The sequence below is a fragment of the Peromyscus leucopus genome, chromosome 13 (genome assembly GCF_004664715.2).
Source record: "Peromyscus leucopus breed LL Stock chromosome 13, UCI_PerLeu_2.1, whole genome shotgun sequence".
Lineage (NCBI taxonomy): Eukaryota > Metazoa > Chordata > Mammalia > Rodentia > Cricetidae > Peromyscus > Peromyscus leucopus.
Window position 1 is genome coordinate 9914362 of NC_051074.1, and position 107455 is coordinate 10021816.

Sequence of the window (107455 nt, forward strand, 5' to 3'; positions counted from 1 at the left end):
CTGGTAGGGATCTAGTCTCGTAACACTGGGACGTGCACAGGCTAGCCAGGCCAAATGAGCTCAGGGCTAGAATATAACACGGTGACCCAGCTCAGGAAGTGGAAGCAAGTCTAGCCCATGCCCCCTGATGCCTTCTTGGTCCCCACCGACTTCAAGCCTAGAGCCTACCAGGCCTGAGACCCAACACTCCCACCCCAGCGTTCCAGACTGACGCAGTCGCACCTCACTCAGGCTGGTGCAATGCCATCTGCAGCCAGAGAGTGGCACCACAGGAGACTCCAGAGAACATCTCTGCTCCCCAGGGTCCCAGCCAACCTGGTGTCCTTTGGAGGTAACCAGCTAACACTTGTAGCCACACAGATCCCACCCTCCCATGACAAACAGAAGCAAAATGGACCATCTTTTCTCTCAAAGGGTTAAATAAGACAAAATTCCACTTAAAGAGAAATGTAAAGACGCCACTTGGCAGAAATTCAAATTCCTACAGGATCAGCATTTCTTCAAATCAAAATATATGCTAAAGTTTCATTTCTGCCCAGAAACTGTGCGGCTCTGTATTAGCCAATCACCAGAGAATGTGAGGAAAAGCGATGAGCGCCAGAGTGAGGCGCTGGGCTCTTGACTTGCCAATATGCATTTGGACTGTCTATTCATTTTCTCGAAGCCCAAGCCTCACCATGAATCAATCACCAGTGAGATGGGGACCCCAAACTCTCAGCCCATCCAAAGAGCAGGACCCTGTGAGTGAGAGCCTCCCATCAGGTCCTGGCCCTGGGGGTCAGAGGTTCTGAGGGACCACATCCCAAAAGGCTGCTGAGGGAGGCGTGAGCAGCAGCTGCCTAGAGCCTGGCCCACAGGTTTAGTCTGGAACAGGTTTAGTCAGCACTGAGGGGAGCAGGTGGGCTCAGAGCTGGCACCCCCATGCACCTCTAACCCCTCAGAGCTCTCTCCTACCTGCCTCTCTGACCCCCCAAGAAGCCACCTCCTCCCTTCCTCACCACCAGGGGCCGGCACCACCTCTGGTTGGATAAATGTGCCCATGAGCATTTTCAGCTGCAGCCGGTAGACAGAGACGTAAGTCAACGGTTGTGTGCTGCATGAGAGCCACGTTTATTTCTTAATTGGACAGAGCCCTAAGTGCGCACGAACAGTACAGGAGGCTACAGCTAACACTCAGGTGTAAACAGCAGGATACTAGTCATTACGTCAGGTGGTCACGACACGGGGGGCCAGGGGGTGCCCACAGCAATCACATATGTACAAGTCAGGGACACAGCCTCTGAGCCGCAGGGGAGCCCTCAGGAGAGACAAACTACAGGAGGTCCGGGCTCATGGGGGGAGACTCAGGTCAGCCACAGCATCTGTCCATCCTGGGGGACTGCATGGCTCCAGACCCAGGGGTAAAGGAATGTGTCTTGTGAGGTCCCCAGGCTGGGTGGAGCAGAGGATCAACATCTTAGCCTTGTTCACATCTGTAACATCAGCCATATTCAGTAATCCCAAGATACCCAGGGGTCTCCAGGGGCCGAAATAGATGAGGAGAGCAATTTAGTACGTGTGTGTGTGTGTGTGTGTGTGTGTGTGTGTGTGTGTGTGTGTGTGTGTGTGTTGAATAATATGTTGGCATGATTGCTTGGAGCAAGACAGGAGGTCTCAGATGTGTTATCCAGGCATTAGCAGAGTCTCACAAGAACCCAGCCCTGGGTTCTCCTAGGATGCCGAAGCAGCCCACCTTCTCCAGGAAAGATGATTATCTCAAACAAAATTGAGGTTACAGGCGGGAAGCATCAAGTATCAGAACCAAACTGTGGTAGTGTTTTTCTGGACCCATCTCATTCCCTGCACTTAGCAGGAAAGAGGCTTCAGCTAGGAAGACTTCTTGACGACATGAGCCCACCCCCAGTCTCCAAGTCAGCCCTCCATGTCTAGCTCTCAGATGAATGACCTTCGGCGGACATGATAGTTTTGGGTAGGAAGGGCATAAAGAAATCAGGTTTCCTGCGCTGTGGATGGAGTTCTTGCTCAATCAGTTCTGGTTACGAGGCTCTGACTCAGGGCCTCCTACAAAAGCAGGGAGCCCCTCTTTGGTTCCCAAACAATACCAGGATAGCACTGGGCCGAAATGGAATGGCCCCTGAATGGTGTGTGTGTGTGTGGGGGGGGGTGGATTAGAGTTCCTAACCTTTCTACAACCCGGCCCAGGCACAGGTGTTCTGTAGGTTGGCTGGCCTCAGACACCCACATGCTGGGTGGCGCCGGACTCTTCCAAGGCCTCAGCTTCAGGCTGGCTGACCTGAGCGAGCATGGCAGGCCTGTCTGCCTCTCTGCCTGCTGGGAGCTGTGTGGCTGTGTGGCTCTCTCTTGGGAACCAAGACATTTCAGTAACTCGCTCTTTCCCTTCTTTGAGCAGTTCATGAGTGCCGGAGTGAGCTTGTTAAGGACCCAGATGTCTCCTCTCCACTCTGTATCTCAGCCTCCTGCCTCTGAGGTCCACACTGGACAGCGCAGGTCACCTGGTTTCTGGTTATGGTTTAATTTTGGTCTGGGGTGGACATCTGGATCTGGATTCTTTTTTTTTTTTTTTTTTTTTTTTTTTTTTTTTGGTTTTTCGAGACAGGGTTTCTCTGCGTAGCTTTGCGCCTTTCCTGGAGCTCACTTGGTAGCCCAGGCTGGCCTCGAACTCACAGAGATCTGCCTGGCTCTGCCTCCCAAGTGCTGGGATTAAAGGCATGCGCCACCACTGCCCGGCTTTGATCTGGATTCTTAGAAGTAAGTCTTATCCTACATTTCAAAGATAGGGTTTCCTGAGACCTGATGCTAAGGACTGTTACCTCGGGTCCTGGGGATGAGGCTGGGCCAAGCATGATGGTGGCCACCCACATGGCACCTGGCCCCAGTGATGGCAAATTCTCAGCTTCAGCAGGGCTCACACTGGCTGGCAGGTGCACATACTGCTGCCGGTGGGAACCTTGGCACCGCCCTGAATCTTGACGCCTGGATGAAGGGCAGGGCCCTCGATAACTACACTGAGAGACCTCGAAACCAGAGCCTTCCCTTATGACTCTTCAGTCAGTAGAGATGCTGTGAACGGTCTTAAGAATATCCATGCCATGTCATGTGGGGACATGTGGGGACAGCCTGGGCTGACAGGGGGCTCAGACCCAGCAGTTTATCTAGAGGGGGAGGGGCTGGTCAAGGTGGCGAGAGAGACCTGAAATAGCTGAGTGTAACTGCTCCTGGTGGGCGCCGGGGGCTTGAGGTTTGGTTTCAGGTTTTCCAAATGGGCCCGTGGTATGGAAATCCCCCCAGATGCAAAAGGGGAGAGTCCCTTTGCCAACACCACCACGAGGTCACCCTCATCTGCCTGACAAGGACACACACCACTCGTTGAGTTCTCTTGCTGAGACTGACAGAGAAGCTCTACCCGCTGGGCAGACACTGTAAGGGATCGCTGATCACAGAACCTTCCCGCAGATACATATCCACCCCTCTTCTCACCGACGACACCCAAGGCTAAAGTCAGAGACCCCATCCTGAACACCAGCGGACTCTGCCCGCCCTGACCCCCAAGCCCTGTGTAAACCCGACCACCTTACCCAGCAGCCTGGACACAGCCCAGCTGGAGCCAGTCTGCACTGCCTAGCAGGGGCTGACCTTCCGTACGCCTCATCTGACCCTCCCCACTCCGGGATGAAGGAAGCTGCCTGCACCACCCTTAGCGCGCCATCTTGGGAACTGTTCCCTCAGAAGCGGCAGACAGCACCTTCTGAGTTGCCTAAGTCTCGGGACTTGCAGACCCCTCACGTACATACCCTGGTGGGTGCATCTCAGACAAAACTGGCCAGGGCGGAGCATCCCTGTGCCAGCTGTTAGGAGCCGTGGCTGTTCACACTCCTCCTCTCTGCTCCTAGCAGGCTGGAGACATACGTGGGAACCAACAGGGTCTAGGCTGGGGTGCGGGGGGGGGGGGGGGGAGGCAGGGTGTTGGGAAGAGCTCCACATGAACCTTACAGCCCTACCTGGAGGCATTAGAAATAAATACTTATAAACAGAACACAGTCTTATAGTTAATGTCTCAGAGGACTGCTTCAACGCCACTAACTAATGTATATTAATTATAAGTCTGTCTATGCTTAAAAAAATATTAGAACAGCGGCAATACCCTGGGTCTTGTGCCCTCTGACCTTCCTGGCATTCCGAACTTCCCACCAGAGCAATTTTGGAAGAAACAACAACACACACAACCTCTGGGGGCACAATTCGTCATGTGGCATAGGCCTCCCGCCAGAGGTGGGGTTGCTGGGCCCAGCACACAGGTGTCCCCTGGTGGGGGAAGGGCTGAGTGGCAGATGACAGGGACAGATGAGAAGGACAGGGGAGTGGTCTGGGCCACTGGATGTCCGGAAGGCTTCGGCTCAGACCCGCATCTGCGCAGATCTCCTCCGGGAGAGCTTGGACCTGCAAGGGCGAGGGTAAAGATGCTGCAGTCAGAGCCAGGCGTTGACCCCCGGGGCCCTCCAGCAGCCAGGGGCAGCTCAGCAGACCCCACACCGCACCATAGCCACGCGGCTTCTTCAGCCCCTTAGACTCGTGGAGACTTGATATCCACATCAGCGCTTTGGGAGGGCTCCTCAGCCCTCCCCACGGTCCTTCATCAAGTCTGCGATATGGGAGAGGTGGGATCCCCCCAGAGGGGCCTGGATCTGTCCATTAGATCCGTCCATTCAGAAAGTCTTCCAGCCGACTTTTTGCATTAGCAATAAGGACACAGAAACAGGTACAGGTAGGGGTGGTTGTCTGTGCTTTACCCTGAAGCACCACCCCTAGTAAGCAGCAGGTAACTGCTAGGTACCTGCCCCCCCTCCGGGGGGCGTGGCCAAGGGGGGGACCCCTTTAGATCTGGAATGTGTAACACACTCATTCTCTTGGCTACCTCGTGGTCTTGGATGCTGGATGCTGCTGGTACTGCAGACCAAGGCAGAGTTCTCCAGAGAACCGCGATGGACCACGCCCCACCCCTCCTGGATCCTGTGACCAACTCCCTTACACAGATTGTGCGTTAACCCAGAATAAATCCCTTTTGACTATCAGACGGACTCCGTGGACTTGCCACTTTAGATATCAGCATGATCAAGATTGCCCCAGCCCCAAGAGCATGGAGGGTCGGACATAGGCTAGCTCTCCACGCGATGTCTCCTCTTCCTCCCGTCTCTCCGCCTAGCCCATACCGAATGGTCCCAGCCAGGAGCGGGTTGAAGGCATACAGCCAGTCGTGCATGTCCTTGTCACTGTTGGCCTGCAGCAGGATGCCTCGGTGCTCCGTGCACACAGCGAAGGTGTTGGGTGTCTGTGGAGGGAAGCTGCCGGTGAGCAGGCTCCGTGGTGGCAGGGTCACTCCCATCCCACACCAAGAGCCTGCTGGGAAAGAAGGCCAACCTTCCACAGCACAGCAGCCCCTGGGCGTGGGGGCGGCTGGTTTCTCCGTAAAACACACGCTTTGTCCTGACCACACAGGCATGCAGCTCCATTCTGGAAGCTTCTGAGGTCTGGAAACTTGTTCCAGTTCTATGCTCATGCTGCTCTGTCTCCCCCGGGGAATGACTCTGACCTTCATGAGCCCGGGACCCTGGCTGAAGTACCCCATTCATCTGTGCCCTCTGGGCTGGTTGTGTGCAGTAATTAGGTTCATATAATTCTCACCACAGGGAATAAAATATCCAGTGGGCACTGGAGTCTCCTTCCACAGTCTTGGAGCACCTTCCCTCTAACCAGTGGCAAGGAGCTGGTTCCCACACTTTTAGGGCACTGTTTGCTTGTGGAGGGCCTTGGGTCAATGCCTCGGCCAAGAGAGCTTGTGGGGGCTGTGAGGTTCTGCCTCACCTGCCAGGGTTCTCGGGGACCCCAGGACAGGACCTAGCTATTGACCATTTGCGTGGGTGAATGGCAATACTTGCTATCAATCACCAGTAGCGGTTACCAGGAGCCTTGCTGAGGCTCAGACAGGACAGGTCAGGGGCTTTAACTGCCGAAGAGGGAACAGTGGGCACCCCCCGCCCCCCCTCCCCCGGGCGGACCCAGTACATCTGAGCTGGGCCCTGGCCGCACCTTGAGCATGGCCTGCTGGTCCTCGCTGTACTCCACCTGGGCAGTGGAGAGGTTGAGCACAAATCTCTCTACGGTGTCCTTGTCGCTGTTGTACATGTAGGCGTAGGGGCGCCGCACCACCACGAAGCGCTTGGCCCAGCCAGCCGTGTGCGGTTCCAGGAAGTGCAAGTACCCCTTCTTGGAGACGATTGGGCTGCGAGGAAGAGACACATCGGTTGGCTCAGGAACCTTGGGCAGTCGGGACAGGGGAGCCCACAGGGGGGCCCGCACTCTGTTACCCTGCACTAGGTCCTCGGGAAGGAAGGAGACAGGTGTGAAGGGGTAGCTGACAGATTGCCTTGGGATATCCAAGAACGGAACCACCAACTCATACCTGGGATAATTCCCCGATTTTCAGTGGGGAGATTTGGGAGAAAAAAAAGCTAAAGTCCCAGAGCAGTTGCCCGTGCCCAGTGTCTACTAGGTTCCCATCTCTGCCCCATTCACCTGCCCTCGACTCTCTGATGGTTACCTGCTCTGTTCCCAAGGGCCAGAGGGGCCTGTCTGCCTTGTACACAGGTGAGGGGTCCCCCAAGCTCTGCCCTGCTCACAGGGCTGGGTGCCTGTTGCTAGAAAGCTTCTGATAGCCGGGCAGTGGTGGTGCACGCCTTTAATCCCAGCACTTGGGAGGCAGAGGCAGGTGGATCTCTGTGAGTTTGAGGCCAGCCTGGGCTACCAAATGAGTTCCGGGAAAGGCACAAAGCTACACAGAGAAACACTGAAAAAAGAAAAAAAAAAAAAAAAAAAAAAGCTTCTGATGGAGGCAAAGACCTTACATACCTGACTCGGATCTCTTGGATGTCGGGGACCAGCAGGCGCTGGGGCTCCTTGTCTGCCTCTGTCGCTCCAGTAGGGGAGGGAGTCTTCTTGGAGTCAAGTTCCGGCAGGAGCTCAGGCTCTGGGCTGGCGGGCCGGGAGCAGGGCTGGGGGGTCCTAGAAATGGAAGGTAACATTGCCTTCTGCCAGGGTCCTTCAAGGGCCTGGTGTTCCCTGGGAATGCCCTCCTCAGAGCTGCTAGGGAAAAGCGCAGGGACAGTCTGGCTGAGTCCTCCAGAGGAGTTCCTGGGGTTCAGAGTCCATCTGGCTCCAGGGCCGCCGGACTGGGTGAGAAGGCTCCACCAGCCGCTCAGCCAGGGTAGGCGCCACCCCTCCTTCAGGACATTCTCCGGCCTCTGCCCTGTTTAAAGTCCACACAGCTTCCCCTTCCTCTCTAAAATGGCCACTGTTGCTCAGTGGTGGCTCCGCATTCTTGGTGCAGTAGACGACCAGGACGGTCCAAGGTGGCTGAGGACCAGCGGAGGCCCCATACCTTCTGGTTTTGTTTTTTAATTGGAAAGTCCAAAGCATTCTTTAAAGAACGAAAATAGCCAGAAATCTTAGCAACCAGACAGTGAGGTTACAGCATCCCGGGAGGCGGGGTTTCCTTCCCACCCTGCCCTGGAGCCTCTGCCTTCCCCCACCAGCGCAGAGCTCACTCACCTCATGTCGGTGGCACCATAGCGTCCTTCAATCAGAGAGGGGCAAGTGGAGGAGGGGGTGAGCGTAGCTGCACCCAGAGGGGACATGGATGGGTCCCGCATCAGGGTGACAGACATCTCAGAGAGCTGCAGGACACAGAAAGTCTTCCTCAGGTGGACCTCTGGGCCTCGAGGAGGATGGGGCCGGCCTGCGTTTTTTCTTGTTTAGTGTGCCCTCACTCCCGCTTTTTCCAGTTCCAGGTGCTCCTTATCTTTGTACTCCTGGCCTTCTTCTAACTCCTACACAGTCCCGGCTATTTCTCCCAGGGCTTCAGACTGCCCTGACCCAGGTGGGTTCCCCCTTCAGAGGCTATGGGGGTTGGGGTGGGGCATGAGCTTCTGGAGTTGGTAGGAGCCTGCAGGATGAGGGTCCCATGGGACGCGGGGGGGGGGATGTCAAGGGGTTAGGAAGAGAGCAGAAGACAGAGCCTGGGTAGACACCATGTGCTCTGGGCCGGGCCGGGTCAGGTCCTCACTCACACACCAGCCTCCTCAGATCTCAGGCCCAGGGAACCAGCTGTTCAGCTGTGAGGCACCTCACTGGGCCCTGAGAGGGAAGTTCCCAAGAAAACCTTTCCTGCTTTTGCCTGGCAAGACCAGGGCTGGCCCTGACGATGGGCCCCGGGGCCTGTGCCTACCTTGCTCTCGCTGGCACTGATACAGACGTGGCTGTGGGTGTACTCTCTGTTGAACGTGTGCATGAGGAGTCGTAAGCACTGTCGACAGAGAACACACGGTTAGACCCGCGCCCGCGGCAGCATGGGGCCTCCATCCGCCCTGTCCCAGACATTGTCAGATGGGGGTTGTTGAAGAACAGCGGGCTGAGGGGGCAGCACTCCCACACTCTGCTTCCGGGAAGGCTAGGACTTAGCATTACCTAGAGACACAAGGCCTCCCTAAGTGTCCTGGCTCTGCATGGAGGCAGGGAGCTAGCTCCCCAGCAGTTCAGGGATTCACGAGATGGCAAGTCACTGCTGGGGAGGAACCTATAAAAGGCCTCAAAAGCTGAGGGTTCTGAAGGAGAGGAAAGTGGGGCGAGGTAGCGGGCAAGGGACTAGCTGGCCCCCTACCCCCTACCCGCCACCCCCTGGCTCCTGGCGACTCAGACTGAAGCTGGCCACAAACCATGCTAGGCCACTGCCATGGCCACAGCACCCACCAGCCCAACTTACCTTGACGGCCAGCTCCCTCTGCCTCTCATTGGGGGCCTCCAGAGGCGATGGCTGACCCTCAGCAGACAGTGGGGAAGAGGCACCTGAGGAGCTGCGGGACTCAGAGTCCTCGCTGGAGGCTGGGGACAGCGCCTCGGGGCCAGGCCGCTGGGTGGTCTCCAGCTTCTCCCGTAGGAGCAAGTAGTGCCGCGTCTTCTCCACCTGTAAGGGGGACCACGGTGAGAGATGGCAGCAGCCAGAGTAGGTGGCCAGCCACCCTGCACAGCAGCAAGGTCCTCCGGTAAAGCGTGGGGAAGTCTTCCCTGCCCCGGTTATGGCTCGTAACCTGAGGGACACACCGCTGGCAGGATTCAGAAGTTCCAGACAAGCCTCGCGGTCTCCTTCATAGCTAGCCATCCCCACGATGCTCACCGGCCTTGCCATGAGCAGTAGGGGACTATGCCTCTGGCTCCCGCTCCCCATGTGCACCCTGTGGCTAGACTAGCAGTGGCAGCTGCCGAGGGCGGGCTCCCTGGCTTCACTTGGGCTTCATTCTGGGTCACAGCTGGCTAGCCGCACTTGCTTTTCGGTCCCCAGTGGCTCCCACGCTCACCTCCTGTAGGAGGCTCAGTTTCTCCAGCTCCCACTGATGGTCCAGGATCAGGCTGTCACTCCGAGGCCTCCAGCCAGCCAGGTTCTCCTCACCCCGGACGTAGGCCACGGACGTGTCCAGCACGCGCCGGCGCCGGCGCTGCATCCCTGCATGGGGATCGACACTCTAGCATTCTGACAGACGTCAGGCTTCTCCCATGCTGGTCAAAGTTCTTTCCTTTCTGGGTTCAAGCCTGGCTCCCCTGGGCCTCACCCACAGGAGGCTAACAGTCCCCCTCCCATGTGACTATGCCGTAGGTGGCCAGAGCAGCTAGCAAACTTGACTCCTCCTCGAGGCTGGAGAGAAAACACTTGCACTTTGTAGGCGAGGCTCCCAACTTAGCAGAGGTCAAGCCAAGGAGAGTGGTGGAGGCTAAGCAAGCCAGGCATCCCGGGACCCTTGCCCCTTGCCCCTTGCCCTTTGCCCCAGCAGAGAGTAGTCAAGACGGTCTCCTACCTGGGCTACCTGCGTCGGCCACATGGCAAAGGCTGAGCTCATACACACCGGTCACACGGTTGCTGAGGGAGCAGAGGGAGAGGCCACATCATTAGTAAGCACATGGGGACAGATCACCACCACTGAGGCATTCTGGGCACAGATCTCATCACAGGCCTAAGGCAGGTAGCTTGTCTCAGGGTGTGGTGGGCCACATCCTGAGCTGCAGTCCCTACGCTGGTCTTCAGCTCTAGATCGAGACCCCCATGGGACCTCAGCTTTGTGAACTAAATGGCCCTTCTGGAAGCTGGAGCTGATTGGGGAGCTGAGGTACACAGAGACATGAACACATTTGCACCCCCCTCCCCCAGATCCTTTGGTGTTGAGGAATATTCCTTTACACTGTATGAAGATCTGTTACTGTGATTGGTTTAATAAGAAGGTAAATGGCCAATAGCTAGGCAGAGAGAATGCTGGGAAGAAGGAGTTGTGGGGGAATGTGGAGGTAGCATGACAGGTAGGAGATGAGGTAACAAGCTATGAACCACCACATGGCAGCACGGAGATTAATAGAAATGGGTTAACTTGAGTTATAGGAGCTAGTTAGAAACAAGCCTATGCTACCAGCCAAGCGTTCATAATTAATGATAAGTCTCCATGTGGTTATTTGGGAGCTGGCTGGTGAGACAGAGAAAGACTTGCTATACTCAGCACCAAGCATCTTTAGTTCCCTGAAATCCTCACACCCTACAGAGAAGCCTTCCTGTTCTTATGATGCCAAAGTCACCAGCACAGCTCTTTCAGGGAGATGGGCTTTGATGGCCACTGAGTCCTGATCCCCAAGGGCCTTCCTTTTGTCTGTGTCCAGAGTTGGCCCATGTGGTAGATGAGTGGCCTGCACTGAGCCGCAGAGGCCTCTCTGCCCCTATGGTTCTAGTTCAGGCCCTCCCGCTGAAGCTATATAGTAAGCAGCAAGAATGGGGGAGGATGGTCCAGAGTCTAAGACTCAACTTCCCTGGGCCTTTCAGTGTCCCTTAACTCACTCCCACACACACACACACTCAATTCAGCTTCTCCTGGGAGCTGCAAGCAGATGTAAGGGCAGAAATTCCTGGGGTAGAGTTGCAGGGTACCCATGGGGAGGCTGGTGTCTGTAGGCCTCTCTACTTCCCATGGAGAATAGAGAGCTCACTCCCTCATGCCTGCTTGACATGATGCATGTTTCCTACATGTGCTTCCACTGAGGGCAGGGAGCTGGAGGGTGGGCGGTTGGTCCTCACTCCAGCAGCCTGTGCTGGGGAGTTCAGGGCCTTCTTGACACAGGAGTGTCAGTCTGCTGGGCTGAGGCTGTTTTCCAGTCCCACAGAGTTTTTGCTATGCCCAGGGTGGGAAGAGGCAGTCCTCTCCCATCCCTCTGGTGGGCTCTCATCTTTAAAGCATAAGTTCCCCCACCCCCCGCCCACCCTAGTGAGCTCACCCTTCTGTGGCCCTCAGGCTCCCACTGCCAAACAGGTTGCGAATGGAGCGTGAGGCGGGTAGCTTGGCGTCACGAGAGTAGAAAACCATGCAGAAGTCCTTGGTGATGACGGCAGGCTGGGTACAGTTCTCCATCTGTGACGGATGACAGAGGTCACGGGCATGGAGACGGCCCAGAGTGCCCGGGCCCCAGCTCAACCAGCAACAGTGTCCACCTCTCCCTCCCTTCCTTTAGGACATAAGAGCTACTCACTGAAGACTGCTAATGCCTGCTCCTGACCCTTGCCAGACTCCTAGGATAGGGAACCAGGGCTCTGCGTGCTCCCCCCGACCCCCATTGCAGAAGACAGGGGCTAGCAAGGACCTCCAGGGCTCTACCCTGCTCCCTGGCTGTGTAACCATAAACCAGGGGCATAGCCTGAAATCTTCTTGCAGATCAAGGCTGGACGTGGCCCCTCTCACTCTTGACTCTAACAGGGTCACAGCCAATCCCTTTCTGCTGGTGCTTGCTACCCCAGCTGTGCATGATGGGTATATCACAGCAAATGTGCCCCGAGCATGGGGCCTGGCCCGTGTTTCCCAGGCTCACTGCGTCACTGCCCCTGAGGCAGCCCACACCTGATATCCGGTGTGATTTGTCCCCATGGAGAAGTGATGGCCTTTAGGAGGCCTGGCTCCCACTGTCTCCAAACTTCTCCTTTGATGCTGTGCCCAAGCGGAAGCACTCACATTCTGGTCTCTACCTGTGCCTCAGAGAAGGGCCACAGCACACCTGGCCATAGCCTGGTGGCTGCAGGCCTGGGGGTAGGAGTGGCAGCGAAGGACTTCTATTTTTGTACTTTCTGGAATATTGATGCAATGTCTGGTGATGATACAGCCATTTTGTAGTCTCAAAGCTGAAACCCACACACTAAAGATACAGGTGTGTACTACTTTTGAGCATTGCCAAAGGCATGTGGGTTTACTCAAGGACTTGAGGCATTCTGAGAAGAGAGTGGGGTCACCGGACCTCAATGTCACTTTGCAAGTCCCTCAAGCTATAGGGGGTGCTGTGGATGTGGGTGTCTTGCCTCAATGTAGGCAGAGAGGGTCATGTAGATTTTCTCCCGGTAAGGGGTGACACGATTCAGCAGGAGAGAGTTATGCATGGAGCTGTCCCAGGCTGCTTCAAACTGGTAGAAGGTCCTAGAAGAAAGCAGAGGTAGAAGAGGACGTGTGGGGTCGCTCTCAGCAGGGATGGGAACATGCAGACAGACACAGATAGAGGAGAACTGCAGGGAGATCACCAGAGTCACAGGTTGGAAAGCTTGGGTGGCACCAAGGAGGGCTGACCCCTCCTCACTCAGACCTAGGACCAAGCAGGGGCCGCCTTGGGGCCATTGCCTGCCAGCCCCAGCTTCCTCAGCTCCACAGTGTGGACTGGGAGGAAGGGAAGAACCCTCAGAGGACACACCACGGCTAAGGAAGAGGGCAGAGGAAGGGGCGGGAGCTGCCCTGGCCTCAGTCTGAGCAAGGAGACATCACCAGGGATCTCCCCAAACGAGCCCAACCCTCCTCAGCCCGCCCCTTCCATTGAGACTCCCGCTGCCAAGGGAAGGCCCTGGAGGAGGATGCTTGGAGTGGAAACAGTGGCCCGGAAGCAGCTTCCCATGGGCTCCTGAGAGCAATTCCATGAGAATAGCAGCCTTGGGCTCTTTCCTCTGTCCCTGTATCCAGCTGGGGTGTCAGCAGGACTCAGATATTTCCAGGATGATGGCTCAGGGTGGCTACCGGGAGCCCAGGACTTTACATCTATTCTAAGGACCCCTGCAGCACAATCCCCATAAACTTCTACTCTGGAAGATGACGGTCATGTGACAGCATCTGTTTCGTTTATCCTAACGGAAACCTCCAGGGTTCCCCGGGGCTGGGCTGGGGGGGGGGGGAATTTGCCTCAGCTCACAGCATGGCCACCCCACAGCCCCACTCCCTCCAAGCATCCTCACCGACACACAGTTCACAGGCCAGGCGGCAGCACACTCTCCCACCGCCTCACGGCCAGGCCGTTCAAGGCCGCCAGCAGGCTCCCTGAGGTGCCTGGCCATGTGAGAGCCTGGCTGGGTGCTGCCTTTCTTCCTGTATGACACTGTCCAGGGAATAGGATGTGGGGGGTCAGCGGGCCGGGGACACGGAACAAAGCAGGCTGGACAGGACCACCGTCAGACATGGATCACTAAGGAGAGGTCTAAGGCGGGTGGAGGCAGCCGGGCAACCAGAACAGGGCGAAGAGCAGGCAGCCCTGGAGGAGAAGGGGTGGGGTGGGGCGGGGGACAGAGTAGAGGGGGCGGAGCAAGCAGGGCAGGGGAGAATGGTGCCTGTACCTAGTGTCATTTCCGAAGGAAACGCTAAGGGCGCAGCCAGGACACACGCACACACACAGAAGAGAGCGAGACGTCAGAACAGGCCTTCCATGGCGGCACAGCTGCTGAGGGGTCCCCTGGAGCCCCAGCCCAGCCCCACAGACGCCCCACATCCTCACAGAACTGCCTCCAGCAAGGACCACAGGGGGCAGCTGCCTCTCGGCTCTGTTTCCCGGCGGTAACTGTCCCCTACTTTATCCTCCAGCACCGAGGAGCTAACGTGTGAGTGAGGAGAGCGTAGGGTTGGCGTGGGCCGTCTCCAGCCAGTGCCACCGTTAGAGGGACGCCAGGGCAGGACCGTCACTGTCACATCTTGCTTGGACCTTGCATCCACCCGTATCTACCATCCTTTGCCTTCGAAGTCTCTGAAGTGGCCTGCAGTTTCCGAATGTAGGGTGTGTGTGTGTGCGCGTGTGTGTGCGTGTGTGTGTGCGTGCGTGTGTGCGTGCGTGTAGTCAGAGTCCCTCTACGCCCTTGGAAAGAGTGTGGCTTCTCCAGCCTGGGGTCCCCCTCAGGGACGGAGCCCCAAGCCTGTCCCTGCCTCTTGGCCCTGAGTAAAACACCCAGAGGGACGGGTCTGGCCAGGCTAGTATGGTCTCGGAGTTATCTGGGGTGCTTCTGGAAATAGAGTGGGCTCTTCCAGCTGGTCTAAAGTGGCCTTAGCCTGGGCCCAGGTGAGAGAAAAGAAAACTGCTGCCCTTGAGTGTATTGGCGGATGATATTGCAAACCCCAGCAAACTGGAATATCTCTGAAGGCCTGACCAGGGGATGCCAATTTAAGGCAGGTATGACTCCATTTGGACCATTTCCGGTAGCAGGACTGGCCTTTTCAAACACTGTTCCATCCTCCAGTGGCCAGGTAGCCAACCAGAACAGGCTCCCACATCAACACAGCCATGAATCTTCACATAAGTCACTTCCAAATGATGGTTGGTCCCTCGCCTTGGAGGTCATCTGCTGTCCCCTGGGGGCTGTACACATGGGGCCTTGTGACCAGACTTTATCCTCCACCAGCCATGGCTTAGATCATGGAACATAGACTGTGGTGGCCCAAGGATTGGAGGATCTGGAGCTTCTCAGTGTTCCTGAAGCCTCTGCTGAGGGAAATCACCCTGCCCAAGAATGGGCAAGCTGGGGGTGGAGCAGGGGAAGCAGAGGGACTGTCACCTTTGTGGGACCCACCAAATATGCAGGCCACTATGTGGGACCCACGATCTATTACCATCCATAATAAGGCAGAAAAATAGAATCCAGAGACGCCGAGGTGGCCTACACAGGAAAGCCCAGGACAAAGACAATGGGGAAGCCCTTGGAGGTGCAGTGGACCCCCACTCTACAGGGAGTTCAGGATCCCCTTGGATTACTGGGCATCAGGTACCTCAGGGGAAGCCTGGACCTCCTCCACACATCCTCTCACTCCTTACGGGCTGACATTTAGCCAATGGCTCAGAGATGGGCACCCCAGCATTCCCGGGCCTAAATGTACTCCCTATTGGGAGGCATCGGCAGGTGGAAGACAGTGTCTAGAGATGCGGCCTCCAGGAGCGGGTGGAAGTACGTAAGGCTGCCTGGGGCTCTCCATGACAAGACTCTGATGGCTAAGAGGAGACATACACGTGCGTCTCCTGCCTTTTGTCACACGATGCCTTAATGTCACTTTATAAGTGCAGCAAGAAGCCTTCTCCAGACGCCAGTCTCCTCTGATCCCAGCCCGTAATGGACCGGGACTCCGAGCCCAAACACTCTTCTCCAAGTCACCCAACCTCAGATAGCTTCCTAGAGTGCCGGGAAATGGACCAGTAGCTCTCAGATACACTACGAGAGCAGTCCAAACAGCCAAGACCCTATACCAGAACCACTCAGGAACTTGCTAGGGTGTGCATTCTCGAGCCTCACCCCAGACCACTGAGTCAGAAACTCTGGCGAGCAGAGAACCTCGGCTGACCCCGAACGGCCTCTGTTATCTGCTCTGCTCCCCATCGCCTTGCAGACCCTCCAAGTACAGCTGAAGAAACAGGTCTAGGGCAGGCAAAGTCCCTCCAAGGCCCATCACCAACTGCTTTGGCTGTGACCCCTCTGGAGCCTCCTGAGCCCATGTCTACTGTGCATACTCCCTTGGCCTCCCCATAGACATGGCATTCCTGGGGCCCCATTCCAATAGACGGGACATGAAACATCTAATCTGCACCATGCAGTGTGTGGGGCCGGTAACATAGGGTCTTCAAAGGAAAGGTTGGCCAGCAAGGCTCCTTCTAAAGCCAGAGCCAGAGCCTAAGGATGTAGTAGCTTGGGCTCCGGGCAATGTCCTGACTCCAACTGGCTTATTTGACCCGAAGGGACACCAGGAGGCCTACTGTGTGGTTCTCTTCTCTCCTAAGAGGACACAGCTGTCCTTGCAAAGCCTACAAACAGGACAGCCAAATTCAGACCTGTAATACAGCAGGCGTAGTGTTCAAGCAGGGAACGAACCACCTGTGAGTACTGCAGATTCACTATGCAAGGATTGGCCACAAACAGGACAGTGGGTACGGTGGAACAACTGCCTTGTCTACCTCCATTATCATCACAGACCTGGGCAAGTGACTCCACGCCACCGCGTGTTTGTAAATTAGGAACATGCATTTCCCCAGTCTGACCAGAATGATACTTGTGAATGTCCTTGTGAAGGTAGCTGCACTTCCTGGCCTGGCCTCCAGAGGGCAGGCATGAGCACATCAGGTGCTAGAGAGCAGCAGATCCTACTGTCTGCCATACCGTGAATGGAAGGAGGACATCGACGGATTGAAATGGATTCCCTGTGTCAACTATGACCATAAAAGATAAAACCAGGAGGCCATGGAGGGAGACTTCTCATCACAACTGCCTGCAAGTGACTGTCACAAGACGGTCACAACCAGGAGCTTGCATGGGTGCTGCTGCAAGCTTGTCTCGTCAACCTACTGCTGACGTCTCTTGGTATTGATCACTGTGACTAAAGATCACTGTTTCAAAATAACTGATGCAATCCAAAAATGAAAAACTTAAAAAAAAAAAAAAAAACTTCCTCTTGCTCATGCTCTCTGAATCAGCTTGTGGGTTACGATGACACTTTTGTAAATAAATGTTGTCACTCCTTGGCGACGCTCTCTGCCTGCTGCTGCTGCTGCTGGCTATGGAAGTGTATTTAAACTGCACCATGACTCTGACTCTTAGATCTTGAGGGGATCCCAGCCACAGCCTGGGCAGCTCCTTCCGCCGTGGGGGAAGGGCTTGATGGCATGATTGACAACAAACTGAGAACAGGGAAGCGTTCCAGGGATCACCTTGGAGACCCCGTGTAAAAGGTCTACATAGGACACAACGCACGGCCAAGCACAAATCCCACCCGTGGCTCCAGATCTGATGGCCCATGACAGTGGCCACACGCAGCTGGACCCTCTCCGAGGACTGCCATGGCAGGAGAACCACCAGGCTGCATTGCTGCCCCCCGAAAACGCCCTCTGGAGGCTGGACCAGCCACCTTAGCAAGCTGTGCTCTGAACCCTCCCTGCCGGTTAATGGTGGCTCTCTGCCTCCCTGGCTGGGTCCTGATCAGATCATCCTGGCCTGCTTTCTCACTCTTCAAGGTCACCTGTGGTTCCTTCAAGGGTCCCACCCTTTGGGGGAACTAGGAGGCTAGAACCTGAACCCTAACCTGAAGACATATTCAGCAGATCCAGACAGGCAAAGGGGAGATGGAGACAAGCAGGTGAGGAGGACACCTAGATGAGGAGGTGCTGCTCACCATGACAGGATGGTAAGCAAGCCAGAGAGAGGGCATGTAGTTGCGGAGAGCCTCTTCCTGATACACAGACCATAGGGATGTACAGGAACCCAGGAAAACAGAGTGTGGCTCTATCTAAGATCTGCCTGGCAAGTGCTGGGGCCACAGCCCAGCAGAGGCATTCAGAGCTGGTAATGACTTCTGTACCTGGAAGACGGCCTTCATTCCATGACCCACCCCCACACACTCCACATTGGCACGCCCAGTCTTGATAGTCACTATCCTTGGGGGAGGACTCACTTTGGCCAGACCCACCTTTAGGGAAATCCTGGTTAGTTGCCCCTGACTCTCCTCTTGTATTCATGGGACCCCTTTCCACTCCCAGCCTGGTTGAATTCCTCCTTACTGGTGCATTTCTCCATAGGGCCAAGCCCTCAACAAGGAAGTTCAGGAGCTGGATCCTGATGCAAAGCTCTTTGCTATCGCCCACCCACACCCCAGGGCCTCAAGGCAAGGACAGAGCTTGCTCAGTCTGCCTCTGCAGTGGGGGTGGGGTGAAGGAGTGTCCAATCGGCTTTAGTGTCTGTGGACCCCACAGTTCCAGATGCAGCTCAGAGGACTGGAGGGATGCCTCAAAGGACGAATGCTATGATCTCACAAATACATCAGGAGAGATAGACAGGGAAATAGTTTTCCATGAGACCCCACATCTGGCCCTCCCAGGAGGCTAGAGAACTCTCAGAGCTTTAGAAAAATGAGTTCTGAAGCTTGGTAGATGAAAAGTGCCAAGATCCAGCTGCTTCTCTGCTTCCTGTGGATGCTTCAGAAGGACCCGGCTTTAAAGGACCTGCTGCCCCTTATACCCATCCAGGAGAATGCCATAACTCAGCGTAGGCAGGATATGAAGCCATTGAAAGAGCACAGGATGGGCAGACTGAGTGTCTTTTAAAATGTGGATAAGAAGTCATAAACTCCCATGCTAACACTCCACAACTCTCATGGAGTCCCTGTGTGTGACCCACAGTGTCTTGGTGTGGTCCCTCATGGATCAGGATAAAAACCACGAATTTGCTCAGGAGCTCTGCATTTTGACACCAAAGGCCACTGTCAGTGACAATAACGGTTCGGAACTGAGAGCTTTGCATGAATCAGCCAATTCATCACGGCCTGCAGCTGTCACAACCTCCCATGCCCAGGGCAGGACTAACCTCCAGAAAGTTCTGGCACTTTCATGTCCCTCTTTAGTTAGCAAGTGACTCAATGAGGCTGCCTCTAGCTCAGCTGGGTGGTCCCAGGATCACATGGGATAAGGCTTCTCCCTTTTCATAGCCATGATGGCATTACTGGCCACCACAATGGATCCCTGTCCTGTAGAACTGGTTTTGGGAGGAAGCTTGAGTTCCAGTCTAATGACAGAAAGACTTCCTTCCTTCCTTCCTTCCTTCCTTCCTTCCTTCCTTCCTTCCTTCCTTCCTTCCTTCCTTCCCTCCCTCCCTTTTTCCTTCCTCTCTCTTTCTTTCTTCCTTCCTTTCTTCCTTCCTTCCTTCCTTCCTTCCTTCCTTTCTTTCTTTCTTTCTTTCCTTCCTTCCTTCCTTCCTTCCTTTCTTCCTTCCCCTCCCTTCTTCCTTCCTTCCCTCTCTCCCTTCTTCCTTCCTTTCCTTCCTCCCTTCCTTCCTTCCCTCTCATGAGGTCAAGCACTAGGCCGGTTACTAACACTCCTGGAGGCACTAGATATCTGTTGCTGGAACTACCTGGTCCAGTTAAGAAGACCTCTCTAACACACAGAGGCCGCCAGCAGATGGATGCCCAGTTCTGTTTTGGTCTGAGCATAGATCACTTGCCTCCAAAGCCAGGCCACATGCCACCTCCTCCAGTGAGCCCACCCAGCTGATCTTGGTAGGGAGAAATGCTCAGGCTTGGCAGGGCTGTGTCCTCTGCTTGCATGTGACCACCACTCCAGGTGTCTCTTGAGGAGGTTTCTGCCTCCTTTAGCCCCAGGTCCCCAGGGAGTGTCCACTCGGCTCTTGGCCCACAGTATCACGTGAAAAAGATCTGGCCAATAACTCAAATGTGTTCCACACCTATTATGGCCCAAGGAATATGCTCCAAAGAACCTCTGTTCTATAACCCCATTGAGTCTCCTTCTGGGGCTCCCACTCCCAGGTACCCAGGCAAGGCAGCAAATGAATACTTTCTGCTCAGACCGTGACAGCCATGACCACAAGGACACACCTGAAGTCCCGGCTTTGCCCACTCCACCCTAGAGCTCTGTGTAGGTGGAGCAGCTTACAGGTTGAAGCGTTTATGACTTTAAGAAAGCTGACCCGTGAGACAGATAGCCACCACGAAGCTCTGGCCACCGTCCTGCCAGTGCCCAGAAGGTGGCATCTTGCTTGGCCTTCCATTCAGAACAGCCCCAAGTTTTCCCTGGACTCAGTATGGACTCGGGACTTGGAGGCTGTCCTTTCCCAGTGATCACCGAGTCCCGGCACAGGCCAGTGCGAAAGGAAGCCGCAGCAATCTCCCCTACCAGGACCCAGCACTGGTAAGTGAGTCTGAAATGGGCACAAGCCACATTCAAAAGCCTGCTAGTCTCCTCGTGGAGTTAGTGCCTGCCACTTCCAAGAAGCGAGGCCGAGGCCACGGCTGGGGTAAAGTGAGGCTCGCGTGATGTCCCTCTTCCTGACTTGGCCTGGAAAGGGCTCCCTGGCAGCTGTGGAGCACATGGGAGCTCGAGTCTCCTGGCAGTGGGTCCTGTCTGCCCCTTCCCCATGCTCCCGGCTCTGCCTGCTACGACCCCTTGCAGGAAGTGGCTGGCCCTTGGGAGCTGGTGCAGCCCAGCAGCCGGGTTGTCCAGCCTGCATGCGGGAGATACCTGCACCCACTGTGGCCAGGCTAGAGGTTGGCATAGAAGGCAAGGCTGGGATGGGAGGAGCAGGAGCCGGCCAGTGTCTACAGAGGCAGAGAACTACAAAAGCAGCCGAGATCAGGAGTGAAGGCTAGAGGAGGCGGGAGAGACGCAGCCAGGAAGGTGGGGCTGGGGGAGGAGACTAAAAATAAAACCAGAACGCTATTATACCAAGGAAACGAAATTAAAAGGAGGGAGAAACAGGAAGGAAAGGTGAGCAAGTTATGAGTTGAAAAAGCTAGAAATTAAAAATTCCAGGGTTGTGTAGGTGACCGGGGAAGGGGAAGGGAAGGGAAGAGGCTGAAATCAAACCGAGGGACAGAAATGGTACCTAGGTATGTCCGAATCAAGAAACTGCCTGCAAAACACAAACAACCACACGTTAGTGAAGGGCTGCGGGTGGGCAGCGGGACAGCGGGGTAGCGGCAGCAAGCGGCAGCGGCGGGCAGCCGCCTGTGGCTGGCAGACCCACTCAGGGCCAGGGGGGCTGCAAAGCAGGGACCACGGAGCAGGAAGAGGCCCAGGTGTGGCAAAGCGCATGGTAGCCTGAGGCCCTGGGCAGAGCTGGGCCGGGCCCAAGCCTCAGCCTCTACACAGTGGCTGGTCTCTGAGCAGCCTGGCCCTCAAAGGCTCCTAAGATGTCAGCCATGTCCAGGGAACAGGAAGCTGGCCCCAGTGGGCCCTGGGGAGGAGGCCATGGACTAAGGAGCGTGCCTGAGACTTTTCCGGGGTAGGGAAGGCTGGGGTTGCACCAGCAGGAACAGCAAGGGCAGGAGCCAAGCCAGCGGCCACGTCTGTCTTCCCTCTTCCTGGCACCCAGGGGCTCCAGCCTAGGTGTGGGGTTGGACACGGAATAGGACAGAAGCTAGGCAGGCCAGGGCCAGGGCCGAGCCTGGTTAACCAAAGTTCTGTCAGCTGAGGGACAATGAGTCTTGGCCTAGTTGCTCTCAACAGCTGAGCTGGTGGAGAGCGGATGACAAGAAGACACCGGCCACAAGGTCTTCAATACAAGGAGACAACAGGAAGGATGGCCCGGAAGGCTCCCACCTACCCACTGGCCTCCTGGTCCCACCCTTCCTCCTCTGCTCCCAGAATGTCTTGCAGTGGGTGGGTCAGAGGTCAGGGGAGTTAAGTCACTCCCAGACCCCAAAGCACCTCTTAGCATTCAGTGTCAGACGGGGCCTCCCAGTGCCCACCCTCGCCTCCATGGCCCTGAACTCCCATGCCCAGGTACCGTGGCCTACACTCAGGGGCAGCACCCGTATTAGGAGTGGCCATAGGTCCCCTGCCTCAGCAGGGTCCATTTGCAGAGCAAGAGGCGATGGAAGACCAGAGGACGCTCTAGGTCCCGGCTCACGTCGTGGTCTGGCGCTCCTCCTATTCCTCGATGTGAACTCCAGCCTACCCCTCCTAGTGCCGTCTTCCCAAGAGAACACCTCCAGGAGCACAGGGTGAGGAGCAGAGCCACATGTGTACACCCTAGTCTCTGTCCTGTTCACTGTCCCCACTGCCGCCCAGCCCGGGCTCCTGGTTGAGGCTGCCTATGGTGCTTTGGGGAGGACCTGTTCTCCCCAGGTGTCTGTGAAGAAATAGAGCTCTGGACCCAGAAGCTGGAAGAACAAGCCACACCCAGGACTCTGGGTCCATACAATCCCTCACAGGGGTGTGATCCTCCTGCGCCTCTCCAAGGGGTGTCTGTCACACCCTCAAAAAAATGTTTTGCCACAAACAGCCTCAGCTATAGGTCCTGGGTCAGCTCTTGGCTCCTTGGCCTTGGGCCAGGCTGAGGAAGAACCAGGCTGGGGCTCAGCCCCTGCCAAACGCTCCACAAACCCTTGGAAGACTGTGTCCCAGACAATTTTGTCCAGCTGGGCATCCGCCTTGGCAGGGTGACTCCTGCAGTGCCTGGCCGTTGGCAGCCTTTGTGAGGACTGTCATACCCACGCACCTTGGCAAACCCTTCAGGGCTGCCATGAACATCCCAGAGGTCCGCTGCCCCTCTACTGTTCAAATAAAGATGGGAGCTAGGACCCTCTGGAGCTTGGAAAGCCATGAAAAGCATGTGTCCAGTGGTGACCCACAGTCACCCCTCTGTTCAAGCTGCTCAACTGCCAGTTCTGGGGGCTCTGGACTGCCTTCGTGATCCCCACACCCCTGGGACCCCTGCTAGAGACTTCAGACCTGTTCACACCAGCGTGGTCCTCAGAAGCATGGCCTGCATGTTAAGTCTCCCACCCCATGCCACCAACCATCTACCTACAAACTCCCAGGGACAGGACTCTGAGCCTATGCTGGCACTCACCAGGCGACAGACAGGATGACATGAAGAGTATAAACCAGGGATGGGGGACATGCAATCAAGGGAGCAGAAAGACTTGGAGGCCACAGGCCATCGCTCACTGCACTGTCCCTTTAGGTGTTAGAAAGAGGGTATGTAGGCCTGGAGCAGGCCGGGGCATGAGTGGCTGGGTCAGTAGAGACCATGGCAGGCTGGCGGTTGACCTGGGTGGGAGCTGGTCAGCAGGAGTTGTGGTTCTCCCCACCCTTCTCGTGACTCACCGGTCATCCTGGGCTGGGTGGACATATCCCGAGGAGAGGATGTTGAGGGACAAGATGTTGGGGTCAATCAGAGATTCGTCAGTTTCTGGAGTGTTTCGGATGCGACCTGTGGGAAGAGCAGTGGCTGGGTGTCATTGCCCAGGAAGGCTAGTGATCAAGGGATGCTGAGGCCTCTGGACAGAAGCCAGGGTGGCAAGCGGATTCCCTACATGACTGCTGGCCATGAGTAAAAGGCACTAGGGTGGACCAGGAGGCTGATGGAGACCTGGTGGCTCCTGTGACAGAGCCAATGCCTCCCTTCTCTGTCTCCTTCCATAGAGGGCTGCATTCTATTTTTCAACTCTAGTTACACTTTCTGGTGGGTCTCAGCTACCTAGCTTAGCAAGCTACCTGTGGGACGAGGAGGGGATGAACCTACCCCATTTTATGCTTAACATAACAATATGAAGGGAGAAGGCAGCATTGTCCATGTATACGCCCTTTGCTCACTAGCCACTCTTCCAGGGCCTAGGAGATGCCTGCTTTTGGAGTCCATCTGTCTGTCTGTGAGAGAGACACTTCATCTCATAATTCCTCACCCTGGAAGCAACTTTCTGCCCATTGAAAGGAGCACACAGATGACTCACAAGTCCTCTGCTCCAGCAACAGAGTGACCAGCTTCCCTCTCCTCTGCTGCACATCCTGGGCAGTCCTGCCCAGTTCCCTGTAGCTCTACAGCATGAGGATTCTGGGAGGAGGCAATTTGGGGTCCTTCAGCCAGTCCTTTCCTGATGCCGGACTCTCCATTGCTTGGGATACCCATGGCAAGGAGAAGTTTAGGGCAAGGAAAGCCTGCCCAGAGCAGATACTCAACCCTGGGAACTGGCCTTCATAGAGCTCTCCGCCTGAGGATCTGATGGACATACTTGGCAGGACACAAGAGGGAGGTGGGGACTTGGCTAGGATCATCTGTAGTCCTCAAAAGGCCACCTATATGGAGCTCATGCCCCCCAGGGGCTCTTGTCTTTCCTTACTTTGCTGGCCCATCTCCACAATGTCCACTTCACGGGGTCTAAAAGACCCATGCCTCCCTGGGAGCGATGCCAGGCTTGGCTATAACCTGAATGGGACTGAGTGTTCACAGCAGTATCTCCCCTACTTCCCTTAAGTCCCCATTGCCACCCCAAATTGGCAGCTTTTGATGTCTGCATTTTTAGAAGAGGAGAAGAAGAAGGTGAGCTTTAAGGCAGTCTGGGCTGTCCATCTACAGGGGAGGACACGGTGGGGTGGGACACCACTGGGTGACAGCAGAGGCAGAGCTGCCCCCACTCCAGGGATAGCTTGGTTCAGAAGCCAGGTGCTGGGCCTGACCTTGGTCTTGGAACTGATTCAGTTTGGACTCTCCCCATGGGATGCTTTGATCACTGATTTCAGCTTTTTCTGATCCCTGACACAGAGCTTGTAAACCACAAGTGTCCATCCTGGTACCCAGATCAGCTCTCCATAGCCCTGTAGGCTGGGACACAGGATGACAGGTCAGCCTAAGGACACTGGTCCTGAGATCCTGCCTACCAGGACTGGGAGGAGCTTCTAGACAGAGATGCCTTGGCTCCAGGCTAGAGGAGCTACGTCCTGGGACGGATATCTACCCATGTCCCCAAATGAGAGTCTAGAGGACAGCTTGGTAAAGCGGAGTTCAAAAGGGGAGGTCACAGAGAAAGACAGTGTTCTTGTCCTCCCTACAGGATGTGCTAGAGTCCCGACCCCACAGCACAGCGGTGCCATGAGCCAAGCTAAAGTCATCCTGGAGTGAGCGTGGCAGCCCCATGTCTGGGACCATCAAAGCGCATGGAGCCCGCCCGGTAAAGCTGAGGACTGGAGCAGTCTTCCACAAGCTAAGGACACTCAGGACTACAGCCACCTCCCAACACCAGGCAAAGCAGAGAAGAACCCTGCCGCGCCCCAGACAGCCTGCCGGCACCCTGATTTCCAGAACGGTGACACCTGGCAGTTTTCCGTTGTTTTAAGCCATTTGGTTGTACTGTTTCGACTACCCTGGAAGGGCAACACAGATTAGGTAGAAACTTGGTTCTATAGCACAGATCCAGGGCTCTCCTCCCTGACAGGCGATGTGCTGAAGCACAGAAAGGCTTGGTGACCTAGCCAGAGCCACACAGCACAGGACGGAACTGTGGTTAGAACCCAGGGTTTTGTCCCAAATAGTCCACTCCTGAGGTCCCCCCGGCCGGCACCACTCACCCACAACCAGCTCTCGTACTTCCTTCCAGCGGATGTGGCTTCCCGTCTCATGCAACAGCGTCACAGTTATCCGCCTCTGGATGCCCTGTCACATGCCAGGAGAGGGAACCGTCAGGGGGCACTGGGGACACGGGGGACTTTGGAGCAGGGCCAGGTTTGAGGAGGGCAGGTGAGGCTTCCTACCTGGTGGAGAAGGAAGGTCCCCATGCACGGCATCCCTCCACGGTGGTCTACCACAGCAGGGATGTAACTGGAAAAGACAGTGATGGTGAGGTGCAAAACCCCTCTCTGTCCCAGAGCTGAAAGCGGGATCATTGACCACCCCTTGAGGAGAGCAGGTCCTTCTGGGCTGGCTCTCTACAGCAGCTCTCATATTCTCTTTCACACCCTACAAGTCAGAAATCTACACCCAATGACCTGGGTACTGTGTGTAAGGGCTTCTGTGCTCCATGCCTTAAGATTGGGGCACTCAAGGAGAACCTGGTCCCAGACCTCCCCAGACATCAGCTCAGAGCCCACCGACCTTCCCTTCCCATGTTAGCCACTGTGGATTCTCAGCTGCCCTCAGAACAGCGTCCCCAGTGCCCTTCTTCATCACAGACTCTTGGACCCCAAGCTGGTGCCCAACATGGGCACTCTGGGTGCCAACTCACTCGCCATTGGCCTCCAGCTCGCAGATCTCGAAGTAGACCAGCAGGTCGTACTTGCAATGGCAGGGACCTGGGGAAGGCCGCGTCATGGTGCTGAGCTTAGTGGCAGGCACTAGGAAGACAGGAAAGCAATGTCATTATGGGGGTACTGAGGGAGAGCGCCACACAGGCTGCACGGGCAACACATCGCCCAAACAGAGGTGCCCAACTGGCGTACCCACGGCCAGGTCCCCCTAGCTCTGTGCACTCAGGCATGAGAGATCTGGCTCTGGTCTCACATGAGTGGCCACTTATGCTTTCCACACCCACCTAGGAGCACGTGGCCTTTTGCAGCTGGGTATGAGGGTGGTGGCTTGAGACGCCGAGCACCACCAGGGCAGCAGAGACACTTGCTCAGAGGTCCTATCACACGAACAGGACCCTGCTGCCTGGCCTGTTACATGAGCTACCCTTGGCCACAGCAGAATGTATCAGTCCAAGTGTGTCCTTCCAGCACCCACGCCTCGCCCAGGATGCCCTACACTCAGCTCTGATGGCTCTCCAATATGTCTACCTCCTGACCACTTCTGCCCACCCCGCCCCACCTCCATATTCCTGGGCCCAACCATGTCTGTCCACAGCCCCTGCTCTGGGCCCTTCCTCGAAGTCCCTTTCGATTGCTCATCATGTCACCTGTCACTGGGTCTAAATTGTGGACAGGGCTGAAGAGCAGAGCACAAAGCCTGTACACTCCACAAGCCAAGACATGTGCTATGTCATCTGCAGCCTGAAAAACCATTACATTCACAGCAGGTTCAACCACACTTGCACCCATTGTGTGGGCCATCACTGCCCCACTGGACTCGGGAGAGTCTCACCTACCTGGCTTCGATAGCGGCATGACCCGGGGGAAGTGGCGACGTGAGGGCCTCAGGGGGCTGTGGAAGAAAGCCAGAGTGAGCAGACCTAGGCTGGTGTCTGTGAGTCCTGGGGCAGCCCAAGGTAGGGCAGGCTGATTTGAAGCCCATTCATGGATCCCTTATTTCCCTGTTCATCAGACCCAGGAAGAACCCAGGTCTTGGTATACACTTAGATGTGAAAGGAGGAACCCTTGGGGCCCTGGACACCATCCCAGAGGCTCTCAAGGCTCCAGGGACGCAGTGTCCCAAATAATCTCTGTTGCCTCCCTCTTCCATTATCATATCCCGGGTATCCCTCAGCTGTGAGGTCTGCTCAGCTGAAGAGAGAGAGAGTTGGAGAGAAGGGAAGACCTCTCAACATATCTCCAGGCCCCAGGGTGGCTGGCATTCCCATCCCACCTCCTGGACACAGGGTGAGATGGCTTACAGGTAACCTCACACCCTAGCCTCTTGACACTTCCCTCCCTCACCTCCCCCACAAAGAATGAGGGAGTCAGACAGATGTTCCCTTCCTGGAAGTGGTCAGCGGGCAGCAACACCCGGTTATGCCCTGGATGCTTCCCATGCTTGGCTGATGGCAAGGCTCTGACAGCAATGGTCTTTTTAAAGAACCCGGTTCCAAAGGAGAGAGGCAGGCCGGGCCATGCTCTGACCATCCCAGAAAGCTAAGGAGAGGGGATCGGGTACATGGGCTCTGTAGCCTGGAGACAAGGACACTTGGGTGACCTAGGCAGATGACCTGAGCACATCCTTGCAAAGAGGTGGGAATGGGTGCTGCTGGTAGTGGCCGAAGACCTCAAACACAATAGGCTGGCTCTTGATGTACTCGATGAAGGACTTGGTCACCTCTACCGCAATCTAGAGGGAAAAAGGGGGAAGTATGGATTGTATCTGAAAGTATTCAGTATCCATGAAAACACAGCACTCCAGGCCCAGCCAGCCCTCAGCACCAATTCCAGCCATGACATCCCTGGATGCTCTGTGTCTGTGTCTACCCAAGGCTCATTGTGAGCAGCTTTCAGGAGCTCTATTCTGACCCTAGGCTCCAATTTTAAACACTACAGATCCCCCTGCTACCTAACCACAATGCCAGTATCCCAGCATGGCACAGAGGTTCTACAACCTGGTGCCAGACAGCCCCCAGGACAGTCCGTTCAGAGGAGAAAGAATGGATGGGAAGGCCCTTGGGTGTTGGGGGATAAGGGCCAAGACTTACATTTTGGACGTGGTAGAAGCCAAGAGGGGGTCCCCTGCCAGTGTTCTTCAGGGGCTCAGTGGAGAAGGCCTCATCATGGCGGTGGATAAAGCTGCAGATCAAGAAGAAGAACTTGGAGCAAGGACTTGCAGCAAGGACCTGTGGCCTCACTGGGCATTGCATGAGCCTGCATGGCCCCCAGCACAGCCTATGTGGGCTGCACGCCCCTTGGGAGAGCATCCTACTTCCCAGTATCCCAGGGCATGGACAACAGGCTCACTTGAACTGGCAGAAGATGTCGGCATATTCAGCAGAGATGCTGGATGCCTGCAGGACTGTCACGCGGAAGGTGAAGGTGCTGCCTAGACGGAGGTGGTCCAGGGCCGTGTCCAGGGGCCCATCCAGGGCAGACTTCTCAGGGCTGTCTAGGAGGCCTTCGGGAGGCACAGCTGTGGGGAGCCAGAGCAGAGCGTGGGGCCTTTAGATTCCATGCTCTTCAGGCCCTGGTCCCACACATCCATGTCTCCACACAGTCGGGCTGCGCCTACCTGAGCAGGTGTTGTTGTTGACCTCGTCAGCTGAAGGCCCGGAGTCAGCACCCTGACCCTGGCCTTCTACAATGCGCAGCTCCTCCTGGGAGGTCCCTGAGCGGGACATCCCCACCACAGGGCAGGACTCAGACTGAAACTGTGAAGACACAGGGTTGAGAAAGCCCGGGAGCAGCTAGATGGCTGAGCTAAAGCCTCCCTGTCACAGGCTATAGAGATCTGTGCCTCGGGGCCTGGGTCTCGGGCCCTGAGCCAGCCTTGCCACTGACCTCCAGATGAAGCCACCCACCTCTCTAGACCACTCACTCTACTTCCGACTCTCTGGTTTAAATGAGCTGAGGTGTGAAATGCCTGAGAAGAACACTCTGCCTGCCTCAATGCAAGAGGCATAGTGAAGGGAAACCAGAAACCATTCCTGGCCTTCAGTTCTACCAACCAGGGCACTTCCTGTGGCAGGTCACAGGCAGCTCTTCCATCTTGAACATCCTCAGACTGAGATCTGAAGCTAGACAGCTAAATAAGCCACCCGGGGAGGGGCACTGCATGGGATTAATCCCTCTAATGGCTCCTCAGATAGCCTTTTCTGTGGGGGTCAGAGGGTGGCCTCAATGGGGTTGTCCTCATTCTCACAGGTTTTGGGGAAGGCAGGAAGAAGGATGGTAGAAGTTATAGTATGCTTTGGGAACCCCGAGAACAGCTAACCCAAGAGAAGGGAGAATGGGGGGTGCCTATTCTAAAAGCTGGCTCTACTTACCAGCTCTACGCCTTGCTGTGTGAGATTCAGGAAGATGGTTGGACCAAGTGGGTCCTGATAAACTGGGGGAGGGACATTGTGTGTTTGAGACAGCCAGGGATGGGGCAGGCACAGCGCTCAGGGAGAGAGAAAAGACTCCAAGCCCATGGGACCCTGCCAGGGCTGGCCCTTAGAGCCTAGGGTTCAGGGGAAGGGGTTCCTCAGTACACAAGGCAAGCCTTCACAGTACCTTTTCAAAATGCTGGTCATCAAAGGAGATTTTAGCAGTTCCTGACTGACGGACACCTGAGCCATAATCCGGAGCCTCTTCGTCAGCTGCGAGAGGAATAAGCAAGTGGTTGGCCAACCTGTTTTCCGTAGTGGACAGAGCCGGGCCAAATGGCCCAGGACCCTGGAGAGGGTATAGGAACCAGGGGACCAGATTCTTAACTGCACTGGGCAGCCAGCCTCACCTGCAGTGGCTCAGGAGTCACCAGGACACGCTGACCACCAGCCTATGTTGCCTCAGGCATGTCCTTGTCAAGACTCACTCATCCTGAGTCACGAGCCCCACAGTCTCTGACCCTGACCTGCCTGTCCCAGGTGCTCAGGGAGAGCGGGAGGCTCTCGATCCCCTCCACCACCCTCTTCAGAGCCCATGGGTCCTACCGTGCCACCTCCAGCATTGTGGCTTCTCCTCTGCCACCACCCAGTCAGCCAACAGTGTCTGATAGCCAGGGCCAGCCCCAATGGCAATCGGTGGATGAGCTGACCCCAACCCATGGTCACAGGACAGGGCCGGGGTGACAAGACTGTGTGTTTCCTAAATTCCTTTCTTCCATGGCCACAGACGGGGAAATATTACTTGTGACCCCAAATACACAAAAACCTAATTATCTTCATAAAAGATCTGGGGACCCACACAGATCAGAATTCATCATGTCCCCTTTTCCTGAATATGACTTGGAGGACAGCGGGGCTGTGGCTCCTCACAGGCCTGGGCTCTGAGCTTCATACATCTTCCTAACAATCAGTCCTATCTGATATACCTTCCAATATAACTATCTGATATACAGAGGACCCACTGAGTTCCACTGGGTTTAGAGTGGTGGCCCTTGGAGGTAAACCTGAGCTTAAATTTGGAGATAGGGCCATTCACCAGCTCTCATAATGACCCTCTAGAGGGCCCTTCTCACCAAGAACAGAGCAAGAAAGCCACTGTCCTCTACAAGGGCCATGGGCAAGCCCCTTGGCCTCTAGGAATACATGGACAAAATGGAGACATCTACCCAGTGTGGTTGGGAGCTGCTAGACTAGAGAGGAGAAGGAGGGCCTTGCAAGATGGAGAGGAAGGACCCCAGGAAAGAGGCACCCTTAAGTGAGGACATCTTAGTCTCAGCAGTGTGGCCAGGGTGGTGTTGAAGTGTGGCTTCTTCTAGCAGCTCGGAATCCATCCACTCCTGGCTTTCCCTGCTAGATGGGACCTTTTGGACCATCACTGAGGGAAACAGTGACTAGACTATGCTCATCTAAGCAATCTTGGGTACATCATGGCTGGTAATAGGTGGGAGTGGGGGAGGGCATTTAGAAATCACAGGCTAAGGAGAGTTTGAAAATATAGCTAATTATTAGCTTAATTAGTAGAACTGAAGTCACCTAATGTGGCCAGAATGCCAGGGAAGAGGTGATTAGACATTTCAGAGGAGAGGAGGAAGAGGTATTTGAAGGTCAGAGGTATGAGAACCTGGGTGTGAGAACCCGGGGTGCAAGAACCCGGGGTGTGAGAACCCGGGGTGCAAGAACCCAGGTGTGAGAACCCGGGGCATGAGAACCTGGATGTGAGAACCCAGAGTGTGAGAACCCAGGGTGTGAGAACCCGGGGTGTGAGAACCCGGGGTGTGAGAACCTGGGGTGTGAGAATCCAGGGTGTGAGAACCCGGGGTGTAAGAACCTGGAGGGTGAGAACCCGGGGTGCGAGAACCCGGGTGTGAGAACTTGGGGTGTGAGAACCTGGAGGGTGAGAACCTGGGGTGTGAGAACCCGGAGTGTGAGAACCCGGAGGGTGAGAACCCGGGGTGCGAGAATCCGGAGGGTGAGAACCCGGGATGCAAGAACCCGGGGTGCGAGAACCCGGGGTGTGAGAACCCGGGGTGTGAGAACCCGGGGTGTGAGAACCTGGAGGGTGAGAACCCGGGGTGTGAGAACCCGGGGTGCGAGAACCCGTGTGTGAGAACCCAGGGTGTGAGAACCCAGAGTGTGAGAACCCGGGATGTGAGAACCCGTTGTGTGAGAACCTGGGGTGTGAGAACCCGGGAAGCAAGAATCCGGAGTATGAGAACCTGAGGTGTGAGATCCCGAGTGTGAGAATGCGGGGTGTGAGAACCCGGGATGTGAGAACCCGGGGTGTGAGAACCGGGGTGCGAGAACCGGGGTGCGAGAACCCGGGGTGCGAGAACCCGGAGGGTGAGAACCCGGGGTTTGAGAACCCGGGGTGTGAGAACCCGGGGTGCAAGAACCCAGGGTATGAGAACCGGGGTGTGAGAACTCAGGAGTGTGAGAACCCGGGGTGTGAGAACCCGGGGTGCGAGAACTCGGAGGGTGAGAACCTGGGGTGTGAGAATCCGGGGTGTGAGAATCCGGGGTGTGAGAACCTCGGGAAGGGTGAGAACCTGGGGTGTGAGAACTCGGGGAGGGTAGTCTGAAAACCTGTGGCACATAAAAACCTGGGGGTACATTGGTGGTGTTTGGGTGTGATTAGCTCTGCGGTAGGAGAACTTGGGGTATTGTGGATCCGAGAGTTTGAGAATGAGGGGGGCAGTGAGGACATGATAACCTGCAGGTAGGAGAGCCTGGTGGTTAGACAGTCTGGAGCGTATGAGAACCCGGGCGTGTCTAACACACTGGGGGGGGGTGGCCTTCTCCAGATCCTCCATGTGCCCACGCTGAGCCAGCCCCAGACTAACCATGGCCAACCTGCAGCGTCCCACTTAGTCCCCTCTGTTCCTTTGTCTCCCCCTCTCCCCAGGTGCCAGGAAGCCATGGAACAAAGACAGTGAGTACTCCAGGAAGAGAGACCATGGTCTCGGGCAGAGGAAGGAGTCTCCAAGCTGCCATTACAGTAGACATTACCACTGACCTGCGGCTACCTTTTGGGTCACGACCCTCCCACTGTTCTCGGAGGCCCTACACATGTTCTCACCATGTAGGAAGTGCGTTATAGGCCCATAGGTGAGCAAACTGAGGCCCAGGGCCTTGTGCAGCTGGCTAATCCTGGTACTTCCTGGTCATTCCAGAGGGATGGGTAGTGAAAACATCTCTCTCTTTTACAACGGGAGAGACTCTATTTTCAGGCCACAAATGAGGAGGGAGAATCTGCAGCCTCCAGCTTAGACCTGTGCCTGAGACCAGGAGCTAAGGGAGGAACATAGAAGAGAAACTGAGGCAGCTGTTGAGAGCCACTCTGGCCAGGGACTGGGAGTCTGCAGGCTCCCTTGGCTGTGGAGAAAAGTGGGTAGTGGGTAGATTGCTGACAAGGCAATCTCTGGGTCCACCTGATCTGTGGGAGAGGCGAGGACTCCACTCCAGGTCAGGCTCGAGGCATCCTGGGCTGAGCCTGCCTGCCTGAGATGTCGCTATCTAGTCTGGGAGAGTCTAGGAGGCCAGAGCCAAGGGCTCAGTGCAGGCGACTTTTGCTTCTCTCCGCACCTGCCCACCTGTCTGTGAAAGGGGGAAACGTTTCATGCTGGCCACAGGGAGGCGGGGAGTCCTGGGTAAGGCCAGCTTCATACTGGATCCTGCACAGTGTCCCTCCTCCCGCCATGGCCCACAAAGGCAAAGCCCCGCAAGGGACTCCGCCGCGCACCACCTGGACCCCCACACACCTGAGATCGCCTGCACTGCCACACGGAGGAAGCCTTTCACCTCTCCCTTTTCGCTGACGATGGCCACGCGGTGCACCAGGGGCACAGGGTACAGCAGGTTGCTCAGGTACACGAAGGCCCTGCAGGAGCAGAAGCCATAGTCACGGGCGACCCTCGGGGTGTGACTCTGAGCTACAGCAGCGACACCAAGGCCAGCTCACACACAACAATGAAGCTGCAAAGCAGAGGAGCGAAGCGGCGGGACAGCCAGGGCGGACGCACGCACGCACGCAGCGAGGCGGGCTGGGGCCAGGCAAGGGGGTGAGGGAGGAGGGCTGTCGGTGCCCAGAGGAGACACGAGGTGAAGGTGCAGAGAGGAGGGAAGGGGCCTCCGTGGGTGGAGGGCACAGCCCAGCTCAGCCTGGACGCGGCTGTCTGAGGGCAGCTGGAGAGAGGGTGTCAGCCTGCTTCAAGGGCCGGAGGACCCGAGCTGAACGGGGACCTGCTAACAAGCCTCAACCCTTCGAGGACGGACGCCTCTTTCCCACTGGGCGCCATCAAGCACCTCCTCCATGGAGTGCCTTTCACCAAGACCTGTGCCCGCTCGGCTGACCTGGAGGTCAGACGCGAGCCATCGCTAAGCGTCATCCTTCTCGGGGCAGGTGCGACTCAGAGTGTGTGGCCATCACTCAGAAGCCGGTGCTATGCCCTGACCCTCACTGTCTATAGATACCACCTCTCTCAAGAGTCTTGCTGGAGCTCCCTCAGCTGGCCTCTCCATCACTCTGCCTCTCCCACTGTCCCAGAGGGTTGTAGGGAACCTGTCACATACAAGTTCCCAGTGATGGGAAGGGCCTCCGCGATGCCTGAACTCCTTACAGAATCATCTAAGCCCTAAGAGGTTCAAGACGGCCAGCCCCATCTTACTGCCCCTACGTTCAGCCTGCATCTGGCCACAGGGGCCGATGGGTTCCTGTTATCTGTCTACTCTCCTGACAACAGCCCATTTGCACTCTCCTCTCAGCCACATCTTCTGACTTTAAGAATCTGTCTGTAGACTTTCTGGGTTTCTGTGCTTTTAATATATGACCGAGCTTCAGCAAGTTGTTCTAGCAAAATCCTCAAAGTCAGGCCTCAGATGGTAGGAGGCAGCCCTCCTCCAGGGGCCTTAGTGGTTCCCCCAACTTTCCCTAGCACGGTGCCCTCTCAGGAAGAGTACTAGCCCAACCCCCTCTGTTCAAGGTACCAGTTGGGGAAGTACTGTGGAAAGGATGTGGACTGTGCTAGCTGTTCTGGTCCCCTGAGCCAGACTGAAACCCACCTCTGCCAAGGCCCTGACATCCTAGAGGGCCCACGAGGCAGTGCCACAGAGCTTGCTTGGAATCAGCAGAGCACAGGTTCTGGGCTATCCAGATGTGCCCTACTAGCACTACAGAGATACCCCCAGCTCTGTGAGCACCCACAGGGAGGCTCATAGATTTTATACACTCACTGCTTAATCCTCCCCCACTGTCCAGAACTCGGGGTTCTGGAGCAGTACTCAGATAGGTAGACTGAGGCAGGGCAAGGCCATGTCTAAGTCATATGGTAAGGCTCCTGTAGTGGGTAGCTATTCCAGCTTTGACCTGGAAGTACTACCCCTAGGGAGGCTTCTGGTAACTGCCATGCCTACCTATGACCTGGGGCGGGGCTGAGACGGGAACCCTTAAGACCGGAGATCAGGATGTGCAGAGCCTCCTGGTTGCTCGTGATACTGCATGCTGGATGGAAGACCGAGTCAGAGTTCTCCAGAGAACCCCACTGGACTGCACCTCACCTCTCCCGGATCCTGTAACCAACCCCTTTAGTGGCTGTAAGTTAACCCCAAAATAAACCTCCTTTTAACTATGTGGAGTTGCCTTGTTAAATCTCCCTATGGGGCCTATTGTAAAATGGGGTTGACCCCAGAGACCGCAGGACCCAAAGAAGAAATACACATGCTGGGACAGCACCTGCTCCCCGATGCCCGGAAGGTAGTTTATCAAGTATGTCTTAACAGTGATGCCCCTCAGTTTAGCTATCTATGCTCTCCTCTTTTATGGATGTAAAAAGTCTGGAGTCCAGCAGGGCCCATTAGAGCTGGTAGAATATGGCACTCAGGCTCATTTCACAAGAGAAGAAAACGATGCATAGAAATATCAGGCAGTAGCCAGGAGTGGCAGCAAGGGCCAGAGCTAGGATGGGACCTGCAAGTTGCCCTCTAGGGAGCTCTCAACTCTGTTGTTCATTGCTCGTCAGTGCAACTAATCATGTATAAATCTGTATCTCCATCTTTCAGAACTTCCATCAGAGAGGGAAAATCCAGGCTGCCGTGGCCCACATCCAAACTGTAGGAACGAAGTGGCCCACATCTAACCCTAATCTCCCACTGGAGGCTGAGGTTATGTACTGAAAGAGACCCATTTGTGGCCAAAGCCCCTGGAGCCTCCCTGACCTCATGATCCCTGCACAGCTCATGGGAACTGTGGGTCTAGTTGCAGCTGTGGGGCCAGATGTTGTAGAAGACAAAAAGGATGCAATGCCTCCTCCCCTCTATACGATCTACATGACCAACCCAGTCCACTTGGCACTGTGGTGAAGTCAATCGGCTAGAGGAGACCTCTGGGCCTGGATTGCCTCCCAGGGGCAGCACGGGTTTTGAAGAGGCCACAAGCTGAATCTGGAAGACTTCTGTGCCCCACTCTGAGTAGAACTCACTCAGCCAGCACCCCTGGAGATGAGGGCACCCAGGCAGACACTACTCAGGGGGACAATAGACTCTAGCCTTCCTCTTACCTGTTCTCTGGGCACCAGAAACAACTAGAAGACAGTGTAAGCCACTGCAGGGTCAGAGAACACAGCCCTTGCCAACCTTGGCATGCCAACCAGCCAAACACCCAGCTGCTCTCAGGGTCGAAGAACACTGTCCACAGCCACACTGGCAAAGACAGGTGGTCCAGATAAGGAGGCCCAGCATGGAGCTAAGAGGCTCCGGGCTGCATGGAGCTATCAGTGCAGGCTCTTACTGGGTCAACATTTACCCATCTGGTGCCCTCTCTAGCTCCTCCCCCAGAGGAGCTTGTCCTGTCTCTGCAGTACCTGCCCCATGCCCCCATCCTCTGGATGTGTGTTCGCTAGGAAATGGGAGCCTCTGGACTCACTGCATCAGCTAACTCACCCACATCCTCGGGCCACCGGACGCCTAACCATCAGAGACCCTGGATGTGAGGAGGGACCCTGGTTATGGCCATGAGACCACTGCCCCGATCCAGAGCACCTTGAAGCAGGCTCAAGTACCCGAAAGAGGCGGGGAGGGAAGAACGGGCAGAGCGGCACGTGTGGCGAGGCCGGAGGGAGGAGGCAGCGCTAACCACAGATTGGTGAGGTGCAGAAACGCATGCTGGGACCCAGGGAAGCCTTTCCAGAGGGGACGAGAGTGGGCACCCCAATTTCGCTTAAGCTTTGGAGAGAGAGCCAGCAGCTACCAGAGGATAAAAGGAAAACCAAGGTGGAGCCCTCCTCAGGACTGGGCCTGCATAGCTGCTGTGCAGAGAAGCCAATTCTTGCCAAACTGAAAAGGTCAGGGTTGCCGAAATGAAGCCTTGCACAGAGCACCCCACGATACAGGGGGCCAGGCCTCTCATGGATGACTTTTGCTAAGCTTGGTCATTTTGTGAAATCTCAGGTCCACAAGAGGGGAAACAACGTTGGAAGGACCCAGCTCTTTTTGTGAGACTGCAGAGCCCATACCCCATTTCTCCTCACGTCACTGGCCCCTCTATCTCCTGACCCCTTGCCTACCTGACACCCGGAACCACTCCCAGGGCCCAGCAGGCATGGGAGGTCTGGTGCTATAGCCCAAGGCTTGTTGGGAGAAGCCCGTACAGAGCTGGCCTGGAATCTGTACCTCTTGCTCAGGCCCAGCAGGGTGGAAGTCCAGACCCAGACTATCTCAGAGGGAGAGGCTACCCATTTGTGTCCACCTGGCTAGCTCATCATAGCTAATGCCAGCCAATGACAGTTAGGAAAACTAATCAGAGAAGATCCTAGCCAGTGATCTGGGACCTGCTACCTCCCAGGGAGAGGGGTGCTTACACCATCACCTCCATTCAAGGAAGGAAGGAAGGAAGGAAGGAACTCCATAAAAAGTCCATAGTCTGTAAAGGACCATGCTCAGCCTTTAGCTTTCAATACTTGTGCTCCAAGATCAAGAGTTCTGAGACTCCCATTGTCCTAGAAGCAATCTCAAACTCCAGGAGAGGATGCTACTGTTGCTGTTTCAAGCAGGTAGAATATAAACCCTAGCATTTCTAAGTTACCTTTGCCTTACTGCTGCAGCCAGTGGCTAGACCTGCCTCCCTGTAGCCCCAACCCCAGCCTCCCTCGCCTATTCTAGAAACTCAGTGCCCGGGGGTTCTCTACAAAGGGTGCATGCCCATCTCATCAAGCTGGCCTGGTGGGTCAGGAGCTTGGAGCTACTGTTACCTGCTAGGCTCTACAAAATTAAAGCAGATAGGTAGAAGCCCTTCCTCCCCTACACTGGGTGGCTCACAGCCCTGCTCTTTTTCTTGGAACAGAGTGGCGTTGAATACATAGGGTATCTTCTCTTTGGACAACAGTGGAATAAGCAGAAGCCACCTTAGCTGAACCAAGCTGATTCCCAAGACAAGGGTTTGGGGCATCCTGCCTGGGGACATCTTTCTTCCCTTCTCAAATGCCCCTTGAGCCCTGCACAAGGAGTCACGGAGTCTTGGTCATTTCCTACGACCTATCCTACGGGAACTATCCCAGCCATCGCAGCGGGCACCAGGAACCCTTGGCTGTAGCTGTGTGTTTCAAGGCCCAGCCTCTCCTGCCACCGGCCTCAGACTCTTCCCCGCCGAGACAGAGCATCCATCTCCTACCTGTGCCCATGTCCCACCGTGAAGACACAAAGTGAGCCTGGCTCTCTCAGCTTCCTCAGAGACTAGCCCTAGGCTGCCCGGCCCAGAGGGTCCGGTGTCTGCCCTGATCCCCCGATCGAGTGCCACAGCAGTGCTTCTACGCAAAAGAGCTGGTTCCTCCCCAGCATGCGCGCCTCAACCTCACCAACCTTCCTACTAAACTGAACAGGGGGGGCCGGTCGTAAAACGGGTCCCGGCCGTCGCACAGCGTGTGCTCCGGAAAGACGTCGTCCTCCAGGTCCTCCTCCTCCTCCTCCTCCTCCTCCTCCTCCTCCTCCTCCTCCCCCACGCTCTGCTCCTCGGCAGGCTCGGTGGTGTCGGAGTCGGGGCTTGAGAAGGTGGGGGAGGGGGTGAGAGCAGCCATGCGCTCGCTCATGCATGTGTTGAGAAGAGGGTAGCTGTTGCAGCCAGAGATGACTGAACTGAGGTTAGTGCGACAAGACAGAAAGAAGTTAACACCAGCTACTCCGGGGAAGGTGGGGCGGGGCGGGGTGGGACAAGGAGGACTTCTGTTTAAAACCAAGCACCAACCATCAAGAGACGCTGCTTTAAAAGACAAGGAACAAAAAAAAAAAAAAAAAAAAAAATGCACCCAGTCTCCAGGGCTGGGAAGAGGAAACAAAACGAAACACCCCAAACTAACAACGACAACAGAATCCATGGTCAGCAGAAGGCTCTGGAAAGCACCACCAACAGGCATGAGTGAGAACAAGGGTCCAGGTTGGCCCTAGCCAAAGCTCTTTGAGGACCTCTTGGATGACGTGGGGGTTGGAGACTAGGTACAGACACCAGATTGGAAAACAAGGAAGGGGCTGGTAGTCTCTAATCTTGCCTCTGTGTCCCCACGCCCAAAACACCAGTGACCTACAATGCCTGCTCTAGGCCTCTGGGTGTTTATGCAACACACACACACACACACACACACACACACACACACACACACACACACTCACTCACTCACTCACACTCACAAACATGAATCACAGCAGGTGTAGCAGCAGTGACAAGATGACACCCCAGGTCTCCTAAAAAAGCTGGCCCTACAGGTACATGATGAGGAATGACTGGGGGGGAGGGGGCGAAGGACAAAAATGGAACCCTGGCTCTTTCTTGACTTCAGGCCAGGGCAGTTCAGGGTCTGGGTTCTGACCCCATGCCACCTCTGTCCCTCACTTTTTCTGCAAGGATGGGGAGGAGGTGCCCACCTGCCCACCAGCCGGAACCAGGGGAAGCGGTCATAGAAGGGGTCCCCGCCAGTCACCACGTTGTCACAGTCCTCAACGACGCTGGAGGGCACCTCTGCGGCCCTGTCATACATCTCCCGCATCAGGTCCAGGCGTTGCCTGTCGGGATTCAAAGACAATGTAGGCTCAGACCAGTGCCCAGGTGTAGCCCAGCACCCCATTCCTCCTAGGGCACCAGACTGGGCCTGGCTCCATCACCATCAGCCTGTCAGGGTCACAGGCTCAGTGGTCTGCCAGCTAGGAAGCCCTCCGTGGTCCTCAGAATTCGGCAGCCACAGGAAATGACGTACAAGTGAGAATGTCAGTTCACCACAAATGCCTCCCAAGTCTTCCTCGGTGACAGCAGAGGTGAACTGAACAGACAGGAGGACGAGGCAGAGCCCAGCTGGGAAGCTGACAGAGGAGCAGGGAGACACCCAACAACTCAGAAGTGGGACCGTAATGCAGGCGGGAAAGCTCTCGTAGTGAGCTCAAGTGAGGCAGGGAAGGGAGCGGAGAAGACAGAGTATGTTTAGATCTCACCCCCCAGGGAGGACAAAAGGTAGGGAGGAGAGAATGAGATTGTGCTCTCTAGGGGACCTGGAGTTTGACTTCTAGGGGGATAAGCATCCTCTCTGATGGTGTTACCGTCAACCTAACTTCGCAGAAGAACACAGGAGAGCCCGCAGGCACAAACAGATGGAACAAGAAAAGGGCATGCCTGCTAATCATGTTTTACCGTCCATATCCGCTATCTCCGGGAGGCCTGGCTGACCGGGAAGGGTCCTCTCTATCTAGCTCAGCGATTCTGAACCTTCCTAATGCCGAGACCCTTTAATACAGTCAGATGTGGGGACCCCTAACTGTGAAAGTATTTTCATTGCTACTTCGTAACTGTAACCTTGCTACTGTTAGGAGCTGTAATATGAATATTTGTGTTTTCCAGTGGTCTTAGGAGACCCCTATGAAAGGGTCATCCATCCCCAAGGGGTCTTGATGCACAGATTGGGAGCCTCTGATCTAGCGAATCCCTAGAGATAGCTAACAACTCATTAGTGAGCCTGCCTTCTACATACAAACCAACAGACCCCCAAGTCCACACTACTTCCCCTCTTTCTAGAGTCTCATGCACCTGACCAGAGTTCTCCCTGCCTTAAATCACCCAGGACATCGAGAAACTAGGAAAGCTCCTTGCCCAAGTCTGGACTCATTCCAGGGAGTCCCTAGAGACCAGCTGCTCCGTTTTTTTTCCTCAGAAGTCCAAGAAACACTCTGGCTTTCCTGGCCTGCTCTCGTGGCCAGTCATGGCCCTGCAGGCTTTGTGCCTCCTATTTCCAGGGCTGTGAGTGCATCCTACTCTTCTCATGGCAGATGTCTCTGTCATTACCCGGTCACCTTCACACATGGAGACTTGGCATAAATTAGAGGAGGAGTCCAAGGAGACAGAGCGCTCTTACAACACACAAGCAGTGGAAAAATTCAGTGATGTCAAAGCACTACAGATGTCCTTCCACCTTCCCAGGTCCTCAGCCTTCTGGGGGCTGAGGAGGATGGTTTCCCTCAGACATGCAGAGTGGAGAAACCAGGGCCTCCCTGTCTCTGAGGCCCTCGGCACAGACCTGGCTGGAGACACTGAGTCACCTTCCAGTCCCCTCTGCTGTCTATGTGTTCACTCAGAAGAACAAAAACATGACACCAGGAGACACACTGGTGTTATTGTGAAGCAGAACCCAGTCTTTCCTCTCCCCGGGGAAGACTCCTGTCCACCATCCACCTCACTGCCCACCAGGAGCACCTGAGTTTCTCTAGCGTCCAGTAGTGGGTGGCCCCGTTCTTCTGGTCCTGGACCTCCACGGCCACGATGGTCCGGGGGAAGGGCCGTGTCTCTCTGTCTTTGGCAGCTTCTGGGGGCAGTAGGTCTGGCGGCAGCGGGGAGTAGAGGGTGTCCGTGAGGAGGACGAACTGGAACTGGACCTGTAAGGGACAGAAGGTGGCCATGCATCCACCCCTCGCTGAGTGGAAGCCAGGTTTCCAGGGGGCTTCGCCCCACGCCCCTGAGACCTCAGCTCTATATTCCATAGTTCACCAATCTTTTCAACTAACCACTGAGAACGGCTGACCCCCCCTCGCCCCTCCCCCTCCCCCTCCCCCACAAGCCAGTAAGATATCGATTTCAGCCGATGCCTCCTTCAGCCACCCACACTGGTACCCAGTTCAGGCAAGGGCCCCCAGTCAGCTCTAGGGTTGGCTGAGTGCTGGTCCTGGGTTGTGACCATAAGCAACTAGACCATCACTCGTGGAGAACCAACCCCCTCTGACGGGCCCCACCTTCTTCTTCAGCTCCACACTGATGGCATTGGCCTCCTTCAGGAAGATGGCATTGCCCCACAGCAGGTCCCGTAGAGAAGTGAACTGGTACCACTTCCATTTCCGAAAGGCCCACAGTGCCAGCTCACACTCCCGCTCTGTCCACTGGACTGTGGGAAAAGCCGTGTACAGGGTCATCAAAGAAAGCCACAACAGAGCCTACCACAACCCAAGTCCTGAAAGGTCAAGATGGCTTGGCAACGCCAGAGGACTAGCTGGGCGGACCCTGTACCCAGTCCACACTATAGCTGGTCTGTTAAATAAAGCAGCCCTTCCATAGTCACTGGAAGACTTGCTGGGTTCTGGCCCTCTCTCCCCAGATAAAGGCTCTATCAGCCCCTCTCATGCTGGACTGGGGCCCCCATGCTCAAATTCTTAATTTCATACTAAGCCCCTTTAGTGTGGAGAAAGGAGAGCCCAGCAGAAAGACCAGCCAAACAAGTAGTGTGGAAACACCCCAGGTCACCCAAAGATTAAGTGGGCTCCCCAAATGAGCTTCCCTAATAGGTTGAAAGCCAAAGCAGCTCAGAGGCCATATCACCAGTAACAGCCACATCTGTCTTGCGGGACTGGAGGGGAGGTTGACATGCCCCTTGTTCACAGAGCCCTCCAGAGAAAGGGGATCCTCAGATGAGGTGCAGAGTGAACCAGGACTTTGGTCAAGGTCTCCATCTACCACACAGGGAGCAAGGCGAGTCCTCGCCAGCACCCATGGTTCTGTCCTGGCCCACTCCCATTAGCAAACACGGGCCTGAGCGTGTGAGATGTGTGGTCACTTGCTTCGGTACGGCCTCCCCAATCCTGTCTGTACAACAGTACCCAGAATGAAGAGGTCTATCTCCCAGGGCCAAAGTTCAGATCGGCTGACGTCCAGGGGGCCACCTGGGGACCTGCTCTTTCAGGCCCTGTTGGTGGGAGACATGCCATCTCAAGAGTCCTTACCTTCATCCTCTGGTTCTTCCTCCTCCTCATTCACCTCTGGGTAGTACCTGGAATCCATCTGCTTCTGGAGGGCCTCCAGCTTACTCTCATAGTCCTGAAGAGATAGGCAGGGCCTGTGGTACCACCACAGAGATGGAGACAGCCTCACCCAGCCCACTGGAGTGCAAGAGAGGGGCCAGGCCAGCAGGGAAGGTGGCCAGAGGGGGCAGAGATCCACTTTCCCAGTGTGCAAATAGGGGCCTGTGAAGCCAGGCGGGCATCCTCACCAGCCTCTGCTGCTCCAGCAGGTACGTGGCCTCCTCCCGTTCCCGCCGATACTGGTCTTCCAGCTCCTGGAGCCTGCAAGAGCGCGTCAGGTGAACACAAGGCCATCAGACTCGGCAGGCGGGCAGCTGACCCTAGGCCTCACCTCTGCTCCATCTCCTGCTTCATGTCGATGCCCTGTTTCTCCAGCAGCTCACGCTGGGCGAAGGCCCAGTCCACTGGCTCAGCAGGTGTCTCGGCACAGGGTGTTCGCTCACGCTCTTGGCGGGCCTGCTCGGGGTGGTTAAACCGGAACACGTGGCTCTTACCCATGATGATGCGGTTTCCTGGGAGATGGAGGCAGAACCAGCCTTGAGGTGCCTGTGGGTTCCAGGTGCCCTCAAGGGGTGGGAGAAGGAGAAGGGAGAAAGGGATGCAGGCATTTCATCTGCCTGGGTATCCCAGCATCACCCACCTCGGGAAGAGCATCCAACCCCCAAAACCCTGGCTCCAAATCACCTTTCTCCTTGGAATCTCTCTCTCTCTCTCTCTCTCTCTCTCTCTCTCCTCCCTTTCTCCCTCTCCCTCTTAAAAATTTAAAAGGGGGCACCAGATCTTATTAAAGATGGTGTGCCACCATATGGTTGCTGGGACCTCTGGAAGAGCAGGCAGTGCTCTTAGCCTCTGAGCCACCTCTCCATCCCGGTCTTTCTCCGTGGAATGGGTCCCTTTCTTGTCTCCCAAATCTAGACCCTTGACTATATGGTTTAGGTTTTGTAGGAGGGATTTGGTAAAGTTTAGAGCCACAGGCTATAGAAGCCCCAGGATGCTGTAAGGGAAGCTTAATTCTGGCAGAAGTTAAAAGGATTCAACCACCCATTGGAAAAGCAGATGTAAAGACTGCTTGTGAGGTTTCAGATAAGAACAAGGATTCCATTAGGACTTGGGCTAGAGGCTATTCACATTATGTTCTGGCCAGAACCTGGCTCCATTTTGTCCGTGTGCTAAGACTGTGTGAGAGGCTGGATTTCCGTGTTGGACTAATTAATCTAGCGGAAGACATGTCAAGGCAGCATAGCATCCAGGCAGCCGGGACATGGGCTTTAATGACTGCTGTTAGCCAGGCTTACAGTGAGAATGGAGAGCAGAAAGATTTGAAAACTTAAAAGTTCTAGTAGAACCAAGGAAGGTGTGTACACAGGCTGTCTCAGTAAGCACTTCCCTGTGTCCAATCATTCAGGTACTCGGTGGCCACTGCAGCCATGATCCAAACAGGCCCTGTTACCTCTCAAGCTGGCATAAGTGTTAGCATTGTCCAGGGGATGGTGATTTTGCAGATATATGAACCATTAGGGTTGTATGGTCACAGAGGCTTCCAAAGAGATTTCAAAGGAAGTCCTGAGAGGTCAGGTAATATGTACAGAGTAGGGTTAAATCCCTCACAGGCAGACCTCGAGAGGACAGTATATAAAGCCGTGAGAGTAAATACTGTGTTGTTATGAAGACCGCAGGATGCTAGAGATGCCAAGAACACAGAATATCTTCCGAGGAAAGCCATGAGCCACAAGCAAAGGCTTCTCAGGAAATAAGTCTTGTGGGTTACAGCTGGAGAGGCCAGAGGGATGAGACTACCAGGGCCTTTGAAGTTCACCTCACACCACCACATTCCTTAGCTTCTGAACATGGAGCTATAGGATTGAATGTTTGCCCTGCTGGGTTTTTGTCTGGCTTCAGCCCCATTCCTCCTTGCTAATTTTCTATTCCTCCCCTTCAGTGTGGGAATGTACATCCTGTCTCATCATATACCAGAAGTGTGTCATTTCGATTTTACAAAGACTCGCCCTTAAGTTTGCTCTGAGTCTAAGAGGACAACCTTAAACTCGGGCTCCTAAGCAATGATGGAACTTTAAGTGCATGGAGACTCTTGAAGACAAGATGGAATGCACTTTGCATTGTGAGATGGACACAGGCTGGGAGACCATGGGTAGAATGTTATGGGTTCAATAGGGTGTCTCCCTCAAAGGTTCATATGTTGAAGGTTGGGGGTCCAGCCAGTGGCACTATTGAGAGGTGATCAGATCATGACAGTACTAACTTCATTGGTAGATTAATCTATTAATTAGCTCACTGGTGGATGAGTGAGTGACTAGGGGGCGGGGCTTGTTGGAGGAAGTAGAGGGTATGCCTTTGAAGGGTATATCCTGTTCCCAGAACCTGCTTATTCTTTCCTCTGCTTCCGGGCTACCGAGAGGTAAGCAGCTCTGTTCCACCACAAACTCCCACGATGATGCTCTGACTACCACAGGCCCAAGGCAATGGAGATGGACTACAGACTTGGAAACTGTAAGCCCAAAGCAATCCTTCTTCCCCTAAATTGTTTCCTCTGATACTTTGTCATAGCAACAGATGGTGATTGACTCTCCTGTGAGTCAGTTCCTTGACAGTCTCCTTATTCATGTGTGTATGCCTCAGACTCATCCGCCCAGCTCTGTCTTCAGCCACATGTACATCCATGCCTCCCATCATGCAGGCAAGAGCTACATCATCTGGGGACCCACCTTATACATCCTAAATGACTTTCCCGAAAGAGACTAACGCTTCCATGCGTGTTTTTTATAGCAGAGGGTGGTGACCTGTCCCACATTGACTGCTCTGTAACACCACAGTTTGGCCAACCGTCTGTCATCTCCGGCCCTTTCTCTTGAGCCTAATCCAACAAAGTGACCATTCGGGACCTCCTCTGCATTTATAGTCTCAGGCCCAGGCACTCTAGTCCTCAAGTGCCCAGTTTGGGGACTAGAGGATCTCAGGGACGCTCATGTCCCCCTAGCAAAGCTGCCTTTTGTCGGGAGTCGACTGTCCCGAGAGGATGAGCGCAAAGGCTTTGCCTCGTCTACCCTGCAGTGCCCTGGTGCTCCCAACCATACCTGACCGCAGGATGCTGGGCTCAGTGACTTTCTTGCCATTGACATACGTGTCAGCTCCTTCACAGGGCTCCAGGGTCACCACGGCTACAAGACACATAAGAGGGGTACTGTAAGAGGTTGTTACTTCAGGGACTCGGCTCTCCTGGCCCCTGATGGGCACCACTCAGGTTTCTCATTCCAGGCTGGCCACAGAACCTGACCATGAGTAAGACCCCCTTGGATGAACCTGAGGGTCTCATCACTTAGTAAAGGAGAAAAATGTCAAGAGGGAGACTTCTGGGCCCAAGCCAAGCTGGGGAGGCAATGCTGAGCTTCACTTCTCATGTTCTTATTCAGGTCTCTAAGTGGACAAGAATAAGAAATAGTGGCTAACATGTCCCCAGGAGGCCCTAGACCCCCTTGACTCATCTGCACAGGAGAGAAATGGGGATTTGTGGATGGAAAAATCTAGGAGTGACAATTGTCCCGAGCACCATTTCAGGCCACCATCCCAAGGTAGCAAGTTAGACACGAATTCAGTAATGAATTCGCAGGCCTGAGGACGGTCAGGTGCCTCCTGGCTTGGACACCAGCCCTGCACTGAGGCATGGACACAGTGTCTGCACACCAGCTCCGAGGCAGCACCATCCTCTGCAGGGCAGTGGTGGGCAGGCCGAGAAAACAGACAGCTTCTCCCCAGCCAACAGGAGAGGATGCTCTCAAAACCCCTTCAACCCCAGAGCGGGCTCCATCCAGGTGGCCCGCTGTCCCTCTGCCCACACACACACCTGCTGTAAGCATTGCTGACACCTACCTGATTACTTAACATGCTTAGCACCCTCCTTGTCCCAGGATCCCACCATACCCCTGGGCTCCACCCTTCAAGGCAGCTGGCTCCCCAGAGCCACCGCCACTTGGCCACAGGAATCAACCAGGCCTTTCCCAAATATCTTTCTAATAGAGGGTGTCACTCAGCTATCCTCAAGGCTCATACAGTTCCTGTCCAGAAGTACGATTCAGGTTCCACTTAGAGCCAGGAAGCTGGGTGGATGAGTAGTGTGCCCTCCGAGGGCGGACCCACTAGGTCTCACTGATGCCTGGTCAGCAAGATGGGGGTGGGCAGGATGGGTGTGTGCGGGGGGGGGGGGGGGGGAGGCAGGACAACACTACCTTCTCCACCTCCCCGGGAGTCGCTCCGGAAGATGCAATGCTCCTCCTTGATGAAGTGCCCACTCAGGACGATGTCTTGCCGCCTCTCTGCATCTTCTCTGCCCACTCTGTTGAGGAATCAGGGGCAGCCTAGCAGCAGGGCCGCCCGGCACACCCACTCTGCCTGGCCCACTCCTACATGCAGGCTCCCAGGGATGCCCAGCTGGTTTTCGTGGTTTGTTTGATTTCTGGTTTTGTTTTTAAATACCAGGATATGTGTACTATGGGAACACAGGGAAGCGAGAGTGGGCACCAGACCTCCAGTGCAGCCAAGCTATCCGGAAATCCAGATGCCCCCAGAAGCACTTTGGAAAAGCAGTGTGGGCCACAAAGGGCTGATACCCAACGCAGCTCTTATGGGACAGTGCAGGATAGTGGGAACCAGGGGCCCACACCCCCCAACCCATAGACCCAGATTGGCTGGAGATGCTATAGCACCCTCACCTTGTGATTCCCTCAGCTGGATACCCTTCCCTCCACCTGATGTCCCATCCAGTCCCTACCTGGTGACTCCATCTTTGATGTAGTAGAGGAGGCACTCAGACATCAGTGGATCCTCGTTCAGATTGACAAGATGAGGTGTCTGGGGAGAAACAAGAAGGGTCACTCTCCTGGGGAGGAGCAGAATCCTCACAGTGGCCATCCCGCCTGCCCTCTGCTCAGGTACCAGACCACCGCCATCCTCAGACCTGGCCTTGTTGGGGACATAGTACCCTCCCCAGCCTGGCATAGAAGAAAAGAGACATGGAGGACAAGGGTACCCATGGAATCTTTAGGAGGGCATCCAGAACCCCAGAGCCCCAAGCTCAAGCTGGCCTCACCAGATTGGCAAGTCCTTGTCAGGGAAATGAAGGACAAAGAAAGCCCTGGGTCCAGGCTCAGCCCATCTTGACAGCAGCAGGCTCAAGGGCCTGAAGATTTTGTGGGGAGCTGGGCTGCAAGGGGATCAGTTCTTGGAAGGCCCCATCTAAGGCTTAGATGGAATCTGTGTGTGTGGGTCCTGGATGTGTAGGGTACACTCTGGGTTCCAGGGTTGGTCCTCCACCCCATCCCAAGAGTCCTAGAGATCTGACTCTGCACCATACAAGAAGGCTCCAGAAAGCTCATTCCAGGGGGACAACCTGGAACAGAAGGTTCTCCAGTGAAACTATCAGTAAGCAGGGATGAGTGGCCTGGCCAAGAAGAGTCTCTGGAGGCCTGGGGAGAACCAGCTGATGGAGTCACCACTTGGCTAACCTGCATGTTAGTGTCCGGGTCAAGGTATCTGCCTCCTGTACCCCACACCCATTGATAGCTGCCTTCTGCCCCCTGTCCCAGGTCATTCTCGCCTCAGACCCCTCCCGCCAGCTTCTAAGGAGCCATCTTCTACCTGTGTCCCAAGCAAGGGTCCTGTAACAAGGAAGCGGTACCAGGATGGGACTGCTTCCTGTTCCCCCAGGGTACGCTGGGGTGAGCCACTGCCACACTAAACTATAAATCCAAGTGCACCCCTTGAGCACGGGTGTAGAGTCCTGACCATCAGTACCGACCATCCTCAACTCGTCTGGCCAGGAAGAGCAGAGCGGAGGTGGTACCATCGTGACTCAGCAGGACCATGTTTTCCTCGAGTCTCGGGAACTCTGAGGTCCTCACGGAGTCCCACGCTACATCGTGGCTTTTCCCCCGCCCTCCCCAAGCTTTGGTCGCAGAGGTGACGACTGTCCACGTGGTCAGCCCCCTAATGTCATGTCCTGGCAACGTCACCCCTCACTTGGACACTGGTGGGGATACATGGTGGGGTCTCTGTAGTTCTGTGTCTTCCTCTGGGCAGTGCACTAGTCTTGAAAGCCAGAGATATGTGGAATGCCAAAAAAGGCTCTCTGACAATGTATTTCACTTTTGAGCAAGTTGAAGTGAGCCCCTCTGTGTGTGGCGCAGCGAACCGGCTACCGGGCCTTGAATGGCCTGGCCCGAGCCCACAGGGACGCCTACACCTGGGCCTCGCTCATGCCCCCCACCTCAAGCTATCCTTTGATACATTGTTTCTAAGCAGGCCCAGACCACGGCAGGACAGCAGAATCTAGGGGGGCTGACCCCCCACCACAGGTGTTTGGCCCTGTCTCTCAGATGCCCAGGTCACTAACTCCACTTCCCCCAGGGCAGCGTTTTCTTTGACACAAAGCAGGGCCTGGAAACTGGCTATGGCTGGGGACCATTTTCCTGGACTTTTGCGGAACCAGGAAGGAAGGCCAGAAGCTTCCAGAAGCAGCAGACCAGGAGTGGAGGTAGGTCCACAACACTCAGCTCTCCAGCCTGGGCATCACTCCCAAGTCTTTTTTCCACTCTTGAGGGATCAGGTCTAAACCTCAAGCCGTTCAGAGACCCACGTGATGTTACTCAGCCACCAGGATGTCACCACGCAATGCAAAGTCTAAGAAAGGCTGACTCATGCCTGGACCAGAATTCCATCCTGCTACCACTTCCCCCAGGACACCCCCCCCCTTTTGGCATCCACCCGTGGTAGTGCCACTTTGCCACATTGGCACATGGCCCAGCTCCTACCTTTTTGGGAGAAAACACACCCAAGGTGCCACCATCTTCCCTCATGGCCACACCCATCTCAGCCAGCAAGGCTTCCCTGGAAGACAGAGCTGCCGTCAGCACAGGCTCAGAGGCTTCCAGGACTAGCCTCACTCTGCCCGACCCACCCACCAACCAGGAACTATCAGCAATGCCTGGGCAGCGTCCACCGGTGGGACTGTGCCCACCCGCGGATCTGTTCCTCAAGGCCTCAATGGCCAGGGGTCAGTGCCACGCATTAGCTGCCTGGATCAGCCAGCACAGATGTATCCCACGGCTGGCAGGCCACCTCCCCCAGGGCTTGGGTTTCCAGGGTCGGAGGCCAGGACTCTCTGGCTGTGCCCCCACCCCCAGGCCTGTTCCCCCGCACTGCTCACCTCTCCATCCGGATGGCTTCTGTCCGCCGTAGCTTCTCCTCCCAGGTCTCATTGAGTTCAGCGATGATCTTCTCTGTTTCCTGGGGAGCGAGACCAAGCACAGTGAGATCCTAGGGAGTATATGCGTGTGTGGGGGCTGGGAGTGGGGAAGGCAGGGTGTCAGAGGATGCAGGGGAGCCAGGGAAGGGGCTGCAGAGAACTCGGGCTGACTCTCAGGCACCTCCCGGCACTCGAGATTCTGAGGGGTCGAGGGGAGGTACAGCGGACTCTGCTGTGAACACACCCCATAGAACAAGGACGGCAAAATAAATCAGGAGGGTAGAGGAAGCAAGTGCCCCTGGAAAACACTGGACGCAGCTCCCAAACGTAACAGTCCCTTCTCAGGACATGGCCGCACGCCTCATCCATGACACTGTCCCTCGTTCCCTTTCCCGCTTATGTCCTAGCTCCTCCTTCCCAACACTTCTGCCCCCAAGTCCCAAATAGGCCATGCGTCCCACACCCTGAAGCTTTATGCTCCCTGCTTCTTGGTCTCCCTATATTACTCCTCACACTAGCCTCTGCCCCTTGTCTCCCGGGCCCTCAGCCCCTAGGACTGGGCCACACTGCATTCGGAAGGAGTGTGAGGCTGGAGCTAGCCAAGCACAGTGTTGGGGAGCAGGGAACACATCTGAGAGGGAGAACAGACAGCCTGGAAGTAGCTAAGAGCCTGAACATCATCTTGGCGAAGGCAGCTCATCAGGACACCAGGCAGAGCTGCCAGGACCCGCAACGGCACCATAGTGGCGCTGCTGGAAGCCGGCGCCCCCACCCCAGCCTCTGCACAACCCACTGTTTCCTGTACCAGCGCCCGCTCACCCAGTTCAAGACTCAGTGTGAACCCTGTGCCTGACATTCCTCACTTGGGCTTCCCTCCCCTGGCACTCAGGGTCAAGGCCATCCAGAGAGGTCCGAGACCTTTCAAAGGCACTTACTGCCCAGAAGTTCACTATCTGAACCTCGTGCAGCCTGGTGCCTGAATGCACTAGCTATTCTGGCTGCTGTGGGTGGGCTGGCCACAGTGTACCAGGGTGGCCACATCCCAAAGACTTCCATTATTATATCACTCTGATCCTGAGAGGCGAGGCTGTACATAAGGGGTATCTCAGAGGTCACAGGCAAGAGTCCTCCCTCACTTCTCTAGGCCTGCCTTGTCCTACAGGCTGATGCCCATCACCCCCACCCCGAAGTGCCCTGGACCAGGTGGCCCTCACCTTCAGCCTTTCAATAGCCTCCTCACTGCCTGGAGCAAACAGGATGCGCTCATGGAGACTGGACACAGAGGCCGCACGGCTGGACAGGGCTGAGAGCGAAGATGAGGGGCTCATGCCCACCAGGGCATTGGTCACTGTGGAGAGATTGTTAGGGGCGTGGCTTAGCTGGGCCCCACCAGAGTTATGGTTCCTACTCTCAAGGTCGGGCATGTCTAAGGCATGAAGGGACGAGGGCAAGATAGAAAGGGAGAGAGAAGAAAAAGAAGCGGTTGGGGGAAGCAGGAGGCAGGGGAAGGGAAGGCAAGAATTGGGAAACACAGGCAAGGCCCAGCAGCCTGGCCCAGCCGCCCAGGACAAGCGCATGCAAGATCCTCTACCCTCGGCCCTGCTGCTCCCCTGCCTCACCCCCAGGCTCTCTCCCCTCAGCAGCACCCACAGCCCCTCTGTACCACATTCCGCTCCACTCCCCCTTTGACTAGGGCCTTTCTGCAGCCCCTGTACCTGCATCGAAGGCCCATGACCATTAGCCGCCTCACAGCACCCCTGCACCTGAGGCCAGGAGCTCACCTAAGCTCGCTCAGGCACCTGTCCTCCCTACACCCCAATGTTCATGTCCACCTTCTGCGGATGGGCTGCACCCCTGCTGCAAGCCGAGCTGGACTCAGCATCCCGCTGAACCCAGAATGGGCCCAAAGGACACTCCTGAGGGAGCCCCTACTCTTCCATCCCCCCCCCAATCCCGTCAGCCCTTAAAGATGGGGAGTCGGGCTGTGACGCCTGGAGGAGAAGTACCAGGCCCTTCCCAGCAGAAGCAGACACACAGCAAAGCAGCAGCCAGCACAGGACAGCACGGGGTACTGGGGAAGTGAACCCCAAGGATCCAGGTCTCAGGGTGGAGGAGACACCGCGGGGCAGGGCTTGGCAGCAACCATGGCTTTATCTCAGCCTCAAGACACTTTCAGGGACCCAGACGTGGGGGTAGCTGGAGCAGGAGCAGGAAGAGGTAGGTCTGCCTGGGCCAGGAGCCAGGAGAGCATGGCCTTCTGGCCCTCCAAGTCCTCAGGCTCTAACATCTGACCTTTCTAGGCCCAGGGGTGCTCGGGAGTCTGGCCCCAGCCACTTTTGGCTTCACTCTATTTATGGCCTTTGTTTCCCACACAGGGAGGGATGAACCAGAAACGTGGCTGGGAGGCAGATGCAATCCCCCATCACTTTACAGCCCTGAAGTGGGGGAGGCAGGAGAGGTAGGGGGGGTCCCTCCCCTCCCGTGCTGCCCTGTGGCCCCCATGGCCGGGATGAAAGCAGGGGTGCGGAGCGGCAGTGGGGAATACACACATTTGGGTCCTCCAGGCACAGTGTTGGCTAAGGGGAGGGCAGGCAGGGGAGGAAGAGACAGAGAAACAGAGCAGTTTGTCTCCCAAGGGTTCACGGACCCATCTCACAGAGTGCTTAGCTTGGGGTAAAGTGGGTCTTCGGTGTAGGGACATGGTACCCACCAAAATCCCAGCAGCTGCAGCTGGCTGGCCTGTGGGCTTCCAGGAAACATTCCCTGGCCTGCGTGGGCCAGCTCCAAACCCAAACCGCGCAATCCATCCAGGCCAAGGCCAGAAAACCCGGCCCTGTCCTTGCCCGCCCAGGCCTCCCACCCCGAGGCATCCTGCCCAGGAGCTGGAGGAGGGATGAGGTTGTGGACAGCTTAAACGCTTCCCGACAACTGTGGCTACAGTCAACAGCACATGAGTAGGAGGCGGCCCCAGGAGAGAGGGCATGAGGCCCAAGAGCTCCCTAGGTCTGAGGCCCCTGCCCTACCCAGGGCAGGCTGGCACAGACACTCACTGTCAGTGATATCGCCAAGACCTTGGGCGTACAGCAGGTCTCGCAGCCTGGTCACTTCATCCTTCAGCTCTCGAATCAGCTTATTATTGGGGTCTTCGTTGATAATGGCGTTACAGCGGATCTGTTTGGCCCGGTCTGCATATCTGGACAGCAAAGAGATGTAGGAGTTGGGGGATAGGTCCATATAGCATGCCCAGGGGTGTTCAGAACTCTGCCTGGTGAGTTTGGCTGGGGAGAAAATCTTTGACCTAGGCTGGCAGAATGAGAAATCACCCCACTGCCCTAAAGGGTAGCCTCTGGGACCGCTGTCCAGGAACAAGCTACAGGTGGGATAATCCAGCCTGCCTTGTCTACTTAGGAAACTGAGGTTCCGGGGCAGAAGGCACAGGGCAGTGTCCTCCTCCATACTGACAGCCTGAATCTGACAGTCCAGGGTTGAGAGGGCTGTTCTAGAACAGGGGTGCAAGATGCATGTGTATGTGAGAACGGGCACCCATGCCTATCACAGCTCAGGATGCTATTTGTCATCCCAGAAGCACATGTGAGTTTGCCGTGGCACAAGCTCTATTTTCCACAGAAAGTGTACACTCTCTAGAGGCCAAACATTCCCAACCCAGTCAATCAAGCTGCCTTCTGCATCAGGCTTCCCATCCCCAAATGCCCACCTCTTAGTGGGAGATTTTGGGAGAGCTCATTGGCCCTTATTTGCGAATTTAAAGTCCTCCACTCCCACAGCCAGAAATATGTCTTTTCCAGCGTGGTGCCACAGAGGTCTGGGTCACCTGCAGCCCTGATATGTGCCCCAGAGGATACTAGGGACAGAACAGGGCCCACAAACACCCTGGTGTTCCAGCACCGTTACTGCTGGCCTCTGAGTTCCTGCAGAATGCTTCCCAAAGGGACACCCCTTTTTTCTGGTGTTTTTGGCTGAAACATGGAAAGACGTGTTCTTACCCCAGGGTCCCCTGCAGAACGTACCTCAGTGTGCTGAGGGTCTCATCATAGTTGATGTCTGCAGGGCTCAGGGCCGCCACCATGGCTGTCCTTGAGTTACCACCTGTGGGAAGACAATCAGTTTGTACACAAGGTCCTCTTCCTAAAGCTACAGGTCTAGGAGATGATGAAGCCCGGAGAGGAAACTGAGTCACACTCCTGTGTTATGTAGACAGTGGCGGGTTGGGCCTTCCTTGGCTGCCCTTCAGCTCCCATTAGCCATTTTCCAACCATGGGCCTCCTTTTCCCGACAGCAGAGATAAGTTGAGGGGAGTTTTTATTTTGTTTTGTTTTGTGTGTTTGGGTTTTGATTTTGTTGTTTATTTGCTTGTTGCTTTGGTATTTATTTCAGTATTTGTGACCAATTTTTTTTTCCTACTCATTTTTATCTTTTCCATTTGAAATACTCGCCTGAATATTTGCCACCGGGTTCTTGGCTTAGAGTCAGTAATAACTAAAGAAACAGCGGTTCTTGGATTCCTCATTGTCTGAGTGTTGGAGAGGAACCCTGTTAGGCTCAGTTGCCTCAGTGGCCCTGACAAAGTTATGTGCTGAGACTGCTTCACTCCTCAGGACTACCCCTGTCCATGCTCCAAGTTTGCCCAGGCTTGCCTGCTTTACCTCAGAGCACTGTGTCCTGGGGCCACATCCCCGATGTGTGGCTCTCCAATGAGTCTCCGATAGAGACCACGAGGAGAGAAGGGCTTGGGCACACACCCCAAGAATGGCTATAGGGGAGGATTCTCCCCGAGGACCTCCTCTAGTGCTAAAACTGGTTGTGACCCCATGAGAGAGGTCTGCTTCTTCCTTAGGTCTCATCTCAGGCAAAGGAACAGGTGATTGTGGCAACAGTCTTGTCCTCTCACTAGGACCCAACATGCTTTCATATACGTGAGGCCGCCATGACACACGATGCTGGCCTGAGATCGATATCAGCGTAGCCAACTGTGGGATGCAGAGTCATGTAGCCGAGGAAGGCAGGGAGTCCCAACCAAGATCTATTTTATCACCTCCGGTGTCAGCTCCTCCAGCTATAAGGGTATCCAGAGGGGACCCTGAGGTCATTTTGGAAAAGACATCAGCCTTCATCTCTCAGCCTTCATCTCTCCATCATCTCTCCCCACTCAGAATTCAGGCAGCAAGGAAGAGGTTAATGTCAGCCCCTCAAATCCTAGGTCAGCAGGACTCCCAGAACCAAGAACTAGGTCCGTGTTATAGACACAAAACTAAAGGTCCAGAGGATGGTGGGAATTTGTTCAGGTGCCTTAAACAAGTTCACCCACGAAGGTAGACACCAGAGCATGTATTCTGTGGGCCCCAAAGGCCATTGTGGCCCCCCAAACTTGCTTTGGTTCACCCGCCTTTGCCCAGGGCCTTCCAGAAGGGTTGTATTATGAACCAACTGGCCCTTCCAGGGTTACTTTGGACTTGTCCAGAAAGGGCAAGAGGCTGTGTTGTGGCTGAGCAACAAAATGTTTCTTTTCTCGCAAGGAGATTAGTGTAGCACAGAGGGGAAGCCAAAAGCCCAGTGACCAGGGAATTAATGCCGCTCACCCACCGGTGACTAGGGAATTGGCACATACTCACCCAGGTTCTCCCGGAGAAGCCAGGTCAATACGGAGTCTCGGTAAGGGATGAAATCTGTCTTCTTCTTTTTCTTGTTCTGTGGGGACATTCAAGGTCAAGCCTGAGTCTACTGGAAGGGAAAGGAAGGGCGAAGGGAAAGGGGGAGGGGGAAGGAAGGGAAGCAAATGCCATGTTCTCAGTGCCTCCCTACACTTCACCTGAATCCTGGGCAACTCAAATCTGGGCTGGAATCAAGGCCATGCTAGCACATCCTTCCGGCTCCTCCCTCCCTCATTCCGATGTGTCTGGGCCACTCAACTGGACTCAAGACCGGGGATGTTGACATCACTGGCCACTGTGTCTTCCCCTCCTCTGCCGGGACAGCAACCCCTTCCAGCAGGGTGAAACGTCTTCTCCACTAATGAGGCATTTCCGATGTCCACCCAGTCTCAGTTTCCCCACAAAACTCCCTCCGGTCTCTCAGAAGTCAACTCCGAGCCCCTCCTTTAATAATTCGCTCTCTCTGTGCCTCCCCTGAGCATCAGTTGTGGCCAGCAGACACAGCCCCTGTCCCCTGGAGCCTCCATTCTAAGGGAAGCACACAGGTACCAGCTCAAGGGTTGTCCCATTTCCCCGGATGCAGACTCAGTCCATCATCATCCCTAGGATGAGCTCCACTACCTCACAAGGGTATAAATTTTGGATGTCCTGAAGCCATACCATCAAAGTGGGTTTCAGAACTGCGGCACTAATTTCTCTGAGTGGCTCCTAAGAGTGTGCCTCCCCCCTGAAAGCTTGACCACACCAGGGACTTTCTGCTTTGCCTCTGAAAACTCAGTACAAGAAAAGAAAAATTTCTGGCTTGGTTTTCTAATGTCTAGTTCCTGAGGTTGAATTCTCTGTCATATGTTGTATTTCTTGTTCCCACAGCGTATTTTTGTCGCTTCAGCCAAGGAACCCAACAGTACCCATGAGTCTACGGTTCTCACTCCAGCCCCCGGGAGCCCTGGTCCAGTCATCTCTGCCACTTCCCAGAACCGCCCGCTCGCTTGCTCTCTCTCTGCCTTCTCAAGCCTGGATCACTGCCACACTGACTTTCTATTCTGCTGACTACTGTGCCAGACCATCTCACTCCCAATCTACGTTCATGTCTGAGCACAGCCCAGATTGAATCTGATTCAGCACTGCTGAATATCCACCCACTGCTTCCTATTAAATCACAATCAGCCAAACTCTAAACTATGGACCAAAGACCTCACATTCGTCCTCAGCCTCCTTGTCTTTCCTCATCTACAGCTGCCTCCTCTCCAGGTTCTGTTCCTCAACCAGTAACTTCAGAACTCACTCCGTTCCTAGAAGTTTTTATCAAGGTCCTTCACACAGCTCGTTACACTGTTCTCACAAAGGTCTTCCACTGCCTCACTCTCCTCCCTCAGCCCCTCACAGTTAAACACACCATTCCTCAAGCTGTTCCTCCCAGCAGTGTACACAGATCCTCAGAGTTCCACACCATTCCGCTCAGGGTTCCTCACGCAGTTCTCAGCCTCACAGTTGATGAAGGGTCACCACACAACTTTTTCCCTAAAAAAGTTTCTTACTGTCCCTCAAACCTCTCACAGAATCCCTTACATCATCACCCACTTTTCAGTTTCCCCATACGTCTTCACAGTGTTCATAAGTTACACACATGCGTGCACACACACACACACACACACCTCACACTGTTCTTCCACACAGTATTCACATCATTCTATACAACTACTCTAAGTCATCGGCTTCTCTGTAGTTCCGGCACAAACTGTCCACACAGCTTCTCACAAGTCTTCAAGCATGGCCGCACAGGCACTTCAGACACCATTCCTCACCCAGTTTCCCACACGATTTCTCCTAAACCCACATCCATCCCCTCACAGTTTCCCACATAATTCCCCAATCCTAAACACAGCAATTATGCAATTCAGTAACATTCTCTCCACAGTTGATTTTCTCTCAAAATGCTCCCCAGTTCCTCAAACCGTTTTTTACAGTTCCTCACACAGGTTCCCGCACAGAACCTCAAAGTTCCATGCTGCTCCTATTCCTCATTGAGTTGCCCACATAATTAAACTCCCCGAAATTCCTCCTACAAATCCTCAAAAGGCCTGGACATGCTTCCTCATGCAGTTTCCTAGTTTCTCACAGCTCCTCACAACGCTCACATCTCTTGGGCGCTCGCAAACCACAGCATGATTGTAAATACTGTCAACTTGAAAAAAGGAAACCTACGATCACCTAGGAGACAAGTCTCTGGGCATGGCTGTGACAGAGTTTCTAGTTAAGTCAATTGAAGTGTGACGAACCAACATAAATGTGAGTGACACCATTCCCGTCACAGGGTTGACACGGTCCTGGACTGTGTAAAAAGGAGAGAACCGAGCTGCAGTATTCATTACCGTCCGCTTCCTAAGTCCCTGCCCTGCCTTCCCCACCACGGTGGGCTATATCCTCAAACTGAGCCAAATGAACCCTTCCTTTCTCGGTTTAGAAACATGTATTTACACACAGGAGTGCTGTGGGATGTCCTTCCATATGTTGTGACTACGTGTTGCTCTCATTGGTTGATGATAAAGCTGTTTGACCAATGGCGAGGCAGAATAAGGTTAGGCAGGACATTCAAACTGAAGATGGAGATGAAGAAGGACCAGGTCGGGGCAGATGCCAGCCAGCTGCTGAGCAAGCAAGATGTGTAGTAAATGAGGTAACAAGCCATGAGCCACATGGCTAAACATAGATAAGAATTATGGGTTAAGTGTGAGAGTCAGCTAGTAACAAGCCTGAGCTAATGGCTAAACATTTATAGGTAATATTAAGCCTCTGAGTCGATCATTTGAGAAGCAGCTGCCGGGTATTTGGGAGCTGCTGGCAGGACAGAAACTTCCGTTTACACACTGTATACATGTGGCGGTCAGAGGACAACCTGTGGGAGTTGGCTTTTCGTTCACCACACAGGCCCGAGGGCTCAGACTCAGTCAGGCATGCTTGATGGCAAGCACCTCCGCGCACTGAGCCATCTTGCCAGTACCCTTCCCTTTTCAGGTTGTTGTTGGGGATTTTGTCGCAGCAGTGAGAAAAGAATCGACACGCACATGCTTCGTTTCAGTTTCTTTAAAATGCTTCTGTCATTTCGAAACCGTTCACATACTCCCCGCGGTCCCACAAAATTCACGTTTTTCATGATTCCTCATGAAATTTCCACGGAGCTCCCCACAATTTCACAATTTCATCTCATATTCCCATAATACCTCACACACCCCACAGTGTCTCAAAATTCACGTCATTTTGTCAGTCCCCGTCAGAAGCCATCATCAAGTTCCTCAGGCATTTCCCCCAAGGTTTCTCACGGTTCCTCAAAGACACCCGGGACAGTTCCTCACAGCTTTCTGCACATCTCCACCCAATGTAAGTGGCATTCGCTCTCACTTCCTCACACCTTTCCTTACAGTCTGTCACGTGGTATTTCACAGTTGCCCACACAGTTCCTTGTGTTTTCCTCACACAATTCCTGCACCTTTTCACATACTTCCTCATGTAATTCCACACGCTCTTCACCTGCTTTCTCCCATATTGCCTCTTAGTAGCTCCCACAGTTCCCTACACATACCAAACTTCTACCACCTCAGCATCTTACATCAGCCCTTCTGGCTCCCCGCCAGTTCTCAGGTCTTCTGCCTGAGGCCGTGTGTCTCTAGAAAGCTTTCTATCCATTCAGATTACAGAATTCCACTTTGGGGCCACCACTGAAGACCTTCCTCACCCTGTGTAGAATTCATCCCAATTTGGTAATTACATTTTCATGTTTCTGTGTATTGTGCCCCTCCCCAGCTGTGGGGCCAGATGTGCTGTTCATCCTAAGACCCGGCTGCTAACGCAGGTCCCCAGCTCAGAAGTACACTTTGTGAATGAAGTGAATTGAATGTCTATTCATGAGGTGAATGAATGGGGTATAGACTCTGCTGCTGAGGTGTACAGAGTAGGGAGCTGGGGCCAAGGACACTCTTGTTTCCAACCCCTCTCCCTCGAAGTTAAAGAACTCAGCTTACCTTGTTGGGTCCAGAGTCCTGAAAAACAAAGAACAGAGAGTCTAAGAACCCAGAGGTTCTAGGGGTCCAGGGGTACCGTGGGCAGGGAGGACAGGCTGGCTCCAGAGGGACCGATTGTAGGCAGAAGCCAGGTATCTGTCACTCACTGCCCAGACACAGCTGGCCACCCTGAGCTGGTCATGACACGCAAATCACGTAAGAGTGTGGCTTCTCAGGCTGCCGTCACACACCAGTCTCCGCACACTCTTGATAATTTCAGAATAGGACACAGTCTCTAGAATCCTCCCCGGGATGTTTGGTGGGTAGACACTACTGTCTGTCCTCCAGTGTCTGTCACACCTAGCTCCTCGCCTCCAAGGACTGTGGGCTCCCTCTAGAGGATGGCCCTTGTCAGACCAGCACCGGTCAGAGCTAAGCACTGTACTAAACGTCTGCAAGGACGCCAGCCAACATGTTCACAGCTGACATGTGGTAATCCTTAGAAAGGTGAGATGAAGGAGGCACACCATCCCTTTGTTACAGGTAAGAAAATCGGGGTTCTAGTGAAATAACAAGGATTATTATTTCATTTCCATCTCTGGACTTACGTTTGAGTCCGAGCTCTCTCTCTCTAAAATTAGAACCTAGGGACATGCGTGAAGACACCCAGCCTTTCCTTGGGGGCAGGTGAGGGTCACACCTCTGTAGCCCATCCCACCAACTGAGCTCCAGAAGCCCGGAGCACGCTCACCATTTCAGCCAGGGCAGAGATGACCTTTCCCAGGGTGGTCAAAGACTTGTTGATGTTGGCTCCCTCCTGTGTGTAGAGAAGGTGATCAGGAGGGCAGGTGGTACCTACAGCCTCTTGATCTAGCATGATCCCTAGGGGTCTGGTCCGTGTGGCATGGGGCTGAGGCCCTGAAGCTGATCTCTGAGGTCACTAGGCACAGAGGAGGCTGGGGGCAGGCAGCTAGCTGGTCAGAGGTCCAGAGTTCTTGCTCAGCTCCCATCAGTATCCTAGATAATCTCTTAGATGTCCCCACACAGAGTTGAACTTACAGGGGGCCCTTCCCAATCAACAGACCACAGGCATGATGAGTCAAAGGTAGGAGACACTCAGAAACATAAAAATGCTCCTTCCTGATATGCAAGACTGTTTTCAGAAAGGGTGTGCCCTCAGGACACAGGCTTGTCAGCTCAGTCCACTGCTGCTCCACAGCCTGTCTCCTCTAGGGTGGGAAATAAAACCTATTGGATATGAAGTACAGTGAAGGACACTATGAGCTTACTCTCTGGCTGGTATCTGTCCTTGCATACTAGAGCTGGGGTGCTGAGCTTGGTATTCTGTCTACTGAAGACCAAAGGCTCCAGCCTGTGTAGCCCACCGTTCCTGTACAGGTTTGCCTTTGATGGTGGCCCAGTCTTGCTCCATCCCCACACAGAATTTCTGTCCGGCCCACCCTGGAGCAGCAAATGCTTGGACACTGGGCCTCTGAGCGGACTCACTGCCCTTTCTGGGTGTGATAGCCTGGCCCTACCTTGAGTCGTGTGCCCTTGGCTCCGGTGGAATCAGCTCGTTCACTGCCAGCCAGGTCCACAAGGCTGATTTTGCTCACCTGAAATGGCAGATGCATCAAATGCAATCTCCTGCCGCAAAGTCCCATCAGGGGCATCTTGTCCCTCTGAGAAGAGTCTCATGAACCACTTGAGGAGCTATGGCTACACCCCTTCCCTGGGGTCTTCCCATCTTTGATCCTCCCAGTTTCCTTCTTCATCCCCATGCACAGCTTTTTCAATGTTCTATCCCAGCAAGGTACCACACCACCTCTTCAGAAGCTGTGCACATCTCCCACGGCCCTGCCTCCTTGGGCTGGGCATGCTATACAGCACAGGAGGTAGAGTCAGTTAGGTATGGTCACCCATTTTCACAGATGTCTCTAACCATCTGTGATGGAATTTGAACTCAGATCCATGAAAGGCCTTGGCTGTTGCTTGGCTGCCTCATAGGGCAGGCGCTGGCCAGGTTCCCTGCAGAGATGTAGTGAATTACATGACTCCAGGAAGGCACAGCCTCTCCTGACCATCTGGATGTAAGAGGAATCTTCTCAGAGAAAACATGGCAGTGAAACCTTGTCCTCTCCAGTGACCCAGTCCTCTTCTGCCTTCCTGAGCCTCTGACTACTTCATGGGGACACAGTTGGGAGCATGGCACCAGGCCCAGGTGACTCCACCACTGTCAGGGACTGACATGGACCTTAGAGGACACTTAGCTCCTCTTCAGAGCTCTTTCCCCAGGAGTTTGAGAGAATGTTTGCACAGAAAGACCTCCAGGCAAAGAGACACAGAGACCAACAGGCTCAGAATGACCCCGCTACCCTCCCAGAAGTCCACAGATTGGATCATTAAGATAAAGACCCCCGGAAACAACACCCAGACAATGTCCCAATCCATTGAGAATGCCAAGGTGTGCCTTGTAGGAAGGGCATCTGGAGCATGGACTGCCAGGGCTGTGCTCCCTCAGCATGGACACTCTACCCAAGAAAACACTGCCCACCGCATGTCCTGTTCCCAATTGGGACCCCATCTCTCCAGGGAGAGCAGGAGACCCTGCCCTACCAGCCTTTACCAAGGGTCCACAGACACCACCGTAACCTCCCACCCCCAGCCCAGTGGCAGCTACCACCCTAGGTGGAATCTGCCCACCCAGACCTCTCCGCATGCTCACTTTCTCTGTGGTAATGTTGGTCTCTGCATCATGGCGCTTCTGGGTGAAGATGATGTTGAAGACGGCATGGGAACGGCTGCTGGTCTCATTCATGTTCGTGGCCGCCACAGTCCTGGGGGCAGGAAGCTGCTTGAGGTTTTCTGCCCCTTACCCGGTGGTCAGGCATGAGGGTCACTAGTGGCAGTAGTGTGCTCACCTAGGTCACTGGAACTCAAATTCTTCAGCCTGGTTGTGACCACATTGTCTACCAAAACTCAAGCCCAGTTCCCACCGGCTGGTCCATCATGGATGTGCTCAACCCTCAATAATGTCATATGTGGGGGCAGGGGTACAGTGTCCCCAGTGCTTCCTGCTACTAAGGTTCAGCGTCACCCAACTGGACAGAAGTCCTCACGGGCTTTGATGCGGGAAAGCCCCTTGGAAGGGAAAAATACCCATCACCCATCTCATGCCACTCCAGCCACTCTTAAGAAGGAGAGTACCATGTCCTCAGTAGCCATACCCCACAGAAGGTAATACGGGCCAAACTCTGTGGCCCATCAGGGAAAGAGCCCAAGGCTGCTTGAGACAGGTGGGGGTTGATCCCAAACTGCCCCAATCTGCCAATCACCTCATAGAATCTCCCAAGATGGAGTTCACTGCAGCAGCTCAGAACCTGCAAAGGTCACACTGTCCCTTACATGCGCTGAGGGTCTTTATGAACAACACTGAAGGACTGTTGGGGTAGCTCAGGACACACACACACACACACACACACACAATCACACACAACCCCAGGAACTGAAGGCAATCACCTGAGCAACCTGGGGCAATCAATGTGTGTCAGAAGGACCATCAGGATAATCAGTGTCCCAGGCCAAAGGGAGTGGATTGCTTATGGCCACCATGATGAACCCTCACAGTGTCTAGACCCAGGCCTAATGGAATAGCTGCCCTTGGGCCCAAAGACTGGCTCGGAGCCATTGGTATTGCTATCAGAGCCTCGTTGCTGGAGGTGACAGTGCCACACAGCCCATTTGCTCAGCCTAGAAGCAGCCCTCATGCAGCTGGAAGCCAATGCCTCTCTCAGGCTGACACATGTCCTCCGTGGTCTGGCACATGAGGCCCATGCCTCCTTGGGAGCCACCACACAGACCTATCAGAAGGTGAAGTCAATAGTGCCCCCAAGAACCAGGCCAGAGGAGAGAGTATGGCTAAGGAGGACAAGTCATCCCACCTACCTAGCCTTGTTCCCTGAGTCCATGAGGTCCTGGATGTCATTGTAGGAGGTTACAGCCAGTTTGGAGAGGTCTTCCACATAGGGCCCCAGCAGAGGGTGTTCCCTCACACGCAGGTTGCCTTTGTTCTTGGGGTTCAGGAGGTCACGGACCCGCTCACAGTAAATCTCCATGTAGCTGACCTGAAGAGCAACACCAAGTAAGGCTAGGCTGCACAATCGGGACCCCAAGTGAGTCTGAACTGCACCATCAGGATCCCAAGTGGAGCTGAACCTGTCAGAACTCCAAGTTAGACTGAGCTGCACCATCAGAACCCTGTGGCATGGCAGAGAGTTAGTTGATCCTTGGAAAGGGCACACAGGGCATCCAGCCTGTGGCCTCTGCATGAGTGTGGATGTCATCCCACCTCTAACTGCCCAGCCCTTCCTCCATGTAACTGACAGGACCAAGCTATGCCATCAGGGACTCCAAGGCAGGACAGTGGCTGCCTGCCTACTGAGCAGGACACACAGAGAATACTCAGCCAGGGTCAGCCTATTTCCACCTACCCAGCCCTCTCCCACTCAGAGCCATCTTGAGACTAGCCACATAGCACAAACCGCTGTGGTCACCCTGGAGCGACCTCAGCTTCAAGGATGAAGCCACAGTACAGCCCAGGCTTTGTGGTGTCTTCCCCTACACCGGGCAGAATGAGTAGCTATGTAATAAACACCTGCCAAGGGTCAAGTTCCCATCACCCTGAGCTCTGAGAGTTTCCAAGTCCCATGTGGACCTGCTGACACAGTCATTGTGCAGACAGGTGACAGGAAGTGTCCTCCTACCTCCACGGAGTAGGACATGTTGTCATTGGTCGTGTCATTGATGCGAGAGAAGAGGTCTTCACAGAGCTTCAAGGATGGAGGAAAACAAGTTAGCTGATGAGGGCTGGTGGCCCGGAGCCCTGTCCCTCATCATGCTGTGGGCAGCTTGTACCCAGATGGGGTGCTGCTTGGTCAGACCCCTCTGGTCCCTCCAAGATACGCATTCCAATATAAAGGCCTGAATCCAAGCACCCCATCTTCTGACTCTAGTGTCCCCCTGGTTAGTATCTGGCCCTTTCCAAGATTATCTATTTGTCACCCTGTCCTCATCTGCATAGAGGCTGGGGCCATTGTTCCTCAGCGGACCCAGCATTCCTCCTTCTCTGACCAGGACAAGTGCTGGCCCAGCTTGGATCCAGAGACCTCCTGCTGGGAGGAGAGGAAGGGCTGGGAGAGGTCAGACTTTTAGTGGCTTCTGAGGAGCCGTCTATATCTCAAACATGTCGTCACCCCTTGTCCAGGCCACCTGACATCTGCCCCCAATCCTCACAACCCCCACAGAGAACATCTCCCCAGCCAGTGCCTTATCTTGTGTATATGCCCCCACTGGGCACTGTCAAAGCCTGACCCCCTCCTGTAGGCCCTACCCCTTCCTCCTCCCAGGCCACCTCCCACGACCCTTTCTAGGCCCCACGCATGCCTGTGGAATGATGCCTTGTTGGTCCTTCTCTTGCTTCCCCATCATGGTGTAGGACTTGCCCGCCCCTGTCTGCCCATAGGCAAAGATGCACACATTGTAGCCCTCGAAGGCATGCTGGAGCATCTCTTCTCCAATGTCCCTGTACACCTGCTTCTGAGAGGCATAGTTGATGTCCTCGGGCTGCAGAGAGAAGAGGTGTGGCTGTAGAAGGCTATTGGCCCTGAGAGTGTCCCTGAATCCTCAGAGCCCAAGTAGGGCCAGGGCCTCCGGATAAGGGCTATGCTATAGTACATCCTAATCTTGACTGGCAATGGCTTTCTGAGGGGTCTTCTGAGTCACAAACGAGAGTCAGAGGGTGGCTGGGAGGCAGAGGGGGGTAAAGAAATCATAGCAGAGTGTAGCATGTGCAAAGACCCAGAGATAAGAGAGAAGAGCCCAACCCAGCCGGTTCCTGTGACAGTGTTGGGTTTAGCAAATGCTGAAAGGAGGCAGGGCTCAGGGATTCGGGGGCTCAGGGACTCAGGGGCTCAGGGGCTCGGGGACTCGGGGACTGTCTAGGCTGGACATTATCCTGAGGGCAGAGAGTTCCTCAGGCAGAGGGAGGACATGGCCAAGCCAAAGGGCACAACCATGAAGGAGGACTAGATGGTGCACTGAAGAACTCTGGGTCTACATTCAGAGATCCAGAGGCCAAGGAGCTTGAGGGAATGGACGGCACACTTCTAGAAGGAGCCAGGAAGAGGTGGAACATGGGCAGGGCCTGGTGTGGACTGGGTGTGGGGGCTGGGGAGGGAGGAGTCTGGAGTCCTTCTATCTCTCAGCTTTCAGGATACTGGAGCTCACAGATAGGGCTCAGCTTTGGGATTTCTGAGTTTGGAATATTTGGGAGAGGGGAGAAGACCTAAGTGGATGGTCATAGCTGTGATACTGAGAGCAGAAGAATCTGGTCCTTAGAGGTTGGTGATGAACTCAGAGTGACCCTCCAGGAGAATAGGGTAGATCTTCATTCCATTTTATAGGAGAACATGCAGCTTAGGGAGATCTCAGTACTCCCGAGGGTCACACTACAGTCAGGGCTGGGCCAGTTTTCACACCAGCCTGCCTCTCCCCAGACGCAGCTCACCGAGGTATGAGACCAGTAGGAGTAGTCAAAGCTGAAGCTCTTGGGTGTCTCCTTGGGCTGTTTGGGGTTAACAATAGCTGCAATGGACAAAGATAATGAGGTTGGTTAGTTCTATGCTATGGACTCCCAACCATCCTGACTAAAGTAGACACCTAATCCTCGGAGTCCCAGGCAAGTCAGACGGACCCCCAAACTAGACGGGACAAGAGACCCACTTGCAGACACACAGGAGTCTTGGCCCTTCTCTCTGGGGTGGACTCACGGATACCAGAGAGCATCACCAGACTAGGTCTGTCGTCTGGTGAGTCCCTCCTGAAGACAGTCACACTGCATGCTCCAACTTCCCTGTTCTGAGGTTCTACAGCCTACTGGTCTACCTGCCTTGCCTGGCACACTTGTGCCTCCAAAGTAGCTGATGTCTAGGGTACCCTGTCACCCTCCCAATCCTACCTCTTGCAGGCACTCTCATACCTGCACAGCTCATCTGGGTGTTTGTGTGCATGGTGGGGGGGCATGCTCACTGTCTTGCAGGGGAGGTACTCGTTGCCGGGCATATCACAATCCCCTCCTCTTCTGTTGTCAGTGAATGCCTTCTAGCCTGTTGTTATGACCCAGGCTCATGGGCTTCTCCCTGACTTGTTCCTCTTGAGGTATTACAGTGTCTGCCTCCTCTTCCCATCCTCACAGAGGCCCCACCCCAACTCCAGAGACCTAGATGGCTGAGGCATCATCTTAGTCCTATAGCCAGGGACGAATTTTGAGTGAGCACTGATGTGTCACCCACAGCTAGGGCCTGAAGTTTCCCAAGAGAGGCCCCAGTAGTCCAGGAGGCCTACAATGCCACACTATAGCCTACAACTTCCATCCCCTCACAAGCCTGATCCACAGCACCTATGCTCGGTAGCCACAGAAAAGGGACTTGGTTCCTACACCCTAAGGCTGTGTTCCCCAGACTATCAAAGACAAAATACCTGTGTATGATGCAGACTTGGGGCCCCCAGGTCAGATGCATACCCTGCCCGGGGTTCTCACATCCAGAAAGGGCACGGGCCAATCATAGTCATCATCAATTCTGGAGAGCAAAGCTCCCCACCCCCAGGACTCTGTCAACTTGGGACTAGTCTTCCTTAGTGAGAGTCACAACATAGCCCTTAGGATCCCTGGTGCGCCACCAGCCTGCATCTAAGATGACTTCCTGCTTCCGGTATGAGGAGAGAGAAGACACCTCTTCTCAGACATGACTGAACTTTTCCCCAAAACCTGCACCTACTTCAGAATGAACCCCATGGTATGTCAAGGTGACTGTTTGGAGACGGGGGTCACTGCAATGATGTCTTCAGAGTGGACCTTCGCCTAGTATGACCTACATAGCCTTACAAGACAGAAAAATTGGGAGACACACACATACAGGGAGGACCCTGCATCCCTTAAGATAAAGTTGAAAAGCAGGGTGAGAACTCCACAACACCAAATCCATCAGCACTCCAGGAGCTATGCTGGGGCCTGGGGAGGATCTGCCCTCCCAGCCCCAGGAGGCCTCAGCCTAGACTGTAAATTTGCAGAGTGGCTGTGTAGTCCATTCCTGAAGTTAAACCACCCTTCCATGATCTGTCATGGCAGCTCTGGGAAGCCAAGCACCCTATGGCCACGCAGTCCTCTCCCCGCTGTAACATGCTCAGGGGCCCCCCTCTGGTCAAACATCTGGCCCAAGCATCACTGGGTGCCCTCTCTCCTCAGAGCCTACCTAGGCCCCTAGACTGGAGTTTCCCCAAGTCCAGCCTTTGGGAGGCCAGTGGGAGAACACACTGACTGACCATGTATGTCCCACCACAGCTGCCTCAAGGAGGCAGAGGTACAAGCTGACCTAGTTTCAAGTCCTTCTGGGACGCAGGAATAGTGGCCTCAATGCAGCTGGAACCCAAATACAGATGGGGCCGGTGCCGTGGAAACGGCCGGTGCCGTGGAAATGGCTGTGATACTTCTTCAGTGCAGCGTAACTGGACCTCCGAAACCCCGATGAGGAGGCCAGGACCCCTTTGTTTACGCCACTAACACCCCATCTCCACTGACTCTGCTCCCTTACCCCTTGTACTGTGGGTCAGGACCTTCACATAGTTCCAGATACCCTGGTCCTGCCCCATTCTCTCTCCTGGACAGGCCTGAGCTCCGGACTCCATGCCCCAACCTCCCCATCCCCTCTGACTCTGATGGAGTCCTGGTATTAGAGGCATCATTGGACCCCATATGGACCCTAAGCTCCCTAGGATGGGGGCCTCCCAGGGCATAGGAAGTGCTCAGACTCAGTGGGGATGGGGCAGCACACAATGAATGGGGAGGAGAGGTCTTCAATTCAAGCTATAAGTGGTCCATGGGGAGAATCTACTGTGGGGGGCCCCCCTGGCATAGAACCCTGGGCTTGTTCCCCATAACCTGTCTCCTGGATCCTGCAGTATGTTACTGGAAATACCTTCAGTCATTATACATGGGGCCCAAGCTCCAGAGAGTGGAGAGATTCGCCACAGTTCACGTAACACAGAAGGCCAAGATCCCAGAGTGCATCAGGCCTTCCAGCCCAACCAGCAGAGAGGCCCTGTTAGGGCCAACAGCCCCTCCCCCAACAGTCCCTTTCTCATAAAAGCAGAGCCCATTAGGCCAGAAAGCAACTGTCTGTCCCGTGGAAGCAGGAGGAGAGTGAAAAGGGGCCATTTAGGCTTGGAAGCCAGTCCACCGGACCAGCTCATTAAAGGCTCCATCCCTTCTACCCTTTACTCTGGCTGGGCCCCCGGAAGCCAGGCTCTTCCAAGACAAGGAATGCACAATGCAAGGCCTGTGGGGACTGCACAGAGGCGGCCACCCAGTGGGAAGGACAAAAGTGGGGGTGGGGGCAATGTGCACAGTGGCAGAGGGAAAGAAATTAATTGAGCAGTCTTCTCAGGATCAGAATGGCTCCCGCAACCAGTAACACAGCGGAGTAAGGGGCGAGTGAGCGGAGGCGGGGGGTGGGGGGTGGGGGTGGGGCAGAGTGAGGGGGGGGGACAGAGTGAGCGGAGTTGGGGGGCAGAGTGAGCGGGGGCGGGGCAGAGTGAGCAGAGGCAGGGGCAGAATGAGCGGAGGCGGGGCAGAGTGAGCGGAGGCGGGGCAGAGTGAGCGGAGTGGTGGGGGCAGAGTGAGCGGGGGCGGGGCAGAGTGAGCGGAGTGGGGGGGCAGAGTGAGCGGGGGCGGGGCAGAGTGAGCGGAGGGGGGCAGAGTGAGCGGGGGCGGGGCAGAGTGAGCGGGCGGGGCAGAGTGAGGAGGCGGGCAGAGTGAGCGGGGGCGGGGCAGAGTGAGAGGGGGCGGGGCAGAGTGAGCGGGGGCAGGGCAGAGTGAGCGGAGTGGGGCGGGGCAGAGTGAGCGGAGTGGGGCGGGGCAGAGTGAGCGGGGGCGGGGCAGAGTGAGCGGAGGCGGGGCAGAGTGAGCGGAGGCGGGGCAGAGTGAGCGGAGTGGGTGGGGCAGAGTGAGCGGAGGCGGGGCAGAGTGAGCGGAGTGGGTGGGGCAGAGTGAGCGGAGTGGGTGGGGCAGAGTGAGCGGAGGCGGGGCAGAGTGAGCGGAGGCGGGGCAGAGTGAGCGGAGGCGGGGCAGAGTGAGCGGAGTGGGGGGGGGCAGAGTGAGCGGAGTGGGGCGGGGCAGAGTGAGCGGGGGCGGGGCAGAGTGAGCGGAGGCGGGCAGAGTGAGCGGGGGCGGGGCAGAGTGAGCGGGGGCGGGGCAGAGTGAGCGGGGGCGGGGCAGAGTGAGCGGAGGCGGAGCAGAGTGAGCGGGGGCGGGGCAGAGTGAGCGGAGTGGGGCGGGGCAGAGTGAGCGGAGGCGGGGCAGAGTGAGCGGGGGCGGGGCAGAGTGAGCGGCGGGGGCGGGGCAGAGTGAGCGGAGTGGGCGGGGCAGAGTGAGCGAAGGCGGGGCAGAGTGAGCGAAGGCGGGGCAGAGTGAGCGGGGGCGGGGCAGAGTGAGCGGGGGCGGGGCAGAGTGAGCGAAGGCGGGGCAGAGTGAGCGGAGTGGGGCGGGGCAGAGTGAGCGAAGGCGGGGCAGAGTGAGCGGAGTGGGGCAGAGTGAGCGGGGGCGGGGCAGAGTGAGCGGAGTGGGGCGGGGCACAGTGAGCGGGGCGGGGCAGAGTGAGCGGGGGTGGGGCAGAGTGAGCGGGGGCGGAGGGGGGGGGCGTTGCTTCCTGACCCCAGGGGTTTTTCTGTGTGGCTAGAGGGTTCAGAAGTGACCTGGAACTGGGACCGTGGGGAGGACCCAGCATCACTAGAGAGATGATCCACCAAGGTCGGTCCCAAGTAAGCCAAGAGCACAGCAGAGTCCCTCCCTCTCAGGCTCTTTGTCCCTGGCTCTCCAGGAATTCACTTCAGAGGCACATCCTGGGCTGACTCTCTGTGTGAGGGGGCCTGTTGTCAGCCTACCCTAAGGCCTGCCCAGGGACATGGCTCAACCAGAGCTCACACCTTTCTTTGTTCTCTGAGAACAGAACATGACCTAGGGAGACCAAAACCCAAGAGGTTTGGGGGTGTACTGAGGATATAGACCACGAATAAAGCACACAAAACATTATTTACCCCATGACTATTACAGACTAACGGGACCCAAAGGTGCCTGGGGCACCCACAGTGATTGCAAGGTCCTCCTCCTCCTCCCTCCCTCAATAGGCCTAGTGACCACCCAAGGAGGCAGCAATGGACACCTCTGGGACCCTTGACTCCAGCAGCCACCTGTGAGCCAGGAAGTGACCGGCCAGGTGTTTGCACAGGTGCTGAACACTGTGGTGACTCCTGCCATCATCTGGCACCCTGAGGAAGCACCAGGTAACTGTTGGTGCCAAGCATTGGGTACAGTTTGGACCAGCAGGAGCTTGTGGAAGACAGTGGACAGAAGCCACATGAGACCCTGAACAGAGGTGATGGCCAATTCTAACCCTAAGATTTCAGCTTTTTAGGGTGGACTGTCGTCAACATAGTCCGCTCAGACACTGGGCCATTCATAGAGGACCCCCAAATGAGCCCACCCAGCCTAGTGAGTCAGAAGCTAGGCTGACGGCTCCCCTAGTGGTGGAATGTGGGGACTGCAGCAGCAGCTGGCCCTCCCCCGCCCCCCCCCAGTACTGTTCCAGGTCTGGGTGTGGTTGTCAGAGCCTGAAAAATCCGGCGAGCTTCCCTTTGTTATCTGCCTCTGCCCACCTCTCTGCCGTTCTATAACTTGTCATTAAGAAATCTTCCCGATAAAATAATGAGCAGACAAGAGCCTCAGAGCCTGGGCCTGTCTCCCACCCTAGCAGACAAATCCCGCTGTGGATGGGCCCTTTGGGGCAGGTCTACGTCCCTGGCCTCATGGAAGGACTATCCCCCACCTCCCCAAGGCTAGACCGACCATACCTCCCGCTTGTTGGAGTCTGACATGAACAAAATGAGAAACACAGCAAAGAACAGACCAAGTGGGGAGCTGGAGACCCAAGGCTGTAACCATACCCTGAGTTAAACAGCATTGGCTTCTACCCCCAAATTCATACTCCTGGGACTTAGGATGTGGAAACAGGTCTTTTTGTTGCTGTTTTGTTTTCCTTTAATAGAACCTCACTATGGTGCCTAAACTGGGCCCTCCGAATCTCAGGTGGTACCCCCACCTCAGCCTCCTGAGTAGCTGAGGTTACAGGCTTGAAAACAGGATGGTAAAGATGTGATTAGCCTTTAACGTGGAGCCATACTGAATTGCGTTATGCCTTAAGTCCTTGTTGTTAAAGAAAAAAGGCCACCTGAGGACAGAGATACATCCAGGTAGGGTGGCGCATGCCCGTGTCTCAGGCCGACCTGGAATTACAATAATTGAGATTGAGGCAAGAGTTCACGGAGAGCCTGGGCTACATCGTGAATATTAATCCGTCTTAAGATACAATCTGAGACTCTATCTCAAACGAACAACCAGAACGCAGGGGCATGGATAGCACGGAGATCAAGGGCCAATGTAGGCAAGAAGGGAGAGCAGTGTGGCCACAAGCCCAGCCAGACAACAACCACCAGATGCTTGGAGAGGCAGAGAGGATGGTCCCCTGAATGGAGGGGAAGCATCTGCCCATGCCTTGATGTTGAATGTCTGGCTTCCAGAACCTGCGAACAAATTTCTGTTTCCACAAGCCGTCATCTGTGGTCATCTGTTATCTGGGAGCCCCGGGAGCCCCACACACATCATGTGGATGAGGAAGGCTCAGGGCTCTTGGACACAGGCTAGGCTGGCTCTTGAGTCTGGCTAGCAGGCAGGGTCCCGTGGTCCCATGTGACCAGCAGTCGATGGTAGCCATGATGGCCAGTACTCACTGGTGGTGCTTCCTGACATCTGGATGATGCACTTGGAGTCACGGCTCATTTCCCGGGAATTGAAGGGGCGGACGCGGACCGCCACCTTCACAGAAGCCCCGGCCATTTCTGTGGCGTTGGTTGGTAATTCAGCCGCTGCACTTGCCCCAGAGAGGGCAGAGTCACCTGGGGGGATGAGGGGGGGACACAAAAATTAGGAGCAGTATTCAAAGAGGCAGTACAAGGGTGCCTGGCTATGCCCAGGGGACTTCTCCCCTCCCGTCAGCCCCCCCAATGACACAGTGTGGTGAGCAGCCAAAGGACGCGGAAGTGGGAGCAGGCGAGAAAAGGTTTGGATAGCACAAAGCTAAGCTGAGGGTGAGGAGGCCGACAACGCCGGAACAAAGCGGCCCTCCAGCGAAGGAAACCGTTCCCCCTCTCCCGGCAGCTATAATCTGCAAATGACTTCCTGGTTAGGGATGGGACCTTGTGCCCACTTCCTTCCCTCGGTGCTGGGATTTCGTCCGGATTGAACTTGTGAGGAATTTGAGCATGAGTTACCCATGGGTGTATCAAGCACACCCCAGGGCAGCCTGCGTGCTCAGGAATAGTTGGCCAACACGAAACAGACTCTGTGTTATTGTTTTCTTGGTTTTGTGTACTTGCGTGTGTCCTGGGTGGGGTGGGGGCAGTATGCTTTCTCTTGTTTTCATTTTTGAGAGAAAGACTATGAACTTGGGTAGGTCGGGATGAGGAGAGAGCTGGGAGGAGCTGAGGAAGGAGAAAGATGATGACCCAAGTATGAAAAAATCTTTTGAGCCAGGTGGTGGTGGTGCAGGCCTTTAATCACAGCACTCGTGAGGCAGAGGCAGGTGGATCTCTGAGTTTGAGGCCAGCCTGGGCTATAGAGTGAGAGTGAGATCCAGGACAGGCTCCAAAGCTACACAGAGAAACCCTGTCTCAAAAAAAAAAAAAAAAAAAAAAAAAAATTTAACTGAATTAAAAGTGGGGACCATTACACCTACAGGGTTCTTTGGGCACGGGTTAAAGATGGACAGGTGTCAGTCTGCTCCTGCCTTTCCCTGGCTGTGTGATTCACCTCTGGGCATTGGTTTATGGGTGTGCTGAAAGGGCAGGGTTGAGGCCGTGACCCCACTCACAAGTGAAGCTGAGGCTTGATGGCCCCTCATTAACAGCTCTTTCAGAGGTTGCAGGAGAGGGACAGACCTCCCTACCACTGAGGGTGGACAAATCCACCCTGGAACCGAAACTGGTGGGGGCTGGACTCCCACTTTCATGGTGATCCCTGCAGCCGCAAGGCAGAGTGTCAGTCACTCTTTGAGAGCGTGTGCCACCTTCCCCAAGTCTATGAGTGACCACCCAGGAAGGGCTGGCCAGGGATGAGGCTGTGGCCCGGGCAAGCCCGGAAGCCCTAGGACAAGAGTCCTCGGCGGCATGTACGCAGCAGCACACACTGCGCCCTTTAAGCCGTATCCTGCGATCGAAACGGGAAATCATCAGCGAGGAAGAAAATGTTTATGAGATAGATGACGTGGTAAGCTTCTCGTTCTCCTCAAATTCAGCTGCACAGATGCTCAATTCCTGTAACCCAGATACTCCAGCAGGATGTTCAGTGAAATCCGGCAAGATGAGATTTTTGGAAAACGAGGACAAAGGAGGGCCACACACCCCTCCCGGCCCTCACCTACACTGCAAAGCCGTGCTCTTTCGAGGGCTGATGGCGGATCTGCTCTAGTTCTACTTCTGCTGCTGTGATCATACAGACCGGAAGCAGCATGGGGAGGAGAGGATTTACCTGGCTGAGACTTCCAGGTCACAGCCCATCGTTGAGGGAAGTCGGGGTGGGAACCTGAAGCAGATGCCATGGAGGAATGCTGCTTCTTGGCTCATTAGCAGGTTCATATCCAGCCCATAGCCACCTGCCTAGGGATGGTGCCACTCAGAGTGGGCTGGGCCCTCGTACATCACTTAATAATCAAGGCAGTCCTCTACAGACGTGCCCACAGGCCAATCTGATTTAGGCAATTCCCCAATCCAGGTTTTCCTCTCAGACGACTCAAGGCTATGTCAAGCTGACAATTAAAGCTGACTAGAACAGTGCTTTCTCCTCTGTGGAGAAGATAGAGCGTGTTCATAGACTCTCTCTCTCTCTCTCTCTCTCTCTCTCTCTCTCTCTCTCTCTCTCTCTCCCTCTCCTCTCTCTATTTTTTGAGGGGGGGGTTCGAGACAAAGTTTCTCTGTGTAGCTTTGGAGCCTGTCCTGGATCTCGCTCTGTAGACCAGGCTGGCCTTGAACTCTCAGAGATCCGCCTGGCTCTGCCTCCCAAGTGCTGGGATTAAAGGCGTGTGCCACCACCGCCCGCTCTCTCTCTTTCTCTCTCTGGAAATAGTAATGTTTTACAAGCTCAGTAATGGGTGACTGAAGAGAGGGCTCAGCAGTTGAGAATCCTGACTGCTCTTCCAGAGAACCCAGGTTCGATTCTCAGAACGCACACAGCAGCTCACAACCATTTGTTATTCCAATGTCCTCTTCTGGCCTTCAAAGGCACTGCACACATGTGGTACACAGACATGCATGCAGGCAAAACACTCATACACAGACAGTGAAAAATACATTAAGGTCAGTATTGGACAAATGGCCCCTTTGAACCACAGACTGGAACTTTCTTTCTGGAAGCAGAAACACACAGGGCTATTCCCACTCCAAAGCAAAAGAAAAAAAACAAAACAAAAACAAAAAACTTGTACTTCAGGAAGCCAGCAAAACACTCCTGCGTGCAGGTGGGCAGCTGGTGAAGATCAGAGCTACTGAAGCCGTGGGGGTAACAGGCCAAGATTCTGGGGCAGGGGGCTAGAGGGTGCAGGGACCGAGAACACGGAGCGGCGCTGGCTCCCAGCCCATTTGCATTCTGGACACGAGGCGAGAGGCTGAAAGAGTGGAGTCTTTCCAGGCAGAGAGCTGTTGCCGAGTGACAGGAAAACCTGCAGAGCTGTGGTGTAGAAACAAACAGGAGGCCAAGATAAGGAAGTGGAATGTCAAGGTGGACACGCTGGCAGCTCTCCCCTGAAGACATTTGGCAAGTTCTGAATCCAAGGTATAGAATTTAAGAGCCCAAGCCAAGAGCCTCTGAAAGCCAAAGGAAATTTCCGAAGTGGTAGGCGGCACTAGAGACTACAGGAGTCATGGAGGCCAGTCTCGGAAATCCAGGGATGTACCACAGAGTCCAGTAGACGAGGTCCCACGGATGAGACCTGCCGCAGCCTGGCCTCAACTGGTTGTGACTGAAGCTCCTGGGAGAGATGAGCCTTCTGCAATGGGGTACAACAATGTCAAGGTCTGGGTGGCATCTCACCCAGCAATGTGAGACCTTATATCAAAAATTACAAGGCTCGGGGCTGGAGAAATGGCTCAGCCTTTCTGTTAGAAACACTTGTTAGGACCTGGGTTCAGTTCCCAACACCCACGTGGCAGCTCACAACCATCCGTAATTCCAGTTCCAGAGAACTGAGTGCCTTCTTCTGGTGTCCTCCAATGGCTCCAGGAATGCATATGGTACACACACATACAGATGTGCAGACAAAACACTTATGTATATAAAATAAAGATAAATATTTTTAAATAGTCTGGGAAATATCATTAAAACAAAAAGGGCATAGAGGGATGATATAACATGAATTGCTAAACCGTCTTATTAATACAAAAAAAAAAAAAAAAACAGAGCCAGATATTGGGGTAAAAGATCAGAGAAACAGAACAAACCACAGCCAACCTCACCTCACCAACTCCTCAGTCAATCCTGTTTCCACAAATCCTCAGACTGAAAGCCTCTGAGTCCTCACCCCTGAGGGTCTCAGTTGAACTCCTGCTCAGTTCCTGTCTCCTCACACCTTGTATACCGTTCTCCACCCAGTCACGTCACTTCCTGGGATAAAAGGCGTGTGTGCTTTCCATGCAAAGGCATGAGATCTCAAGTGCTGGGATTAAAGGTGTGTGCCACCACTGCCTGACTGTTCCCAGTATGGCCTTGAACTCACAGAGATCCACCAAAACTTTAAAATGGAGTGGGGGGGGGAACTACACACTATACAGACCTAGGAATTACCAGCATGGAGTTAAGAGCCCCCTGACCTGCACGTTCAAATCCCAGGGTGGAGGGGAGAAGACGTCAGTGAAGAGGAGAATTTTACAAGAAGATTCCGTTTTAGTTTGAAGTTCAAAAACATATTTATCTTATGTGCATGGGTGTTTTGCCTGGTGCCCAGAGAGCCAGAAGTGGGCATCAGACATATAGATAGTTATGAGCAGCTGTGTGGATGCTGTGAACGGCACCCGGGTCCTTCGTAAGAGCCACAAACGCTTTAACTCCAGATCCATCACCCCAGCTCCAGGATTGGAAACTATAATGAATCAAAAGAAAATTCTCAAACTGAAAGAAAAAAAAATACAGCGACTGAAATGAAGAGGTGAAGACACTGGACGGAGCTGTGAATGGGCAGGACAAACAGCAATGTGAGGGTCGGTGGAATGTTGTGTAGTGGAAACCCAAAAGCCGGAGATAAGGGCTCAGGTGGGGTGGGAGGCGTAGTCTGAAAGTCCCTCTCAGATTCTTATGCTGAGGTCCTAACCTCCAAAGTGTTGGAACATCTGCTAAGCAGTTGAGTCAAGACGGGGAGACCTCCGTGTTGGCCTGACTCACTTACGAAGGAGGCCTGAGGGAGAGCCCAGACTCCATCTTCCCTGTGAGGACACAGCAAGAAGGTGCCAGAGTGAGCCTGCATCAGACACTGAGCACACCTCAGTGCAGCCTTCCAGCCTCCAAAACTGCAAGGAATGAATCACTACTGCTTCAAAGCAGTCCAGAGACAGCAGAAGAGCAGCATTTAGCATGGCCGTGAGCCTCGGGAGCTGCTACCTAAGGGCCGCTTACTGGCCTGCTCTGTCGGCTGGGGGTTCCTGATGCTCTTGCTATACAGCAGCTAAACCGTCTCCATGTGCCTGTCATTGCTTTCGATTCCTGGACTCTGGGGTCTTCTCTGAAAACTCATTGCTGATGACAGTGTCCGGAAGCATTCCTCCGATCTCATCTGGTACTTTGACATCTCAGATCTTCCATGTAAGCACTTAACCTGTTCGGAGTTAGTTGTACTGAGTGAGAGCCAGGGTCTAGCTTTATTCTTCTGCACATGGATAACTGATTGTCTGAGTACCACTATCGAAGACTGTCCTTTTCCCAGCACGTGTTCTTTTTGTTGTTTGGTTTGTTTGATTGAGACAGGGTCTCTCTACATAGCTCTGGATGTCCTGGAACTCACTCTGTAGACCAGGCTGTACTCAGACTCAGAGATCCGCCTGCCTCTGCCTCCTGAGTGCTGGGATTAGAGGTGTGCCCCCCCCACCCCCGTTCTCAGTCCACTGCGTGTTCTGTTGTCAACAGCAGTTGGCTGCAGATGTGGGCCTCACTTCTAGCTCCCTGTTCTGTTCCATTTGTCTGTGTATCTGCATTTACGTCACTGTCGTGCTGTTTGGATTACAACAGACACGTAGTCATTTGAATTCAGACGGTTTAATCCCTTCTGCTTTGTTCGACTGACACTCTTTCCAGGGCTGTGGGGTTTGGCTCCATAGGTATTTGTTGAAGACTTTTGCTTCTCTGTCCATCAAGAATCTTTTCTTTCTTTTTTTTACTTTTTAAGGATTTTTTTTTTCTTAGTGGTAGTTTTCTTTCGGATGTGTACTGATTTGGTTGTTCTGCCGTTCTGGGTTCTCGCCTGTTCGGCATCCTCATGGAAAGCCCGGCTCTTTTCTTTGGTTCTAGTGTGCTGTCTTTTCCAGTGGAATTTCAGGATAGAGAGCATGAATGAATGAATGAATGAATGAATGAATGAATGAATGAATCTCAAAAATGAGACCTTAAAACAAACAAAATACAAAGGCTAAAATGCCTTCATTGTGTCTTTGTACAATGCTTAAAATAGTGAGAACCCACCGAGTGAGCCTGTTACTTTGCTATAGAAAGAGAGCTTTAAAAAATTTACATGGGTGAAATGAATTGAGATGAAAGGAAAAACTGGTGGTTTTTCTAACTAAATTAGGTACATCTCTTGATTCTTTTGTGCGCATATTCACTTAAAAAGAATTATTTTAATGTTATAGGTAGTTCAGATAAATAAGAGCTCAGCTGGTGGTCACACACACACACACACACACACACACACACACACACGCACACACACACACACGCACACACACACCTGTAATCCCAGCACTTAGGAGGCTGTGCCAGCCTGGACCATATGTCTTCAAACAATCAAGAAAAAAAGGATTCATTTTAATCGGCAAATATTGTGTGTCTGTGTGTGAAGACAAGAGAATTTTCTCGTTAAAATGAACATTTCTCAGGAGGGAGAAGAAGAGGAGGGGAGACGGCCACTTCTGGCCTACGTGACAGAGCACCTGGAAATCCAGAACAAATAACACAAATCAGAAACAAGCGAGAAAATGACTCAGGAAACAAAAATGAATGGAGAGTGCGTACACAGCATTACTAAAATAAGGGTGCCATGTCAGCAAGAAGGCAAGGGCCTTTGCTGATGCAAGGGCATCCGAGCACTGGGACCATGTGGCAGGAGGTAGACCATTCATGACTACAAGTATCACCTCAACACAGCAGATCCTTAAAGCTACAGCCTTGGTGTGCAAGGCTGGGGAGACAGATACACCAGCAAAGGGACACAGGGGATTGACTCAATGACATTCAGACACAGGAATGGCAAAGCAAGAGTTGCTAAGAATGGAAGGTCATGGCCTGTCCTCATGGAGTTTCAGTTTCAAGTTGAGAATATCTGGGCGACCCATGGCACCCAAGCTGGTCTCAGCATCAGATCTGAATCCTCAGTGAGAACAGCCACAAGCCTTCCAGCAAATTAACACCATCCACGCTTCCCAGCTCCAGTCTCCCCAGGGCAGATGATCATGTAAGCTCAAAGACATAGATTGCCAAGCAAATGGAAAAGCAATTCATTCCACTAGAGTCAAGGGAGGGAGAGAGGAAGTAGGCAGGGATTGATACCCTGAAAGGCTTCAGGTTTTTTGTTTGTTTGTTTTTCTTTTGTTTTTTGTTTTTTAAGATTTATTTATGCCAGGCGGTGGTGGTGCACGCCTTTAATCCCAGCACTCGGGAGGCAGAGCCAGGCGGATCTCTGTGAGTTCAAGGCCAGCCTGGGCTACCAAGTGAGCTCCAGGAAAGGCACAAAGCTACACAGAGAAACCCTGTCTCGAAAATCAAAAAAAAAAAAAAAAAAGGTTTATTTATTATGTATACAGTGTTCTTCCTGTATGCCAGAAGAGAGCACCAGATCTCATTATAGATGGTTGATGAGCCACCATGTGGTTGCTGGGAATTGAACTCAGGACCTCTGGAAGAGCAGCCAGTGCTCTTAACCTCTGAGTCATCTCTCCAGCCCAGGCTTCAGTTTTGTTTTGTTTTTTTTAAATGCCCAAATAGAGTTAGTTGTCTTAATGTTTACTGAAAAAAAGCAGTAATTAAAAACAGTAGGGTAAAATATGAACTTTTAAAAATCTAAAACTTAGCAGGCCACGAAGTGACTCCCAATAACTTCCATATTCTATCAAATGGATCACTTCACTTGAAAACAAAATATTAACAACAACAACAACAAAATCCTAGCCCACAGATTTAAATTTGAAAAGTGAACTTTTTAATAATGGATACACCAAAGTCACAATGGAGCTACAGAAATGCTGGTGAACAATAATAACAATGCTACTGGCAGCCATATAGATTTTCCACCTCCAACCAGGATGGAGCCACAGGGCCAAGACTTAACTCTCAGGGTTTGGGTAGGTGGGAAATTTGGATAGTTCTGGAAGGAAGAAACTGCTCACAACTCCAGGTATTTGTCAGTGATGTCCTTGAGCCTTGCAGAGTGTCTGTCTATGGCCATGTGATCCAGAGACCAAAGGACAGAGCAGTTGAAGGCTAAACAGTCCCCAAAGCTTGCACTGAGTAAAGAGGTTATTTGTGATCCAATCAGCCAGGATGCAGGGTCTTCTCCATCCCAGGAACTCCATGGAGACACCAAAGAATCTTGTCTTAGTTGGGTGACCCTACACTTCCCTGCAGGAAAGGACCTACCCAGAAAAGTGTAATGGGCTTTAACTGACAAAGCCATCCCTCCAGGGAGCTGCCAGAGCAACATTCAGTGTGCTCTAGAGGTAAAACCTGTAACTCAGACCACAGCGTAAAAACCACACCTAGTGTCCAATAAATTATTACTAGATGTGCCAAGAAGCAGGAAAACCTGTAACTAGAGAAAAGCCATCCATCCAGCAGAAACACACATTTTTCTACATTGTTAGATAAAATTGAGTCAGTGGTTTTAAATTTTACCCACAGGCCAGGCACCATGGGGTGTGTGTGAATTCCCAGCACTAAAGAGACTGAAGTGGGAGTCATTTGAGCCCAAGAGTTTGATATCAACCTGGGCAAAAGAGCAAGACTCTACCTCAGGAAAAGAATTAAATTAAATAATATAAAAATATTAAATTTGCCAACAAAGTAGACAAAAAACTGGAAGTACTTTATAAGTGAGGTCCACCATACATTTTAAAAACAATAATTCAAATTTTATATAGACCTTGAGAGGAAGTGAGCAAGAGGAGGCGATACAGAGAGAAAGTATATATTTCCGATTTGTTCACTGAAACTAGCAAGACTTTGGTGACAGATTAATCGGGGAAAATTAGAAAAATGGATGCTATAAGTTGATTTCACCAATGAACATAGATTCCGGAGCCCAGAAGACTTCTCACAGAGCTGACAAGATGGCTCACGGGCTGGAGGCACTGGCCACGGAGCCTGGTGTCTGACGTCAGTCACAAGCCCTACGTGGTGGGAGGACAGAACCTGCTAACACAGGTGCTCCTCTGGTCGCCGCTGGAGTGGTCACGGCTCTCAAGTTTGCAAACACACATGCAATAAAAAGAAAATAAATGTAATTTAAAACATTTAATTAGCAAAAAAAAAAAAGAAAAGAAAAAAGAAAAAAAAGAAAGAAAAGAAAAAGAAAACAAAACAAAACAAAAAACCCAAAACAACCTGGAACTCCTGAAATATTGGCATAAAGCACAACGGGACCAGCTGTCATTGTAAGTCATGACACACCCGGGAGACGGGGAATATATGACATCCTCAATAGACACTAAAAACAAAAACAACGACGACGACGACGACGACGACAACAACAACAACAACAAGCCAGTAGTCTCCAGACCCACATATGATAACCCTCTCAGCAATATTTGAAAAAAAAAAAAAAAAAAAAAAAAGACTTTTAAATCCCAGAAGCCATCCACTGAAACCCACCCAAACATTACATTTGTCAGTGACTTGGGAAAAAATATTCCATCTCTGAAAAGTTTGGGACCAGCCCAGGATGACTGCTACCATTTGTGCTGAACTGTTACAGGGGTTCCAGCCGCACACTAAGACAGGAAAAACAATGAACAAAGATGAGGGGAGGGGACAGTCACCACCCAGCCCGTTTGCTCATTTGCATAGACACCAATATTTCCCACAAGTCATGAGTAAGTGCAAAGCTTCAGCAAGACTGTTGGAAATCTACGTGTTGATGCACACCAGGTCAGAGAATTAGGAACATTTGACATTTAACATTTTACCACTTAAAATAATAACCAAACTATGAAGTACCTAAAGCTCATGACTAAAGATCCCATGAAATTTCCAGGAAGAAAAATGTTAAACTTTACCAAGATCTAGATAAAGAACTCTAACCTTTTCCTGTCTATTTCCGTGCACATTTACTGTGTCCATGTTTGTGTGCATGGTGCCTGCAGGTGCAGAAGTCTACATTAGGTGTTTTCTTCCACCTTATCTTTTGAGATAGACACTCTCACTGTACCTGGAGCTCACCCATTCAGCTAGACCGGCTGGCCAGCATGCCCCAGGAGCTTTCCTGCCCCTTCCTCCCCAGCACTCAAATTACAAGCAAGAACTGCCCATCCCCCAATAGTGCTGGGGGTCGGATTTGAATTCACGTCTTCATGTTTGCCTGGCACCAGCTTTACCAGCTATGTATGACCTTTTGTGAAAAACAACCATCTCAAAAATGTTGACTTTTATGTAAATCTATCTAAAGCGCCAGTGTAATTTCAAGTATATCTTAATCTCTTTTATTAAACTTGGCAACTTGCTTCTAAAAATGTGTGTGGGAGAATAAGATACTAGGAATGCCAATACCAAGTCTGAAGGGAAACAGACCATGGATTCACGGTCCCCTGGGCTACAATTTAGATCTGAACTTCCCACACTCAGCCCATGTGATCTGAGCTTACTCTACTGGGAGGTGACGGGACCTTTAGGAAAGGACCTAATTGGGGAGGGGGGTGTCTCCCAGTCACTGGGGAAATGTTTGACAGGAATAGAGGTACCCCAGCCCCTCTCTTCCTCTCTCCTAAACATAAATAGCTTCCTTCACAGTGAACTCCTGCAGTGATGTCTCAACCCAGACCCAAAGCAATGAAGCCATGCAACCTTGGACCCAAACTCTGAGCCTACTAAACTTTCCCTTTATCAGTTGATACTCTGGGGCATCTGTTGTAAATACAGCTAATGTATTTGGATTCAGTTACCCGGTGTCAACCATGACCTAAAAATATTAAATGGAAATTTGCAAAACTAAGCAGTCTCTAAGTTACAAATTTTGTTAAGGTTTATTATTATAACAGCTCCATTTTATTATGAACCACTGTTAACCTGTTACTGTGCCCACTGCATAAACAAAACTTTATCAGATACACATATGTAGGAAAAAACAGTCTGTATGGAGCCATATCCTACCATAGATTCAGGCATACACATGGAGTCTTGGAATGTGTCCTCTGCAGATCAGGAGGTACAATGCAGGGCTGGGACTGAGTAGAAAGCTGGCTGTGGTGGGCCCCCCTCTGTAATGCCAGCATTTGAGAGGTAGAGACTGGAGGATCAGGAGCTCATCTACTCATAGCAAGTTCAAGACCAGTCTGAGCTATGTGTAATCTTAGATAGATAGATAGATAGATAGATAGATAGATAGATAGATAGAGAGAGAGAGATAGAGATAGATGATGGATAGATAGATGATAGATAGATAGATAGACAGATAGATAGACAGACAGACAGACGGAGATAGACAGACAGACATGTGGTATAGAGAGGGATAGAAACCCACCACGTAAACAGAAAGGATCAGAAACGGACCTATGAAGTACAGTCCTTTGCATGTGGTGTGTAGCCACAGCCAGGGAAATGTCTCAGTGGGTAACAGCGCTTGCTAACCAAGCATAAGAACTTGAGTCCACCTTTCCAACATCTATGGAAGCAGCCAGGCACACCTGTAACCCAAACAAGGGTTGAGGAGGCGGGTTACAAAGACAAAAGCATCCCTGGGGCTTGCTGGCCAACCGGCCTAGCTGAACAAATGGTGAGCTAGAGTCAGTGAGAAACTCTTGTCTCAAAAAGAGTAAGATGGAGAATAGCAGAACAGAACACTCCAAGTTCTCCCCTGGTCTCTGCATCCTCTCTGCATGTGCAAACATGGTCACAAACACCTGCATGTGTGTGCACGTACACATACATATACACAAAAAATTTTTAAAAATGTTTAATTAAACAAAAAGATAGGGTAACATCGTCATCACGCCATACTCCAGGGGGTGGGGGAGGGTGAATTCTCTCGGAGGCAAAGAGAATAGGTCATTGTGCACAATGGAAGGGGAGGCTAATGGGGAGCATTGTCATGGTGAAGTCAAAAGGAAACTGAGCTGTCTTGGGGGGTCCTGAGCCAGGGAACGGGCCCCGTACTGGGGCATCAGAAGCATTGCTACCAGTGTCTGAGAGTGGTATGGACCAGGGTGCATCTGTACATTTCAGGCTGCTCCGTCAACACGGGGCAGGACTGTGCACAGGGAGAGCAAGGAAATGCCAGATCCCTGTGGACAGTGGGTAGGAGACAACCATGATGCAATGGCTGAGAACACAGTCGTGGATCTAACCGAATCCCCAGAGCCACATGTTAACAACAGCTTCAGGATGAAGAAATGGACCATTCATGCATTCGTGGTTTAACGGCTCATCACAGGATCAACTTTAATACAAAATCAAGCGCTCTGGCACACTTGTTCTGTCTTGAAGGGGATAGTTTTGGCTGTTAGATGCAGAATAAGTCTTTCACCAGAGTTAAGCAAAGGCAGGCACCATGCTCTTTGACTGTGGGTCAAATAAGGCCCTATGCTTTGTGAGTTACATGGTCCCAGGTATTTCATGATAGCTACAGAACTTGGATCAAGACACATGCAGAAGGCAGACAAGTATGTGGGGTGGGCATGAGCAGCAGGTGTTCTTAGCCACCAGGGAAGGGTGAGCCTCTTCAGAGAACACATGAGGCCTCCCTGGCAACCTAGCAGCAACCTTTACTTCGGGATCTATCTACCTTTAAGATAGGTCAATGGGCTGATCTGTGGACACACAAACATGCCAAAGACATTGAAGGACATGGCATCAACAAGTTCCTTATCCTAAGTACGAGAGGGAAAACATATGAAATGGGTTCCCTTCTTATCACAATGGATGCACAGAGTCAAAGCCAGTTCACACCCAAGACCCCCAAAGAGAGAGGAGCCCGGCCCTCAACGAACTAACAATCATGCCTGCCAGTCACACTGAGACCTCATAGCACGAGAGAAGGAGCACAGCAGAGTCAGCCCAGTGGTGAGAAGAAAGGGCTTGGATGGCCTGCAGGGGTGCAGGGAAGAGAGGAAGGTGCTTGTGTGGGACTCTTCCCGGGGCTATGATTGGGCACCCAAAGAATCTGGAGGAAGGCAGGTGCAAAGCATAGGGCTAACCAGGAAACGGCCACCATCCACCTCGTAATAGATGGCATTACTGGGACCATCGGCCACCATCCACCTCATAATAGATGGCATTACTGGGACCATCAGTATGGCAGCAGGCAGCAGAATGCTTTCCTCCTCCCCGACAGCCTTCAGGGCAGAGGCTGAGACCAAAACTCTGGTGCTGGGTGGGGAACTTGGCAGCAGCTACCCCATCACCTGGGCCTGAGCCTGCAAAGGGTCCATGGCCCAGTTAGAGCCACACTCAGAGGAAGAAGATGCATCACAAGCACTCCTCTGATGCTGGGCCCCCCAAGTCCTATGTGTACCAACAAGGATGCCAACGAGGACTCCAGCGTCTATGAGTACCACAAATGCGCAAAGTGGGGAGCTTAAGTAAAGCAGCAGGAAACGGGGCCCCCCTGGGAAAGGGAAGCCACACACAAAGCAAGCAAACAAAACGTCCGCTTACAGACTGGGGTGCTCTAGAAAGAGCCACCTTCGCCAACAGGAGCAGGACGCTCTGAGTTGGAGGCCATTAAAGAAGGCAACGTGTTAGAGGCAAATCATGGAAAAGGCAGCATACAGAATTTCAGACCAACCAAGAACTGGAAAATGAAAACTAAGAGGTGTCCACAAAACAGAAAAGACAAGGAGACAAACATGAGAGAGAAAAGCAGCATTTGAGGAAATTAGAGGAAGAAAGGGGGGAAAAGGTAGGAAGACCGTAAACCTACAAATAAGAGACCCAACCTTCCATCCGAACGGCCCACAAGCATCATTACAAACAAAAACCCACATGGTAGATTCTCATGGAAAATGGAGAGTCCAGAGGGAAGAGAATCACAGGAGAAGGCAAACTCATGAGCCAGGGATGCCCAGGCCTGTGAAGCCACAGCCTCCCAAGTTCTGAGGAAATGACTCAGCATCGGGTGAGGATGGAACAGAGCCCCCTCACACACTCAGAGATTCATGCGTCATTTTCAATACAGCTCACAAGGATACACCCCAGCAAAGCAAGATAGGAAACCATAAACAGACAGCCAGGTGGGCCAAGAATCAGAGACTCGGTTAACAGGAGCTGTAACGGACTGACGAAGAGGGGTGACCCAGGCTGAGAGCAACCAGCCAGCCAGAGGGAGGTGGGGTGGCAGGAAAGAGGGACCTAGTAGAGCTGCAGGACCCTAGACACAAAAGAAATCCATTCCATTAAAAAGCAAAGATATCTGAGGTCTGAGAAAAGAAAACCTTAACCAAGAAAGTCTTCCCAGGGCTGGAGAGATGCTCAGTGGTTAGGGGTGTTGGCTGCTCTTCCAGAAGACCCGGGTTCAATTCCCAGCACCACGTGGTGGCTCACCATCGCCTGTAACTCCAGTTTCAAGGACACCCTCTTCTGGCTTCCTCAGGTACCAAGCACGCACAGACATACATGCAAACAAAGCACACATACACATAAAATTAAATTTAAAAATAAATATTAAAAAAAAAAAGAAAGAAAATCCTGCTAAAGCACAGAAGTAATGCATTAGCATCAAAACTCCAGGCCGGTGCCTCTCCGTGCTCCTCCATGCCCTGCAGTCGCCTGCGGGCCGCAGTTGCTACAGCTCTGCCCCATGCTGGGGAGGAGACCTGCAGCCACAGTGACCCTAGACCAAGAAGCGGGCAGGAAGTGAGGGCCAATCACACGAAGCCGCTGAGTCCCCCCCACCCCTCCCCCAGGGCCGCAGCCTCAGAATGGTGCCCACTGGCCATGCATCTGACTGACTTACTTGGAACGGGTGACCGATGGGATAGGCAACTGAGGCCCACTTGAAGGTGAGTGGATGTGGGGATCCTGGCACCCCTCTAGCACACTTCTGGGCACCATCATCCCCAGAGGTCAGCTCAAGGGGAGGGGACCATAGGGACAACCAGGGGCTGTTGTGACCCCTAGAGCTCCACCAAAGGGAAGGATGTCCTGCCCAGCCAGCCTCAAAAATTCACAGACCTAAGACTGCTCCAGTAGATAGTGTAGCAGCTGCTTACCCTGAGCTTTGGAGATCAAAGACGGTGGTCACTGAGTCTTACTGGAGGATGGGAGGTGGCACTATGCTGCCCCCCTGGAAGGGGCAAGGAATGGGGGTCTAAGAGAAAAGGGAAAGACAGATGGGAGGGGTGGGAGGCAGACAGAAGGCACTAAAAGAGCAGCAACTGTTTGGTGCCTGGAAAAGTCAAGCATGACTTTTCAGGAGCCTCAGTGTCTGCATCTGAGTAATGGGCGTGCTATCACCTCCTCACGGTCATCTGAAAGCATCGGATGATGGAATGCACACAATGGCACAGTGCAGTTTATGTCATATAAATGTCCCCTGCTTTCTTCCCAGCCCCAAGCCTATGGGGGAGAGGAGACATGGGGAGGAAGGAAGGGAGGGTCTGCAAGTCTAAAGGAGGCAGCACCCTAGAGGCCTTTCATGAAGATCTAGGCCTGGAAAAACAGCGATCCAGAGAAGAATCAAATGGTGGGAAAAAGCAGGGACCCAGGGATGCTGAATGCATGTGTGCCTACACATGTGCATCTGTGTGCGTGAGTGTGACCTGTGCAGATGGGTATACATGTGACTGTTCCATGGTGTGTTTATATCTGGTGTGTGTGGCTGCAGCCCCACAGGAGAATGGGGGGGAAGATGAAACCCTTAGGGTCTCAATGGCCCTGACTGCTCCTGCAGTCCCCTACCCTTGAGCTGACCTCTGGTCTGTCCCAGCGTAAGGTTAGTGGTACCCAGGAAGTCCTAGATCGATGCCAGAACTCGTGCTTCTGTCTACGCCTGCCAGCCACCCTCAGGTGGGCCACGGCTGCCTTCCCCAACTATCTCCAGCTCAAACCAGGATGACGAGAAGTGAGAGGTCCGTGGGAGCCAGCATGGAAAGACACTGCCAACCCAAGCAAGGAGAGACTCAGCTGCTTAGTGTCCCTGGTCCTATCTCCCCACCTGTTTCTAGGACCAGGGCTGCCACTGCTGCAGGGCCCTGGGTGGGAGGAAGGTAGGTGGATGTGAGTCCTGAAATCTGAGCAGGAGATGGCACACAGGGGGACCTCCAGACAGACCATCTGAATGTCTCGGCCTGCCCACACTGCACCCAGGATTAGATTGAACATAGGGTATAGAGGCTTTGCTGAGGGCAACTCAGGAACTAAGTGCCAGCCGAAAGGACTGGGTGGGTACTGGTAGGTAGAGGAGTCAGGAGGGCCTTTGCTGCTGACCTTGACTGGATCTCCCATCCCCACAGTTCCCTCCTATATCATGGCAGGCCTGGCTCAGCCAGTCTGCGTCACCAAGACCGTGGGGGAGGTGCAGTCAGTCAGGCCAAGTGTGGATCCAGGACCCTGGTTGGGCTCAGGGGTAAAGCAGCACTACTACCACCTCAGGGAGGCTGAGGAGGCTCCCCACTGCCTCTGGTGCTGCCTCTGGGGCGGGCCGTGGGAAGCTCTGTCCTTTGGGCCTAAGGTTTTTGCCCATGCTCTAGGGAACACGTGGACCTCTGCACATGGCATATTACGTGTTCATCTGTTAGCTCAGTGGCCCAGGCCCATCACTCTCCACAGGTGACCACTGAGACCCTCCCAGTTCTTGGAAAGGTGAGCTCCGTCCCAAGGCTTGGCCAGGGTACAGTTTTTGTGCAGGATGACCCTCCTTGAATAATCTTGTCCCTCTGAGCTTTTGCTGGGGCCGGTCAGACTCACCTGCTACCTGTCTTTGCTGCCCACCCCCCAAACCCTGTACAAAGCCCACAGGAGGGTTGCCCTGCTACATTTGCAGAGCACACAATCATCATAAGAGACAGAAAAAAAAATAGGCATAGAACAGGCTGAATCCTGAATCCTGAGACACCCCCTGCCCGCTGCCTCCTGGCCTGGTCTTGAATCCTACTCAGCCACTCATCAGCTCTGTCTGGCTTTGTGCAGAGCACAGGCCTCCACCTGTCTGAGGCTAGTGCAGTCTGCAGGTTCCATGCTCCATCTGGGTAGGGCGTTAGGACAGGGGGCACGGCAAGAGAGGCATCCAGCCTGACAGGTCTCAGTGGGGGACCCCACCCCCCGCGGTCACATTGCAAGCTCCCACACAGGGCTTCTCTGACCAGTGGCCCACAAACCAAGAAGGACAACCTGTCCTTCAGATCCATCCTCACTGCAGGAGGAAGCCGCTAGTAGGGGGTCCCTGCCTTGGGAACAGGGCCCTCCCCAGGCTTCACACCCAGAGGACGACGCATAGCTTCCCCGCAGCCCTCCGCCTGAGAAGGCTTGAATGCTGACTCCACCCACCAAAAGCAAGGAACCTGCGGAGGACCACGCTTGTGCAGAGGTCTGCCTTGGACCCTGCAGCTCCCCTCACCCTGCTGCTCCACACCTGCCCTGCCCACCCCCTCCCCACAGCCTGACTAGGGCAGGTGACCAGCCACACCTGCAAAATGGCCGCCGCAGGTGCGGCCCCAGCCCCCCGAACCCCAACAGCTTTCCCTGCAGCCTGCGCTGCCTCCTTAGACAGAGGCGCTGGGCACGTTGCCCTGGCAGCCGCCTTCGGCCAGCTTGGTGTGACCGTGTCTTCCGCAGGAGCCTGCGCTGAGTCTGTGGGTCCCCGGGATTGGACTCGCACCAGCCCTGAGCGCAGCAGGAACTCTCCGCACCTCCTCCTCCCTCTGCCGCCTCGTGATCCAATCCGCTTGCCCTAGCAGGCCTTTAATCCCAGCAATGCGGTCCCCTCTTAGGTAGGCTAGCCGCTGGGGGACGGGTCCTCTGGCCTTCGGGGGTGGGGGTGGGGAAGTCCCCATTCCTGGGGACGTGGGCGCGCATCGGGTCCGCGCCCGGGCGACGTTGCGCCGGCGCCCAGCAGGCCCCATGACTTGGCAATCCCTCTCTCCCCTCCCCCGCCCCTCGCCTGTGGCCCCCAGCAGCCTGCACCCCACCGCACCGCAGACCCTCCCTCTCCCTCTCAGCCCGAATGCGGTCCCTGCCCCTTGGGGAGCAGAGGGCGGTGGCCTTCCCCTAGGAAGCAGTTGGGGCGAGGAGTGGCTTAATGAGGGAGTGCGAGGGTCTTCGCAGGCAACGTTCCTAGAGTCAACCCATTGCCAGACGCCCGGGGATCTCTGCTAGCCCAGACGACGCGTCCCTCAGCCCCCTCCCTCCAGCCGGGGGCCACACCTGTTACTGGGGCGCTGGCTTAGTGGCTGCCAGGCGTGTCTGCGGGTGGTTCCTCCCGCGCTGTGTCTTTCTGGAAGGGAAATGGGGTCTCTGGAGGGAGGGGCATATATATAGCAATAGGAGTGACGGGCAGTCACCGGTGAAGTGCGCATTAAGCTGGTGGCCTGGCCGTGGCGCCGCGTCCCCCGCCCCGCCCGCCTGTTTTGCTGTCGGCTCCAGCATCGGCCCTCCCCCACCCACCGGGGACCAGAGCCGCTGCCCCGCGCACCCTTCCCTAGGGCCTGGATCAGCAGCCGCGCCCCGTCCCGACACCCCGCAGCCTTGTCCTGGTCCCTGCTCGGCATCTCTGCCTCCCCTCCCCCGCGGATCCGTCGCATCCCTCTGGGTAGCTCCTCTGCAGTGGAGGGATACAGGGGGAAAGGAGGCTGTGACCAAATCGGCCGGTCCCTCTCGCTGGCGACCTCCGCCCACACGGGCCAAGGGTCGCTCAGCAGCAAAGGAGTCTTTTCTGAGGGCCCTGAAAAGCTTCGCAAGGAGCACCGACACCCCTGAATTCGCCCCTTTGTTCTTCAAAGAGGCGGAGGAAGGTCGGGGGAAGGGAAGCCGCAGCTCCAAGCCCGCGCTTTGGGCTGCGACAAGGACATTGGCGATGGCCCGGAATCCCCCACCCGATGCATTTAGTTGCGGGTGCCGGATGCCAAGGACAGGTGCGTGATGATGAACGCGGATGGCGACAGGCAGGGCGGGCGGTAGCCTTACCTCTCAGGCGTCACTGGCGGCGGCCCCGCATGGGCACTGGCACCGGAGAGGGTCCCCGAGCCTGGAACTGATGCTGCTCGCTGGCTGCTGCTGGTGCTGTGACGGTGGCGCCGCGTGACGAGCTCCGTGCCCCCGGCCCGGCCCTCCCCGAACCCCTCCCGATGCGCTGGTTGGCTGTGCGCTGCGTCCGAGGCTCAGCCGCCAGCTGGTTTGTCGCGCGCGGGGAGAGGGACGGGCAGAAGAGATGGAGTTGGAGCGGGAGGGGGCTGGGGCTGGGCTGTGACATCACCAGTGAGGGGTGGGGGACAGACGCCCGGAATCGGAGGCAGCATCCCCTCGCTCAGCACTGTCTTTCACTCCCAGAGAGGGACTCGGTGGCGCCCAGCTGAACCTGCCTGCAGACTCGGAACCAAGCCCTTACTGCTTTCAACGGAAATCATAAAAACTGTGAAACATCCACCTGCTGGGCCCGGGGACATCAACACAGGCGCGTCGTAGGGAACAAAAAATACAGCTAGGTGTGGGGTTGGGGCGCTTCTTTCACTGAAGAAGGTATGTAGGGTCGGGTTAGGGATCGGACTCCAGGGAGTTAACAGGTGGGTCTGAACATCGCTTCTGGTGTCTGGCCCAGATCATCAGAAGACAGCCAGAACGTTGCAGGGAGTGCTGCTAACCAGGATGACGCCACAGCCGGCGAGCTGACTCGAACCTCCTTCCTTCAGCTGGAGACCTACATCCTTGTCCCCCTATTCCATGGCTGTCATCACACACTCGGGCCTAGATTCCCTGGCCCTCAACCCACACGCTTCTCTGGATCCTCAGTGGCCAAACCAGCCTTCACCGACTCTCCGTTTTCCTTTTTCAGTAGGGCTTGGCTAGCAGCCGTTGCACTATGAGGCCAAGCACAGCCCAGGACTGAGTATCTCGGACAGGGCCTATGGTCGCTCACCCACCAGGACACCCCGCACTGCGGTGGTGGGTGTGATGACGTCATGTGACCATGAAACCAGGGCTCCAGGCTTCCTCTCCACAGAGCCCCTGCCGGCAGCATCCCCTGCTCCGGGCAGTTCGCTGGGCACTTTAAATTGTTAGCCACTTAATCCACAGCAGCCTGAGGGAGGCAGTGCTCCACCTCAGCTCGCCATGCCACTGGGCAGTAAGATTCCTTGTAAGCAGCGTGGGCCCAGACCCTCCATCTTCTGGCAGATACTACCTCCACTCCCACCCTGCCCCTCCAAAGCCAGGGAAAAGCCCGCCCCCCTTTTGTTTCCCAGTATTACCCAAATAAGCTACTGGACAGCTATAGACAATAGAGCTAATAGGCAGCTAATCTTCAAGAATGATAAGAGCAAAAAGTCATAGTGTTTATGACTCCATTTTCTCTTGTTAATCCGGACAAAGCCCATGGCTCTCCACGCAGCTGAGCGTTTGCTAAGCATTCATATCGTTTGAGTTTTTGAATTGCCAGCATATGGAAGTATGTTCCTTACCGTTGGCTGCCGCTGTGACAAAGGCCAACTAAGAGAGGGAATGGTTTTTGTTAAGAAGGTATGTATAGTCGGGGCAGTGGGAAGCTGTGTTCCCGGGAGGACATGTTAGCAGAAGCCTGAGGCAGTCGCCGGTCACACCGTGTTCACAGTCAGGAAGCAGAGAGAGAGAGAGATCACTGTGGAACTGGATTACTTTTTCTCCTTTATTCAATTCAGGACCACAGCCCTTGAGACCATACTACCCACATTTAGGGTTTTTCTTCCCTGAGTTGAGTTTTTCTGGAAACACCTCATAGACAAAGTCCATAATGTGTCTGTCTCCTGGTGATGTTAAATCCAGCCAAGTTGACAATGAAAAAAGATGCCATTGTTTCTGTACTTTCCTTTTTCAGTAGGGCTTGGCTAGCAGCCGTTGCACTATGAGGCCAAGCACAGCCTCATATATATATGTTTCTTCCATTTTGTGGTGTGTGTGTGTGTTATATGCATTTATGAGTGAGACCACATGTGTGTGCAAGTGCATTGCATGTGTACACTTGTATGTAGCAGCCAGAGGCTGACACAGAGTATTTTCCTTGGCCACCCACCTTGTGTGCTGAGGTAAGGTCTCTCAAGTGAACCCAGAGCTTACTGATTGGGCGAGTCTATCTATCCAGCTCTATCCAGAGATTCCGGTCTCAGTCTCCCAAGCAATGGGATCGGGTGGGCCACCACACCTACCCAGCATTTACACAGATCCTGGGGAACGGAACTCTGGTCCCTCATGCCTTCGAAGCAGACGTTTACCCACGGAGCCGTTTCCCCAGCCCCATTTCTTCTTTTCGATGTGGTTTTGAATATTGTCAGAAATCCAACTTTAGTTTTGTGAATCTTCTCGGTTTCCCCTTTATTTTACTTATTTCTGTCCCCGTCGGTTATTTTCTTCAGGAGTCTTTGGATTCTGTTTGTGTCTCTCTTTAAGCTTTTCTGCATTCTAAAATTTCAGTATCTATTTAGAGCTGCAGAACTCCCTCGCCAGCCCTGCCTCGGGCTGATCTAACCAGTTGGCTCCTGTGTTTTCATGGTCATTCTGATCTAAACGTTTGTGTGCCCAATGACCTCTCTTGAATAATTTTACTTTCCTGTAGTGTGTGTTTGTAATCTTTTGTTACCACTTTCCAATTAAACCTCCTTACATTACAAAGTACGTTCAGTCAAGGTCCTGGCCAGAAGTAGATGTATGTATGTGCACTGTGTGAATTCAGGAGGCTGAAGAGACAAGAAGAGGGCACTGGATCACCTAGGACTGTAGTTACAGTGGGCTGTAAGCCTCCATGTGGGTGCTGGGAACTGGAGCCTGGTCCTCTGTACACAGCCAGTGCTCTTAACAGCTGAACCACTACAGATCCTGATCATTTTGCTGTTGTTTGCTTGCTTGCTTTTTGTTTTGTTTGTGTGAGACAGGGTTTCTCTGTAAAGCCTTGCTTGGCTGCCTTTGAATTCACTCTGTAGACCAGGCTAACCTTGAACTGCCCAGTCAATTCTTGGAACTTTTAAGTCAACTTTGTTTCAACCTTTAATTATCTAGCTTAATCCACTATAATAATCAGCTATATCAAGACCCAGTTTTAACACCATATTTTAAATGTGCATTAATTCAATGGTGCCTTATTTCTCATTGAATAATCTGAGTTTTCTTCTGCTGAATTATTCTTACTTTTATTCTATGGCAATTGCTCTGAACTTAAGACACATTTTGATTTATCCTGTATCCCAGTTTAATTTTTTTAAATTATATGTATGTTTGAGTGTGTGTACACATGTGTGCAAGTGACTTAAGAGGCCAGAGGAGGGCATCAGATTCCCTGGAGGTGTAATGACAAGCCATTTTGAGCCACCCACTGTGGCTGCTGGGAACTGAACTCACATCCTCTACAAGAACAAGTGTTAATCTCTCCAGTTCCAACAAGTCTGCTTTTTTTGTTTGTTTATCACTATAATAAAAATATTTGCCAGGCAGAGGTGGTGCACATCTTTAATCCCAGCACTGAGAGACAGAGGCAGGAGGATCTCTGTGAAATTGAGGCCAGCCTGGTCTACAGAGTGAGTTCCAAGACAAGTTTCAAAGCTACACAGAGAAACCCTGTCTCGAAAAACTAAAAAAAAAAACAAAAATAAAATATTTAAAACAATGAAATTACAGAAAGAAAAGGCTCAGTGTTAGCAGATGACCCTGGAGGTTCCAGGCACAACAGGGAAGGGGTGACTCCTCTACATTGGCCTTTTGGTGAGGGCTGCAGATCATGACCGGAGTGTGTTGGAACCAAGTGTTTATCTCCAATGCCTTAAGGGCTTCCCACTAGGCTCCACCTTCTAAAAAGCTGTGCCCTCTCCGCACAGTGCCACCTGGGGTCAGGACTTTGTGTGGGACACTCACTGCACAGAGCACAGGACTCACACACCTATGGAGGATGCATAGTCTTTATGCTCACTTTCTGGGCATCACCTTGGTCCCTTCTTCCCTATCACAGGCACTGTTGAGTCTGTCTAGACTTATAGTTATAGCAGAAGCACAGTCTTCTTCCCCTGGCTCCTTGCTTTAAACCAGTGGATGCACATTCTGAAATACTTGACCCTCTTATTGCCTCATTCTCCATGTTTGCTTTGAGACTGGGTCTCACTTAGCCCTGGCTCGACTAAAATCTGCTATGTAGCTGAGAATGACCTTGAGCCTCTGATCTTCTTGGTGGGTATCACCTTGTCTAGCTCCATACTTCTTGAAGCTTCTTTTATATCTACATTATTCATGACATGTAAAGTCTTCTAACATGGATCCTGGCTGGAAATTACTCTGATGTCTCAGAGGCAGGAGGATTGCAATATTTCCAGGCCAGCCTAGGCTATGCAGTGAGTCCCAAGCTAATTTGGCCGACACAGTGACACTTTACCATGTACGCGCGTGCGCGCGCAAGACACACACACACACACTCTCTCTCTCTCCTCTCTCTCTCTCTCTCCAAAGGAGGAGGCGGGGCCGAAGCCATGCTGACTGGTGTGCTCAAATAAATTATGGAAGAACACAGAAACACAAAATTAGAACAAAAGAGAAAACAGATTTAGAGTTAGTGAAATGCTCCACACAAATAACTTGAAAAATATGTATGAAGTGAGTGGTTTTGTGAATAAATCAACTGAAACTCAAATAGACAGGCATCATGGAGGAAATGGACACTTTCACAGAGAAGCACCCCCACAGACTTGGCCAGGAGAATTTCACATTCTTTCAAACATAAAAATAGTCGAGAGTCTTCTGGTGTTGGCTAAAGCGATTGACAGCTACAAGATGGAAGATGCTCATGAAACCCTTTTTCAAAGTGAGGACAACAACGATGCCTGGTGGGGAGGCCTTAGTGACCTCCAAGGGTTTCCTGGTGATGCTAACACTGTAGTAACACCATGACTGGGCAGGATCCAGGACTACATTCCGTGTTACACTATGGCTAAGCCTTTGGATTGAAGTGGTCAAGACGAGGGGGTGTAGCTAAGCAGTCAAAGGTGTGTCTACCTTGGATAAAGAGCTCTGGCTTTGTTGCTCAGTACAAAAATAATAAATAAGCATCTCCTTTGGGGAAGGCTGACCTCCTCTTCTACTGGAGAAAAGAGAAGGGTCTCACTGGACAATTTCAGCCTTGGGGCAGCCAGGGGCAGAAGTCAACCCAATCCTCCAGCAATTGTGTGACCTCTGCAGGTGCTCAGCCCTGGGCTAGTCCTCCAGTGGTGGGAGAAGAGCACCCTCAGGCAGCTGAGTAAGAAGCACAGTGAATTAGCAGATATGGATGCTGAGCCTGGGTCTGGGCACACAGCAAAACCCACATAAACAAGACAGTGAGACAGCAAAATAAGTCCCAATTATCATAAGGATGTGCACTCTTGCTTCAACTCAAATATCATCCTATACATATAGAGAAGAGAAGACAATGTGACATAAGAAGATAAATATTCATATCTACCTCTGCTCACCAAAGTTTCTAAAATTCTTATTATTTATTGAGTACAGGACCATCTTTTGTTCCGTATTTTTCTCCTAGACCAAATCTTTGGTTCTAAGACCTGACTTCTCTTCTTGGATCTTACAGGAAAATGCAATGTCTTTCGCTCTAATGAGCAAAATTTGGTGGGCTCCTGGGCAGTTTTGGGCCCAAGGCTTGTCATGAAAGCTTAAGCCATACTGGGAGCTGGGAACTTTCGATCTCATCCCCTTATCCTTGCGGATAGAGAGGCTAGAGGTAAGTTCATAGTGGATCACAAGTACTGGATGAAGAGAATGGACTGAATGTTGCCCCTCACCACAGTTTATACCTGTTTCAGGTATTCTGTTATGCCATCCAGGTAGACTTAACACTTAGTGAGATAGGATTAAGAGGTAGAGTCTTGCTGGATGGTGGTGGTGCATGCCTTTAATCCCAGCACTAGGAAGGCAGTGGCGGGAGGATCTCTGTGAGTTCGAGGCCAACCTGGTCTACAAAGTGAATTTCAGGATAGCCAAACTACAAAGAGAAACCCTATCTTGAAAAACAAAAGCAGAGAGAGAGAGAGAGAGAGAGAGAGAGAGAGAGAGAGAGAGAGAGAGAGAGAGACAGAGACAGAGACAGAGACAGAGTCAGTCTCAGGAAATTAGGTCAGAAAAGCAGAGCCCTCACAAATGAGATTCTTGGTTGGTACCATTAGCATGAAATGTCCCCACAAGCTTGCATGTTTGAAGTTTAGTTTCTGAGCTAGTTTTGGAGGTTGTGGAACCTTAGGAAAGAGGGGCCTAGGGAAGTGGGCCACTGGGGTGTGCCTTGAGTTTTGTAACCTGCCTTGTTTCTGGTCTGCTTCTAGATTTTTTATTCCACTGAGACCTGGCTACATCTGACTGCAGTCACCAAGAAGCCGCCCATTGGCATGCCTTCCCTGACATGCATTCACTCAAACAGTAAGCCAAACTAACACTTTCATTCTTCTGAGCTTATAGATTCTATCGAGAGATCATAGCCTATACTATGTTCTTAACTGAAGAAGAGTTCTCCTTATCAGGGAAGGCTGTCCTACTCTGCTGAGCACAATACCTCTAGAGGGACACACAGAGTAGTGAGGGGGGCCACATAACTGGCTGGATCGTGAACAATGAGATGACAGATGTCAGCTAGGTAGCCCTTATCCTTTCCTTCCTTCCTTCCTTCCTTCCTTCCTTCCTTCCTTCCTTCCTTCCTCCCTCCCTCCCTCCCTCCCTCCCTCCCTTCCTTTAAATTGCTTTAGTTGGCTATTTGGCCACAGAGATGAGACATGTAATCAATACAGTGCCTATCAAGGGAATGCCTTCCACCATGTGAGGAAGTCTCCATGCATGAGGGTCAGGTCCTCATCTGGCACAATGACTCTTTTGGCATTCCTTTCTCAGACTTCCAGTCTCCAAAACTGAGAAGAAAAAAAAAATGTGCTGTTTCTAAATTACCCTGCTTAAGGTATACTGTTATGGAACCCCAGACAGACCAAGACAGGAAGCCTCCACAAAAATCCCTAAGATACAGGACAGGGAAGTTTGAAAGTTGGTAAACACATCCCCGAGCCAGAAGGATGGCCTCATGGGGGTAGAAGCTCCTGAACCCAGGACCATTCTAGATTCATTTGTGACCTCTTTACCTGGCTTTTTACCATGTCCTATTAACACATGGATGAACCTCTATGTTGCTCTGAATTCTGTGAACTGTCAGAGAAAATTACCAAAGCTCTGGAGAGGCGTCAGGAGCCGCTGGTTTACCACAAGGTCAGAGTTTAGATGACCTATAACTCACTCCCTGTAGTTGGCTCTAAAGCAGGACTCCATCTCAAGGAACTTAGCTCTGCCCTGTGGGGACTCACAGGGGCTTAGGTAATCCATGACAGAGTTGAGCTGTGGGACACTTGGCTGGTGGCAGGAGAGCTAAAGAACTCTGTGATGTGGGGGTGATCTCACTTCAAACTCAGTGCTAGAGATATTGACTCTGAAGAAAAACACAGGTGTGCTTTTTTCCTATTTAAACACAAGATAAAAATACCAGGAAGGAAGAAACAAAATTATTATTTTCAGATGATGTGATGATCTAGCTAGAAAACTTGAATGACAAGTGGAGAGCTTCGAGACACAGTAAGTGTGGTACAGTTATTTTTGAATACAGAAAAGACTCAAAATCCACTAAAGGTTAGTGAAAAGGTAGGACTCCCCCAAGTTCAAAATATGTGTTCAATATACAATTAAAACAGCAGCCGAAGTTTACATGGGAAAAACAATAAGGAAGTCTAGGAGGATTTGCCACTCATATATCAAATCGCAGACCAGGCCTGATGACATGTTGTCATCCTGGCATTGGGGAAACAGGCAGGAGGATGGCTGCAAGTTCAAGTCCAGCCTGGTTTACACAACAAGCTCTAGGATAGCTAGGGCTACAAAGTGACAGACTGTCTCAAAACACCTAACTCTGATAGTTACAAAGTGACAGACTGTCTCAAAACACCTAACTCTGATAGTTACAAAGATGCCAGAATGAAGGACATCAAATTCGCATGAGGAAGGCATCATCTGGGGGAAATGGGTGGGACCTGTTATATGAAGCTATAAAGCTGGATTCCACCTGATACTTGACGGTGAGATCAATCCCTGATGAGAACATTTAGGGAGCTGGATGAAGTGGAGAGCACAGGATATAGCCTGTAACCTGAACTCTCTAAAGAAGATAGATGGGTTGAAGAGAAAAAAAAATGCCTGAACATCTATTTAACCCAGCCAAGAACAGAATCCAAAAGGCAACCCCACACCAGAAAGACTGTTTCAACACACAAGGAGGTGACAAGAATTCCCTAATTGTAAGAAAAGATTGTTCAGGTCAACAGCAAGCAAAACAGAAATACATGTAATCCCCAGCCAAATGGACAAAGACTGAGATGGGGCATTTACATAAAGAAAACAGATGAATAACAGACAAAAAAAAAAAAAACCATCACAGAGAAATTCAGATCAAAACAGAGAGGTTTGTGTTGAGCTACATGACCTCTGGAGATGAGCATGTCTGGTGACATTCAGCAGAGCCAGCTGTCTGTCACTGTCACTCCAGGAAAAGTAGTGCCATTCCCCTAGAGGAAGTTTGTCCAGATACATCTGCATTTAAGCCGTGCTTACACTTGATCCCTGCTCTGTGCCTCTTTTCTATGCACGCAGAGATTTGCCCAAGTAGACAAGGATATAAACCAAGTAGACAAGGATATAAACCAAGTAGACAAGGATATAAACCAAGTAGACAGGAATATTGCTCAAACAGACAAGAATATTAACCACAATGGAAGCAAAAACTGGAGCTGATAGAGTGTTCATTTTTGGGAACTGGCTTGATGAATTGGAATGGATGATACCCCCAAAGTTTCTGGAGAGAGAGAGAGAGAGAGAGAGAGAGAGAGAGAGAGAGAGAGAGAGAGAGAGAGAGAGAAGAGAGAGAGAGAGAAGAGAGAGAGAGAGAGAGAGAGAGAGAGAGAGAGAGAGAGAGAGAGAGAGAGAACAGTGTATGATGATGGAGAAAGATGGCCAGATGTTCTAGTTTTCTCTCTATCACTGTGACAGACACCATGACCAAAAGTAATAAGGAGAGAAAAAGGATTTATTTCAATTTACAGTTGTAGTCCATCGTGAAGGGAAGTCAGGGCAGGAATTCAAGATAGGAGCCTGGATATAGGAACTGAAGTAGAGGCAATGGAGGAACATTGCTTAATGGCTTGCTCCTCATGGCTTGCTCACCTTGTTTTCTCATACAGCCTGGAACCACCTGCCCAGGGGTGACACCGCCAACAATGGGCTGGGCCCTCCCACGTCAATCATCAATCAAGAAAATGCCTCTCAGATGTGCCCGCCAGCCAGACTGACATTTTCTCAATGGAAGGTCCTCTTCCCAGTGACTGTAGTTTGTATCACATTGATGAATGCTGGCTGGCACACTGGGATGTTCTGATGAATTATTTAGAGACAGGTATGAATAGGTAACCCTGCTTCTGGTTTTTCAGGGTTGGCAAGACTACAGAACCTGCTGGAGGGAGGGGTGACATTCTCTGTTTCACTTTTTAAATAAATACTCTCCCTCTATCTGTAGTTTGAACTTTTAGGTTTTGTTCAGATATAACGCTTTCTCACCAGTAGACTTGAGTACTGATGAAGGCAAATTTTCACTCTATTTAATTGTTTAATAATGTTCTGAGTTTAAACTGCTAAAAAAAAGATCTTCCAATAAAACAAGAACAAGTTTTAAACATCTTACTAGATTAAGACATCTAGATAAAATCAAACCATGATGAACAATCAGTCGGTTGAATCCTATGAAATTCTGGTGTCTGGGCCTATGACCATATCTGAAAAGGGTCAGCCACTCTTAGTTGCCTGTAGTTCTTTGTGGAGGTTGAGGCATGAGGGCCCTCCTCCATCCACTTAATATCTCTATTGTTATCCTTGCTTAGCTCATGTGTGGGCAGTCATGTTGGTGAGACTATGGTTGTAGCATCTGATATCCACAGGAGACTCAATCTCAGAGCACACTCTGGCTCTGATGATCTTTCTGACCCCTCTTCCAAAATCATCCCTGAGCCTTTGTGTTGTAGATGTGTCCACTAAGACCAAGCTCCACAACTCTACATTTTGATTGGTTGTGGGTTTCTGGGATGCTCTCCATGTGTTGCAAAGAGAACTTTCCTTAATGAGAGGAGGGTATAAGGATAAATATTTAGAATGTAGTTAGAGATTATGCTTTTTAAGTAAAGTGATGGTTGTGTCTTCTCCAGGATCCATGACTTCACTAGCCCTCGCTAGTTGGTTCCGTGTTCTGGTACCAGGCATGATTTCCCTCGCATTGAGCTGGTCTTATGACTTTCTAAACATGAGCTGAACAAGGACGGCACAGTGGACATGCTCATATGGATGGGGTGGGGTGTATCCTGGAGGCCGCTACCCTACACAAAGAGCGACAGACAACTAAGAATGCAAGGAGCGGGAGAAATAATCTTCCCCAGGAAAGAATACAGCAATTGTTTATCCAACGATCATATCTGTAAACATACACACATGTAACACACAGACTAAATAGGCTGTAATTATGTATTTAGGAATTTATGTGTATATATACGTATACATCTAACAACAGTTAATGAAAAAAGAGGCCATAAATTTGAAAGCGAGTGAGGTAGGGTATATGGAGGGTTTGGAGGGAAGAAAGGGAAGGAGAAATAATGTAATTGTGTTATAATATCAAAAATAAAAGAAAGAAAGAAAAATTTAAAGGTTCAACCACATAAATGTCGGAATAACAAGTCATCAGAGGAGCCTAAGTTCACCATCTGAAAGGAACAGCCCACCAGAGGCTGCTGACCCAGGGATGGGGAGAACTGAGGCATTCAGACAGCTATTGTGCAGATTTGCACATCTGGGGGATAAGGGGAAGCATTCGGGCATTAGGTGGACAGGGGAATGGGAGGTCTTACCCAGGTTAGCCTTGCGGGAAGACCTGCTGGGCATCCATGCAGGGCGGGTCAGGAGGCAGGCCCGCGCCCTGCAGAGAAGGGAAGGGCTAAGAAAGATCCCTGGAGCTTAGGAGTACAGGCACTGAAGCAGTATTTGAAGTTGTCTTGGCTTAGGAAAAAAACAAACAAACAAACAAACAAACAAAACAAACCTAGAGATTAAGGAGAAAACAAGAAGAGTGAAGACAGGTCATCTGGACAGAAGCCGATTGCGAGCCCCAAGTCCATCTGAGCTTCAGAGGATGCTGGCGACTCCAGCAGGCACCAGCGCCCCGTACCGCTTCGAGCCACGCCCTCAAGTCACTCCCACAGGAGGCCTGGTTGCCGTGGTAATCTCTTTGGTAGTTGCTAGACTCCCTGCCCCGCCCTTCTCTAGAGCAGTGTGGCTCTTAGCGACTGTGAGGCAGGCAGGCTTGAGATCCCCAGGGCTCTCTCTGTAAACTGCAGCCAGTGCCTGGTCCTGCCTGCGCTGGGCTCCTGGCTGCTGGAGGGCTTACTGCTGTGTTCAGCAGGTTTCTGAAGTGCCAGTGAGCCTGTGGAGCTCTGGGGATTCGCATTTGCTCACCGTGGGATTGGGGTGCAGCCTTGCAGATTGAACAATGGAAGCCTGTAGGGATTCAAAGGCATGGTACAGATAGGAAAATGGAGACCTCCTGGTCTCAGTTTGCTTGCTCTGCTCCAGGCGGCTGCCCCACTGCGGGGCCATTATGGCAGGCCAGCCCTGCGACTGACCATACTTTGTCTTCAGCTTTTTTCCTAAGCAGTGCTCCCTGTGTTTTTACAGGTTTTTGTTCGTTTGTTTTTGTTTTGTGCTCTTCCAGCTATTTTGTATTTGGCATATTTAAACTAATCTCTTTTGGGTCGGGGCGGGGGGGGTTGTTTTTTGTTTGTTTGACCAGTTTGACCTTATAGCTATAACCTCATAAAAAGTGACTAGCCCTAGCTGGGCAGGGATAGTACACACCTTTAATTCGGGGGTGGGGCGACAGAGGCAGGCAGAGCTTTGTGAGTTTGAGGCCAGCCTGGTCTACAGAGTGAGTTCTAGAACAGCCAGGGCTACACAGAGAAATCCTGTCTCGAAAAATCAAAAAATGCAAAAGAAAGGAAGAGTCAACTGATTGGACCCAGGTACAGCTTTCCCTTTTGGAAAAAGTTTGCCTAAGAGTTTGGATTTAAAGTATAAGCAACCTTTCTTTGGAAGTTTTAAAATAAGTTTTGGTCATTTTAAAGAATAGATCTCTTTTGTCCAAATTATACTGAATAATAAGGAAATTCTCTTGTAAGACAGTGGGGGAAAAACTGGACTCTTTTTAAATATGAAAATTGCACTCAAGTCTAGTTTTCCTGTTCTAGGTGAACAAATACTCCTAACAAAACCTTGATTAACGAAAGGACTTAATATCTGTCTTAGTTAAGGGTTTCTATTGCTGCAACAAAACACCATGACCAAGAAGCAAGTTGAGGAGGAAAGGGTTTATTTGGCTTACTCTTCCAGATCATAGTCCATCATTGGGGAAGTCAGGACAGGAACTCAGACAGGGCAGGAACCTGGAGGCAGGAGCTGATGCAGAGGCTGTGGACCGGTGCTTACAGCTTAATTCCCATTGCAGCCCACCTTCTTATAGAGCCCAGGATCACCAGGCCAGGGATAGCACCTCCCACTGTGGGCTGGGTCCTCCCTCATTGATCACCAATTAAGAAACGCCTTATAGCTGGATCTCATGGAAGCATTTCCTCAGCTGAGGCTCCTTCCTCTCTGATGACTCTAGCTTGTGTCAAGTTGACACACAAAACCAGCCAGAACAAAATCTTCATCTATGACTTTATCAAAATCAACATTAGCATTATTTTATCATTTAGTGAAACATCTCGGTCATTGTCCCTCTTGTTCAGGATTGCTTTGGCTGTTGGGGTCTCCTGGGCTTCCTTGTGGACTTGAGGATTGTTTACTTTTGTGAAGAATGTTGTGAGGATTTGGGTGGGGGTCACACTGAGTCTATAAATTGCTTTCAGTCAGATGTTCATTTTCACAATGTTGAGTTTAACAATCCACGAGCACTGGGAAGTCTTCCCATCTTCCAGTGTCTGCCTTGATTCCTTTCTTCAGAGGTTTAAAGTTTTCGTTGTAGAAGTCTTTCGCCTCCTTGGTTAGATTTATCTCTGGGTAATTTTCTGGGGTGACTGAATTCTCATTCAGGTTTCCATGGCCTGTTTCTCAGAGTGGTTGTTATTGGTGTATAAAAAGAGGCTTTTGTGAGTTGACTTTGTATCCGGTCACTTGGCTGAAAATATTGATGATCTCTAGAAGCTTCCTGGCAGAACTTTTGGGCTCTCTCATGTATAATACAATATCATCTGCAGATTGGGATGGTCTAACTTCTTGTTTTCCTATTTGTATCTCATTATTTACTTTCTCATCTCTGATTGTTCTGCCTGTGGCTGGTGAGGTCATGGACTCTACAGGAGAACTTCCTACTGTCACGTTCCTGAATTAATATAGTTCCCACTGTATTCTAAACACCTATCACTATGTCCACACGTGAGTGTGGGTCTCACACCACATCCAAGAAGCTTGTTGTTGCAGCAGACTGAGACCATCACAGAAATCCATAACCAGTCAAAATATAGAGAAGAACTAGTCCTGGGGTTCCCAGCCCCAGGGGATATATCCACACACAACTCTTGCACCTAAGGTTCGGGGAAATTCACAGGAGATGAGGCAGAAAGATTGAAAGAGCAGAGGAAACTGAAGTCTGCTGTGAGATTGTGTATCCTAGAAATGACATGGAAGCTACACCTGTATTTCAACAAAACGACTAAACAAGACTCAAACAATGCCACCCACCCCTGTAGACATGCTAATGTGGAAGGGGAAATCTCACAGGGCCCCACCTCCAGACAAAGAACTATGTGTAACTAAGAACTTCATAAAGAGGGAGGATTAGTTTCCCCAGGATGAGCCCCCTAATTGGTCACCCAATACCAAATGGTCAGCCCTGACATCATGTACATACAAGCAACACTAAACAGTCTCATCGGATTGTGTTTACATAGTTATGCATATATGTAACAACAATAATCATAGAGAAGAGGTGGTGAGTTTGAGATTAAGGGGGGGCACAGGAAGAGTTGAAGGAAGGAAAGGGGGTAAATGATGGTGTCTTAGTTAGAGTTAGTTACTATTGCTGTGATGAAACACCATGACCAAAAAAGCAAGTTGGGGAGGAAAGGGTTTATTTGACTTATATTTCCAGGTCATAGTCCATCATTGAAAGAAGTCAGGACAGGAACTCAAGCAGGGCTGGAACCTGGAGGCAGGAGTTGATGCAGAGGACACAGAGGGATACTGCTTACTGGCTTACTCCTCATGGCTTGCTCAGCCTGCTTTCTTATAGAACCCAGGATCACCAGCCCAGGGATGGCACCATCAAAATGGGCTGGGCCCTCCCCATCAATCACTAATTAAGAAAATGCCCCTAGGCTTGTTAACAGCCCTATCTGATGGAGGCCATTTTCTCAATGGAGGCTCCCTCCTCTCTGATGACTCTAGCTGTGTCAAGTTGACACAAAACCAGCCAGTACAGATGGAATTATGATTTAACTAAAAAAAATTTAATGTTACTTATTGAGAACCTTCTGAAAAAATAAAAGAAGCAGATGAAGAGAGAAGAAAAAAAGAGCACAGATTCCTGTATTGGGCATCATCTTCTGCCCAAGGGCAAATCTGTGATATGATTCCCTTCCTGTATCCCAGCCCCATCACAGGCCTGTCTTATCTCGAGTCAAACGTCACTGACCTGATACCATAATAGCCATTCACCGGGCATTTGGTCACCACTAACACTGGGGTGCTTTTTCTTCTTGGAGGCATCTCCGGAGGTTCCCTCTTCCCAAATGGCTCTAGACTGTTTCCAGGTGACATAGAACTAGCCAGCACAGGTGGGCAATATATGGCTGACGAGGGGGCTGAAGACAGCCTAACATAATCTGCCTCTGGCCTTGCAGTATCTCAGCCTCTCCAGATCACCGCCATGCTAATCCATCATCAGCCTGTATGGTCACAGCCTCTTCCCATGAACGCTGACCCACAGTTAGAAAGCACATGTGTGCATACATCAGTGTGAACAGGTGAAAGCTGCTGAGTGACAGGCCTGTGAGACCCCCACCCCGGCTTCGAGTGGGTGTCGGGGGTCTGAGAGTGAACGGAAGGAGCGAGTGGGCCCCACCTTGGGGTTCCCACCTTCTCGGGAATCCTGACTCACCACTGCCCCATCCCCACCTCACTGCTCACCCAGCTCAGCCACGGGAGTCTCAGGGAAGCTGGAACGGGGTCGGCTGATGGTGGATTGTGCAGGGTTCCTAAGAACGACCTTGCTCCGGGCTGGGGAGGCTGGAGACCTGTGCTGCACAGGCAGATCGGTTGGGCTCTGCTGCTATGCACTGAATTACCCATTGCTGACTCAGTACCTGGCCAGAAGCAGCTGGTGTAGGGTACGGCGATGTGGACTGGTCCAGAACCCATCGTGGGACACCTGGGTCTGCAAAGCGGCCACTTTCCACTATCCCTTAGTGACCCGGCCTGGAGGAGTGACTGCTTACAGATCCAGGTTGCCGCAACCTTCTCCTTTTCGTGAGCCCTGGCCCGTGATGCTTCCTCCTCTATTCAGATATGCCTAAGCTTGCTCTGGGCTAAGGCTTGAGGACAGGAAGTCTGTCCCTCTGTGTGTGACTTACGTGAAGTTTGTTAGACGTGAGTCCCTCTACCTACCCTGAGCTGGCCGAGGGTGGGAGGTATGTTGGAAGCGTCTGATGACACAGCACAGATCCTGTTGTTGGCCTGTAGAGAAGAGGGAACGGGCACTAACAGGTGTCTGCGAGGACTGCAGTGTACTACTGGAGGTTGGCACCTGCCTCGGGAACTCTCCAGTCTTGCAGAAGACAGACAGACACAGAACCTGAAGCTAGGGAGGTGCTACTGTGAGGTGCCAGGGTGTGCAGTGTCTTAGGTACTCTGTGAGGGGCCGGGCTGTGCTGAGTACTCTGTGAGGGGCCGGGTTGTGCTGGGTACTCTGTGAG

The 107455-nt window shown here is 53.1% G+C and overlaps 1 protein-coding gene across 17 annotated transcripts; it reads right to left on the reverse strand.

The window, feature by feature from the left end:
• Positions 1-3296: 3296 nt before the first annotated feature.
• On the reverse strand, positions 3297-91467 carry Kif1a (kinesin family member 1A). 17 transcript variants are annotated; one of them, XM_037210131.1, is made up of 52 exons: positions 91341-91467; positions 90582-90651; positions 72497-72661; positions 66165-66241; positions 65042-65221; positions 64363-64428; positions 63545-63723; positions 62325-62436; positions 61138-61215; positions 60351-60416; positions 59621-59638; positions 55563-55638; positions 53961-54039; positions 52983-53125; positions 52482-52508; positions 51147-51280; positions 49894-49973; positions 49499-49574; positions 47461-47540; positions 46919-47025; positions 45770-45853; positions 43009-43189; positions 42866-42938; positions 42600-42693; positions 41619-41767; positions 41086-41264; positions 39273-39410; positions 38217-38465; positions 33128-33246; positions 29497-29582; positions 28514-28652; positions 28246-28414; positions 27987-28077; positions 27510-27628; positions 26733-26788; positions 25875-25983; positions 25405-25471; positions 25222-25306; positions 22984-23089; positions 20756-20782; positions 13736-13759; positions 12446-12560; positions 11377-11510; positions 9921-9982; positions 9426-9571; positions 8834-9034; positions 8300-8377; positions 7624-7748; positions 6925-7077; positions 6106-6298; positions 5229-5347; positions 3297-4458 (listed from the first exon to the last, which is right to left on the reverse strand). In XM_037210131.1, exons 3-52 carry the CDS (start codon positions 72600-72602, stop codon positions 4416-4418), a joined length of 5397 nt encoding a protein of 1798 aa, XP_037066026.1. In that variant the 5' UTR covers positions 72603-72661; positions 90582-90651; positions 91341-91467; the 3' UTR covers positions 3297-4415. The 17 variants fall into 17 exon arrangements, with proteins under 17 accessions (XP_037066026.1, XP_037066025.1, XP_037066028.1 ...); XM_037210130.1 differs by lacking the exon at positions 90582-90651; XM_037210133.1 differs by lacking the exons at positions 52482-52508; positions 90582-90651.
• Positions 91468-107455: the final 15988 nt, after the last annotated feature.

Excerpts from the sequence above, each read along its gene's own strand:
- Kif1a (XM_037210130.1), bottom strand. The coding sequence starts at position 72,602 with ATGGCCGGGGCTTCTGTGAAGGTGGCGGTCCGCGTCCGCCCCTTCAAT. Across the intron at positions 47,541-49,498 it reads GTGTGTTTTCTCCCAAAAAG|ACACCTCATCTTGTCAATCT; the intron begins GTAGGAGCTGGG and ends GTTTCTCCCCAG. Across the intron at positions 4,459-5,228 it reads CTCCTGGCTGGGACCATTCG|GTCCAAGCTCTCCCGGAGGA; the intron begins GTATGGGCTAGG and ends TCGCCCTTGCAG.